Source organism: Emys orbicularis, chromosome 3 (assembly GCF_028017835.1).
Source record: "Emys orbicularis isolate rEmyOrb1 chromosome 3, rEmyOrb1.hap1, whole genome shotgun sequence".
NCBI lineage: Eukaryota > Metazoa > Chordata > Testudines > Emydidae > Emys > Emys orbicularis.
In genome coordinates this window covers 52,881,574-53,025,752 of record NC_088685.1, presented here as the reverse complement: position 1 = coordinate 53,025,752, position 144,179 = coordinate 52,881,574, and the positions used below count along the sequence as shown (strand labels likewise).

Genomic DNA, 144,179 nt, shown 5'->3' with positions numbered 1-144,179 from the left:
TGTGTGTCCCTGCCCAAAGTTACACCGATTAACTAGAGCAGTTTAAAATTGGACCTGTAGTTTAAACCAGTAAATGTTTGTGAGTAGCTCAGGGGTAAAATTTGCCCAGATTTCTAAACATACGTAAGAGTTTCTCTGATCATCACCACAAGGCCTAAATGGCTAATTCCCATTTTTGAAAATGACTTGGTCCCAGATCACAAATGTAGTTAGGTGCCCAAGTCCCACTGAAATCAATGGTAGTTAGGTGCCTAAATACCTTTGAGGATTTGGGCCTTAGATGCATGGAGCTAGAGCCACAAAGGTACTTAGGCACTTAACTGTCTCCTTAGGTGCCTGCATCCAACATCAAGTGAAAGGTCCTCTCATGGATCAGTAACTGGTTAAAAGACAGAAAACAAAGCGTAGGAATAAATGGTCAGTTTTCAGAATGGAGAGAAGTAAATAATCATGTCCCCCTGGGATCTATACTGGAACCTGTGCTGTTCAACAGATTCATAACTGATCTAAGGGTAAACAGTGAGGTGGCAAAATTTGCAGACAATACAAAATTACTCAAGATAGTTAAATTCAAAGAAGACAGAAGAGTTAGGAAGGGATCTGCCAAAACTGGATGACTGGGCAACAAAATGGCAGATATAATTCAGTGTTGATAAATGCAAAGTAATGCACATTGGAAAAAATATTCCCAACTATACATACAAAATTATGAGGTCTAAATTAGCTGTTACCACTCAAAAAAGAGAGCTTGGGGTCATTGTGCATAGTTCTCTAAAACAGTCACTCAATGTGCCGTGGCAGTCAAAAAAGCTAACAGAATGTTAGTAACCATTAGGAAAGGGATTGATAAAACAGAAAAGCTCATCATGTCACTATATAAGTCCACAATAGGCCCTCACTTTGAATACTGCATGCAGTTCTGGTCACCCCATCTCTAAAAAGATATATTAGAATGGAAAAGGTAAAGAGAAGGGCAACAAAAATTATTAGGGGTATGGAACAGCTTCGGTAGGAGGAGAGATTAAAAAGACTGGGATTTTTCCTATTGGAAAAGAGATGACTAAGGGGTGATATGATAGAGGCCTATAAAGTTGTGAATGGTGTGGAGAAACTGAATAGGGAAGTGTTCTTTATTCCCTCACATAACACAAGAACCAGTGGTCACCCAATGAAATTAATAGGCAGCAGGTTGAAAACAAATAAAAGGAAGTACTTCTTCCTATAATGCACAGTCAACCTTTGGAATTCACTGCCAGGGGATGTTGTGAAGGCCAAATTTATAAAGAACTAGATAAGTTCATGGAGGATAGGTCCATCAGTGGCTATTAGCCAAGTTGGTCAGGGATGCAACCCCATGCTTTGAATGCCCCTGGGTTCTGATTGCCAGAAGCTGGGAGTGGACGACTTGGGATGGATCAGTAAATGATTGCCTGTTCTGTTCATTCCCTCTGAAGCATCTGGCACTGGCCACTGTTGGAAGACAGGATACTGGGCTAGATAGACCTTTGGTCTAACCCAGTAGGGACATTCTTGTGTTCTTATTAAAGTACCATTGACTTTCTCAAGATCACTTCTCTGCTGCTGCCCAACCCTATAGATTCGTACATTTCTGCTGGTGGGCATGCACAAAGCTGCTCAAGTCCTGACACCACTCCATCATTAACAAGCTTCTCAGGGACCTTCCTCATACCTAAACCCCGGGAGGATTCTCAGATTAGGCATTCTCCCACCCGTGAGGCCCAAGCAGGTAGCCATGCTCAGAGCACACCTAACTCACACAAAAGCCAGCTGGCAAGGGCAGGAGTATGTCTCAAAATATCCAGTAGCCAGTACACTCACCTGGGACACACAAGACCCAAGTTCAAATCTCTTGATTTGGAGCAGGAACTTGAACATGACTTTCCCACATCTCAGGTGAGTGCACCAGCCACTGGGCTATAAAGTCAATCTCTCTGGCCTACTGACTATTAAATTGTTACACATAGTGGAACAGCTTCAACAGGGGAGATGGAGAGAAACCCAATCCAGAATACCCTATAGCTGGGGCCACCCAACCTCCTGCATAGCAAACACAACCATACTCCTACTTCTTTTGCTTTGACTTCCTGTTTGTATTTTGAGGCTTATTCCCTTCGCTTTTCTTTTCTTTTTTTCCAGGATGCATTTTTGACATAGAAGTTCGCACTGGAAAGGATCACCGATTTAAATCACCAGGGACTCCGGAAGGCCATCCTAACTCAGGTCGCAGTGTAGGACAATGTGAAGATTCCCCATGCGGTTCAATAAAATGCAGAAATGGTGGAATGTGCATGGAAAGTGGCTCTACTGTTTAGTGAGTATTATTTCAGTATACTAAAACATGAACGTGCTATATTTGAATGTTCATAGAGTGAACATCTTTATTTAGTGCCTTGAAAATAAAAATGGAAATCCTGTTAGTTATGAAGAAAAAAATATATGCTGGAGGACTGGTTGGCTTAGGACCTGGTTAAGGTACACAGAGCATGTCAACATTTTTAATACTAGAGTACTAAAATAATAATATTGTTTTTGTTGCATGGGACTCTCAAAAGTGCTCAGCATTGTCTAACTCTGCTCTGGTTAATGTTAATGGGAGTTTTATCATTCACTTTAAATGAAACCGAGTTAGGCTAACCCTCGGTGATTTTGAAAATTCCAGCTACAGTTAGTTAATAGTTGACATAGCCAAACATGTAAAAACAAGTAAAGATATATTGCTATCCCAAAGAGGAGGCACTCTAAATGTAATATGCATGGTACAGCCTTGGCTGAGTTCCCCTTCCAGAAGGTCACCAGGCTGTTATAACTAGACCCAACCATTGGACCCTCCACCATGCTTTGACACCACCTGGATCCAAGCAGTGTCCAAAAGTTCTTGGCCTCTAGGGCATACTCCCAGGATACAGACTCCCTGTCTGGCACCCCTGCTTGGGATATGAGACCCCCCACAGTCCACCTGCCCTTGACCCTGAGACCAGTGTATGTTCTCCCAGAGTCCACCTTTGTGGGCACTCTGGATTATAGTTTAACTCTTTGGGGACTCATGGCAGTTAAAGTAAGAAACGTTGGTTTCACAAAGGAACATCTTAAACACACACTTTACTCATAGATATTACAAGAGTTACAGATCCAGGCAAAACAGCAAACTCCTGAACACAATCCCCCTTAATATGGTCTCACCCCTTTTTGTGAGTCTCTATGTTTGGTCCAAGTTCTTAAGGGAGGCCACCTCCTTCAGCCTCACTCCTCCTGCTGAGTCTTCTGGTTCTGGTGACTAAATGGCTCCTCTTTCTCAGCAAGCATGTCACTTTTAAAATAGTCTGTGACTTTCCTTCTGCTGGAATTTTCAAGGCTGCAACCCCCATACAGGATTGCCGACAGAAAGTCATTAAAAGTCAATGGCTATGGCTGTACAGGGTAAAGTTATTCAGTGTTGATGATTCTTTGATGGCCCTGTTTCAGTTCCCCAAATATAGCCTGTTTCTATTACAAAATAGACATTCTAATCTACATGGAAGGTTACAATCATAATTGCTATATAATAAAGAGGAATTCATATCTGAACACAGATATAGTCCCCAAACTGTTACAAAGATACAAGAGGTGAAGGTAATAAACATTCCAAAAACATGGAATGGAGAATGTGGGCAACGGTCGTGCCATCAATAATACACATGCACGCCATGATGGTTTTGTCAACTAATTATGGGATTGGGGTTTACTTTTTCCTTTTCTTTCACCTCAGGTCTCATAGGTAAGATGGTAGAAATGAGATTTTAGGAAAATTTGAAAGAGGTAAGGGAGGATGGCATCTTAGATATGGAGGTTCTATTTCCTGATGCACCATAGACTTCCTACATGATCTTAGGCAAGACACTTGTTTCTCTGAGCCTGTAAAATGGGGATAATAGTGCTTCCCCACCTCACAGGGATATTATGAGGATAAAAATATTAACGATTGTGAGGAACTCAGATACTATATTGATGGGGGCCATATAAGTACCTACGATAGATTAACAGAGTCTATCTGTACAATGTTTTATGGTTTCCTATCCACTCTGGGAAGAAACTCCTGTAGAATGGAAGCTAGAGACCTCTTGTTCCAGATGTTGCAACCAACCAGTACAATTAAATGTTATAAAATGCCTGTGGTGAGCTGTTTTGTGTGGACACAGGCCACTTTTTAGAATTCAGTATTGCAGCTATGAGTCAGCACTTCCATTGAAATGAACCTTGGTTTTGCAATAGTTTATAACTCAACTGTAAAAATTTTGCTCTGTGAGGAAACTTGGCTTTAAAGGTATTTACTGGGAGAAGATTATTAAGTTTTACTTTGTTCATTTATTAGATACTTAATATAATTTTCTACAAAGATGTACTGATTTAAATCACTTAAGAAAACATGACACAGGAAAAGGGATACATACATTTTACATAATAAACTCTATGTATGCACAATGTGTATGTAAAATATAGCCATACAGCTCCAGAAAATCAAATAACAATGTGGTGTGAGGGAAAAGGATTGCACACCTGTGCTGATTTTGTGCTGCTGTTTTATCCCTTAAACTCCTGCCGAGCAGCAGTCTAGTTGTGATTTGGTTCTAATCACTCAGCCATAGTGCATTCCTATATCAAGGGTCACATCCCTACTGGCACAAGTGCAGGACCTTTCCTGATCCCTCCAGAGCCACAAAATCCTTATCACCAGCTACACTTTGCTCTTTCTGAAGAGCAAAGCCTCAGAAAGTCATATTAAATCTTCATTTTCATTTACAGAAGCATATGTGAAAAGAGGTCAGTTGCCAGCCAGAAAGACACGAGTGGCCAAAAAAGTAGGCTGAAACCTGGAACACTGGCAGCCTCCTCCAAGCTGCCCACCTGTAGCCTCTCTGCTCAGCAGCTCTTGTGGCTCTGTTCTGAGTCACATGCCCCTCCAACATTCCCGAGGAACACAGAGCCTCTGTCAAGTGTGTGCATGTGGGTGGAGGGAGGCAGCAGTTGGGGAACATTTGGAGAGAGGACAGAAAGCCAAGGTGCTGGTGGGAGGGTTTGATACTGTGGGGATTTTATCTACCTTTTAATATTTTTAAAACATGATTTTTTTAAACTCCAGTTTAGATTATGGCTTGTGCTAGTGTTACATTGATTTTCACTTATCATGGTCCCTACTAAACAGTACCAGTCTGCCGTACTAATTCAGATGGAATAAATGTGCCCAAAGATTCAAAGGTGTTAACATCACTCAGTCACTATCTGACATAAAACAGTTTTAAACAAGGTTGGGGGTTTGGTAGACAGAGACCTCCACCTGCTTAGTACCATGGCAAACACATTATTAAAAAATCCTATTAAAGATACAGAAAAAGCAGGAAAACCAGTTAAAGCATTTGAAATTTAAATACCATCCACCCGCATCAATGGGTGGGGAAACTTGATAGGGCTGGAGGTCCCAGCAGTAGGGGACGGAGACACTTGCCAAGCGATAATAAAGAGCTCCTACCTCTGGGAGGCTCTGGCACCCATTGGCTGGCTGAGGCAGAGGGGTGTTGATTGGTCAGCAGTCCCCAGCTCCCAGGATTTAACCCAGTGCAAGAATGATATGGAATCTCTTTGGGTTCCATTCCAGCAGCCCACCCGAACCAGGAATTGGAAAGCAGCCTGAGAGATGCTGCAGGTCTAGCCAATCACCTGTTATAGGAATTAGGAAGGATTTTGTTCTGGGCCAGTTGGCAAAGGACTATGGAGTTTTTTTGCCTTCCTCACAGCACCATCAAGCCACAAGTGGGTTGAGTAGGAACATGCTTAGTACCAACTGAGGTACTGGGGTGGAGTTGTTTATTCTAGTGTGGATAGGAGAATAAAATTCAGAGGTAGAAGACATGCAATTTTGGCATTGGGCTTTGGGCGCATGTGATAGGATGAGACCTTGTGGCCTTCATGGGCTGAGGTCAGACCTTGTGGCTCTTGCGGGCTGAGGTCCCCATTCTGCTGCACCCTCTGTCCTCTGGGGGGGAGGGTGCTATGGCTCAAAAAATGCTGAGTCCTGAGGCATAGGCTGAGGATATCCTACCCCACATTATGGGTTATATCTTAAGGAGCCCTGTAATCCTGCCGCTAGTTACGGGTTATACGATAAGAATCCCTGGCACCTGTTATGGGTTATATGTCAAGGAGCCCTGTAGCCCCTGCACTGGAACCAGTTAAATGCCTGGTATAGGCGAGTATGGTGATGGGTGGGTAGCACCCCTCTCCTGTGTTAAAATTTAATAAAAGTTGCGGCCTGCTGCTTAATTCCATGCATGTGTCTGTCCTCATGTTGCTCCTGTGTCCAAATCAAAGTATTAAGTAAGGTTTTAATCTTAACAACTTCCCTTTCTCTTTAACAGGAGAGAGTCTTTAAAGGGGGGAAAAACAAACATCCCTTGTTTGACATCGCTTACATGGTATTAAGGGTGGTAACTACTCTCCTTTTGGGGAAAAGAGAAGTTAGTTGAGATGGGTTTGAGATGTTGTTGCTGCTGGTTTTGTTACAGTCCAATCCCATTTCTTGGAAGGCAAAACAAGACCAAAAAGAAAAGAAAATAAAATAAAAGATGTAGCTTCTGATTCTGGTGTTGGCAGATTCTGGTGCAGATTCTGATTCATTTGCAGTCTCACTGCTGGAAAAACACAGGCACAGCCACTCAGAGACCTGGCAAACTCATACCAGCCTCAGGCTGTTTAGGGCATTGCTTTTAGCTGCCTCTTTCTGGTCACTGGCTTACATCAGTGTAGAAAAATATACAGTCTTGGCCAGCCACACCAGACGCTTATTAAATAGAAGGTGAGAGAGCAGGAGGTCAGACTAGATGATCATGATGGTCTCTTCTGGCTTTTGCGTCTATGAGAGGGATAGGAGAGAGGAAAAAAGAGAAGAAAAGGACATACTGTGTGGGTGGGGATGTGAGACAGGTGGTGTTCGGGATCCAACCAACACTGGTGGACGTGGTGATGGCATCTGGCGTCTTCTCTCTGGCCCAGTCTACTCAAGACATCTTTCAGGATTGGGATGAAGAAGGTCTAGGGGCCCAAAAGATGGTGTGGGGGGGATAGCAGCCATGATAGTGAAGCTCACTCCCGTAGCCAATTTTTCTCCCCAAAGTCATGTTCTTTAAAGATCAAAAAAAGGAGTAATGAGTGGAATAGTTCACCCCTCACCCCCATTATTTTTGCCACCAATTAGGCTCATTTCCAGCACACCAATTCTGGTTCAATGATTTCAGACTCCACCCTTTTCTTGTTTACCAAGTGTGATCTTAACACAAGCCTTGGGTTATATCAAGAGGCCTTTTTGTTTGTTTGGACGTACTGAGTCTTTCTTTTGCACCTTTGCCCATCAACAGTGGTTGTTATAGTTAATTGTGACAGTTAATGAACTTTCACTTCTCACAGTTGAGCTCACAATTAGGGCAAATTTGTAAGCCCAGTTATCACAACAGTCTCATCATATCTGTCTCTCATGTGTATTGTGTGTACACGTATGTATGTCTTTTTAATGTTACTTCAATCATTTCCTAAACAATTACACTCCCTGAATTCCCCTTGGCCACAGAAAGTGCAGCACCTTGACAACATGGCAGCTCTATAGCTCTTGTGTGATTTTTGTCAGTGTACAATATCCGACAGTACCAGCTTACACAGGCTCTGTGGGTGCTTCTTTCTCTTTTAAAATCATCTGTGGCCCTCTGAAGAGGGGGTCCTTTGGGAAATTTGGTTTGTGTTCAAATATTTTGAGTCTCCTGAAAATGATTTCCCTCTGGAGATTTTGTTGTTGCTGGTTTGAGCTATTTCTGCACTTTGCCCACACCTCCACATGGGAAGAATGTACAGTGTAGTTAAACTGGAGATTCAGTTGCTATGGGGATGGTGCTTCAGATTTAAGTAGCAGCAGAAATGTACAGCATTTTCTGTGATCTTTCAGTTAAACTTTACATTCCAGTCAGCAGTAGGGCAGCCATCAGTGTTTTAAGTAAATAAAGACCCACTATTTGAAAAATACAACATTTTTTAAAATTATTTTTAAGGGGCAGTAATACCTGTCAGTATTCTATTTGCGGGCCAAAGTTGTATATGCTAGAAAATCATATATTTGCATCATAGTCTATGATGCCTTGCATGATTCTTGCTGAAATAGGGAACAAAGTGTGTCTTTGCCCAGGACAAGGGACTTTATGCCCCATCAGGGATACTCTTAAAATGAGGGATTTTGATCATTAGAAAGAGCCCTTTTTGATCTGATTCCAGGAGTGGGGCCTATATGTTTATAGGTGGAAAAGTGAAATAGAATCCCTCAGTGTAATTATTATGATTAGATTAGTAGAAGGTCTCACTTTTATTCAGTATATTTAATAGGTCTCCAGATTAAGGACCATTGGTTGCCTTCACTCCCCTTATGCAATGCCTATTCATTTGAATAACCATTGTGCATGCAGCCAGAGCAATACAAGGTTGCTATACCCCTACACTGGTTTAGGTGAGTCTGTTTCACCACTTAGCATTTCTTCTAATCAGTGAAGATCAGTGACCTAGATGGCAATGGGGCATCTGTTTCAGGCATTACAACTACTTGACTTTTTTGTATCATATCTTACGCCAAGTGTGTCATTTGAGTAAAATCAGTCTGCTTTTTTACTTACACAATGCAAAGAAAAAGAAGTCACATGCTTTGCTGAGGTAGAGATTTCAGACACCTTTATTTTCTCTAGTGTCAGTTCTGCAGACCTTCAGAATGTTCTTTGTTTACAAATAGTGATGTTTTCCATCAGAATGCATTTCTCTCTCCATGCTCCATCTTTGGTTGACTATTTTCCCTCAATGTTCTAGTTCAGTATTCCCACAACAGGTTCCAGCTCCTCCTGGGGGATTCCTCAGCACTCCCAGGCCAGCCAGGAGATATAATCCCTCCAGCATGTCCTGGGTCAGCCTCCGGGCCTCCTCCCAGTGGGATATACCTGGTAGAGTTCCAAAGGAAACCTCCCAAGGGGCATCCATCCTTATCAGGTGTCTGAACCACCTCAGCTGACTCCTATCAATCCGGAGGAGTAGCAGCTCTACTTTGAGGCTCACCCTGTCTCGAAGATTAAGCCCAGCCATGCTGTGGAGAAACCTCATTTCCACTGCTGGTATTCGTCATCTCATCCTTTCGGTCATAACCCAAAGTTCATGACCATAGGTGAAGATGGGGACATAGATCAACCTGTAAATCAAGAGCTTCGTTCGAGAACTCAGCTCCCGCTTCACTTCCACGGATTGGTACAGTGCCTGCATCACTGCCGCCGCCACACCAATCCGCCGGTTGATCTCCCGCTTACCATCATTTGGGAACAAGACCCCTAGATACTTGAACTCTTCCACTAAGGGCAGCTGCTCCCATCTCACCTGGAGAGAACAGTCCACTTTCTTCCGGGAGAAGACCATGACCTCTGATTTGGAGGTGCAGATTCTCATCCCAGCTGCTTCACACTGAGCAGGAAAACATTCAAGTGTACAACAGAGATCACAGTCTGAAGAAATTAAACCTTACATTTGTAAATCCAGAGTTTGGATTTTTAAAATCTCTTAGGTTCCTGCACACTGTTATTGATATATTTACAAAATATATTTATATTATAGTAAATATATCAACAATAACTGTTGTTGATATATTTACAAAACATGTGTGTGTGTGTGTGTGTGTGTGTGTGTGTGTATTAATAAGGTGAACCTACATCATGAAGATGCACAGTGAATAGGAATAAATGTGGAAAGATCTGGTAGAGAAAAAGTTGAGAGATTTTCTCGGAAAATAGGGGAGGTGCTGACTATGTCAGTTCAGTTTTGGCTTTTTTCAGATTATAACTTTTTATTTCCCAGAATACCTTTCTCTGGATCAGATTGTAATATAAGAACATAAGAACATAAGAAAGGCCGTACTGGGTCAGACCAAAGGTCCATCTAGCCCAGTATCTGTCTACCGACAGTGGCCAATGCCAGGTGCCCCAGAGGGAGTGAACCTAACAGGCAATGATCAAGTGATCTCTCTCCTGCCATCCATCTCCATCCTCTGACGAACAGAGGCTAGGGACACCATTCTTACCCATCCTGGCTAATAGCCATTTATGGACTTAGCCACCATGAATTTATCCAGTCCCCTTTTAAACATTGTTATAGTCCTAGCCTTCACAACCTCCTCAGGTAAGGAGTTCCACAAGTTGACTGTGCGCTGCGTGAAGAAGAACTTCCTTTTATTTGTTTTAAACCTGCTGCCTATTAATTTCTTTTGGTGACCCCTAGTTCTTGTATTATGGGAATAAGTAAATAACTTTTCCTTATCCACTTTCTCAACATCACTCATGATTTTATATACCTCTATCATGTCCCCCCTTAGTCTTCTCTTTTCCAAACTGAAGAGTCCTAGCCTCTTTAATCTTTCCTCATATGGGACCCTCTCTAAACCCTTAATCATTTTAGTTGCTCTTTTCTGAACCTTTTCTAGTGCTAGAATATCTTTTTTGAGGTGAGGAGACCACATCTGTACACAGTATTCGAGATGTGGGCGAACCATGGATTTATATAAGGGCAATAATATATTCTCAGTCTTATTCTCTATCCCCTTTTTAATGATTCCTAACATCCTGTTTGCTTTTTTGACCGCCTCTGCACACTGCGTGGACATCTTTAGAGAACTATCCACGATGACGCCAAGATCTTTTTCCTGACTCGTTGTAGCTAAATTAGCCCCCATCATGTTGTATGTATAGTTGGAGTTATTTTTTTCCAATGTGCATTACTTTACATTTATCCACATTAAATTTCATTTGCCATTTTGTTGCCCAATCACTTAGTTTTGTGAGATCTTTTTGAAGTTCTTCACAATCTGCTTTGGTCTTAACTATCTTGAGTAGTTTAGTATCATCTGCAAACTTTGCCACCTCACTGTTTACCCCTTTCTCCAGATCATTTATGAATAAATTGAATAGGATAGGTCCTAGGACTGACCCTTGGGGAACACCACTAGTTACCCCTCTCCATTCTGAGAATTTACCATTAATTCCTACCCTTTGTTCCCTGTCCTTTAACCAGTTCTCAATCCATGAAAGGACCTTCCCTTTTATCCCATGACAGCTTAATTTACGTAAGAGCCTTTGGTGAGGGACCTTGTCAAAGGCTTTCTGGAAATCTAAGTACACTATGTCCACCGGATCCCCCTTGTCCACATGTTTGTTGACCCCTTCAAAGAACTCTAATAGATTAGTAAGACACGATTTCCCTTTACAGAAACCATGTTGACTATTGCTCAAGAGTTTATGTTTCTCTATGTGTCTGACAATTTTGTTCTTTACTATTGTTTCAACTAATTTGCCCGGTACCGACGTTAGACTTACCGGTCTGTAATTGCCGGGATCACCCCTAGAGCCCTTTTTAAATATTGGCGTTACATTAGCTAACTTCCAGTCATTGGGTACCGAAGCCGATTTAAAGGACAGGTTACAAACCTTAGTTAATAGTTCCGCAACTTCACATTTGAGTTCTTTCAGAACTCTTGGGTGAATGCCATCTGGTCCCGGTGACTTGTTAATGTTGAGTTTATCAATTAATTCCAAAACCTCCTCTAGTGATACTTCAATCTGTGACAGTTCCTCAGATTTGTCACCTACAAAAGCCAGCTCAGGTTTGGGAATCTCCCTAACATCCTCAGCCGTGAAGACTGAAGCAAAGAATCCATTTAGTTTCTCCGCAATGACTTTATCATCTTTAAGCGCTCCTTTTGTATTTTCATCGTCAAGGGGCCCCACTGGTTGTTTAGCAGGCTTCCTGCTTCTGATGTACTTAAAAAACATTTTGTTATTACCTCTGGAGTTTTTGGCTAGCCGTTCTTCAAACTCCTCTTTGGCTTTTCTTATTACACTCTTGCACTTAAGTTGGCAGTGTTTGTGCTCCTTTCTATTTGCCTCACTAGGATTTGACTTCCACTTTTTAAAGGAAGTCTTTTTATCTCTCACTGCTTCTTTTACATGGTTGTTAAGCCACGGTGGCTCTTTTTTAGTTCTTTTACTGTTTTTCTTAATTTGGGGTATACATTGAAGTTGAGCCTCTATTATGGTGTCTTTAAAAAGGGCCCACGCAACTTGCAGGGATTTCACTTTAGTCACTGAACCTTTTAACTTTTGTTTAACTAACCCCCTCATTTTTGTATAGTTCCCCCTTTTGAAATTAAAGGCCACAGTGTTGGGCAGTTGAGGTGTTCTTCCCACCACAGGGATGTTGAATGCTATTGTATTATGGTCACTATTTCCAAGCGGTCCCGCTATAGTTACCTCTTGGACCAGCTCCTGCGCTCCACTCAGGATTAAATCTAGAGTCGCCTCTCCCCTTGTGGGTTCCCGTACTAGCTGCTCCATGAAGCAGTCATTTAAAGTATCGAGAAATTTTATCTCTGCATTTCGTCCTGAAGTGAAATGTTCCCAGTCAATATGGGGATAATTGAAATCCCCCACTATTATTGGGTTCTTAATTTTGATAGCCTCTCTAATTTCCCTTAGCATTTCATCATCACTATTACTGTCCTGGTCAGGTGGTCGATAATAGATCCCTAATGTTATATTTTTACTAGAGCTTGAAATTTCTATCCATAGAGACTCTATGGAACCTGTGGATTCGCTTAAGATTTTTACTTCATTTGAATCTACACTTTCTTTAACATATAGTGCCACTCCTCCCCCTGCACGGCCTGTTCTGTCCTTCCGATATATTTTGTACCCCGGAATGATTGTGTCCCATTGATTGCTCTCAGTCCACCAGGTTTCTGTGATGCCTATTATATCTATATCCTCCTTTATCACAAGGCACTCTAGTTCACCTATCTTATTATTTAGACTTCTGGCATTTGTGTACAAGCACTTTAAAAACTTGTCCCTGTTTATTAGCCTGTCTTTTTCTGATGTGCCAGATTCTTTTTTATGTGGCTGTTTATCATCTGATCCGGCCCTTACATTATACTTTTCAGTCCTCTGCTCCTGACTATAACCTGGAGATTCTCTATCATCAGACTCTCCCCTAAGGGAAGTCTGTGTCCGATCCACACGCTCCTCTGCAGCAGTCGGCTTTCCCCCATCTCCTAGTTTAAAAACTGCTCTACAACCTTTTTAATGTTTAGTGCCAGCAGTCTGGTTCCACTTTGGTTTAGGTGGAGCCCATCTCTCCTGTATAGGCTCCTCCCATCCCAGAAGTTTCCCCAGTTCCTAATGAACGTGAACCCCTCCTCTCTACACCATCGTCTCATCCACGCATTGAGACTCTGAAGCTCTGCCTGCCTACCTGGCCCTGCGCGTGGAACTGGGAGCATTTCTGAAAATGCCACCATAGAGGTCCTGGATTTCAGTCTCTTCCCTAGCAGCCTAAATTTGGCTTCCAGGATATCTCTCCTACCCTTCCCTATGTCATTGGTACCTACATGTACCACGACCACCGGCTCCTCCCCAGCACTACACATAAGTCTATCTAGATGCCTCGAGAGATCCGCAACCTTCGCACCAGGCAGGCAAGTCACCATACGGTTCTCCCGGTCATCACAGACACAGCTATCTACATTTCTAATAATCGAATCTCCCATTACTAACACCTGCCTTTTCCTAGAAACTGGAGTTCCCTCCCCCGGAGAGGCAACCTCAGTGCGAGAGGCAACCCCAGAACCATCTGGAAGGAGGGTCCCAACTACGGGAAAGTTTCCCTCTGCTCCCATTGACTGCTCTACTTCCCTGGGCCCTTCTTCCTCCTTAACAGCACAGGTGCTGTCTAAGCGGAGGTGGGACAATTCTACAGTGTCCCGGAAAGCCTCATCAACATATCTCTCTGCCTCTCTCAGCTCCTCCAGTTCCGCCACCCTGGCCTCCAAAGTCCGTACATGGTCTCTGAGGGCCAGGAGCTCCTTGCACCGACTGCACACATACGCCACCCGCCCACAGGGCAGGTAATCATACATGCAACAGTCGGTGCAATAAACTGGATAGCCCCCACTCTGCTGCTGGGCTTCTGCCTGCATTGTATCCTAGTTAGTGAAAGGGTGGTTTACAGAAGGGAGTTTTGGAATGTGGTTTGGTTTATAGGTTTTAGGGGGGGGCCACGGGGATGGGGTTACGGCTGGCGAGGGACTCGCACTCCCTTCCCACTCCCCTTCTAAACTCCCTTGCGAAACTCCCTGTTCGCAAAGCTCCCTGGTCGCTTGTGCGCGGCTTTATAAAGCCCTGGCCTGAGTGAATGCCCCGCCCACTGATTAAGGCTCAGCCAATTACCAGAGGCTTCGAGCTTTCAAACCTGCCTCCAACTGCCAGCCAGAGCACACGGTCCCTCAAACAACCAAACAAACAAACACAAGCTCAGCACACAGCAAGTAACCCCCAAACACAAACAAACACACACTACAGACAGTCACTTACCCCACAGATGCTGTATTAGCTCCTCCTTCACCTGGAGAACTCCCTTGCGAAACTCCCTGTTAGCAGCCCCTGTTCGCCTGCTTACTCAGTTTAGGTTGTTCCTTACCTCAGAATTGCCCCATTGATTTCAGTGTGATTACTCATGATATAAAATACTATTCAACATAAAATTATCACAATATGGCCAAAAGTTTTGCTGCTGTGATGCTGTGTAGTCTGTCTGATCCGTAGACGGTTTCCAAGCTCCAAAAAGCATACAGGAGGTTCATAGAGGAGATTCTCGGGGTTTTATAAAATCCTCCCATTCCTAATTACTGCAAATTGCATAGTTGTGTCCTGGCCTAACACAGATGATGTATGCCTACTATTCAAGAAGTAATGTACAGCGCTGCTTTCTAATAAATTATTCATACTTCTTGACATCTTTCTAAATTCCTTTCACAAATGTATGATTAATATTTAAGAGCCTCTTATCCTAAAGAGAAGAAATTTGCAATCAAATTGAATTAATGTACAATAATATATGAATCATTCTTACTGAGTAAAGCCCTGATCTCATGACTTTTAGGGTTTAAACAGTGACTCATTTCACTTGTTAGAGTTTGAGTAAATATGAGAGGATCCCTGGGGTATTTGTTTTTCTGTGATTAACTATGACTTGTTTTCTTTGATTCACTTTCCTATCTAACAAGACACATTTTCAAGGATGCTTTGTGTTTAATGCAGGAAGATGTGTTTAATGGAAGCAGCTGTTCTAAGAACTTCAGAAAAAGCCATAAGGCACAGGGGACAATATTACACCTTATAGCTTACTGTCATGTAGGTGCCAGGAAATGCAACACAATTGCACAAGCTTCAATGATGTAAGATACAGACTTAGTATGAAATTAATAAAGAGACATTTCGGAAGATACTGAATAGAGTAGGTACATTATACTTTAGTTATGGGTCCCAATTTGGCAGTGACATACAGAGACCCAGCTCTCCTTAACTCAAACAGGACTTGTGCTGCTTACTTCAGGGCTGAATTTGGTCCCTGGTACGGTCCCTTAAGCCTATGAAATCACTGTATGAGGGTATTTATACTGTGTGTTAAGAGTGTTGTCAGGTATGTAAGTGGCAGGGCTGGGTGAACTGTTTCAGAAAAATATGACACCCTGAAATATGAACCAAAGTGCAAATGTTACAAAACTTTAACCTGTATCTGAGACTTACAGGATCCGTCAGTCCAAAGTGATCTTTTTGTTTCATTCCTTTGGGGGTTGTGTGTTTGAGAGCTCCTTTCTCCTTCTGATGGGCCTGCTCCCCCACATCTGCCTTGTGCAGCACCTCTCTTAGGGTACGTCCACAGTACGAAATTAATTCGAACTTATTCTATTCGAATTTTCGGAAGCGATTTTATACATTCGGTGTTGTGTGTCCCCACTAAAGCGCGTGAATTCGGCGGAGTGCGTCCACAGTACCGAGGCTAGCATTGAATGTCGGAGCGGTGCTGTCAAGGTTCCTTCCCCACTCTGAACTTTAGGATACAGATGTAGGGACCTGCATGAAAACCTCTAAGCTTCTCTACCAGCTTAGATCTGCTTTTGCTGCCACCACTCCCAATGTGCTAATTCCCTTCCCTGGGTAGCCTTGAGAGACTTCTTCACCAGTTTCCTGGTGAACACCGATCCAAACCCTTGGATCTTAACACAAGGAGAATTTAACCATCCCCCCTCCTTTCCCCCACCATTTTCTGGTGAGTCCAGATCCAACCCTTGGATCTTAAAACAAGGAAAAATCAATCAGGTTCTTAAAAAGAAGACTTTTAATTAAAGAAAAGGTAAAAATCATCTCTGTAAAATCAGGATGGAAAATAACTTTACAGGGTAATCAAACTCAAGAAGCCCAGAGGACCCCCCTCTAGCCTTAGGTTCAAAGTTACAGCAAACAGAGATAAACACTATAGCAAAAGGAACATTTACAAGTTGAGAAAACAAAGATAAAACTAACACGCCTTGCCTGGCTGTTACTTACAAGTTTGAAATATGAGAGACTTGTTCAGAAAGATTTGGAGAGCATGGATTGATGTCTGGTCCCTCTTAGTCCCAAGAGCGAACAACCCCCAAAACAAAGAGCACAAACAAAAGCCTTCCCTTCCCCCCCCCAAGATTTGAAAGTATCTTGTCCCCTTATTGGTCCTTTGGGTCAGGTGTCAGCCAGGTTACCTGAGCTTCTTAACCCTTTACAGGTAAAAGGATTTTGGTGTCTCTGGCCAGGAGGGATTATAGTATTGTACACAGGAGGGCTGTTACCCTTCCCTTTTAGTTATGACAGGTGCACTGTGGGAAGCTATCCCACAGTTCCCGCAGTCCCCGCCGCCCATTGGAATTGTGGGTTAAGCTCCTAGTGCATGATGGGGCAAAAACATTCTCGCGGGTGTTTCTGGGTGTGTGCCATCACTCGCTCCTCCTTCCATGAAAGCTATGGCAGACGCCATACTGCCAGCAGACGGTGCAGTACGGTGCACCGCCTGTCTCCTGGTACTATGAATCCAACTCGCATGTCCTCTCGTCCTTCGATCTACTCTTTTATCTAATCATTTCCTGCCTTTTTTCAGCTACCGTGAACCGAGCAGCACAGCTTCCGCCGCAAACTCTGCTCTCCCGCTCTTGCATTGCTAGCTAATTTTTCCATGTTGTCTGTCCTGGGCTCACATGCAAGCTACAGAAGGCAACAATTCCCCGCCGTTTTTCGGCCATCGTGAACTGAGCAACACAGCTTCTGCCGCTTTTTCCATGTTGGCTGTCCTGGGCTCCCATGGAAGCTACAGACGGCAACAATTCCCCGCCGTTTTTTGGCCATCGTGAACTAAGCCGCACAGCTTCCACCGCTTTTTCCATGTTGTCGGTCCTGGGCTCCTGTGCTGCAAGTAGCCAACGCAATCATTGACCAGCTGCTATCAAGGGTAGTGACTTTGGGAAATGTGCAAACCATTGTGGATGGCTTTAATGCGCTGGGGTTCCCTAACTGCGGCGGGGCGATAGATGGAACGCATATCGCTATCTTGGCCCCGGCACACCGGGGTGGCCAGTACATAAACCGCAAGGGGTACTTTTCCATGGTGCTGCAAGCACTGGTGGATCACAAGGGACGTTTCACCGACATCAACGTGGGATGGCCGGGAAAGGTGCATGATGCTCGCATTTTCAGGAACTCTGGTCTGTTTGAACAGTTGCAGGAAGGGACTTACTTCCCAGACCAGAAAATTACTGTTGGGGATGTTGAAATGCCTATAGTTATCCTTGGGGACCCAGCCTACCCCTTAATGCCATGGCTCATGAAGCCGTATACAGGCACCCTGGACAGTAGTAAGGAGCAGTTCAACTATAGGCTGAGCAAGTGCAGAATGATGGTAGAATGTGCTTTTGGACATTTGAAAGCGCACTGGCACAGTTTACTGACTCGGTTAAATCTCAGCACAACCAATATTCCAATTGTAATTGCTGCTTGTTGTGTGCTCCACAATATCTGTGAGAGTAAGGGGGAGATGTTTATGGTGGGGTGGGAGGTTGAGGCAACTCGCCCGGTGGGCAATTTCACACAGCCAGACAACAGGGCGGTTAGAAGAGCACAGCAGGGCGCACTGCGCATCAGAGAAGCTTTGAAAGCCAGTTTCATGACTGGCCAGGGTACGGTGTGACAGTTGTGCTTGTTTCTCTTGAAGTTACCCGCCCCGTATATATATGAAAGGAAATGAAGTCAAAATTGTTTAAAAACTGTTCTCAATTATTTGTTGCACAACACATTGAAAGAAATCAGAAGATAGACCGGGGGAGGAGAGGGGGCTATTGGGTTAGGGGGGTGGAGGAGGAGGGAAGGACAAGTCCAGAAACCAAATCAAAAGTTCGCATATGCCAGCTTTCTGTTGCTTGGGCGATCCTCTGGGATTGAGTGTGTGGGTCCCCGTAGCCAGGGCTGGCTCTAACTTTTTTGCCGCCCCAAGCAGAAAAAAAAAAAGCACCATCCCGCCGTAACACCCCCCCCCCCCCAGCGCCGCCCCGCCGAAACACCCCCCCGCCGAGTGCTGCGCCGCCGAAACCCCCCCCCGCCGAGCGCCACGCCGCCGAACAGCCCCCGCCCCCCGCTGCGCTGCCGAACAGCCCCCGCCCTGCACGGAGTGCCGCCGAACACCCCCCGCCGAGCACCGAACTGCCGAAACCCCCGCGGAGCGCCGCGCTGCCAAAACCCCCGCCCCCCGTGGAGCGCCGCGCTGCCGAACATCCCCGAGCGCCGCGCTGCTGAACACCCCCCCACTCCCCGTGGAGCGCCGCACTGCCGAAACCCCCACCCCTGCGCAGAGCACCGCCAAACACCCCCCGCCGAGTGCCGCGCTGCTGAACCCCTCCCCGCGGAGCGTCGCACCACCGAACACCCCCCGCCGAGCGCTGCGCCGCCGGAACCCCCCCCCCCGCCGAACGCCGCACCACGCTGCCCCCCGCCACCCCAAGATTGGCCGCCCCTTACCAGGTGCTATCCCAAGCATGTGCTTGGTTGGCTGGTGCCTGGAGCCGGCCCTGCCCATAGCCTCCCCCCGCGTGTTCTTGGGTGTCTGGTTGAGGAGGCTATGGAACTTGGGGAGGAGGGAGGGCAGTCATACAGGGGCTGCAGCAGCAGTCTGTGGTCTTGCTGCCTTTCCCGCATTAGATCCACCATACAGTGGAGTATGTCAGTTTGATCCCCCATGAGCTTGACCATAGCGTCCTGCCTGCTTTCATCGCACGCGTCCCTCCTCTCTTCGTGTTCCTGTAATGCTTTACTCCGCAATTGTTTGCCTCCACACATTCAGCTGGGCCCTATCAGTGTGGGAGGACTGCATGAGCTCGGCGAACATGTCGTCCTGAGTTCATTTTTTCTGTCTTCTAATCTAGACCTGCCTCTGGGACGGAGTAGATAGGGGCTGCGTTGAAACATTTGCACCCGCGGGAGGAGAAAAAGGGAGGGTAGTATTTTAAAAGATACATTTCAGAGACCAAAGGGGACACTTTGGTGTGAGTAAGCCATAACACACGTCCGGGCAACAGAATTCAGCTTGCAGGCAGCAAGGGGCACGCGGGGTTCTGCTTCTTCTACATTCATTTCAATGCTTTCAAACTGCTGAGCCCCCTTTCCCATAGCAAGCAATGCCTGGTGGGTTTGCCATATAAAAGGAGGGCCTCCGGGCTCTCTGGGATGATCGCTTCACACAACACCCACACACCCCACACACAGCTCCGATGAGGCTCTGAGCAGGGATGAGCCCTTTAAAGTAAACGCGAACAGCCCAGCGTGGCTGGGTTTCTTCCCCCCCACCACGTGGCTCCGATCAGGCTCTCACTCACCAGAAGTACCTTCTCCAGGGTCATGGGCCAGGAGCCCGTCTTGGGAGTGGGGGGAGGCTATTGGCTCCAGCGTTAAAAATAGTTCCTGGCTAGGGGGGAAAACAGATTCCCCACATGCTGCCTGTGCACTGTCCTCCTCCTCCTCTTCATCCTCCAACGACTCTTCCTCCTCGCTCCGTGCAACTCCCCCCTTGCAGGTGTCCATGGACAGTGGTGGGGTAGTGGTGGCATCACCCCCCATAATTGCATGCAGCTCATGGTAGAAGTGGAATGTATGGGACTGTGACCCAGAGCACCCGTTCGCCTCCCTGACTTTTTGGTATGCTTGCCTGAGCTCCTTGATTTTTGCACGACACTGCTCTGTGTCCCTGGAGTAGCCTCTTTCTGTCATGGCCCTGGAGATTTTAGCGCGTGTATTTGCGTTCCTTTTTTTGGAATGTAGTTCTGCCATAACAGACTCATCTCCCCAACATGCGATGAGATCCAGTACCTCCCGTGCGGACCATGCTGGAGCTCGTCTGTGAATCCGGGACTGCATGATCTCTTGTGATGGTGGATTCTGCATGGTCGCCTGTGATGGTGGACGGTGCTGATGGTCACCTGTGCTGATGATGACCAAACAGGAAATTCAATTCAAAAGTTCCCAGGGCTTTTCCTGCCCACCTGTCTAGTGCATCGGAGTTGAGAGTGTTGTCCAGAGCATTCTAGGATAGCTCCCGGAGGCCAATAACGTCAAATTGCATCCACAATACCTTTAACCCGGAATTGCGATCTCGATTTAAGCACTACCCCACTTGCCGAGGTGGAGTACAGAAATCGGAGTAAAGAGCCCTTTAAATAGAAAAAAAAGGTTTGGTCGTGTGGATGGAATATTTTTTTGTTAATTAACTCGGCTAATTCCGAAATAACAGACTAGTGTAGACCAGAGTTAGAATGAAGGCCCCCTGAAAAACAGGATATTTCAAAATTACCCAATGTGCCCTGAAGCATATTTGCAAAGTTTCAATTGTATGGAGAAGAATCTACAAATAGGGAGACATCTTGCACTCCAGAATATGCCACCACAAATTGATAGAATTGTGGGAAATGGGCACATGAGGTTGCCCTCCCCCCACAAAACCTAAAGAAGCAGGACTGTGGAGGAGTCCACTAGCCCGCAACCATCTGCCTAACTCTTAAAGAAACAGAAATGAGAAAGGAATGGCCTGAGAAATCCAGGCAGTGATGAAGTAGCAAGCCACTGCATTTCTCCCTCTCCACCCCAGAAAACAAAACAAACAAGAACAGGATGTAGATGAAACCCCAGGTCTGCTGGATGGAGAGGAGCTAGATGGTGAGAGAAGTTGGTGGTACCTGTTGTGTGGGGAGACAGGACGCCAGTAATGATTCAGATAATGTAGTTAATCATCAGAAATTGTATCTGTTTCTCTGCACTGAAGCTGAATTCTGACTCTTGGAAGGTCTGCTCATTACTAATCAGGAGAGACAGACTGATCCCAAACACCTCTCCACTTGTCTCCCTAAAGTGTGGCCAATTTTGAATCTGGTTCCAGATCCAAACTTTGTGAGTTGGTGGTCTCTCTAGTATGAGACTGAACCAGAACCCAAAATCCACACAACTCTGAACTTTGGGAAAGTCTGGGTGCAAATCTATAATCAAATTGCTAAGCTGAGGCATATCTGTCATACCATTGATACGGGGTGATGTGTGTTCATGGCACTTGACATGTATGGAAGAAGGAAGCTGATCAAATTCAACCCTCATGCAAGTAGGTTTAATCCCATTTAAATCAGTAGATCTAGTATTTCACTTTTAGGTTGCAAGAAAATGTTCTGATATACGAGTGTCAAAAAGAAATATGGTGTGAAGGGAGGGGGGACAGAAAAAAATCCCTCCTATGAGTCCCAGCAAGTGCAGCCACAGCTTCCAGCTCTTTAGTCCATCATAGCACAGGAAACCAACATTTCTATCTGCCACTTAGGAAGCTAAATTACTTTCCCGCCTCAATGGTTTCTATGCATCAAAGCATAATGGTTAAGGGTGAGAGAGAAAATACCCTAATGCTCAACTCTGATGGATTGAGGTGCTTTTGTTACTGTGAGGTCTTGTCCTCTTTTCCCCTTAATTTTAAGTAGCTGTTTATCATTGTGAAGAGGTTGCAGGCAGTGGTTTGCTTACCTGTTGTCCTTTGCCCTGAAGGTTTAAAGAAACAATAATAGCGGTACTGTGCCATGTTCGTAAAATGTCTAGGAAATGAAAAATAGTTACAGATCATACCTGAGATAAGGATATAGCTCTTGCCACCATTTCAAAGATTCATGGATGTCCTTTGCCTAGAAACTGTGAGTTGATTGATGGAGACAATGTAGCTCAGCAAGTTTGAACTAATGTCCAAGAGGGACAAAAACAAAAGCCTGAGAAAAGGACCAGTCAGAATCTATGTTCTATTCTTGGCCTTGAATTTTACAGGCAACCAATAAAAGACATCCATTTAGAGCAGGGGTGGGCAAACTACTGCCCGGGGGATGCATCCGGCCCTTCAGGTGTTGTAATCTGGCTCTCAAGTTCCTGCCAGGGAGCAGCTCCCGGAAGCAGTAGCATGTCCCCCCTCTGGCTCCTATGCGTAGGGGCAGACAGGGAGTTCCACACACTGCCTCTGCCCCAAGCGCCATCCCCGCAGCTCCCATTGGCCACCCTCTGAACCCCTCCCACCTTCCAAACCCCTCGATCCCACCCTCCTGCACCCCAGAGCCCACACCTCCAGCTGGAGCCCTCACCCCCCCCCCACCCACACCCCAACCCCCTGCCCCAGCCCGGAGCCCCCTCTCGCACCCTGAACTCCTCATTTCTGGCCCCTCCCAAGCCTGCACCCCAGCCAGAGCCCTCACCCCCTCCCACACCCCAACTCCCAATTTCATGAGCATTCATGGCCCGCCATAGAATTTCCATACCCAGATGTGGCCCTTGGACCAAAAAGTTTGCCCACCCCTGATTTAGAGAAACACTGACATGTCATAAATCTGAGACAAAGTGGGATGAAGAAGAAGAGCTCTGGGTACAATGTTTCATTTGAAATGAAAGAGGTGCCAGGGCTCAAGCTGGGCGGCTGCTGGCCGGAGACTCAGGCAGCACAGCTGCCGGCAGCAGTGCAGAAATAAGGGTGGCATGGTATGGTATTGCTACCCTTACTTCTGTGCTGCTGCTGGCAGAGGTGCTGCCTTCAGAGAGTGGAGGCTGCTGGCCGGGAGCCCAGAAGTGCTGGGGCTATGAACTGCCCAGGCTAGAGGTGCCAGGGCTCAGCTCTGGCAAGCCCCGGCACAAATTAAGCACTGTCTGCGTAGCTCACAAGTTTGTCTCTTTCACCAACAGAATTTTGGACCTGTAAAAGATACTACCTCATCCATCTTGTCTCTCTAATATCCTGGGAGCACTATGGCTATAATAACAGGTCATAAAACTGCCAGTGGATGATAAAATGCAAATTGATTTAATGCATTTAAACTGTTAAAAAGAATTCTGCTTTCAAGGAGAAGGTCCATTTTTAAATCTCTGTATCAAATATGTTTTCGGATTTTACAAGCTCTACAACACTCAGACTGACTTTAATATGGACAACCAGCAGGATGGTTTGTTTTTCTTGTTTGATCTGAGTGATTCTTCTGGCTCTAATTAAACACAGAGGTGGGAAAGGCCAGCAGACACTTCCCTTTTCTCGGGTTCCCTCAGTTTGATGATGGCATTAATGTCTGCAACTAGCAACTATATGCAACTTGTGACACAGGCCTCACTCCCCTGCAAACCTCCTACCCTCTTCTCCTTCAAACCGTTCCCCAGATCCCACTTCTACTCTGCCTCTGAGAAGAAATCAGCCAACTAACTGGCTAGCTGAGAGGCAGCCACAGAGCCTGATCTTACTACTTTTCCCTTGGGCCCACTTCATTATTTTCCCTTTCCCCCTTATTCTTTATTACACTTACTTATTGTGCCATTTCTTAATTTAGCTTGTAAGTTTTTTGGGGTAGGGACCTTGCCTTCTTCTGTGTTTTGTATAACACCTAGCAAAAAGGAGATGCAAGACTGGCTGGCGTTTCTGGATGCTAATATCACAGTACAAATAATAAAAAATCGAATATCCCATTAAATACAAACAGTGATCCCAGGCTGTTAGACTAAAACAAATGTGATGTAAATTTAGGCTAATGGTTTAAAACTAAGCTGCGTAAAAATACAATCCAATGAGAGACTTTGCTACTTAGCACCACTGAAAACCTCTGATTTAGCTGCCTAACTTTAGGCATCAGAGTCTGAAAATGTTGACTCCAAATGCTACTGAAACATTGAGTTGTTCGGGTAATAATGTTGCATTGTTTCCCCTCTTTTATGTACTGTAGCTGTGACTGCCCCACTGGATGGAAAGGAGCATTTTGCACAGAGACAGTTTCAGTTTGCGATCCTGAGCACAGCCCACCACATCTGTGTAGAAAAGGTGCTACCTGTGTGCCACTGCCTGATGGATACACATGCCACTGCCCTCTAGGAACCACTGGCATCTTCTGTGAACAAGGTATGACAAAGCTAGTAGGTCTTTTCCATGTTATCCATTTGTGTTGTTTTTCTCCAAAGATTGATTTTTATTTGCATGGATCATGTAGAGAGCAAATAAAATGATTGAAGGCGAGTAATACAAATAGAAATTGGATTTTTTGGTTTCACTACCCCTCTGGCTGATCTGCACCCATGCTAGTCAATAGCAGAGCTCCAATTGACTCCTGTGCATGCGGGGTTATTCCCTTCCTGGACTGTGAAGTACTCAGAAACGTGGCATTCCAGTGCTTCCCAAGCAGCTGAATGTATGAAACGGTAGGTGAAATGACATGATCACAAAGCACTCTCATGAGCCTAATAAACCTTTATAGAAAATTCATCTTGGGAAGAAACTGTCCTTTATTTGCTTTTGGTTCTTTGTAAAAAAAATAAAAATCAGTAAGTGTAAATGGCCAAACAAAGAAGCACAAATGCAGGGGCCACACTTCCTAAAGGCCTCAGACTCCAGCCTACTTTTAAACAACCTTTAAAAGGTCCAGTGGATAGGGCACTGGACATGGAGTCAGGAGTCTCTGGGACCTTGGACAAGTCACAGCATCTCTCTGTGACTCGGTTTCTCCACCTGTCAAGTGGAGATAACACTTAGCCACTTAGATGAAAAGTGTGATGTACAAAGTCAGTACAAAGTGTATTTATTTCATAAATGAAACCAAGTGGCATCCCAACTTTGTGTTAAAAAAAAAAACCAGTCTCTTAAAACCATTGGTCCTAACCCAGTGGTTGCTGACTCTGTGCTTACACTTATTTTCAACTCCCTCATTTTTCCAGGTCCTTAAAATTATTGGAGCTGCAAATTCACACACCCTTTGTAAGTTTGTCAGAAAATGAGTGCACATTAGGCACTGTGAAAGCAGCATTATGGTCTACCTGGCTTTATTCCCATTCAGAGTCCCAGGAGTGCTGTACACCTGAGGTCTGATTCTATGTTTCCCATTGACATTGATGGAAACATTCCTGTTGACTTTAATGGGCATTGGATTAGGCCTCAGGATTAGAGTAATGATAAAACAGGCAAACCTTTTTGAGCACATTCATATATCACAACACTAATAGTTATTAGTTGCCAACCTCAGAGGAGATGTCTATTCTCCCTTGCTTCCCTTTCACTGAAAGGCTTTGAATCTGTCTGCTGTCTCTCCCCCTTAAAAAAAAATGTCTTCAGCCTTGTCTGCCTTGTTTTTCTCAGGCCCCTCTTTAGGACTCCTTTGAAGGGTTTTTGTTAGTCCTTTACAGTACTTGCTGAGGCCTGGCCTCCCTCGCTGAATCCACAAAGCAAACTGTGGGCACAGAACTGACTACACCACTCGCTATGTGAGTTGCACTCCCCATCTGGAAGTCTGATTTGGGTCCAAAACTGAATTGCACAACTGAGGTGCAAATTTGCCGGCTCAAACTCTGCTCACAACCCACTTTCTGAAAAGTCACCACTAAATCCTTTATTCCCTGTAAGAACACTGCTTGCAGCACTGACTCTGCTGAAGCAGCCTTTCAGGGGTCTTAGCATTAACTCTTAAGCTTTGAATTTCCTTCTCATTGGGGGTTTATAAGTGTGATGCCATCTGGATTCAGGACAGCAGACAATATAGGAAATATGCTTCACACAAAGCAGATAATTTAGCTTGTATTAAGTCCTATGTACCAGGACTTCAAACAGGTTTTGCTCTTTTTGCAATGTACAGTACTGCAGGTATTCACGTTCGAGCCATAGAAAACACCCAAGAGAAACTGTGCTCCTCATAGTTTGTTATTCTTTTAATAAATCCTAATCCTGTAACTGGAAAGCACACAGGAAGGCATCCGTTGTACTTTGGCTTTGGTATGAACTGGAATTACTATACTTGGCCAAAACCCTTTGACCGGCATTTCATCTTACTCTGGCAGAGTAGTGAATTATCATATTTTTTAAAGTACGGTTTTCACTTTTAATGAATGGCAAACTGCTAAAAAACAGCTGTTTACCGAGACTGAATATCTCTTCCCTGGAATGATGGTGTGTGTTGGATGAGGGAAAAAGAGAGAACAAAGGGAGATAAAGTGATGAAGACTAATGAACACCAAGGAAAGAAAGAGGGAGTGAGGGAAAAGAGCAGTGGAAATATATGAGGCACCACACAAAAAAACAGCATAGAAGAACAACAATAAAAACAAGCAGGCCGTTGCCAATGGACAAGGACCAGTAAACACAGGGCAGTGATGTGGGTCATAGGAGACCAAGGCAGGCAAAGTCAGCAAGAATAGCGTACAGGACAAGCATGGGCTCATAAAGAATGATGCTTATGGTGACACAGTTTTGTTAATTTGGGCAATCTATCTGAGTACAATTTATGAATTTTGAGTTTATGAACTCTGTTTCTTCATCAAGCTGCAAGCGCCATTATGAATGTGGGGTTTGTTGGCCTTCTCTGTTAGCCTCCTATCTCCACGATGGACTGAAACTCCAGGGGGTAGTGGCCCAGAGCTAACAATAAAGGGTCATTAAATGTTGATGGTCCTCCATTCAAAAAGAAACACCGTGAGACAGAAGAAAGACCCTTACCCAGGAGAAGTGGTTTACCAAAGGAGAGGCCACCTGTCAATGAAGTCATCAGGCAGAGGTCTTTGGTCACCTGCTGAGGCAGATCAGTGTGTCTCAAGACAAAGGAGGCTGGTGGTTATAAGACAAAACAGAGGAAGAAAAGACCCGAGACTGGATGTTATGGAGAGAGGTCATGTGCCGGAGGATAGAGGGGAGAGGAAATATCCGGGACTCCTTAGAAGACTTTAGCCTGTGCCCAAAAAATTCTCCAAGGCGGTGAGGGGACTGAGCGAAATGTATACCATTGTGTTTATTATTTTGTATGGATCAGTGTATTTGTCATGATACCAAGTAAACAGTAATGGTGTTTTAGAATCCTGTGCAAAGTCATTCTGTACATCTGTTGACTCTCTTTATCATGTACCCCATGAGAGGTAAACAGTGAACCTTTGGTGGGATTCTGGGGAACATGGAAGAGTTGCTGGAGAGGCTAGGGGGAGACAGCACTGGTTTCAAGGCCTAAGCAATTGGACTTTGGGAGTCCCCATTGCCAAGAGGGGTATCAGACATGAGGTCTGTACCTAGAGTGCATGCCGATATGGCCAAAGCCAGTGCCTAAGCTCTATATAGCCCCGGTAAGATGGGGTGGGATTCAGGGTTTGGATCCCTCACAGCAGGCTGGCGCGTATCCAACAGGGGGCGCTTTACCCAATCTGTGGGAACAGTTTGCACTGCAAATGTGAAAGATAGTTTAACTGAGCCTGACTGAAGTCATTAGACACATTAAATACCATATCTAACAAGCACTAATACGTGTTTTGATCTGGAAAGTATGAATCGGATGTCTATAGTTACCCATTTCTTGTGTGCATAAGGAAGTTGAGCAAAATGTGTTAAAAATCAACACATAACTGTCCTCAAAATGCTTTGCAGAACATTCGCATGTACAACAGAGGAGTCAACAATACTACCAAGAGTGAAACAATTTCCCAAATGGAACTGGGACTTGACACAGCACAGTTGAATGATAAAAGTTGAGGTTGTAAGTACATAACTGTACAATAGTAAATCAGCTAAATCTGAAGTTGTATAAAACCAGGGAAAGCAGGATCACCTATGGAAAATGCTCTTATTATTCAGATAAGTCAAATCCTGTCAAATCTTACTCAGGCAAACTCTCACTGACTACTGTGTGTAAATACTGAGCAAAGCCCTTAGAAGAATGCGTAAAGAAGCAAATTAAAGCATATTTTTAAAAGAGGGAAAAATAAGTCAAGCCTCCTTTTCACAAGCTTGAAGAAACTAAGATTGTCCTCAGTGATGTTGAGCACCCTCCGTTTTTAATAATGCTAATAGGAGCTGAGGGTGCTCAGCACTTACCAGGCTCAGGCCCTACGTATCCAATGGTAAAGTGATTTAAAGGGGTATGATTTATTTGTTGCTTAGAAACAAGAGCTGCTGTAATGAAATAGGAAGGACCAAATCATGCAACATTAGAATCTTTTCTTAATGTTAACATCACCATTAGGACTTACTTAGAATTCCTCTAAGATATTGTGACTCAAGTATCAACAGATCATTCTGATCCAATGGCTTTAAAGATCACAACTATAATAGTAATACAAGAAATTGAGCCCAGCTGCTGGAGTGCAAAAGCATTCAACCTAATATTGTCAGGAGCTGACACTGTACCAGTTCTCAGTTACCAAAACCCTCAAGGACTAAGAACGTGAAAAAAGAAATTGAGCAAACTTCATAAAAGTAATGATGTTTTACAGAACACCAAAAAGGAATTTTATGTTAATAAAGTCTTGGTTTTATCATTTAACTACAACTTGGCAAATAAAGAAATGGCTGGCACTAAACTATATAGAATTTGAGAAAATTAACTTTAAACTGTAACCCAGAATAATAAGAAACTAAGGCTGGTCACTTCAATACCATTGCATTCAAAACAAACAAAATACTCCAATTCCCAGCACCACTGCTAAAAGGTAGAGGAGCCTGCTGCATAACTGTGTGAAGGATGTGCTCTACCTAAACCAAAATGGAACCAGATTGCTGGCACGTAAATTTTAAAAGGTCATAGAGGAGTTTTTTAAACTAAGGGTGGAGGGGCGCACAGTTTGGACAGACACATTGCTTAGGGGAGAATTGATTAAAGAGGATATTCTATATCCTAGTAAAGAGGAGAGGATAGAAGTTGATAAAATACAGTTAGGAACTGAAAAGAAACAGTAAAACGAAAGAGAGTCCCATTCAGTTACATCACATGAAGGCAGAAATCTAAATAGTGACAAATTTTATAGGTGCATATATACAAATGCAATAAGTCTAAATACTAGGATGGGTGGACTTAAGTGCCTGGTATTTAAATGAGGATATTGATATAGTAGGCTTCACAGAAATTTGGTGGAATGATGATAATCAATCGTATCAGGGTACAAAATATATAGGAATGACAGAGTAGGTCGTGAGTATGGGAGTGGCCGTATACAGACTCTCCCTAACTTACACAAGTGTTCCATTCCAGAACGCCTTGCGTAAGTCGAATTTTGCGTAAGTCGGGAATGCATACCCAATAATTACCGGGGGGGGGGGGAAGAGCTTACGGAAATTGCGGAGCTTTTTCCGTAAGTGCAGATTTGCATAAGTCGGGTCTTGCGTAACCCGGAGAGCGTCTGTATGTGGAAGCAAGCATAGAGTCAAACAGTAAAAATCTTTAAATGAACCAAACTATGCTATAGAATCTCTATGGCTAGAAATTCCATGTTTGAGTAATAAGAGTATAGCAGTTGGAATATACCACTGACCACCTGACCAGGATGGTGATTGGGAGATGCTCAAGGAGAGGCTACAAAAACTGAAATGGGGCATTTCAACTATTCTCATATTGACTGGGAACATGTCACCTCAGGACAGAATGCAGAGATAAAACTTCTAGACACCATTAATGACTGCTTCTTGGAGCAGCTAGTCCTGGAATCTGCAAAGGGAGAGGCAGTTCTTAATTTAGTCCTAAGTGGCACACAGGATGTGGTCGAAGAGGTGAATATAGCTGAACTTCTTGGTAATTATGACCATAATGTAATTACATTTAACATCCTTGTAGGGGGGGGGGGGAATACCAAAGAAACCCACCATATTAGCATTGACCTTCAAAAAGGGGAATTATACAAAAATGAGGAAGCTAGTTAAATGGAAATTAAAAGGAAAAGTCACAAAAGTGAAATGCCTACAAGCTGCCTGGAAACTTTTTAAAAACACCATAATAGAGGCTCAAGCTATATGTATACCCCAAATAATAATAATAAAAAACCTGTAAGAGGACCAATAAACCTCCATTGTAACTAAACAACAGAGTAAAAGAGGTGGTTAGGGACAAAAAGGCATCCTTTAAAAAATAAAAGTCAAATCCTATTGAGGAAAATTAGACTTGACTTGCCAGAGTTTAACTATAATTAGGCAGGGCAAAAAAGAATTTGAAGAGCAACTAGCAAAAGACAAAAAAAATGCTGTTAGAGTTTGTAAGTACATCAAAAGCAGGAAGCCTGCTGTTGGACAATTGAGGTGCTAAAGGAGCACTCAAAGACAAGGCCATTGTGGAGAAGCTAAATGAATTCTTTTGATCAGTTTTCACTGCAAAGGATGAGGGAGATTCCCACACCTAAGCAATTAGTTTTAGGGGTCACATATGAGGTTTCAGTAAAGGTGGTTTTGGAACATATTGATAAATGAAATAGTAATAAGACACCAGAATCAGATGGTATTCACCCAAGAGTTCTGCAGGAATGAAAATATGAAATTGCAGAACTATTAACTGTGGTATGTAACCTATCACTTAAATCAGCCTCTGTACCAGATTGCAAATGTGATGATAATTTTTTTTAAAAAAGTCTCCAGAATCAATCCTGTGAATTACAGGCCAGTATGCCTAACTTCTGTAGCAGGAAAACTGGTTGAAACTATAGTGAAGAACAGAATTATCAGACACACAGATGAACACAATGTGCTGGGGAAGAGTCAACACGGCTTTTGTAAAGGGAAATCATGACTCACCAATATATCAAGATTCATGGAGTGGGAGGGTCAACAAACACAGACTAGAGTGAATCAGTAGATATAATGTACCTGGACTTTTCTGAAAGTCCCTCACCAATGGCTCTTAAGCAGCCATGGGATAAGAGGAAAGGTCCTCTCATGGGTCAGTAACTGGTTAAAAGAAAGAAAACAAAGGGTAGGAATAAATGCTCAGTTTTCACAGTGGAGAGAGGTAAATAGTGGGGTCCCCCCATGATATCTATTGGTACCAGTGCTGTTCAATATATTCATAATGATCTGGTAAAAGGGGTAAACAGTGAGGTGGGAAAGTTTGCTGATGATGCACAATTACTTAAGATAGTTAAATTCAAAGCAGACTGCAAAAAGTTACAAAGGGATCTCACAAAACTTGAAGACTGGGCAAGAAAATGGCACATGAAATTCAATGCTGATAAATGTAAAGAAATACACATTGGAAAACAATCCTAACTATCCATACAAAATAATGGGGTCTAAATTGCTGTTACCACTCAAGAAAGAGCTCTTGGAATTATTGTGGGTAGTTCTATGAAAACATCTTCTCAATGTGCTGCACAGTCAAAAAAGCTAACAGAATGTTAGGAACCATTAGGCAAGGGATAGATGATAAGACAAAAAAGCTCAGAATGCCACTATATAAATCCATGGCATGCCCACAATTTGAATACTGTGTGCAGTTCAGGTCGTCCCTTCTCAAAAAAAATAAAATAAAATAAATATTAGAATTGGAAAAAGTACAGAGAAGGGCAACAACAATGATTAGGAGTATGGAACAGCTTCTGTGGGAGGAGAGATTAAAAAGAGTGGGATTGTTCATCTGAGCAAAGAGACAAGTTGGCGGGGGGTGGGAGGGATATGATAGAGGTCTAAACAATCATGACTGGTATGGAGAAAGTGAATAAGGTAGTGTTATTTACCCCTTCATATAACACAAGAACCAATGGTCATCCAATGAAATTAATAGTCAGCAGGCTTAAAAAAACATAAGGAAGTACTTCTTCACACAACACACTGCCAACCTTTGGAACTTGTTGCCAGGGGATGTTGTGAAGTCTAAAATTACAACTGGATTCATAAAAGAATTACGGTAGATAAATTAATGGAGGATAGATTCATCAATGGCTATTAGCCAAGATGGTCTGGAACACAACCCCTATGCCTGTGTGTCCCTAAACCTCTAACTGCTAGATGCTGGGACTGGACAACAGGGAAGGGATCACCTGATAAATTGCCCTGTTCTGTTCATTCCCTCTGAAGCATCTGGGTACCGGCCACGGTGAGAAGACAGGATACTGAGCTAGATGGACCATTGGTCTGACCCAGAATGGCCATTCTTAAGACTTTTGAAACACCCACTTCCAGTTTATTCTCTGCCAAATAATTCACTTTGCAATTAGACTGACAAACTCTAAGAATCCTGTCTTGTCAGCTCTTCCTTATGTGAGTAGCAGTCTCACATATGACTCCTCAGGTGAGGAACAGTGGGCAGAATCAGGCCCAAAGATGCCTCTTTCTCTGCAAAAACAAATAATCTAAAAATGTTTTCCTGTATCAAGAATGTGTGGCTCTGTTATGCATCATTATTTATAAATGGCATAACATTACCTTCTTCCATTGTCACTGAAAGACTCTGAAGTTCAACTATATAGACACAGAAAACTTCCATAACCAATGTGCACATTTTATAACACTGAGCCTAAACAATACTAAGCCATATAAACACAGCCTTTCCTTCTTTGCTTTTTATTCCTCTTCTCTTTCCTGTTCTCGGTTAGCATGGAGTACATTTGGTTCATCTTCCTCATATGAGTAGTGCTGAGGCTTAAGCTCAATTTAGGCTACTTGGCCCAAAGTAATTTGGAGTGGAAACAGCGGGAAGACACAATGATGCTTCCTTGACAAAGCTATAGGAGTGCTGAACTCTAGTATTTGTCTTGATCCGTTGGAATTCCTCTGGGTACCCAGCCAAACAGTCTATAATCTAGACACAGTTTAGGAGATTCTTAAAAGAGTGGGGGGAGCTGTACTCTCAGAACATATTAGCAGGTTACCTGGTTGTAGTGCCTGATACTTTGTTTTGGTGCCAATGGCGTAATATGTCAAAAGACGCTGTAGATGGCAGTATTGGAGAACCGTTGTATATGGCTTTTAAAAAAAAAATCACAAAACATATATAAAACTTTAATCCAGATTTGTTCAGCAATTTGCTACCCTTACAGGGAAATTACTGGACTGTATGTTGTAGTCAGTACGCTCAGATGCAATGGTGATCAGATCCACATATAGACATACACATACTAATTTTTTTCATGTACTGTACAATATAACTGGGCTCATGGGAAGATTATATTTACCATAATAGGTGTTTAAAGGGCTTGATCAGGTGCTTTTGCAAAAATCAATTAAAATAGTTTTCTTTGGTTTCAAGGAAGCATAATGGAAGGATAATGCTATTTTGGGAATCAAAGTAGTTCAGCTAACAAGTAGACTGTTTATCTATGCAACAGTCCCTTAACTCTCCACAGCTACAAACACTGATTGTCTGCATTACTCATGAGGAAAAGACAGCCAACCTGTATGTTGCATTGCTGCACATCTGACTTAACACGCTCAAATACTCCCCCAACCAGTAAAAGGATTCCCTGATAAACAAATGAAATAGACATCAATCACAAGGTGCACTGGCCATGTTTGTCAGCTCACATGCAGTTCTAAGCTAGCTCATCATTCTCCTAGTGTTTGCAACCAAAACATTACAAAATTGTGCTAATGCATGAGAACCTGAAGATAAAAATGGCTAGGAACCAAAGGTCAACTAGCTAGTCGGTTTTCATTATCCAAGTTGAATAACTCGAAAGAGAGAACAGACTAACTGGTGAAATTAATATTTGACTTTTAAAATCCTTAGATTTATTAAAATAAAGGCATTATTTTAAAAAACACACGTCAAATCTTCTTACTTCTATTATTATATTAGGCCAAATTAATCCCTAGTGTGATTGCTTTGAAGATGGCCCATGATTTTTAGTCTAACAAATGCTTTTTTTAAGACATATACTGTACCATATATATACTGTATACAAATGTGGGAGGGGGAGAGGGTGCTTATCTGATGGCACAGTTGTTCCTAAGTGCTGAATCTGCAGACTATTTTGGACTTGGAGGAATGCAGTACTGTATTGCTGTGCCAATGCATTTCAATCATTTAAAAAATGTAACTGCAGGCACTTATTTACTTGTTATTTTGAGACATAGTAAGTATTGTTTCTCTTAGTAATTCATGCAACACCGGTCCAATCAAGCTCTATGATTCACTGGAGATTTTTGAAACCTGGTGGTAACATGCCAAAAAATACCTCTGCATGGTTGCTATGGCAATCATGCTCTCTAAGGATAAAACACACTTTTAAGTTTTGTCTACAAAGAAAAAGCATCTAAACTTTCAGATTTATCATCACCAGCCCAGTACATTTAGTATTCACAGAGGGAACACGTGGAAAAAACATGCATTTACAAAAAAAAAAAAAAATCTCTGTATAATTTATAGTGCCAAGTAGAATAAAGTGCTGTCGTCAGGCTAAATTCATGTTGTGGTTTAATACCATACATAAACTCCTTGGTGGTGGAAAGGAGGCTGGTGAAAGGCAAAACAGTTGTAACCTCCTTCATACTGAGGTGACTATGGGTGCTACACTGGCAGAAATGTAGTTATGTTGATCTAGCACCTCTCTCAATCATCTCATCAAGAAGAATTAAAGCTGTGACCAGCTAACATGCACTCAGAAGGATGGTGGTAGTATTATCCCACCACCTGATCCCCATCAGGATCAATGACGCTGAGCCATAAGGGGCCTCACAGGACCAGGGAGCAGGGCCAGCTCCAGGCACCAGCTTGCCAAGCAGGTGCTTGAGGCGGCCACTCCAGAGAGGGATGGCACGTCCAGCTATTCAGTGGCAATTCGGCGGACGGTCCCTCACTCCGGCTCGGAGCGAAGGACCTCCCGCCGAATTGCCGCCGCAGATCGCGATCGCGGCTTTTTTTTTTTTTTTTTTTTTGCGCCGCTTGGGGCGGCAAAAACCCTGGAGCCGGCCCTGCCAGGGAGGTGTAATTTACATATCCCTGCACCATATTTATCCCAGCTGACCCATATACCTTAAGTTATGATTGAAATCTATTAAATGATTTATCTTGTGGAGGTGTTTAAATTTGAAAACTAGACAAGGTTTACCACTTTGCTGGTCTGGCTATGAAATAGCTCATGTCTTATTAGCATAGGGCCAAATCCTGAGTTCCTTACTTACTTCTTCCTCACAGCACAGTCACTGTGAAGTCAAGTTGGCCCAAGGAATGACTTAGGGCATATCTACAGACTTAAGTCAACCTATGTTAGGTCGCCTTACAGGCACTGCTGAATTACTGTGGTGGCTCATGTCCACGCTATCCTCTTTCTCTCGGTGGTGCACTTCCTGGGCTCTCAGCTCCCTGCTCTTCTCACCTCCCCGTTCCCCACCAGAAGCAGGGGGCAGCTGCCCAGGCTTCTCAGCTCTCTAAGCCAGTGATCTCCAAATTTTTTTGATCGTGCACCCCTATCAGTAAAAAAATTTTGAGCACGCACCCCCCGCCGCACTGGCTCTACCATTTTTGCCAAAGCAAACAAACAAACAAAAAAAAGCCACTCGGACGAAGAAACAAACAAACCAAAAAACAGCTTCTCCTGCTGCGCACCCCGAAGGATCCTCTTGCGCACCCCACTTTGGAGACCACTGCTCTAAGCGGGGAGCGGGGAGCAGTGCAGGCCTCAGCCCAGCTAAGAGTGGGGAGCCAGGGGCAGCCGGGCGCTAGCTGCCCAGTTTCCTTGTCGATTTCATGGCTCCAGCATGGAGCCAACAGCTGATGTAAGTAAGGCAGTGTCTACATAGACACTCTGTTGCCCTAACTACACCGACATAAGCCCTACACCTCTTGTGGAGGTGGAGTTATGATGTTGGTGTAGTAGGGCACTTACATCAGTGGGGCAAGGTAGGGTTGCCAACTTTCTTATCACACAAAACCAAACACCCTAGCCCCGCCCCTTCCCTGTAGCACCACCCCTTCTGGAAGGCCCGCCCTCCACTCACTCCATTCCCCCTCTCTCAGTGGCTTGCTGTCCCCCACCCTCACTCACTTTCACTGGGCTGGGGTAGGGGGTTAGGGTGCCGGAGGGGGTGAGGGCTTCAGGGTGGGGCCAGAAATGAGGGGTTCAGAGTGCACAAGGGGGCTCCGGGCTGGGGTGAGGGCTCCAGCTGGGGGTGCGGCTGGAGATGAGGAGCTTGGGGTGTAGAAGGGGGCTCCAGGCTGGGGGGTGGGGCTGAGGGATTTAGTATGCAGGAGGGGGCTGTGGGTTGGGGCCGGGGATAAGGGGTTAAAGATGTGGGAGGAGGCTCTGGGCTGGGGCAAGGGGTCCTGGTCGCCTGGGAGCGACCGCTCAGGATCCAGCCCTGGTTCAGGGTGAGATTCCCTGATGGTGAGACAAGTTCATAGAATAGTTCATAGAATATCAGGGTTGGAAGGGACCTCAGGAGGTCATCTAGTCCAACTCCCTGCTCAAAGCAGGACCAATCCCCAGACAGATTTTTGCCCCAGATCCCTAAATGGCCTCCTCAAGGATTGAGATCACAACCCTGGGTTTAGCAGGCCAATGCTCAAACCACTGAGCTATCCCTCGCCCCTAGTTCCAGTACCAGCTACATTGTCGACACCAAAACCGGCCCCATGGCCTTAGCACAGTGGCCAGCGCTGTGGTATGCATGGAACCTGTGGGGGTTCACCCAGGCCTCCCGCTCAATGTCTGGAGCCTCAGAGACCAGCTGCCTCTCTCTCCCACCCTCCTCTGGTGCACAAAGCCTTGGGCGCAAGGACCCTGCAAGTCCAAGAGGGAGTAGGGGAGCAAGCCACTGGGTCACCAATGGTGCTGTAGGGTCCTCCACAACTGGCATCCTCCTTGTCATCACCAGATGAGGCTATAACAGGGCCCCCTCCCCCAGTTCCTCTGTATGCCGCTAAGGCAAAGCAGCAACTACTGAGGAGGGTCGCCGCCAACCTGAGTCCTCAGGTGGAGGAGTTAGAAGAGCCCTCAGACTCTCTCCTCAATGTCCTCTGCTCCACTGCACTGGCCAGGGTGGCTTTGCCCCTTCATGAAGGGGTCTCAAAGATCACCAATGCCCTGTGCAAACTCCTTCCTTCCTTCCCCCCATCTCCAAGAGGGCTGAGCGCAAGTACTTTGTGCCATCCAAAGGCCACGAGTACCTGTACGCCCACCCTGCTCCCAACTCCCTAGTGGTAGAGGCGGTTAACCACAGGGAGCGACAGGGTCAGCCCTGGGCTACCCCTAGGAATAAAGGACTCCAAGAGACTAGACTTGTTTGGGCGTAAGGTTTATTCATCTTCCAGTCTCCAGTTGAGGGTGCCAACCATCAGGCCCTCCTGGGACGCTATGACTTTAACATGTGGCAACCTATGACCAATTTTGAGGCTTCTGGGAAGGAGTTCAGGGCTATCATAGAGGAGGGCACGAAAGTGGACTGGGTGACGCTCCAGGCAGCGTCAGATGTGGCGGACACCGCCACCTGAACCCGGGCCTCGGCCATCGTTATGCACTGGGCATCCTGGCTGCTCCTCTCCAGTGTGTCCATGGAGGCTCAGCAGTCGATGCAAGACCTTCCCTTCAATGGGCAAGCCCTGTTTGTGGAACAGATGGACAATAAGCTCCATGGCCTCAAGAATCCCGCACGACTCTTAAAACATTGGGACTGTATGTTCCCAGCCCTCCCCACAAGTGGTTCACGCCTCAGCAGCCTCAGGGCCAGGGGAGCCACCCTCGCCAGGAGCCTCCCCATAAGAAATCCAGAGGCTACAAGCGGTGTCCTAGCCACCAGCCTTCGCAGGCTTCTCAGTCGAGCTCGGCCCGCAATAAGCTGGCGGTCAAGTGCTCATTTTGAGGGTACGCCCAAGGTTGACCTACCAAACTGTTCCCAGGATCCTTCCTCCCCTATTTTTGCCAACCACCTTTCTCCTTTTCTCCCTGCGTGGGCATCTATAACATCAGGCTGATGGGTCCTCAGTACTGTGGCACGGGGTACACCCTTCAGTTACTTTCTACCCTCCTTCCCACCTCCTCTCCCTGTCCCTCTTCAGGGACCCTTCTCACAAGAGTCTCCTTGCGCAGGAGGTAGAGGGGTTACTGCAGCTAGGTGCGGTGGAGGTCGTTCCTCCAGAGTACAGGAACAAGGGGTTCTATTCCTGTTGCTTTTTAATCCCAAAGGGCAAGGGTGGTGTGCGACCTATCCTGGACCTGCGAGACTTGAACTGCTTCCTAGTGAAGCTGAAGTTCCCCAGGGTGTCCCTGGCCTCCAGGAGACTGGTACGCTGCCCTCAATATGAAGGATACGTGCTTTCACATCGCCATCTTCGAGAGACACAGACGCTTCCTTTGGTTTACGATAGGTCCCAACCACTGTCAGTTTGTGGTCCTCCCATTTGGCCTAGCGACAGCACCACGGGTATTTACGAAGTGCATGTCAGTGGTGGCTGCTTACCTCAGACATCAGGGTATCCAGATCTACCCGTACCTCAACAACTGGCTCACCAGAGGCAGCTCCAGGTCCAAAGGGATGTTGTGATGTTGTTAACCACTTGCCGTTGCCTCAGCCTGTTGGTAAACAACAAAAAATCCACGTTAGTTCTGGTACGGAGGATAGAGTTCACTGGAGCGATGCTCGACTGGACCTGCTCCAGGGCGTTCCTGTCGCTGGAGAGATTCATGGCATTGACAGACCTCATCGCGGAAGTCTCCACGTTTCCCCTGACCACGGCCAGGGTTTGCCTGTGCCTCCTAGGTCACATGGCAGTGTGCACATATGTGGTGCACCATGCCAGGCTCCAGATCCAACCCCTGAAGCAATGGCTGGCGACAGTCTACTCCCAGTCAAGGGACCACCTGGAAAAGGTTGTTACCATCCCTGTGATGGTACTTACCTCACTGCGATGGTGGACCAACCCTGGGAAAGTTCTGGAAGGAGTTCCTTTCATCAGCACTCCTCACTCAGTCAAGTTGGTTTCGGACACCTCGGTCCTTGGCTGGGGGGGCACACCTTGGCACCCTCCAGACCCAGGGTATGTGCTCCCCAGAGGAAATGACACTACACATAAATGTCAAAGAGCTCAGGGCAGTGCACAGGGCATGCGTGGTCTTCCTTCCTCACCTGTCAGGCAGAGTGGTCAGAGTCTTGACAGACAACATAGCTTCAATGTTCTACATCAACGGACAAGGGGGAGCGCGATCCTCGGCCCTCTGCCAAGAGGCACTCCATCTCTGCAATTTCTGGATCGACCACAGAATCCATCTAGAAGAGTGTCACCTTCCAAGAACACGCTAGCAGATCACCTAAGCAGGGACTTCTCCTCTCACCATGAGTGGGTGCTCCACCCGGAGGTAGCTGGCACGATCTTCCAGAAGTGGGGAACTCCCCAAGTGGATTTGTTCTCCACCAGGCAGAACAGGAAGTGCCACAGGTTTTGCTCCAGATGAGGTCCGGGCTAGGGCTCCCTTTCCGATGCCTTCCTCCTGCCATGCGCAGAAAGCCTGATGTACGTGTTCCCTCCGATTCCACTCATCAGCAAGGTCCTAGCAAAAATCGAGAGAGAGAAGGCACAGGTTATCATGATCGCCCCGGTGTGGCCTCGCCAGCACTGATTCGGGACACTGTCGAGCCTGGCAGCAATCCCTCCGTGGCCCCTGCCGAACTGACCGAACCTGCTGTCACAGGATCACGGTCGACTCTTGCACCCAAATCTCGCGTCCCTCCACCTCATGGTGTGGATGTTGCGTGGCTGAACCCTGAGGAACGGGCCTGTTTGGAAGGGGTCCAGAAGGTCCTCCTCGAGAGTAGAAAGCTCTAGACCAGATAGACTTACTTGGCAAAGTGGATGAGGTTCTCCCGCTGGACAACCGAACGGGGCATCTCCCCTTCGCATTCTTTGGTGCAGTCGATCTTAGACTACCTGATTCATCTGAGGAACCAGGGCCTGGCACACTCCTCTATCAGGGTACATCTAGGGGCCATTTCTGCCTTTCATCCGCCAGTCCAGGGGCAGACAGTGTTCTCCCATGACATGACGTTCAGGTTCCTCAGAGGTATTGGGAGACTTTTTCCACAAGTTCGGTCCCTCAGTGGGATCTCAACTTGGTTCTGTCCTGGCTCACGGGCCTGCCCTTTGAGTCTTTGGCCTCGTGCTCCATCTCACCTATCATGGAAGATAGCTTTCCTGGTGGTGGTGACGTCAGCGAGGCGAGTCTCTGAGCTGCGAGCCCTGACCTCAGAACCGCCATACACGGTCTTCTATAAGGACAAGGTCCAGCTCCGGCCCCACGCGGCCTTCCTTCCCAAGGTGGTGTCTACTTTCCACATGAGCCAGGACATCTTCCTTCTGGTCTTTTGCCCCAAGAACCCTGAGACTGGTGAAGAGAGGCACCTTCATGCTTTGGATATAAGAAGGGCCCTGGCTGTCTACCTAAATTGGACAAAGCCTTTCTGTAAGTTGACTCAGCTTTTCATCTCTACAGCTGATAGAATGAAGGGCCTCCTGGCGTCCACACAGAGGATTTCTAACTGGATCACCTCTTGCATTCGCACCTGCTATGAGTTGGCAGGAGTCCCTCCACCACTGATCGTCAGAGCCCACTTGACCAGAGCGCAGGCATCTTCGGTGGCCTTCCTGGCACACTTCCCGATCCAGTACAGCTGTCGAGTTGTGATGTGGTCCTCAGTGCACATGTTCATGGCCCGCTATGCCATCACTCAGCGGGCCAGAGGCGATGCTGGGTTCAGCAGAGCTGTGTTGCAATCTACGCATCCGTGAACTCCTACCCACCTCCAAGGGGTACTGCTTGGGAGTCACCTAAGTTGAATGAACATGAGCAAGCACTCTAAGAAGAAAAGACAGTTACCTTTTTCCATAACTGGTGTTCTTCGAGATGTGTTGCTCATGTCCATTCCACAACCCACCCTCCTTCCCCACTGTCAGAATTTCTGGCAACAAGGAACTGAGGGTGGGGGGAGCCGGCAGCACCCTATATACCGCAGCATACATGCACACTCCAGGGGGTGCTGGAGCCAGTCCCCTACGGATACTGATGAGGGGAAAAACTTCCGGCACCGGTGCATGTGGCAAGCACACACACCTAAGTTGCATGGACATAAGCAATGCATCTCGAAGGACACGTTACGGAAAAAAGGTAACTGTCTTTTTCCAGTTCACTTCTTTTGAGCATGGGGCCTAACTCATTACCAATTATTTGTCTTATTTCACACAACATTCCACAGTGTGACCATCTTTTATTATTATATCACTTCCAACCCTTCTCGCTTAAAAGGTTGCAAGAGTCAGGAGAAGATTCCAGTGAAAGAGGCCTTGCTAATAGATCTGAGGCAAAGAGCTGTCAGAGGAAGCTATTGCAATGAAACTGCACAGGCAGTGTGCTGGGAATGTGCTTAAGCACCCCCTGTTTACACCTGTTGGGAATTGGGCTGCAAGAATCGCCTAGAGAACTCAATGACGATAGCAATGGACAGGACAGGACATCTGAGCACGGCAGGATTGGCCAACAGGGCATAGTACAGGGAACCTAACAGATAATAATGAGTACTAAAGGGAAAGAAGAATGTGCTTCAGCAATAGTAGTTGCAGCAACAACATGCTCCTGGAACTCTAATTGGTCTAGAGGGATTTAGAGTTTAATTCTCTTTATAACATTTAGAGATGTGCTGGCTTCATTAGATACCTACTTTTTGAGCTATCGACTGGTAACTACAGACATAGTCTGGTATGGAACAGGAGTGTTTGTTTAAATATCGATTGTGCTTATTTTAAATGCAATTAAACTGCATAATGAGATATTTGGTGGCCTAATTAGAACAATATTGTGATACAGCACTATTCCTGCAAACTTGGCTTCTGAAAGGACTGACACAGAAGTCCATTTTTCTTAGCTGTTTTGGTTTAAAATATCTCTCAAATGTGTATGCTGAGTACGAAAATCTTCCTGCTGCCACTAAGTCCCACCAGTCAAACATCTTATTTTCAAAGCTCAGAAAAAAAATAGGTGAAGTGCATTGCTAAGCACACAGCAGTCAGTCAGTTCTGCATTTGACATGATGATACTTTTGCATATACCTGTCCTAAGATAAATTTAAGAACCTACATTGTCTTATTTTTTGACTTAAGAGTTTTATAATATACTGTTATTATAAAGCTGAAATGTTATTCTAAACTAGAGCTGTGCAAATAACTGATTTGTGTGTGTGTGTGTGTGTGTGTGTGTGTGTGTTGGCAGTTTGCAAATGAGTTGTCTGAAAAACTTCATCAAGCTCTAACCTGAGCATCTCTGTTCTCAAATATACTTAAAGCCATGTGATCTCAGCAATATGGGTTCATATTTCCATGTATATGTCAAAGCACATAATTTTCGTGCATGCAGTAGCTCATTTTACAAGATAATGTACAAGCATTTAGGTTGGTCTGAAGCACTCCAGTACTTCAGCTAGTCAGTCCTATTGCATTGTGATGACATGAATGGCTTATTTTCTGAGACTGGATATTAGCTGTATTAGAAAGAATTTATTTTACACTAATAGAAATAAATGCTTATCTCAGAAGTGTCAGCATAAGGTATGTAAAATGAGATATTCTACTCCTTTTTTGCAAAATAAAAAATCATGGATCTTCTGTGTTCTTTGTGTGGTCCTTTGAAATCACTACTTTTCCATCCTTATATACTCTCTCCTCAAAGGCCCTGTATCAGAGCCATTTTTGTTCAATATAGTCTGTCTGTGCCCAGCTTCCAGAGCCCCTCAATGCAGTTCCATTGTCCAAAAGAGGATACTAAATAGCAGTGAAACACTCCACCCTCTGGAGTTGAGCCGTTTCTATCCACAGTCTCCACAGTCCTTGCTGACGCCCTAGGGAGGAAAGACTGAACTAAACTCAAAGCGAAACTGGATCCCTCATGCTGACAGCCAGACACAGTTGATCTGTGTACTCTTTACCCAATATCTCCGTTTGAAAAGCAACATATTTAAACATAGGGTTGACTCTTACAACATAGACCTTCTCCATATAATTCAGGCTGTGAATATTTTTTCTAACAGAAGAATAGTTCTGAAACCCTGGGGAAAGCAAAGAACATATTTAAAAACAAGAGTGACTTTTAAACAAAAACCAGCATGATGATTGTTTACTAAACTGATAATGGAAACTACTATTTATTACATATTGTAAAACCAAGGACTGGAAACTCCAGAAGAGGGAGATTTTTTTAATAGCCTTTCATGCTACCTTTTGTACTCCGTTTTCATGTATCGGGGGTAGCCGTGTTAGTCTGTATCCACAAAAACAACAAGGAGTCCGGTGGCACCTTAAAGACTAATAGCTTTATTTGGGCATAAGCTTTCGTGGGTAAAAAACCTCACTTCTTCAGATGCATGGAGTGAAAGTTACAGATGCAGGCATTATATAATGACACATGAAGAGAAGTGGAGAACCAGTGTTGACAGGGCCAATTCAATCAGGGTGGATGTAGTCCACTCCCAATAATAGATGAGGAGGTGTCAATTCCAGGAGAGGCAAAGCTGCTTCTGTAATGAGCCAGCCACTCCCAGTCCCTATTCAAGCCCAAATTAATGGTGTTAAATTTGTAAATGAATTTTAGTTCCTCACCCACAACCATTTCAGATTTGGGGACAACTTATACCTTCAAGTCAGTGGCACTGCTATGGATACCTGCATGGCCCCACAGTATGCCAACATTTTTATGGCTGACTTAGAACAACGCTTCCTCAGCTCTCGCCTCCTAGTGCCCTTCCTCTACTTGCACTACATTGATGACATCTTCATCATATGGACCCACAGAAAGGAGGCCCTTGAAGAATTCCACCTGGATTTCAACAATTTCCACCCCACCATCAACCTCAGCCTGGACCAGTCCACACAAGAGATCCACTTCCTGGACACTACAGTGCAAATAATAAGTGATGGTCACATAACCACCACCCTATACCGGAAACCTGCTAACCGCTACACTTACCTACATGCCTCCAGCTTCCATCCAGGACACATCACACGATCCATTGTCTACAGCCAAGCCCTAAGATACAACCGAATTTGCTCCAATCCCTCAGACAGAGACAAACACCTACAAGATCTTTATCAAGCATTCTTAAAACTACAATATCCACCTGGGGAAGTGAGGAAACAGATTGACAGAGTGAGACGGGTACCCAGAAATCACCTACTACAGGACAGGCCCAGCAAAGAAAATAACAGAACACCACTGGCCATCACATACAGCCCCCAGCTAAAATCTCTCCAGTGCATTATCAAAGATCTACAACCTAACCTGGAAAATGATCTCTCACTCTCACAAACCTTGGGAGGCAAGCCAGTCCTCGCTTACAGACAACCCCCCAACCTGAAGCAAATACTCACCAGCAACTACACACCACACCACAGAAACACCAACCCCAGGAACCAATCCCTGTAGCAAACCTCGTTGCCTACTCTGTCCCCATATCTACTCTGGCGACACCATCAGAGGACCCAACCACATCAGCCACACCATCAAGGGCTCGTTCACCTGCATGTCTACTAATGTTATATATGCCATCATGTGCCAGCAATGCCCCTCTGCCATGTACATTGGCCAAACCGGACAGTCCCTACATAAAAGAATAAATGGACACAAATCGGACATCAGGAATGGTAACATACAAAAACCAGTAGGAGAACACTTCAATCTCCCTGGACATTCTATAACAGATTTAAAAGTCACTATTCTTGAACAAAAAAACTTCAGAAATAGACTTCAAAGAGAAACAGTAGAACTAAAATTCATTTGCAAATTTAACACCATTAATTTGGGCTTGAATAGGGACTGGGAGTGGCTGGCTCATTACAGAAGCAGCTTTGCCTCTCCTGGAATTGACACCTCCTCATCTATTACTGGGAGTGGACTACATCCACCCTGATCGTATTGGCCCTGTCAACACTGGTTCTCCACTTGTGAGGTACTCCCTTCTCTTCATGTGTCATTATATAATGCCTGCATCTGTAACTTTCACTCCATGCATCTGAAGAAGTGAGGTTTTTTACCCACGAAAGCTTATGCCCAAATAAATCTGTTAGTCTTTAAGGTGCCACCAGACTCCTTGTTGTTTCCGTTTTCATGGTGTGTTTTAATGGCATATATTACATTAAATGTGGTTGGCAGCTTTTATTACTGCTAATTATTAACTAATAATTGCTACTGTTGGGAGCACGTCTTCATCATTGCTGTGTCATCTTTCTAGTATAGTGGCCAGAAACTTTATATTTGTGACATAAAAATATTCCTAACTATATACTCTATCTAGATTTTTATACTAGGTCTACCACCATGGTATCTGTGCATTGGGGCGTGTTCATTTGTTTAATATGTTTGTATGTATTAAACCGAGATGGTCAGATTTTGATTGCAGTTATACCAATGTAAATCCAAAGTAACTCTGGTATAATTGGGATCAGAACCTGACATTTATTCTGTATCATTACAAAGATGTGAATTATTTGGTTGATAAATTGAGGGCATTTTCTCAAAGGTAATAACTAAAACCTATAAAAAAACTAAGGATGACGCTAAATGCCAAGGCAAGGTATCATTATTACTATCTGTACAGCAGGGATCCTCAAGTTATTATACTGATTTGTCCAATGATTAACCTAATTATGTCTCAAATTTTTAATAATAGCTATCTTTTCACTGGAAGAAAAGCTGAAACAGTTTAGAGCAGTATAAACAAAACAGGGTGAAAGCGGTTGATCCAGCCATGTTTATTGTGGGCATAGGGAAGATGACTACTAAGGACAATAACAAATTAGAGTAACAGACCTGTGCACAGTCCATAAGTCTACATCAAATCTTCTGTCGTATTGACTGAGACTCCTCCAGGCCAGTATAATGTAGAATAATTTGAGCTACAGAGTGGTTCAGTGTAATTATCCAAAAGTACTTTTTAATCATCAGAAAAATTCCTATATTAAAGTTTGCTTCTGCATATGGAAGAAGGCATTGCTTATTTGTACTCCTGGAAAAAATAGCTTAATACTTAACTTTTAAAAGATTTTTAAATTATACCTAAATTTCACTGAAGCTGAAGTCTACAGAGTTTCCATTATGTATTAATTTCACCATGAGGACCATGGACTTGGACATCTTATTGAAAATAATGTACCAAAAAATAAAATGGCATGGCATCCTCTCGCTATTGATTTCAAATCTGTGCTCAGGTTATGTTTAGTCTTGTGGAAGGAGACTAACTGAAAATATTGCACTTATGAACAATGTAAAAAGGCTACAGAGAATCAGTTCTACCATGACAGATTCCCCTCCACTAAAAAAACCCCAACCTTTTTATAAAATATATTTTTCCTTCCTGTATTTTCCAGCCTTATCCATAAGCGATGCATCTTTCAGAAGTAATGAATCATCGTGGATGTCATTTGCTTCCTTTCATATCCGACACAAGACTCACATCCAACTACAATTTCAGCCTCTTTCTGCAGATGGTATCCTTTTTTATACTGCCCAGCACCTTAGTCCTCGATCAGGTAAGGACATTCAGGGCTCTGTTCACAAGTACTGGGTCTGTATCATATAGGAGGGTCCTTTCTTTAAAAGAAAAAAAACAAATGTAAACAGTACAAATGTTCAGTCTTCATATTAGTGTTCAACGTCCATTTGAGTGCCAGTGGCTTTTGAACTTTTCAACCAAGCTCTTAAAAAGTGGCATAATGTACCAAGTTTTGGGTGGATCCAAAGCAAGCATGTACTTTTTTTTGTCTTAATGGAGATGGACCAACAAATATACATTGAAGGATTTAAATATAGACATTGGAGCCAGCCCCCCGGCTGCTGTACTCTTGCATAGCTCTATAGGCTACAATGAAGTTATGCCAATTTACATCAACTGAAGATTTAGCCCATATTTTTAAGACACCAAAAATAAGGAAATGCAGAAGTTAGCTGAACTGAAGCTCAGAGAAAGTAAATGGAATACAGAGAGCTCATGAAGTTCATGGAGAGTTTAAGTATTTATTATACGTAAAGATGGATCAATGCTGACAAGTTTGCTGTTGCTAGAAAAATATTTACCTCAGTAAAACATCTGAGTCCTGTACTTGCTAGACAGGCAGAATGATACAATTAGAAGTAGTCAAGTACAACTGTTTTACTATGTATAAAATATTTTAAAACCTTGGTAAGTTACAATCACATTTTTAAAACAGTATGGCATAAAATCTTATTTGCCAAGCCATGTATATAAATTTTCAAATCTAGTCTTTTAATTGTATATGGAAAATTACTTTATTTATATATCTTAACTTTATAGTACATTCCTCTAGTGTCTTTCATGATTTTAGACAGAAACATTTCATATCACTGCATAAGCTATTATTAACATTAAAGCACTGGTGAAACTTCCCAACTGGATGTCAAACGCTAAGTTATGCAGAAATAGGGATTTATGTACTGGAACATAAATAAATAGTTTGTCATATTTTTAGATTCCTTTGTTCAAAGTCTAAAGGATTTTAGAATTTTCAATAAACATGCTCAGCCATATGCACAAATATTACCACCTTCTCATTCCCTACACAGATGTCTTAATGGGCTACTGCCAGGTGAGACTGATATGGGCATCAGACAATAACAGTACCACCTGTTCAAATTATGACCCCAATATAGAAATGCAGTTTCAAAGAAAATAGATGGCACAATGTGTAACACAAATATATTTTTTGCTAAGAATCCTATTTTCTACTAGGCATCTTTTGTAGGTTTATAATTAAAAAAACAGTCTGGGATTCTACATGAATAATTTCCTCCCATTCAAACTAAACAATTTCATGTGTCAAAAGATATCTCAGAAAAATAGAGAAAAAGAAAAAAAACACAATTTATCTAGCTCAAAAGAAATAAAAAAAGTCAAAGGCCATGATAGCAGCTAATACATACAGAAAGTAACCACCCCTTTGGAGAGATAAAAGGGAGTGCACTAAGAGATTCTACAGCCTTTTAAAGTTAGGCTGCAATTGGTTAGCATGAATATGCTCTATTTCTATTGCTATTAGTGAGAATGTTTAGTCTGTTCAGGAGAGAACATTTCTTAAAACCATCATCCTGAGCCATACAAATTTCATTTCAAATGTTTTTCCCAAAAAATACTTCCCCTTCCCCTTAACAAAAGTTGCTGTCTATGGAGTAATTGAATTGCTTTACAACTTTCATACCCCTCATTCTCATTACACTGAAGTTTTGAAGGGTTTCGAAAAAGCTAATCTTGCAAGCTCTTTACATGTGCCTTCATATAATCCCGTCAAATCCAGACAGAATTAGACTAATGAAAGACTCAAAAGTATTCTTAGCAGCCAACAGATGTGAAAAGGCTTTCTTTTGCAGATTAGTTTACAAAGCACTTTATATAATGCCTTTTCTTTTTACCTAGTTATGTAAGATTTAATAAATGAATCGGTTGCACGAAGCACAAGGAATTTTCTAAAATTCCTTGTCTAATGGGGAATAATTGAAAAGCTTCTCTTTTCTATTCTCCTCTCTCACTACAATGGACTGTTCTTGAAAATCACCTCTGACTTCACAACTAATTTAGAGGTGCTAGTGACACATAGGCTATCTTCACTGGCACAGCTGTACAGGAGTTGTTACTAGTTTGCTTCTGAGCTTCAGACTGGGCTGGAGACACAGGCTTTTGTTGTCATACTGAGCTCCTAGAGGCATTGCTGCCACCTGTGATTTTGCTGCCTGAGCCAGTTTTAGGGTTTTCCTATGACATATATGCTGTCCTTCCTTTGGGACTTCTGCGACAAGGATGGATGAAAGAAATGTTGCTATCTGCTGTTGTCCCTGTAGTCCTTTCTTGAGGCACTGGGTGGAGATGGAAGGGAATACTTCAGTTTGGATGTGTTGTCTATATTTTTTTCCTCTAAAGAGAGAGCCCATGAATTTAGAAGTGCTCAGGATTTGTTTGGTGTGGGTATCTGCAGTCCAGGGGTATGTGGCCAAATTAGGGTGACAGACAGCAAGTGTGAAAAATCGGGACCAGGGGGTATTAGGAGCCCATATAAAAAAAAGCCCCAAATATCGGGACTGTCCCTATAAAATCGGGACATCTGGTCACCTTAGGCCAAATGTGGAACCTGGCTGTTCAGATGGATGCCATGGCCCTATCTGAGAAGCTCATCTTGTCCATTGAGGTCTCTGCAACAACCACCTTTGCCAGGGATATTTTCTTAAGGATGGACCTGTAATCAAGATGGTCTCTGTTGTCTAGGTCCTTTATGTTAGCCAGCCAGGACATCATGGTTCTGGCAAAGCAGGTACTGGCCCAGACAACTGAGAGTTGCTAAAGATGACTTAAAATCCCTCCTGAGTCTTCCACCTTCCTGTCTGTTGTGTTCTTGTGAAGGGGGAAAAAATCCCTTCCTGGAGCAATTATCATATCCTTCGCTAGTGATGCCACCACAGCATCTACCTTTGGTATCTCTGTAATTTTAGGGGGGGGGGGGGGGTTGGTGCTTGCATCTTTTAAAATTTGATTGCATGTCTACTTATAAGGCATTTCCTTTAATCTCTGATTACATCGTCAAAGGAAGAGTGAAGGAGTATTGCTATTTTGGGCGGAGATTTAGCTGACGAGACTTTGCCCTTTGCCTTTTCACCTAAAACCTCATTGTCAGGTTGGATCTAAACAGTGGATGCTAATTTCCTGCACCCAGAAACAAATTTTGAGGGGAGTTGGGTGGAAATGGGGTGGGGTAGGGAGAATTCTTTCCTGTTTTTTCCCCCCCCGTTTGCCATATTCTGAGCCCAAATCAGAAAGCTGTCCTCCCTCACTAAAGAAGGTGGAATCTGAGTACATAGACAAGTATTGCTCAGCCTTTTAATATTTTCTTTCCCTTTGTGTGTTTCCAAGATTTGTGGGCTCTTTTTCCCTTTTTCCCAAAGTTGCTATATGGCTGTGGCCGGAGCAGGGTCTCTTTTGGCCTTTATACCACGAGCCTTAATCTCTTGACTAGATCTCCCTCTGCATCCTCCTCCTCTGGATCTAAAGCCTACATTTTGTGTGGGTGTCTTTTCATAAGAATCCCTAACTCATCTTGGGAAGAAGGGGAGGTTAGCAGGAACCCTGTTTCTTTCCCGAGGGTGCTAAAAAACTATGTAAGTGTGGTGGGAAGCAAAGGGGACTTTACAAGGCTTTTTCTTGCAGATTTGGGTTGCTGCAGAACTTACCCCCAAGGGATTTGGTTGAATAGCATCCCCCAGACCCTCTCCATGAGGCTATCAGCTTACACCTTTCTGCAGTGGAGGTGTGGTGGCTACATGGGAGAAGGGATGCCCTCAGATGCTGGTCTGACCTTGAACCCCATGCCTCAAGCCAGCAGATAAATCACCCTTTTCTGAGCCTGCAAAAGCTGCCTCATAGGTAGAGCACTACTGTGATTTAGTCTAGCATTTGCAGGTCTGCTGTGCATACCTGAGAGGGAACAGAAGAGTTCCCCAGGGGAGGCATTGCAGCAGCAGATCCAGGTCACTGAAACCAACATGCTGCCAACTCAGGGGAAAAGGAGGGTAGAGCTTAAAGTACTTGCTGCTGCCTGAAAGGCTTTAAAAAAAATCAAAGTTGGCAAGAAAGCAGTTGGAAGCAAAGCAAACTGCCACTGACTGGTGCTGCAAAGCCAGATGTTCTGGCAGGCTCCATGAGAGGGCATGGTCAAGTACTCACTCCAGACTGCAATGGTGAACTGTTTCCAGAAATAGCAGAGAGAAGGGGACAGCTCACATGCAGAACTGCAGGAGATGGTGGGCTGCAGCCATAGATGGTGGAAGCTCAGTTTTAATGGGGAGGAACTAAGGAATAGCAGGATGGGTGCTCTGCAGAGGCTGTTACTGAGACCAAGTTGGAGGAGAGTAGGAAGTGCCAGCTCCAAACTGGAAGGTGGGGGCCTGGCAGTTTGTTTCTCTCTCACCAGCTGCAGGGGTAGCTGGTCCCAGTCCTACCCCAATCACCCTGGTTCCTACTTGCTCTGTAGACCAATGGCCAGCCCTGTGACAGCCACTTCAGCCCCTCTGGATAATGCTCTTGTTTCTGTCTCCCCATACGGCTTATAGGTAACATTGGGTCCCAGTATATATAGTGGAACAACTAAGGGGGCAAAAATATAGATCAGCCCACACAATACTTCCAATGCAGGGATGCTAGCCCCCACTGTCCCTCCCCATTCCACCACGCCTGGCAGTAGATATTTAATACAGCGTGAGGAGCTGAACTGTCATGGTAGGGGAAGATTGCAAAGCTGATAGGAAGATATCATCCTTCCTTACTGCACCATTGATCCAGCCTTCCTGCCCCCGTACAGATCCCTCTGGGGGAAGAGCTCCATGTGGCAGGGGGCTATTCACAATCAGGCCGTGGGATATTCTTACTTTAAGGATTTTTAGAAACTGAGCATTAACTCTGTGTGCTTTTGTATATACACACACACAACACACTATTATGCTTGTCTAGGGTGCATTGAAACCATAAATAAAGTCCTTCCATAAGTGCCCACTGCCCACCCTGATGGATTTATATTTTCACAACAGCCTGCTCTAAAACTTAACATTGCTGTAGGTCAGCTCTTCATTCAATAGTTAAAAATACCAGTTTACAGTTTGTCTCTTGTAGTCCACTGGTTTGAATCCAGTCTAAGGCAGGAGGGATAAATGTCATTGCCCCATGATAGCATGAAATAAAGTTTTGTTATCCTAATCTGATTTTCTTTGAATGTACATTACAATAACCAGATTAGTAGTCAGCAGAGGGCAAAGATTGAGTGGGCACGTGGAGACAGTCCTACCTTTGCTGCCTTAGGGTATGTATGCTTTGAGTTGGGCGATGGGATTCCCACCTTGCATAGTCATACTTGTGCTAGCTCTCAAGTTAACAAGCTAAAAACAGAATGCAGTTGTGGAAGTGTAAGATGAGGAACAAGCTAGTCACCTCAAGTACATGGCCATTGACACCCTAGTCACATACTGGGGACAGCTTGCGCTGGGAATCACACCCCAGCTTGCAATGCAGACACCCTGAGAAGTAGTCCTTGCAGGCTTAAGACCCATGAACTAGGTTAGTTCTCAGAATGCACTTTTTGCTTCACTTTTTTTCAGTCCCCACACCATCCCCCAAATACTTGAACCCCAGTAAAGGAACAAATGGCCAAATGAAAACTGGTGGCAGATCAAATATAAATTTTATAATATAAATTCACCTAAATATGCGACCTGCAAACTTTCTGAATATGCTTGCCTCTAGTTCAGTGTAGTTCAATTTGACAATCCCAGCTACCACCCACACCATTATTTATGCTATTGTTTAAAGTAAAAAAAAATTAATTTAAGTCAGTCACAGCTGAATTTTCGCTAGATCTTATGCAGTTTTAAAAGATTTAGGAAAGCTAATTTTAAAGATTGTGTTATTGTAGCAGCAGTTAGGTGTTCACATTGAATAACAAGTAGATCAACTTCTACCTGTACTTTTTATAATACAATTAAAAATTTTGAAGGCCAGTAAATACAGGCCAGAAAATCTCCACTACTTAAGCACTTTTCCCACATATCAATAGATATGGTAACATGTGTATTCTTTAGTTACTACAGGGTACCATATTACAAATAGTTATCTAACAGTACACACTAAATTATCTAAGTTTAAGTATCACTACTGTACTTGCCAGCCTGAAATATGATGTACCCAAGTCCTGCCCAAATTGTAATCAAAATAGATTTATGGTGTTCAAACCCTTATGGGTGTGGTGACATTGACAAATCCCACATAAAGCCAAAGCAATCAGGCTTTATACAGCTGTACTACAGGCAGCTGAAGGCACAACTTGCTCATCAATCTGGGATCCTAAGGCTTCAGGGCAAGCTCTTCATGACACTTTACAGCTGCTGCACTGGTCACAGCTCTGCTATTCTCCCCATTTTAATTTCAAGGATATTGGATCCATCCACACAAGTGCCGACCCAGTAGCCTTTCTCCATTTCCCCCTTAATATTTTCCTCTCTGCTATCATGTTCTGAGCTGGTGGAGAGCCCACCTGTCTCCCATGTGTGGGGTGCTGAGATCAGTCTTGTGGGCAATCACTATGATGGCCACAGCAAAGAGTGTATTAAAGAAACTGTTTTAATTTACAACCAGTATTTATTTTTAGAAATGTGATATTCACATTCCCACTCCCTTAAGTTGCTTCCTGAGACATCAACCCTCTCCTCCATACACTCACAAAGTTATTATTTTTTGTTAATTTGAGTTATACATATTCACCGGGAGAACATTATCTTAAGCCGTTCCATGCCCCGTCACTTATACTACAGCAATGATAACTGTGTTACATGCTAATCAATAATAACTTTGCAGTGCAACAAATTATTTTAAAGCCTAAATACCACTCCTCACCACCTTCACTCCTTGGGTATACAAGGCCCCAAAGGCAATGGAATCAGTGCAGTCAGACAGTGTGCGGAAAGAGATGGCTCCCCCATCTTCCTCACCCTTGAACTGTGCTCCATAAGGATCTATCCACAGTATTATGGATGGTGACTCTTGGGTGAGGTTGTGGCCAGTTGCTGCATAACACCATAGATCTAGCTGTTGCACACAGTGTGAAAGGGGGTGTAGTTACCATAGTTGCAGAGGTGCTGCAGTAGTCGCAGAGGAGAGGCTGCACTGCCATTTGGAGACGGGCTTCTGTCTCTTCTCCCTGACAAGCCTGCAAAGCCTGAAAACAGGTTCAGGTTAGGATTTGACCCTAAATGATAAGTCCCTTGAGCAGCCACTTGAATAAAGCAGAATCAAAAAGTCTGCTGCAAGATACAAGCATATGTATTTATTTTATAAAGTTATTACTGTTTTTTGTGACAAGCAACTAAAATTAAATATCTTCAAATTTTTTGTTTAACTCTTTAGAGAGGAAGGGACTCTTCTCAAATAGAAGTATTAAAAGGAATAAATTATTGGCAGAAATTTGACAGAGAACATGAAAAAATGGGTGTTGCCAAACCAACTCTAATGAGACTAATCAATTAATTAAGGTTCCTGAATAGATAAGGCTGTCACAGCTCTGACATTCACATGGCAGATGTGACAGTTAAACAAGTCAATGGATAAATAAAAGGCTGACACTGAAGTCAGAGGCTCAAAATGATGGCTTGTCAGAGCCCTAAAAACTAGCAGTAGGTTCCATTTTGGAAAGAGTTTCCTGACTGCCAGTCTGGCTAATCAGATGGCCCCAAGGAATGCTACCTGTGGATTGTCTTCCAAGGAGCCTTAGGATCCTACTAATAGCACACTACTAAGAGCAGACAACTGATGCGCAATGGTACTGGGATGAAGGCCTCTGTCTATGCCTTTTTGGAGAAAGTGCAGAATGGTTGGCATTCCTGAATTTGCATTGTGCTCTTGGTACCACTTGTTGAATCTGGATCACATGGAGGAGTACCCTTTTAGTGTTGATACTCTCCTAGATGAAAATAATGTCTTAATGACTATGAAGGACAGATTGAGACCTTTTAGTGCCTCCCTCTCAATAGTCAGGCTGTTAGTTAAAATTGTTTGGGGTCTGGATGAAGAAGAGGACTTTGTGAGAGGATGTCTGGTCTCCATGGATGGTGGAGTGGGGGCTCCAATGTCAGCTCTATCAGGTTTGAGAATCAAGGTCTCCTTGGCCAATGGGAAGTTATCAGTATTACCGTTGCCTGTTCTTTTATTTTCTGGACCACTTTCCCAAGTAACAGAGAGTGGAATCATGTAAAGTAGGCCCTGAGGCCAACTGGGTGATAAGGCATCTGTCCCCATGGATCTGTGGTCTGCCTCCCTTGTGAAGTATTTTGGCCTCTTCGCATTTGTATGATTTGCGAACAGATTGGTTGAAGGGAGAATGAAAGATGAAACTGAAAATCTCCAGAGTCGGGCACCACTTGAAGTTGTTGATCCTGCACCAGCTGAGCCTGTCTTTTCGTTCAGATTCCATATGATGTGGATCGCTCTGGGAAAAAGGAGGAACTGTTCTGCCCACTTCATTATCTCCATTGCTTCCACACACAGTGCTGGACTCCTTATTGTCCCTTGGTTGTTTAAATTTGTGACCACTGTCATATTGGCATATTGAACCAGGACATGGTTTCCCCTTAGATGGGCTGGCACTTTTGTAGAGCTGGCTTGACTGCTCTCAGCAGCTTAGGATGAGAGCCTTTTCATCCTCACTCCAGAGGTCCTGAGCTGTTTGGGTCTCCAAGCAAGCTCCCCAGCCCTCCAAGCTGGCGTCAGTTGCAAGGACTAAAGGATCTGGAAGGCAGATAAGCATGACTTTGTAGTTATATTCATGGGCTGACCGCGCTTGTAAGGAGTTGAGCATCTGTGTTGGAATCAGTACTTGATCTTTCATGTGTTCCAAGGAGTGGTCCCACACCTTTAGTGTGAATGCTTGAAGATTTCTGATGTGTGATTGTGTCCATGGAGTAATCTCTAGTCATGACACCAGGAGTACTAGAAGTTGGAGGCAGCTCTGGAGCAAGAAAATAAATTCCTGGATGGAACCAGAGAACTTTTCTTGTCGCTAATGATGAAGCCATGAATCTGAAGGAGATTCAATGTTCAAGACATGGCCCTATGCAATGCTGACTGTGATGCAGCTCTGATCGGGATGTTGTCCAGGAAGGACTACAGGTGAGCTCCCTGCTATTCGAGTCTGGCTATTATCACCACCAGCATTTTAGTAAATACCTGGGGTGCCAAAGGTAGGCCAAATGGGAATGTTAGGTACTAATAAGGTTTCCTGCTGTACGTGAACCTCAGAAGTCTGCGGTGGCACAGTCTAATAGGGATAAGGAGATATGCATCTGCTAAATCTACTGAAGTAATGAAGTACCCCCATGACAGAGAAGACATCTTAGATGCCAGGGTCTCCTTCCAAAACTTCATTTTCTTCATCCACTTGTTGAGCCTTCTGAGATTGCAAATGGCTCTAATATCCCCCCATGAACTTCTGTAAAATGAAAAAGATGGCATGGAACCTAGAGAATCTTTCATCTGAAGGAACACTATCATTCCCATATCCAGATTGCAGCCAGGAATGCTTGGAAGGTGGCTGAGGAGGCTTCGAAGCCCTTTTTTGAGAGCGGCCTCCATCTTTCTACCCACGGGGTATCCTTCTGAGGGAATAACCATAACCCTGGTGAGGTATGCCGCAGCAGCATCCATCTTCGGTAGCTCAGCAATAGAGCCCTTTGGTTCTTGAATGTCACAAAGCCTGAGGACACTCTTGTTAATGTGCTTGCCCTTGTCAGACTTGTTCCATTCATCCCTAATCACTTCATCAAATGAGGAATAAAGGGGTAACTGCATCCTCATGAGAGGATTTTGAGGGGAGAAATTTACACAGAGACTCACTCTCAGGAACCTGCTCAGGTTTCAGAGCCAGACAACTCACCCCCTCAGTGGATGAGAGGGAAGAGGACTTAGCTCCTGGAGTTTTTCTGCTTTTTCTTTCAATATTTAGGCTTTTTTTATTTAACCTTTTTTGCAGGCTTTGGGAGCATAGCTTTCATGAAGTCTTATGACACTTATCTTCTTTAGGGCCTGTAGCCTTCTTGAGAGGTCTGTCTCTGAATCCTCCCACACTGAGTCCCATTCCCCCTGGGAGGAGAGAATTCAACATCAGAGCCCTCCTGGTCAGCTTGGGAAGGAGGGAGGTTGATTAGAAGCCCTGTTTCTTTCCCCAGAGTGCTCAGGACCCACTTTAAAACTTGGGGGAGGGAGGGCTCAGTTTTGAAGGGGTCCCCTGGGACTTATCCATCAACTCAAATGGTCAGAGTCCTCCTTGCTTCTGGAGCCTTACCCAGCTCTGCATTGGCGTGCCTGGTCCATTTTTCCCCTGCTGGTATGGCAGCTGCTTCAGTAGTATCACACCCTCCTGTCCAACTTGAAGTTCTGGGATTTAACAGAGTTATGGACAGACGGCTGGGTACATCTGCTGAGCCTGGGAAAGCTGCCTTATAAATAGAAAACCACTTTGTGCTTTCTTGATCACTCTGGTAGGCCTTTAAGGGGCAGAGGAGTTGGCAGGGAGATGCTGCAGTGGAGGCTCAGGGACAGTTAAACCCCTGAGTTAATTGATCAGTAGAGGAGGAAGAATACTAGTCTCCACTGCCCAAAACACTAGACAGAAAAGTTAAAACAGAAAGGAGTAAAGATGGTAGCAAAATAAACCACCACTGTATGCTGCAGTGGAGGCAGATAATCTGGCAGCAAGCTGGAGCAGAAGGGGCACGGCTAAACTATACGGCACCAAAACATGGATCCACCTCCCTTAACTGCAGAGAGGAGAGCAGCCCAGACAGCCAGAATTGTCATGCATGCTGAGCTGCAGAAGCAGAGTTATGTTCATTGAAACCAACATGCAAAAGCATCAAAAACTGATGTTTTGTCATATCAATATATTATGCCAGGCTTACTGTGGAAACAGCAGATGTAAAATGGATGCACATCCGTTTTGTACTTTTGTTTCCTTTATTATTGTGCAATTTTCATGCAAGGCTTTGCAAAATGTGTATACCACTTACTTCAACCCAAAGATGAGAGGGTATTTGCATAGTACAAGTTGTGCAAGGTAACAGGTCCAGTAAATAAAAATATCAAACTATAAAGCAATATTCTCACATTTGATTTAAAATGACGTGTGTTCATGGAAAGATTTAGTGAGACCGTTATCAATCAACATACAATGAACCATTAGATTTAAACAGATCATTCTATTTTTTGCACATGGTAGGTAAAGTAATTCACCTTTCTCTCAAACTGAACTTGTATGACATGTCCTGCACATTCCCAGCTATATGAACTGTTCCATGACTGAGATGGTGAAACTCTGCCTCATTTGCTGCAGACTTATAAAACCAATGTTAAAAACATTCATCCCCACTGTAACTCCATTAAAGTCAATGCAGTTCTCCTGGGATGCATGTGATCTACTCAAAATAAAGTAACAAAGAATCAGACTGAGTTTCTCTAACAGAGAAATTAGTCATTCATGAATTTAATCCTAACGAACTAATCACTGGCAGGTGATTTCATTTTTAAGCATGATGAATCACAATAAAAAATACCATATTTAATTTTCTTACATTTTAATGTCAATTTTACTGATAAAAGGCTACAGAGGGGGAAAGCGCCTGTTTGATAGCACTGTCATTTATATCTATTACAGACAAGAAAAACTACATTAAAAGAAAATTAAGTTGCAAAGTCAAGCACTCAAATGTTAGGAAATGCAAGTGTTAAGGTTACCGTTCCAACCTCAATTTGGCCCCCATTGTGCGCATGCATAATGATAGTCCTTAATTTCATGACCACATACTATTTTCCTGCCTCATCCCACGAACAGAATAAGCAGTGCAGTTATTTCTTCTTGTCCCCCACCTCAATTCCTGCCCATGTTCTCCCCTCCCTACTTCTATTCCCCCTGCCCCCATCTCCAGCTCCTGCCCTCCCATAATTCCCAGCTCCTTTCCTTAGCAACTATGCCCCACTCCTGTCTTCTGCCCCGTCCTCCCAGTCTTGGCTCCTGCTGCTAACACAACTGCTGTTCTCCATCTCTTCACCCTCCTGCACACTGTTCTTCATCCCTCTGCTTTCAACTCAGGCTGTTCCTTTTCCTCCTCCTCCATGCTGCCTGGATGTAGCAGAAACATGGAGAGCACACCTCCCTCCTCAGGCCCTGTGCCTGGTGCCACAGCAGTCCCAGGGAGAAGCAACTGTAAGGGACTTGAACCCCTTGGATGAGGCATGCTCAGATGTGCTGGGGATAGCACATGCACAATCTGCTGGCAGACAGGAAGGGATAAGGCACGTTCAGTCAGTGAAGACAGAAACTTCAGGGAATTTAGCTTCTAAATTCTAGCAAGCCTCTGCTGAGCAGTTTTAAATTGAAATTTTTCTGGGATTTATAACTTGGCCACATTTGGACAGTTTTTCAGGGACTGCACAACACATATGGTGGATATGAGGGCAATCTTTCCAATCTCCCCTTCCACCTTGCCAAATTTCAAATCCCTGCTCCAAAGTGTGGCAACAGAGCTTCTCAAGCAGTTGTAAGACTTTAACACAGGCCAAAAAAAAAAAAAAAAAAATACATTTTCCCTAATCTCATTCTCAGAAATAGCTGAAATACATTTAAAAAAAAAATGCTGATGGAGGCACACACCCAACATGGAAAATTTCAGCTTGAATGGTTTCAGTCTGGTAAAGTTACAAGCAATTGAAAAGAGGGTATTAAAATGAAGTGTCAGGACACCTTAACTATATGAGTTCCTACCTAAACCATCTCAAAGTAAAATTTGACATCAAGTTAATTTATTTCCACAGGTGACTTTCTATGTATATCCTTAGTAAATGGATTTGTACAACTACGCTACAGCCTTGGCGACAAGATAGTCATCTTACAGTCTCTTCAAAACGTATGTACAAATGGAAGTACATGGCATTTCCTTAAAGCAGGAAGAGTAGGTAATGAAGGTTACCTGGATCTGGATGGCATCAACATTACCCAGAAAGCCAGTGCTGGAATGACTGCCCTCGACATAAACACAGATTTCTATGTCGGAGGAGTGTCATCCTTAAATCTTGTCAATTCAATGGCAATAGAGAATGAACCCATAGGTTTCAGTGGGTGTATACGAGAAATTATTATAAACCACAGAGAACTAAAACTCACTGAGGCAGACCCTAAAGATGGTTCCAATGTAGGTGACTGTGATGGAACTGTTTGCGGGTACACAGTGTGCAAAAATAATGGTAAATGTCAAGTTCAAAACCCAGGCTTTTCTTGCTTTTGTCCTCAACCCTGGACTGGGACCACATGTGAACAATCTGTTTACTGTTCACAAAATGTGTGTCTGCACCAGGCTCTTTGTATTCCTGATCCCATTTTATTTTCATACAGTTGTGCATGTACACTAGGATGGTCAGGTAGATACTGTGACAATGAAATCTCATTTTCTACTGCAAAATTTGCAGGTAATTCATACATCAAATACATGGATCCTCATTATGGAAAGAGAGACCTCAGATTTACCAGTGTCTCTCTAAATTTTACTACTAGTCAGAGTGAAGGCTTAATTTTATGGATGGGAAAAGCTGAAAATGAAGACAATGATTTCCTTGCAGTTGGTCTTACTAATGGGACCTTGAAAGTTGTGGTTAATCTTGGAGAAAAAATCTCTGTCCCTTTAATTCACAGTAAACATTCCCTTTGTTGCAAGAGATGGCATTTTGTCACTATAGCTCAAAACCAGACTTCTATTAAAGTGTACCTTGATGAATATCTGGTTCTCTTTGAAGATATTGATCCACAAAGAAAATACATTGCTCTAAACTATGGAGGCATTTGCTATTTTGGTGGGTTTGAACTTGGCAGAAAAGTAAACATAGTCACTTCAGGGCTTTTTAGTCAGGAGCTAGTTGGTAAAATTAAAGATGTTGTACTCTTTCAAGATTCTAAAACAATCCAATTAATTAAGGCAGAAGGCTACAATGTTTATGATGGAGATAGGGATTAACTGAAAAAAATTAGGGTTAAAAACCCCCCACATGAACAGGTTTCTGCTCCACTCTGTCTACTGGCTAGTAATATTAGAATGAGACTCCTTTTTAGTAACATACTTAGTAGTATTACGCAAACGCTGTAACTACTTGCTTGCTACTATAAACTACCTAACTTTTTATATGGTTGGGTGAATAGCACAGATGAAAAATGGTCAAGTTTACTTATGCTACTAATCTCATTTCTAGATACTGTTTTGAAAACAGGAAACTTTGATTTTATAGATTTATTTTGCCTGAGACAGTTTTGTACTCTGAAAGTGACAGTTTACAAGAATAACTGCCCTGAGAAATGTTTAAATTAATCCCTCCATTCCAGCTTCTGTAGCCCAGCATTCTCAAGTACACTGTAGTAGTAAAGAAACAGAAAGGCAGACATCAGAAACCAGTTCTCAGGGAGGGTGATGGAGTACAGGTTCCTGGAAACCAACTCGCAATAGTATACAAAAAATTAACTACATTTGCCTGAGTTTTATTTACACACACACAAATCTGTCTACTACTGTCATCCAGAATCCAGTACTTTTCCCATTTAATACCAAAAAGTTTATCCAAGTCTTAGTTTCTCTTACAAATTGCCAGTAAAGCATGAAAAAGTCAGCATTTGTGGAATAACTTCATGCACATACAGCGTTTCATAGGAAAACACTGGAGTTTTCCTTCAGTGTAGGTTGAGATTTTCCAAGATGTCTAGGGGATATAGCCACAGATCTCCCACTGAAGTTCAATCCTCGTGTCAACTTAAAACCTCAACCATAGATAAAACCCCAAAGTAAACAAGTTTAATTCATTTTGCAAATGCCTAGTTATCATTACTTTAATGATCAGTACTTTAATCAACAAGAAATAAAACAAAGATACTTGTGTTATATTTAATGTGCTCAGTTATGATACGGCCTCCAATGCCATTTAAATTTTTAATTTCAATCGACTGCTATTAATTTACTGTATAAATAAAATGTTTACATCAAAACAAAAGTGGTGGATTTCTACCTTCTTCCCTTTTATTACAGCTCAAGATCAAGCTCTCTTCTCATATTAGGAACTAACTATATACACACACACATACATATATACACAGTGTACTCAACTGCAGAGAAGAGAAATTACATGGATTTATTTCAAGATACAAATCCAGCTACTCAACAAGAATCATATAAGTAAAAGGCTGGATGCCTTCTAAGGAGACAATATAAATAATTTAAATCTGAAGTACCCAGTGACATGTCAAATTTCCAGGCCCATTTCAGGATACATATAAAGCAGCAATGTCTCCCCTATTCATCAAACTATTTCTTAAATATTAAGGGACAACAGTCAATACTGTGGGACAGACACTTGCTTGGTCCACTTCTTTATGCTGCTCAGGCAATGCAAAGGGAGCGGAAACTGCTCACAAGTCCTTTGCTGGGGATTTCTCCAGTGTAAGGTTGTCCTCAATGAGCACAGATGTTCCTATGCCTCGCACTTCCCAGTAGACACATCAGAAAGAGAGAGAAGAGTAGCTGAAGAATATTGCTTTCCAGCTACCCCCCAATGGACTGTTGCCATTTAGCAAGTTAAAGAAGCCTACTAGGATAACTGGGGCCAAGAAGCAGGGAGGAATAACAGCTATATTAGGGAGGTTATTGGTTCTCAGCTATTCCTCTTTCCCAGGCTCTCTCTTGGTGGGAGGGGAAGGGAGCCATCTATCCTGCTCTCTTCCCCAAGTCTCCCACAGCCTAGCAGCTAGCCAGACAATGGAGTAACCAGTTACTCTCTCCCCTTCTCCCACCATGTGATGCAGCAGGGGAACAGTTAACAGCTGCTCACAGCACTCCCAGCTCACACCCGAGGAACTCCCATGGCTACAGGGGAGAATACGGGAGGCAAACTGGGGAGGCAGCACCCTATACTACCACTCTATAATGATGAGACGTATTCAAACACTTCAGTTTAGAACTGAAGGGCAGGACTCTGGGAACAGATTTCCCAGTCGTCATCAACTAAAAATGTTCTTAACACAGGTGTCTTTGAAAGCCACAATTGAGAGCTACACGGTGGATACCACTGTTACCCTATATCCACTCACCAAGTTTTTGAAAATGTGATGCAGCATGGGCCAAGCTATCATGTTCACAAATTACCTTTTCAAGCAAACCATCCTAACATAATTAGGCATGCTAATTTTTTAAAGGGTAGCAGTTCAGTTTCACTGGTACTGAATTATTTTTATGATACAAACAGAATATGAGGTGGCTTGTTAGTACCAGCAGATTGGGAAGAAGACTACTAATAGGCAGATTAAAAGAAAGCCTATACAACAGACATCTAGTACAGATATTGAAATTATTTAAATCTTAATCCCATAAACAAAGTCACCACTTTAAATCAGAATATAAATCTAATAAACACAAAAAATTACCTACTTCAAAAATGAATATAAAGGAATGGTATTATGCATATAGACCCCCAAAGGAAAAGGATATTTAAACTTAGATTTCTTGGCCGAGAGAACCCAAGTTGTTGAAATGCTAAGCAACACCACAACGCTTGCAATTTATTACCACCCATGGAATTAATAGCCCAACCACCACTTCAATTATTGAACCAATTTTGAACAGAATGGTTTGAGTCCTGTAGTCCATAGGCCATGTAGGATTTTTAAATTGAGGTTTTAAATACAGCTTTCAGTTCCTAATTTAGTTGAGAAATTATTTTGTGAATCTTGAGCGCTATTGGCCTAGGAATAATTATACAATAAAAGCTACCACCACCTTTATTTGGTATAAAACATTTTTAATTTTAACCTTATTTAATTTGGCTGTAAAGCTATGTGCAATGTCTGCAAATAAGAAGCTACTTTTAAATATATGACCAATTAAAAAAGTTAACAATTATTGTCTTTTAATCACATATCTGTTATTGGAAAGAAGAGGTTTATTCTACACCAAAGTGCAAAAAGCTGTGTTCATAGGTAAGGCAATGTATTCAAACTTCTTTATACACAATATTCTTAAGTAAAAATAATTAGACCAAATACTGCAAAATAGTATGATGGACAGAATAATGTAATGGTAGAATATTTGTTTTTCAAAAGCAGATTCAACAAAATGAGCAATATATTGTATTTTTTTTTTTGAAAGTATAAGAGAGAGTAATATTTTGGTTTTAAAAAAAGTATCAGTGGATGCCAGTCACCATAAAATCTGAACTGCTCTGTTTATTAAAAGCCCTGACATGGTAAAAAAAAAAAAAAAAAAAAAAAAAAAAAATCACTAGTCATGAAGTGTAAAGCAAAGCTACAAGAGTCATTCTACATCTTTAGTCTACTGCTTCATACCTATGAAATCAAACACACAAAGTATGTGAGAAAGTTTTATCATTTTTAGAATCAAAATATCCCTTAAAATATTTACATTGTACAGTAAAAAGGATAGCAAAACACAAGATAATGTACAAGCTTAGGTATTCAAGTTTTTGAAGCATGAAAAATTATGGGAAAATTAACTGACTAGTAACAAATCAAAGTTTAAAGAATATAGTTTAAAAATGTTCTTATTAAAACAAGTGCAGTTTAAAGCAATAACATTTGGACAGCTCAGCCTTCTAATTTCTGGTCACAAACTGCTTCAGATGCTTGGGAAATACTTGATTACTACTGGAAATAATGCTGAATTCTTTTATTGTATTACTGAATCATTAAAAAAACTTCACACTACTCAATGTATGTTGTATTTTGTGTTGTAATGTATGAGGGATACTAAGACTCTGCTACAGTCCTCAAAAACAGTGCAATTTAAAAACAAGGCTATTATGTGAAATTCATTTTTAAATTTACTGGAGCATCTTAAAACAGGAGAGAGCACAAATTACCAAAGGCAGCAACTATAATGCATACTTGACTAAAGCCAACTTCATCAACTAAGAAATTTCTAAGCCTTTATTGCATATTAATAAAAGAAATCTTTAAAATTTTGAATATACAGCAATGTAAAATTCTGAAAAATATTAAACTATTTCTAGGGATAGTCGGTATAATGTAAAAGAAGATGAGTATTGGTACACAGCTTTGTACCAAAACACAGACTTGTTTTTGCAAAACACCAACAATGAATAAAAAAAGATGGCACAATCCTAGCAGGCATTTTTACAAAACTTTAGGACACAACTAACAATTATTTAAATAGGATTTTGAAAGACTGCCTGCTCTTTTTACCTTTTGCTTTTAGCTCTGTCATTGTGGTCCCTGTCTTTGTGATGTCTGTCTCTGTTCTTTTCACTTTCTCGTTCTCTCTGTCTCTCCCTACTTTTCTCCCTCTCTTTATCCTTTTCATGAGAATGTTCTTCACTTTTAGGTTTATCTATCTTTTTTTCTGGATTTCTACTCTCCCTAGAGGATTTTCCATCAGATCCCCTATCACTGTGTGAAAGTCGTAACCTCTCTTTGTCTCTATGTCCTTCCTCTCTGCTTTTTTTTTCTCTCTCTTTTTCCTGGTTTCTGTCTTTCCGTCTATTCCTTTCAGAATCCTGTTCCCAGTATTTTTCACTGTTGCACTCTTTTTCATGTCTGTCTTTCTTTTGATGGTGGGATTCACTATAAAACCTTTGTCTATGCTGATCACTTTTTCCCCTACTGAACCCTCGCTCTAAATGTTGTTCTTGTCTGCCCCAAGGGTCACTATGGCGTCTTTCTGGTCTCTTATTGTCTTTACTCTGATAAAAGTTTTCTGGCCCTGGAAATCTTGATTGTTTATGAGCCAGCGATGGCCCTTGCACAATGGGTCCAACATAATGTGGTGGCTGACCTGATAAATGAACAACAGGTGGCCATGGCATCATAGGATTTTGAGCGAAACCAAAACCTGGAGGAGGAAGAAGTGGAGGTGGTAGATGAGGAGGAAATCCAAACATGGGGCTGTTCTGGGGGGGGAAGTTAGGAGGTGAAAGTGTTTGAAACTGAAAACCAGGTAGATTAGATTTAAGATGCTGAAAATTGTGCTGCTGAGGTCTAACTGGTGAGAAGTTTCCACTCATAACTGGGCTGGGGACTTTGGAAGTGAATTCAGAATGAGAAGAATTTTCTTTTTCAAAATGAGATGAGGTTGTTGCTGGTCCTCTTCTAAATGAGTGCACTGTTTCAATATTTTTCATCGGTGTATCTTCCTGTAAGTGTTTTGTCTCTTCCATTTGTGAAGCACATACATTATCTGTTTTAGTTGGAGCAGAGGTACACTGCATCTCAGATGTCTGACTACCACTTTGATACACGTTTAAGCCCTTTTCTCCCGACTGTTTATTTTCCATCTCCATTTGCTCACTTCCAGAGATGTCTGATTGTATATTTTGTCTTTCTTCATTTCTGTTAGTATCCCCCTCCTTATTTTCTGAAGCATTAATCTGTTGGCTTCGTCCAGCTGCTTGTCTTGGGTCCCTTTTAAGATTAATAAACTGTGGAGATTTGGAAGTATTAGCAATCATACTTTCAGCAGAACCTATGTTAACATTGTTATCACCACTTGCTTTACCTGCATTTGATGAGGAAGAAGAGAAGCTAGAATTTGTGGTCCTTTTGCTTTCTTGCAAAACATTCTCTGTGTCATACAGCTGCCACTTTGGATCATTTTCTTTACACTCCTCAGTTTCCTTGCTCTGTGATTGAACAGATAAGTTTGCTAAAAATGCTTCTGTAGAAACATCTGGTGGTTTTCCCTTAAGACTTAAACTTATCAGAGTTCCTACAGTTCCTGCAGAACATGAGGTCCCTGCAACTGGCGTGTCCATTGTTACTGTAACATCCGTGGATTCTTGTGAATCATCTAGTCTAGTCTTAGTTTCTATAGCTTCATCAGCAGTTTCTTCAGCAACATTCATTTTTTCTTCTTTTAAGCTTGTTTGTTCAGCAAATAAAGGTATTTCTTGACTAGCACACTGGTCCACCACTGACTGATGGTGTTCATATATCTGTCCTGTAGTACCCAAAAGACTTTGAAGAATATCATCTACAGGCAGTGGTTTACTTGCTAATTCAAGAGTAGAAGACTGATTTTCCCATCCAACGAGAACTCCAGGAAGAAATCTCAGTGGCTTTGGTGGCTCATGTTTGATGCTTTCTACTACAGGTTCAATAACTGCTGGCATTTCTTCTGTATTAGATTGTTGAGGCTTATTTCTCTGCTTATGTAACACAGTTGTGAAGGAATTAAAAAAATCATTTTCTTCCTCCTCTTCTTCTACTACTACTTCAGTACTAGAGACATCAGGTTTGCTCGGTTTGCTTTTTTTTTCTGGCGGCAAGTTACTCGGGGCATTTTCAGGGATTTCATCCACAACGCTAGTGCTAGCACTAATCTGTCTCTTCATTTTTTGGCGAATTATCAAACCCAATAACAGATTCGGTCGATGTATTTCAATCCCTGTATAAAATCATAAAAGCAATTAATAAATGAAATACATTTATCTGGAGACAATCATTTTAATAAAAGAATAACCTATCGTGTCTATAGTATTCTTTGGGTCCCATTAGCCCCCCTCGCCCAAAAGAGCTGTTCTATGTGAAAAATTAGTTAAACTTCTTCACGCTTCTTAAACGATGTAGCAAGGACTGCTTCCCAGTATGCTCTCTCCTGTATCTAAAGGTACTGTTTCAGGTACTGTATCTAAAGGTGTTTCAAAGGCATAAGGCAACCAGACAGCTGGCTCAAGCAGTGCACCTCATTTTCATGCCATTGCCTCATAGGAGGCAAATTCTGCCCATCAGGTAGTTTGTTTGGGATAACTTAGGTTCCCTTAAAAATGGGGGTCTCCTTTTAGCAATCTGAGTCAAACATATGGGCAATGATAATGCAAGCTTACCATCAACTCTGCAGAACAATGCACCATATTAAAACATAGCAAAAGGTTTAATTTGGGATATTTTTAAATATACCTAAAATGAGCATAAGTAATCTTGATATCCAGAAGGACTGGCTTAAATATAGGTAATGGCTATACTACAATCAAAACACAAACACTGTCAATCTCTTGCCCTCATATTTAAATGAATTTAGCCCAGGGAAATCCTTTAACAATAAAAATGAACACTCCTCAAATATCTTGGCCTAGATCCCCAGCCCCACTACAGCAGAAAGGGGATATAAAATCCACCTTAACTAGTTACTTGGGTTTTCCCCCAATTCAAAGTAGAGGTAATCCTTTGGTTGCACAAACTCCCCTTTCCAGGGCTCCAGCATAATCAGAATGGCCAAGCAAAAGCAGGTATGGTTGGAGCATCAGTGTTTTCATTAAGAAGAAAACGGAATATAAAAATAGCATAACAAATACATAATTTTTCAAAGGGTCAATGTCAAGGTTGTTCAGCCTAAAAAAAACAGCTCTACACAAGAATGTCTTACCATAAAGAATATATGTATATATATTTTAGGTTGGCTAAGCCTTGCTACTATGTAAATAAGTAAAAATTTCAAATGCCTGACTTGGAATGCAAAATCTAAGTATACAGCTTGTCATTCTGTAACTAATATTTATGTATACAAGTGCTAACTGTGATTTTTTAGCATAGAATTTCTCCCAAGTTTCACTTAAATAATAATGATTCAATTGAGGTTTATTCAGATTTTTGTATGTGTAGGGATTCACAATATTAACTTCCAGAATAAAGAAGTGAAACAAATAGACCTTAAAGGGAAGAATGCCAGCTGTTCTACTGAACATTCTACGCCCAACAATCATTTCCCCAAATGGGAACAGAAAATCATAGAATCGTAGGACTAGAATGGACCTCGAGAGGTCTTTTAGTTCAGTGCCCTGAACTCACGGCAGGACTAAGTATTATCTAGACCATCCCTGACAGGTGTTTGTCTAACCTGCTCTTAAAAAGCTCCAATGACAGTGATTCCATAACTTCCCTAGGCAATTTATTCCAGTGCTTAACTACCTTGATAGGAAGTTTTTCCTAATGTCCAACCTAAACCTCCCTTGCTGCAATTTAAGCCCATTGCTTCTTGTCCTATCCTCAGAGGTTAAAGAGAAAAAAAATTCTCCCTCCTCCTTGTAAAAACTTTTATGTACTTGAAAACTTATGTCCCCACTCAGTCTTCTCTTCTCCAGACTAAACAAACCCATTTTTTTAATCTTTCCTCACAGGTCATGTTTTCTAGACCTTTAATCATTTTTGCTGCTTTCCTCTGGACTTTTCCAATGTGTCCACATCTTTCCTAAAATGTGGTGCCCAGAACTGGACATAATACTCCCGGTGAGGCTTTATCAGCACAGAGTAGAGCAGAAGAATTACTTATCACGTCATGCTTACACCAACACTCCTGCTAATACTTCCCAGAATTATGTTTGCTTTTTTTTTGCTACAGTATTACACTGTTGACTCTCAATTAGCTTGTGATCCACTATGACCCCTAGATCACTTTCTGCAGTACTCCTTCCTAGGCAGTCATTTCCCATTTTGTGTGTGCACAAGTGATTGTTCCCTAAGTGGAGTACTTTGCATTTGTCCTTACTAAATTTCATCCTATTTACTTCAGACCATTTCTCCAGTTTGTCCAGATCAGTTTGAATTTGAATCCTATCCTCCAAAGCACTTGCAACCTCTCCTAGCTCGGTATCATCCACAAACTTTATAAGCGTACTCTCTCTGCCGTTATCTAAGTAATTGATGAAGATATTAAACAGAACCAAACCCAGGACTGATCCCTGCAGGACCCCATTCAATATGCCCTTCCAGCTGGACTGTGAATCACTGATGATTATTCTCTAGAAACAGTTTTCCAACCAGTTATGCACCCACCTTGTAGTAGTTCCATCTAGGTTGTATTTCCCTAGTTTGTTTATGAGAAGGGCATGTGAGACAGTATCAAAAGCCTTACTAAAGTCAAGATAGACCACATCTATCGCTTTCCCCCTATCCACAAGGTTTGTTACCCTGTCAAAGAAAGCTACTAGGTTGGTATGACACGATTTGTTCTTGACAAATCCATGCTGATTGTTACCTATCACCTTATTATGTTCTAGATGCTTGCAAGATGCTTAATTATTTGCTCCATTACCTTTCCAGGTATTGAAGTTAAACTGACTAGTCTGTAATTTCCCGGGTTGTTCTCATTTCTCTTTTTATAGATTGGCACTACAGTTGCCCTTTTACAGTCCTCTGGAATCTATCCCGTCTTCCATTAGTTTTCGAAAATAATCACTAATGGCTCAGATATCGCCTCAGTCAGCTCCTTGAGCATTCTAAGATGTATTTCATCAGGCCCTGCCAACTTGAAGACACTTATCTAAATAATTTTTAACTTGTTCTTTCCCTATTTTAGCCTCAGATCCTACCTTATTTTCACTGGCGTTCACTATATTAGATGTCCAATCGCTACTAACCTTTTTGGTGAAAACAAACAAAAAAGTCATTTAGCACTTCTGCCATTTCCACATTTTGTGTTATTGTTTTCCCCCCCACATTGAGTAATGGGCCTACCCTGTCCTTGGTCTTCCTCTTGCTTCTAATGTTTTCTTGTTACCTTTTATGTCTCTAGCTAGTTTAATGTTATTCTGTGCCTTGGCCTCTCTAATTCTGTCCCTACATGCTTGTGTTGTTTGTTTATATTCATCCATTATAATTTAGCCTAGTTTCCACTTTTTGTAGGTCTCTTATTGAGCTTCAGATCACTGAAGATATCCTGGTTAAGCCACGATGGTCTCTCGCCATACATCCTATCTTTCGTACACAATGGGATAGTTTGCTCTTGTGCCCTTAATAATGTCTCTTTGAACAACTGTCAATTCTCTTGAACTGTTTTTCCCCTTAGACCTCCTTCCCATGGGATCCTACCTACCAACTCCCTGAGTTTGCTGAAGGCTGCCTTCTTGAAATCCATTGTCTTTATTGCACTGTTTTCCCTGCTACCATTCCTTAGCATCATGAATTCTATCATTTCATGATCACTTTCACCCAAGATGACTTCCACTTTCAAATTGTCAACCAGTTCCTCCCTATTTGTCAAAATCAAATCTAGAACAGCCTCTCCCCTAGGAGCTTTCTCCACCTTCTGAAATAAAAAATGGTCTCCAATATATTCCAAGAACTTATTGGATAATCTGTGCCCTGCTGTGTTATTTTCCCAACATATGTCTGGGTAGCTGAAGTCCCGCATTACCACCAAGTCCTGTGCTTTGGATGATTTTGTTACGATTTTTTTTTTTTTTTAAAAGCCTCATCCACCTCTTGTTCTACCATGACATCACCCTTGTTTTTTACCCATTTTATCCTTATCCAGAGACTTTCAACAAGACTTTCAACAGACCACCACTGCAGTGGACCTGGGCACCAAAGGTGCACATATAGGTGAGTTTTCTTCCCCACAATCCAGAACCCTCAGTATCTATAAAAGCTGCCCCAGACTCTCACTACTGCTAGCCCCAAGCAGGACCAAGGAACCAGAGACATGACTTCACAATGCCTACACATTATGGGTTCACTTCTTCAAGCTGCACTTCCCTCACCTAAAGCCTTTGTCTAAGCAAGAAACTAGCCCTGGTTTAACTAAAAAGGGTTTTTGACTCAATTTAAGGTTTATCTACATGAGAACATCCATGAAAATAAATCAGAGTGAATTTGAATAAACCTCTTCCAGAAGTCACTTGCACCACTCTATTCACTGAGCTGTACTAAATATCAGACTTTCTCTCACCTTTCCCTCTATCCCCTGCCACCTGGCAGTGTGGGTTAAACATTAATCACAAAACTTTTTTTGGATTAAATATTTAAACACATTAATCCAAATAATTTTATGGGTTGGAAACTGGTTTCCAATCTGTTACAAAAGATTCTCATAATACCAGGACGATCAGTAATGTTTTATTCAAATAAGATGTGCAATACTCAGTTTGCTCAAAAACACTGTTGTAACTTAAAACGTTAAGCTTTAATTTTCAGGTACATTTCGTATTCCATTCCCGGGGGAGGTGCTACTATATGTAAATTTCCAAGATCTCTATTGTACTTACCAGGTCCATCAAAAGGTACAAGATGATGTGGAATTTTGTCTGAGGCACCTAAAGGGATAAGATACAAATCCTTCACTTGCTTCATGTTATTGGCCGCTACACCATAACGCTTCCTGCTGCTGAAGTATGCAAACAGCAAAGCATAGGAAATCTGATCCTCTTCAGTTACCGGGGTGAAGCGAACTACACAAATTTCCTGTTTAAAAAAGGAAAAAAGGTAGTGCGAAGTGTTTACAAATTGTTTTTTTTTTTAAAGTAAATTTTAATAGTGCTTGGTCTTCAAGTAAATATACAATCCACAGAAAAGGGGAAACAACTGACTAGAAAAAGGAGGAGATGACAAAATACAGTAGAGAGACAGAAGAGTAGGAGACAGCAGAAGAAAGTCTCTCTGAAGCATTAAGAGAAAACAGAATGAGAAGCTTCCAGAAAAAAAAAATTACTGATTGTACATGACAAAAAATTAAAATATTTTCTGTGTCTGCTGATTCTTGTATACCAGCTTTTTCAGAAGGCATCCCAAATTTTGAATATTTCAAATTTTATTCTACCAACATTCCTTAGGAATATGTATTCTGCACCATTTTTAGTGTTTAAGATATATCATTAATTGCTACAGTGGAAAGGCAAGAACCTTAACACCAGGTATGGGAAAGGGGAAGGAGAGGGAGGAACTCCTTGTCTTTTCTCGCACACAAGGGCAAATCAGAACCACCTGACTAATGTCTGTATTGACTTCAGCTGGGTGAAAACTGGAGAGAGCGGAATGGAGGAGTGACAAGCCAGAAATGAACAGTAGGAAGGAGGGATAAGATACACTATCAACTCCAAACTCCAGGTCCCAACAAAAATATCAACTACCCTCAAATTGGATTATTTATATTTAAGCATCACAGTAGAAATGGCTCTTCAAGAGGGATTTGAGCAGTGAGAGGATAGCAGCCTCATGTATCAGTTTTTGCTGTGTACATAAAGTCATACTATTTTCAACAGAGAACTGTTTGAAAACATTATATATACACAATATTGGCACTGCAGCAGACGGTTAAAGTCTTCTAATTTAAAGTATAAGTTTCTTCCTTACCTTGGTCCCTGAAGCTTTTATTTTTTCTACATACTCCCAAACAGTGTGAGGTGATATCCTGCCACCTACTTGGATACTATCTGGCAAGTCCTGTCAGAAAATCAGATATACAATTTGAACCCACTGTATCTACTGAAATAGATTTCAAAATAATAGAGGAACTTGACTCCTAAACGCTTATATTACATAGGATTTAGTTTATCAGCAGAAGTTATGCCACTTCAGGGAAACAAACTAGTTTGCATTAAACCATGGAGTTGGGTTTTTCAATATAAAATCAATAATGTGTAATGGAATCCACAGTACCTCTTGCACACTTCTACACCTGTAATTATACATCACTAACAAAAGGTATAAATAAAAGATTTTCAGTAGGGCTGTCGATTAATCGCAGTTAACTCACGCGATTAACTCAAAAAAATTAATTGCAGTTTTAATCGCACTGTTAAACAGAATACCAATTGAAATTTATTAAATATTTTGGATGTTTTTCTACATTTTCATATATATTGTATTCTGTGTTATAATTCCAATCAAAGTGTATATTATTTTTTATTATATTTGTACTGTAAAAATTATAAACAAAAGAAATAGTATTTTTCAATTCACCTCATACAAGTACTATAGTGCAACCTCTTTGTCGTGAAAGTACAACTAACAATTGTAGAATTTTTTTGTTACGTAACTGCACTCAAAAACAAAACAATGTAAAACTTCAGAGCCTACAAGTCCACTCAGTACTACTTCTTGTTCAGCCAATCGCTAAGACAAACAAGCTTGTTTACATTTACAGGAGATAATGCTGCCCTCTTCTTATTTACGTCACCAGAAAAGTGAGAACAGGCATTTGCATGGCACTTTTGTAGCCAGCACTGCAAAGTATTTACGTGCCAGATATGCTAAATATCCGGATGCCCCTTCATGCTTCAGCCACCATTCCAAAGGACATGCTTCCATGCTGATGACGCTCGTTAAAAAAATAATGCATTAATTAAATTTGTGACTGAACTCCTTGGGGGAGAATTCTATGTCCTCTGCTGTTTTACCCACATTCTGCCATATATTGCATATTATAAGCCGTCTCAGATGATGACCCAGAATGTGGTATTCATTCTAAGAACAATTTCACTGCAGATTTGACAAAATGCAAAGAAGGTACCAATGGGAGATTTCTAAAGATAGCTACAGCACTCGACTCAAGGCTTAAGAATCTGAAGTGCCTTTCAAAATATGAGAGGGACGAAATGTGGAGTATGCTTTCAGAAGTCTCAAAAGAGCAACACTCCGATGAGGAAACTACAGAACCCGAACCACCAAAAAACAAAATCAACCTTTTGCTGGTGGCATCTGACTTAGATAATGAAAACGAACATGAAAAAATAATTGTTTGAAATTGAGGCACAGGAGTTAATATACCATAAACCGTGTAGGGGTTTTATAACATATCTTCCTATAATGCTACAGTGTATTGCATGCTTTGCACTGCACTAAGTAAATGTAATCATGCTAACAGAGAATCTAACTCTGATTATAAAGCTGAAAAGGGTACTGTGTCTGATTCATCTTGCACAAATACAGAGCATTGTGATACCTTTGATCATATTTTTATTCCAAAAGATTACTGTTATAAACATTTTATAACCCCATCATCATCTTCCCTGTCTCAGACTGTGAAGAGAATATAACAAACAATGAAAAATGACAAAATTTAATCTATAAAAAGGTACAAAAAAATCAATTTATATTATTATGGTATAAGAATTCGGACCATAACTGCAGAAGGACTTATAACAAAGGATGCAGTTTATGTTATACAAATTGTGATTGCCCGCATGCTCAGCAGGAACCACAGTGGGCACTCTTCCTCCATATAACAAGGTTTTTGCTTGCTTAAAGAAAAATTTGTTTAATGTAAAACTGACCTAGCACTTCCTCACCGCTAACCAGAACATGAACACCACTGAGGCTATTCTTTCAAAGGCCAGTTTTGTCTTGCCTCTCTCCTGCACTCTGCAGAGAGAGTGATGTACGTTATGGAGAAGAAGAAAGGGCACCAAAGCAAGGTAAGGATAGTTTAATCTTCACAAGAGCAGCCCTGGAAGTGTTATTGCTCAGATTGGTATGGCAATCATTTTAATCGACAGTTCACATAAGTTTAAAATTTAAGGAAAAACAAATGTTTGCTAAGCATACGTGTCTTAACATGTCTAGTTGATTCTTCAATCCTCTGATTATTTGGGTTCACTTGCTTTGGTTGGCTTTACAACTACCCCTGTATTTGGAAAGGTATTTCAAGAAACACAAAATAGGAGAGGAATGTCCTTAAACACTCCAAAAAAGCTTACATCTTGCTTGGTAAACCATGGGATCCTTTGAGGCAAGCTTAAGTATACTTACTGTTAAATAAATAAATACTTATCTAAGTCAATCTGCCAGTACAGTATTTAACATAATGATCAGACTTCACTTTTCAGCTCAGTACAACTACGATCCCTTTATTTGATCCCAAATAAGTGACAAAGCAAATGAATAAATAATTTAAATTAAATTTTCATTCTTCGTAGTAAATATAAATGTTTGAACAAACATACAGTACCTCAGTTAAATACTCAAAAGAGCCAGAGACTGGGTAGGCCTTGATGACAAACTTTGCTACAGAAGGCATATTGATAAAACCTTTCCAGATGAAGTTCAGTCGAGCCAGGAACAGAGTTTCACTTTCAACAGTACCAGGCGTCTCTGATCTAAAGAAAATGGGTTAAAAAAAATAATGACTAGACTGTGCCCCTTATAAATATATGTGATCAGGAAAATTAGTACAATACTTGAAATCCATCTCACTAAAAGTAGCTATATGAAAGTAAGATCTGTAGCATCCTTAGAATCATAGGGCTAGAAGGGACCAAAAGGGTCATTAAGTCTGTCGTGGGGTATTGACTTTTCAGTTATTTTGTTGAGGAACTTGTGTAGTTGATCATAAGGGAAAGGGGTAGACAGCCAGATTTTTGAGCTTCCAGTGCAGTTTCTAAAAATTACACGAAGGGTTGTCAGGTAACATACAGTACCTTATTTTGCCAGTCTCTCTTCTAAGGCTACTCAATTCTCCAGATTGAGAAGATATTTAGCAGACAGCTACAAGTGTACCTTCACAGGTTTTTTCAAACTTATTTTTTTAAACCTTGTCCATCTGCCACTCCCCATCGTTATCATCACACCCCTTTTCTGCATCACACCGTCTGTCCTTCCCCGTCCCTTCTCTCCACTGACATCATGTCCCCATCCTGGTATCCTCTCCCCTCTACAGTTTTCATCAGCTCTACCTGATCCTCTCCTTCTCCATCCCAATCTCCACCCCAGCACACACAAAGATCCCAAATCCACACCCTCCTCATCATCTCTGGTGACATTTGCTCAACCCCCACCCTCTCTTTATTCCCACCACCTCTACCTCCCACAACCAGCCCCACCCCTCTCAATTCACCATTCCTAACCTCACACACATCCCCTTCGTTCCCCACTCTCCTTCTCTCACTTTCTCTGGGGCACCCGCTCCATCTTTAAAAAGATCAGAGCCATCCACAATCAGAACCATCTATTAATATATTGCTCCCGCCCACTTCTGGCTCAAAGAGACCTGGATCCCTTCATCTGACTCTACTTTGCAGCTGCCCTCTCTCACAGAAGCCTCTCCTCTCACATTCTCCTCCCTGAATCTGACAGTGGTGGGGGCGTTCAGCTTCTCCTCTCCAAGTCCCGCCAATTCCAACCCCTCCCCCTCCTGTCACTTCTCATGGCCTAATCTTTTGAAGAGCACTGACGCCTCTCCTCCTCCATGTTGCTGTCACCTACTATCAGCCCAAATCCTCCCCATCAGCCTTCCACTCTGATTTCAACTCCTGGCTCGCTCTCTACTATCTTAAAAAAAAAAAAGCCCACCCTTGACCTCATTTGCCTCTCTAACTACTGCACCCTCTCCCTTCTATCTCTAAGCTCACTGAATGATCTGTTACAATCACTGTCTCGAGTTCGCCTCCTCCAATTTAATTCCCAGATCCTCTATAATTTGGCTTCCACTCTCACCAAAGTCTATTAATGACCTCTTCGTATCCAAATCTCAGAACCAGTACTCCGTCCTCATTCTCCTTGACCTGGTCAGCTGCTTTTGATGCAGCTGATCACATTCTTTTCCTTGAAATCTTGTCCTTTCTTGGCTTCCATGACTTTGTCCTCTCATAATTCTCCTACCTACACATCACATTCACCACTTTTGCTGACCAACTCCACCTCCATTAAATTATATAAATGCCCAACATGTACAGTAACACAATTCACACCACATTCCTCACCACTGCACTAGAACACAAAATCTTAATTCCAACCTTAGCAACATCAACATACATATCTTCTAAGCATCCCTGCACTCGTGAACTGTACAATGCATTATTTTCCAATGAGAAAATGTAAGGATGGAGTTAAGGTTTGTAATCACTGCAACCTATGCAATGTTATTATTTATACAAGAGTATATCATGTTTTACAGAGACAGCGCATGCCTAACAAAAAAATTACAACCTCATCTATGCACAAATGCATGAATTATAAATAGCCACATAAAGTTAAAGTAAACTAATCAGAGACAATGCTAGCGATGAAGAAATCTGTAAACAATAGAATCTCAAACAAACAAAATCCTGAGGGCCTGATTTTCAAAGGTGCTGAGCATCCTCAAAACCCCTTCATCAACTAAAGCTTCAGGTAATCGGCATTTCTGAAAATTATGCCCTGAATGAATGCACTCAAAAATATTAACACACTTAGGCTTTATTTGATTAGGAGAGGTTAGGGTCAATGGGCACCCCCAGATCCTCTAAATTAGGGACTTTCAACAAGAGAGTCCCCAGCTGATCATTACTGTCAGGAGAGAGAGACAGACATGGGGGGCGGGGAGAGGAGGAGGAACTATCTCCAGGACAGCTAGAATCCCCATATTTAGCTTTATACATCAAAAGTAGAAACCAAGCCATATTTAGTTTTATATATCAAAACCAATGCAATCTTTAACAAAGAGCTTTACCTTTACACTTTGCCATGTCATTTATAGGCATGTTCTGTATCCATCATCAGAAAATGTATGGTGGATCAATTTAATGAATAAAGATAAAGAATATGGGAAATTGAAGTTTAGATTCTTTGAAGGCTGGAAAGGGAGATTTCATTGAAAATTCTCAAAGAAACAAACACTACTTTTGGAAAATTGCATTTTTCCTATTATTTTGAAATATTTTAGAACTGCAATTGGTCTGTCAAAGTAATGCCACTTTACACTAGAAGAGGTACAAAAAGCCAGTTACTTAAAGAAGCATTTAGACAGTTTGATCACTGTGATGGGGTGTACCAGACCCTCTTAGGCCACCTGCTGGAGGCCTCCTGGCCCTGTCACACCCCACCCCAGAAAAGGGCAGTGGACAGGGTCCTCCAAGCTGCCTAGAGTGGCTATGTGGGACACAGATAATCAGAAAGGGGCTGCAGGGAAGCAGCCAATCAGGATCCAACCGGCTAGTATAAGAAGAGCTGCAGGGCCAAAGTGAGTTCAGTTACCTGCTGGAGCTGGATGGGCATGAATGGTGTGTGGCTGGCTGAGGGAGCTGCAAGACCTCGGACAGGACAGTGCTGGCAGAAGCCAGGGAGAGTGAGAAAGAGCTCTGGGCTGGTTGCGGGGACTCCATCGGGTAATGGTGAAGAAGGTGCAGGGCCGTAGGGAAGTGGCCCGGTGAATTAGAGCAGTGGCGCAGCTTAAAGGGACATGGCAGACAGCTGCTATATACAGGGTCCCTGGGCTGGGACCCAAAAGTAGTGTGCAGGACTGGGTCCCTCCCACCCCCATTAGCCACTGGGGGAAGTGGCCTGGATTTTGAGGCACCTCAGAAGGGGAACTGAACTCTTTAGTGGCCCAGCAAAAGACCCTGGGGCCTGAACCGCCCAGATAGGGTGAGGACATTGCTTCCCAGGAGAAGTCCTGCAGTATGGCTCAATACCAAGGCTGAGATCACTGACTACAGGACTAATTAAAGACCTAAGCCCAAGGAGAGCCACAAGGAGAGAAAATTAAGGCCCACACACACTTGACTAGGGGGTGCTCACGAGAGGTGAGTGTGCCCCACTAGTCGCACAGCATTCTCTATTTATAACTCATCAAATTTCATGTTTTTACTTACATTACTTACATTAATCTTAGCTTGACCGAACAATCATAAGGTTTTTTTTATACAGATATCACAAGAAGTTTATTGTTACCTTGGGATAGATGAGAATGCTGGCTTTGACAATTCTTGTTTATCGTCTTCTAATAATTCTGAGGCTAAAATATTTGACGTTGCAGAAAGTGCATCTGCTATGTTTTCTGCTTCATTGTCTGACTGTTTACGTGCAACTCCTACAGACACTTTCACATTTTTTGCAGAAAGGTCATCAGTAGGTGGTGCCATTCGACCTTGAGAAAGGGAATTAAAAAAATTATTTTCTACTAATAAAGAATTGGTCTTTATCTGAAAATAGGGAAAAGATACCAAACACTATCAAAGCTGGAAGAACTAAAGAAAAGCTAGAGCAGCAACGAGACAGGCACAGTTCCTATGGGAGCTCCTTCATTGACCATGCCGCCCTATCAACTTTCATACTGTCTGTAGGCCTTGCTGGACCATGACTAACCAAAGTCTGGAGGTGAACCAGTGCAGGACTTGACAGAATACCAGCTAACCGAGTAAGCACATTCCTGACCTGCAAGGATGGTACAGGAGCACACAGACTCCTCATAAAATAAGGAGGGAATGACAGGGATAATAGATGAGGATATTTTGTTCAAACTATAGGGTACAAATACAAGGATGGTCACTAGTAACATATGGAATGTAAAACATAACTTGTTTGTATCAATGTATAAAAGGAGAAGTCATAGGAGGAGGAGCAGCTTTGCATCAGTGTAGCCAGGGCCGGCTCTGGCTTTTTTGCCGCCCCAGCGGGGGGTCCGCTCTCCCCCCCGGCAGCCAGAGCGCCGGGGGGAGGGTGGCCGGAGCCCTGGGAGGAGGACGGCGAGCCCCAGCCGGGGCTCCGCTCTCCCCCCGGCGGCCAGAGCGCAGGGGGCAGGGCGGTGACCCCGGCCGGGGCTCGGCTCTCCCCCCGGCCGGGGCTCGGCTCTCCCCCCGGCGGCCAGAGCGCCGGGGGCAGGGCGGCGACCCCGGCCGGGGCTCCGCTCTCCCCCCGGCGGCCAGAGCGCAGGGGGCAGGGCGGCGAGCCCCGGCTGGGGCTCGCCGCTCTCCCCCCGGCCGCCGGGGGGAGGGCGCCAGGGGGGAGGGCGGCCAGAGCGCCGGGGGGAGGGTGGCGAGCCCGGCCGTGGCCCCGCTCTCCCCGGCGGCCGGAGCGCCGCGCCGCCCCCCCTCCAGGTGCCGCCCCAAGCACAAGCTTGGTGGGCTGGTGCCTGGAGCCGGCCCTGAGTGTAGCAGACAACACTATATTGACTGTGACGTTACCTTGTCATGGGCACATATGTGTTAAGTGTCCCTGTGACCCTTTGGACAGGGTGCTAATATTGTGCTTTGCTGACAATAAACCTAGCCAAGCCTGTGGTCTTTATTTATGAGTAACATCGAGGTATGCTGAATAAGTAAGCTACGCTGGTGCAGCTAACGCCAGTGCTCCATGAACAGCATAAGAGCAGCACAGACACAAAGCAGAATTAACAGCTCTGTCTCTTTAAAGTTTACTAGAAAAGTAAGATGATGCTCCTTCCTTATCTGCAAATTGGGGGGATAATGAGGTTTATCCATTTTTTATTTTTTTATTTTTTACTTTTAAGATACATGTTTGGAAAGCTTTATCTATATGGTAAGTGTTATTAATTATAATACACTTTTACTATAATTACCTATGCAGATTTTACAGTTAAGATCAAAGAGATGATTTTTGTGTTGACTTGTTGTATCTGGAAATGAAGATTCATCTACTTCTTTATCTTTTTCAATCTCTTCTGTCTTCTCTACCAGCTTTATCATAGTAGGTTCCTGTGAAAGGTCAAGCAATCAATTTCAGTTAATAGAAGACAATAACATTTATGTTCTATCAGAAATTCTTAATTATAATGTTATTTCAATTACCTCAGAGTCAACCACTTGGAAACTTTCAACACTTTCTTCTTCTCAAGTGAGAGACTTTTGCTTTGGTTACAGTTTATTATTATTTTAAAAAACACCACACACGTGCACACACAGCACAAGCATTTCAAAAGATTTAAGAAAAGTTAGGCTATCAAATGTCATGATTTGATTTCTCCACAGTAATAAATTAAGGTACGATTTAAAACCTGACTGTTGCCAGAGAATCACAAGAACACAACAAAAAGCCCTTAAAATTTAGGAGTTAAAAAACCACTACTAAAACCCTCTGTATAAAGAACAAAATAAAATTTAGTTATTTTAATATACTTTTAAAACAAAATTATATATAAGCCATCTGTATTATTTATGCACGATAATTATATTGCCTTTTTTATTATTTTTTTTTTTTAAAAACAAAATCAACCTTCTCTTAGAATTAAAATAAAGTACCTGAATTTCCATAGCTACTTCTTGTTCTTTTATTGGAGCATCACTCTCAATTTCTATTTCTCCTTTGTGAGTAATTTTTGTTATTGGTCGCCTTTCGACTTCCCTCTGCTCTTTCTCAATCATTTCAATTGTCTATAAAACAGTAATATTACATATATTTACACTACATTAGATGTGATATGGCATTAGAAGTGAATGCTTGGAATCTGAAATACTGAAATAGGACAAAAAAATTCCAGTTCACAGGTAATTTTAAGGAAGGCAAGTAGTTTTATGAAATACATACCCACTATAGTGTGTCAAATCTTCACCTGCCATGCCAATGACTGCTTATCATATATCATATCATAAAATAAATTACAAGCAAGTCCCTCTCCACGCATTTTAGGACATGCTACTTTAAGTAGTGTGTGTGTGTGTGTGTGTGTGTGTGTGTGTGTGTGTGTGTGTGTGTGTGTGTGTGTGTGTGTGTGTGTGTGTGTGTGTGTGTGTGTCTATATAAATACAACTTCGAGGACAAACTAAGAGATGTAGCATCTTTCTGTTGTTTCATTTTTAATCACATAGTCCCAATCTGGTTAACAGATTTCAGGTGTTATCTACAAAACAAATATCTATCTGCCAAACAATTCTGTTAAGGATCACTTCATGAATTTTGCAACAGGTTCCATCACAGAGTCAAAAAGCAGACAATTATGTTCTGAAACACATTCCATATGATAGACAACAACTGTTTCTCTACCAGGAACATATTTCAAGAATAGGATAACTTGCCTTGCCCCTCCTACTGAGTCAAAGAACTCAAAAAGCTCTATTTTTAAAGACAATGAATCATTATATTTGCTCTAAAATAATTCTGTTGCCCAGTGCATGAGACAGAATATTCTAACAATTATAATGGCAAGACTGAAAAGCTTTACACATGAGGGCTTTACAACTAAGGTGTTTCCAGTTACATCTGTACAGTACCTAGCACAATGGGGCTGGGGCCTCTAGAAGCTGCCACAATAAATAAGTAATCAAAGTTTCCATTTTCTCACTATATCTACTTATTTCCTCACCAACTCTTATCGAGGCAGCATCACTCCTAATTAAAAAAAACACCTGTCAGCTTGTTTGCACAGGTAATTTGCTACTATAACAAAAAAGCCCCAAGTTTCTCTAGTGTATGGCAGAACACACTAGGTCTAAATTCTCCAGCAAGGTCTCTGGCGTAGCAGATGAGAAATTCTGTGGCAGCCTCATAAAATTAAATCAGTACAGTATCCACGGTTATTGGAAAGGCACAGGAAGAAGTTTTAGATAAGTACATTAATTCTTTGGGGCGGGGAACTTTTTTGTTTGTTTGTATAGTGCCTTGCACAACTGGCAACATGACTGGGATTCCAAGGCACTACTGCAATACAAACAACAAAAAGTTAAATATTTAATCTTGAAATTTAAATCATCATCGAGTTTCAGAGTAAGCATCCCATTGTGCAGAACAAGGGCTGCTCACACTTCTCCAAGGTTTCATTGTGACTGCAAACTCAGCCAAACAGCACTTAATTGGCTTACACCAATTCTGAGCTGGAACATTTTCTTCACAAGCTTAGATTCTGATGAACAACTCTGCAGCAAAGGATGGGCTTACAGTCGCAATCAAACACAGGAACCAGAGTATGATTTCAGTTTACTGTGAAGAAGATATATTTTAAAAATTGAGATGTCAAGTGATCAAGGTCTGATTATATCTGAAACAGCTACTAGTCTAAGGGCACAGAATACAAGTCAATTTACACTGTTTAACTTATGTACCTGTCAACCTTACTAAAAGGTACACTCAGGTGGCATACATCAGTTACAAAAATCCTGTGCTCATAAAACTGCCTCTTCAACACATTTGCCCTCTGTATTGAAATTAAATTCTCAGCATTCTCCACAGACTATTCATGGTAAATACACTGCCAGCTGTGGACCCTGTCCTTAAAAAGTCTGACTACAGGCATCAAAGTTTCATGACCAACCAGCCAGAGAATCAGGAGGAGTTACCGCAATTACAAGAAGATGCATTCAATATCACAAGTGCCTAGAATGCAAGCAACATTACAAATTATCCATCTAGTGATTCAATTCATGAGGGCTAAGTTTATCTGAATTCACACACATGCAAAACTGTCTTACAACTTTACAACAAACACTATGGGGAGCTACATCTTCAGCTGGTGTAGAATAATGTAGCCGTACTGAAGTCAGCAGTCTAAGCCCTGGTCCACACGACGAGGTTAGGTCGAATTTAGCCATGTTAGGTCAATTTTAAAATGAATGCGTCCACACAACCAACCCCGTTGCGTCAAGGCTCTTAAAATCGACTTCTGTACTCCTCCCCGGCGAGGGGAGTAGCACTAAAATCGACCTTGCTGGGTTGAATTTGGGGTAGTGCAGATGCAAAATCGACGGTATTGGCCTCCGGGAGCTATCCCAGAGTGCTCCATTGTGACCGCTCTGGACAGCACTTTGAACTCCGATGCACTAGCCAGGTACACAGGAAAAGCCCCGGGAACTTTTGAATTTCATTTCCTGTTTGGCCAGAGTGGCAAACTCAGCAGCACAGGTGACCATGCAGTCCCCCCAGAATCATAGAGCTTAGAATGTTTCTACGCTCCCCCTATCATCTCCGTCCCTCAGGTTATCGCAGATTAGAAGGTGAAAAACACGCACTTGCAATGACATGTTTTCCGAGCTCATGCAGTCCTCCCGCACTGATAGGGCACAGCTTAATGCATGGAGGCATTCAGTGGCAGAGGCCCGGAAAGAATTAAATGAGCACGAAGAGCGGAGGCAGGATGCGATGCTGAGGCTAATGGGGGAGCAAACGGACATGATGAAGCGTCTGTCGGAGCTGCAGGAAAGCCAACAAGAGCACAGACCCCCGCTGCATCCACTGTATAACCGCCTGTCCTCCTCCCCATGTTCCATAGCCTCCTCACCCAGACGCCCAAGAATGCGGGGGTTGGGGGGTTGGGGGGGGGAAGGCTCTGGGCACCCAGCCACTCCACTCCAGAGGATGGCCCAAGCAACAGAAGGCTGTCATTCAAACAGTTTGATTTTTAGTGTGGATACAATAAGCAATGTGGCCTTTTCCTTCCCTCCTCCCCCACCCCACCCGGGCTACCTTGTCCGTTATCTATTTTTTTTTTTTAATTAATAAAGAAAGAATGCATGGTTTCAAAACAATAGTTACTTTATTTTGAAGGGGGAAGGGTGGTTGGCTTACAGGGAATTAAAATCAACAAAGGGGGCAGGTTTGCATCAAGGAGAAACACACACAACTGTCACACTGAAGCCTGGCCAGTCATGAAACTGGTTTTCAAAGCCTCTCTGAATGCGCAGCCCACCTTGCTGTGCTCTTCTAATCGCCCTGGTGTCTGGCTGCTCAAAATTGGACGCCAGGCGATTTGCCTCAACCTTCCATCCCGCCATAAACGTCTCCCCCTTACTCTCACAGATATTATGGAGCACATAGCAAGCAGCAATAACAATGGGAATGTTGGTTGCGCTGAGGTCTGACCTAGTCAGCAAACAGTGCCAGTGAGCTTTTAAATTCCAAAGGCACATTCTACCACCATTTTGCACTTGTTCCACCTATAGTTGAACTGCTCCTTACTACTGTCCAGGCTTCATGAGCCATGGGAGCAAGGGGTAGGCGTGATTGCGTGCTGCTGCGGCTGGGAGAGCAGCCTGAGGCAGAAGCCTCCAGCTCGTATGATATTCCAGGCAGGACTGAATCTCCATGAGACGAAACTTAAAGAAAAGAATGACCTGTAGTCTCTGGCTCCCATTCGGTGCTCTAAGAAGAGGATAGCCATGTCTTACCATCGACCTCACCGAGGTCTGCCAGGAGCACCCAGGAGATGTACGACGGCTATCAGTCCTACTTCACCATCTGCCGCGAAGGCAAGGAGCTGCTGCTGTGTAGCAATGCAGTACCGTGTCGCCAGCAGCACCCAGGAGACATACGGTGACAGTTAGCTGAGCGGGCTCCATGCTTGCCGTGGTATGGCGTCTACACGGGTAACCCAAGAAAAAAAGGCGCAAAACGATTGTCTGCTGTTACTTTCACGGAGGGAGGGAGAGAGGGGGGCCTGACAACATGTACCCAAAACCACCCGCGAAATTGTTTTTGCCCCATCAGGCATTGGGAGCTTAATGTAGAATTCCAATGGGCAGCAGAGACTGCGGGAACTGTGGGATAGCTTCCCACAGTGCACCGCTCTTTAAGTTGACACTAGCCACGGTAGTGAAGACGCATTCCGTCGACTTAATGCACTTAGTGTGGACATACGCAATCGACTGTATAAAATCGGTTTCTAAAAATCGACTTCTATAAAATTAACTTAATTTCGTAGTGTAGACATACCCTAAGTTACTCCAACTACTTCAGATTTGTCAGGAACTGTAGGTACGGCTAAGATTTTGTCATGCATATTTTTAGTAAAAGTCAGGGACAGGTCACGGGCAAAAAAGAAATATTAACGGAAGTCGTGACCTGTCCTTGACTTTTACTAAAAATATCCTGGACAAAATGGGGATCTACAGATCCCTATACCGTCTGAAGGGGCGAAACCGTGCAGGGGCGAGGAGCCCCCTGCAGCAGCTTGGGGCTGCAAGGTAAACCTGCCGCCTGCAGCTCCAGGGGTCCCTGTCCCTGCTGCCCGTGGGCGCTGGGTGTTGCAGGGTATCCCCATCACCTGCAGCTCCCGGGGCCTGCTGTGGCGGAGAGCTCGGGGATGCCACTGCCGTCCACGAGCTTGGGGGTGCCACCACTGCTGCCCGGGAGTTCCCTTGCTGCCCGGGATCCCTGCAACCTCTATGACTAAATCATAGCCTTAGCTGTATGATATAAAGGGTTAAATTAAATTAAAAAGAAAAAAATACATAGTTCTGTAGGTTATAAGAACTAAAGAATATAAGAACAGCCATTTTGGGTCAGACCAATCGTCCATCTAGCCCAGTATCCTGTCTTCCGACAGCGGCCAATGCCAGATGCTTGAGAGAGAATGAACAGAACAGGTAATCATCAAGTGATCTGTGTCCTGCTGCCAATTCCCAGCTTCTGGCAAACAGAGGCTAGGGACACCATCCCCATCCATCCTGGCTAATAGCGATTGATGGACCTATCCTCCGTGAACTTAGCTAGTTCTTTTTTGAACGCTGTTATAGTCTTGGCCTTCACAACATCCTCTGGCAAAGAGTTCCACAGGTTGACTGTGCGTTGTATGAAGAAATACTTCATTTTGTTTTAAACCTTCTGCCTATTAATTTCATTTTGTGACCCCTATTTCTTGTGTTATGAGGAATAAATAACACTTCCTTATTTACTTTCTCAACACCAGTCATGATTTTATAGGCCTTTATCAGATCCCCCCTTAGTCATCTCTTTTCCAAGCTGAAAAGTGACAGTCTTATTAATCTCTCCTCATATGGAAGCTGTTTCATAACCCTTATCATTTTTGTTGCCCTTTTCTGAACCTTTTCCAATTCCAATACATCTTTTTTGAGATGGGGTGAACACATCTGCATGCAGTATTCAAGATATGGGCACACCATGGATATAAGGACATATAAGGACAATATGATATTTTCTGTCTTCTTATCTATCCCTTTCTTAATGATTCCCAAAATTCTGTTAGCATTTTTTTTTGGACAGCCACTGCACATTGAGTGGATATTTTCAGAGAACTATCCACAATGAGTTCAAGATCTCTTTGAGTGATAACAGTTAATTTAGACCCAATCATTTATAGTTCAAGTTTGTTAGAACTCGTAAGAAGGCCTTGGGAAAAAAGTGACTTATTTGGAAAAACTGGACCTGAAAGATAACTGATAAGATAGAAGTAGAGGCCCCAATTATTAAAGATAGTTAATAAGAAAAGATTGTGCATGTTGAACCAATACTGACCACAAATCGGCCAAAATCTGATTTTACCTAAGTTTGCAATAGAATATGACATCATTTGTTTGTTAAAGGACATAAAAGGATGAACTCTTAGAAGGCTCATTGCTAATACCTGCCTAATTAAGTTGGAGCTGACCAATATGGGTCTAAACACTCCTGGGTTTAGTCTGTTGGTTAGTAGGGAGGGGCATCTCTCCCCTCCACAGCCCTGAGCGCCTGCGTGGCATTTAATAGGTGTCTTCCCAATAAAATAGGACCATCTGTAATCTCTCCCCCTTTCAACCTATGGCCAGAGTAACGTAGCTGCAGGAGACTTAAATGTGGATGTCTATTTTGAGATCACCAATGCTTTTCAAACTAAACTATTAAATTCCCTATAGTTTGAAGAAATTATTTCACTGTAATCATTCTCTTAAAACTGACCAGTCAGATTTTTAGCCTCTACTTACTTTTTTTGTTGGTGCAGGGGACTGCTCTGATGATGTGTCAGATATCAATAACAGATGCCTAAGCTAGGATTGTCAGATATGAAAAGTGTCTCCCCTCTTGAGGAAATCTGTATAAGTGTTAGGGTGACCCCAGAATCTTGCTACTAAATGAGGGTGAGGAGGAAGACATCAATCTTAAGACAGAACAGAAGGAGAGCAGTAGAAGCATCTGTACCGGGAAGGGGAAAATATCCGACTCCTGGTTTGGATGCAGAAGCTACCCCCTTATTTCACTGACACTACAGTTCAGTGAACCCTGCTCACCAACTCCTGTCCCCTTTCAAAGCAGCAACTGTCTGCATCTCTCACTAGGTGGGACTGTGGGCTTCTTGGACCACCAATCAGTAACATCAAATAGTTGGTTCACCTACTTTAAACTCTTTTCACCACAAAATGACTGAAATGATCCCATAATCCAGCTCTTCGCTCTTCTTTTCAAATCATAGAATCATAGAATATCAGGGTTGGAAGGGACCTCAGGAGGTCATCTAGGCCAACCCCCTGCTCAAAGCAGGACCAATCCCCAACTAAATCATACCAGCCAGGGCTTTGTCAGGCCTGACCTTAAAAACCTCTAAGGAAGGAGATTCCACCACCTCCTTAGGTAACCCATTCCAGTACTTCACTACCCTTCTAGTGAAAAAGTTTTTCCTAATATCCAACTTAAACTTCCCCCACTACAACTTGAGACCATTACTCCTTGTTCTGTCATCTGGTACCATTGAGAACAGTCTAGATCCATCCTCTTTGGAACCCCCTTTCAGGTAGTTGAAAGCCGCTATCAAATCCCCCCTCATTCTTCTCTTCTGCAGACTAAACAATCCCAGTTCCCTCAGCCTCTCCGCATAAGTCATGTGTTACAGCCCCCTAATCATTTTTGTTGCCCTCCGCTGGACTCTTTCCAATATTTCCACATCCTTCTTGTAGTGTGGGGCCCCAAACTGGACACAGTACTCCAGATGAGGCCTCACCAATGTCGAATAGAGGGGAATGATCACGTCCCTCGATCTGCTGGCAATGCCCCATCTTATACAGGCCAAAATGCCGTTAGCCTTCTTGGCAACAATGGCACACTGTCGACTCATATCCAGCTTCTCGTCCACTGTAACCCCTAGGTCCTTTTCTGCAGAACTGCAGCCTAGCCATTCGGTCCCTAGTCTGCAGCAGTGCATGGGATTCTTTCGTCCTAAGTGCAGGACTCTGCACTTGTCCTTGTTGAACCTCATCAGGTTTCTTTTGGCCCAATCCTCTAATTTGTCTAGGTCCCTCTGTATCCTATCCCTACCCTCCAGCGTATCTACCACTCCTCCCAGTTTAGTGTCATCTGCAAACCTGCTGAGAGTGCAGTCCACGCCATCCTCCAGATCATTAATGAAGATATTGAACAAAACCAGCCCCAAGACCGACCCTTGGGGCACTCCGCTTGATACCGGCTGCCAACTAGACGTGGAGCCATTGATCACTATCCGTTGAGCCCGACGATCTAGCCAGCTTTCTATCCACCTTATAGTCCATTCAACCAGCCCATACTTCTTTAACTTGCCGGCAAGAATACTGTGGGAGACCGTATCAAAAGCTTTATACACCTTTGAATGTAATAGTTACAGGGGAGTCGTTTCTTACGCAGGGGTTAGGTTCTGAAGTCAGCGCATAAGGCGAAAATCGCGTATAGTCAAAAGCTCATTGAGTGGAATGGCAGGCGGAATTGCCCGCACTACAGGTACAGTATTTAAATTGCTATTTTTCTCTTTTTTGTTTTGCCGGGCGCGTAGAGTTAAAATAGCGTAAGTTAAACGCGCCTATGATGCGATTCCACTGTACTACATTCACCTCTCTGGGCTTAGCAGATGGGAGTACGGTCTCTGCTCTTCCTTCCTCTCCTTAGCCAAGTCAAGTCCTATCCAATCGGATTTTTTTCAATAAGTATTTTGAATTTCCGAAAGTGTACAGGTAACTTGAAAACCAAATAAAACTGAAAGATCATTACACATCTCACTCTACAGCTGTAGTTGACAAATCTTACGTGTCTGTTTTCTCTTTGTCTCCAAGCAGCTAGCTCTTTAGAAGCCAGCTCTTCTGGGCTCATTCTTATGAGATGATCAGGGGTAACCTCTCCTTTCAGTACTCTCTTAAATAATATCTGGAAGAAGGACAAACATTAACTAGTGGTGTAAAAAAAAAAAAAGTTGATTTCTAACAACAAATCAATAAGCAGCAAATTATAACAGAGTAGCAGAATAACCTTTGGGAATATATTCTATACTTGATGCCAGCACTATACATTCTTATCTATAACCCATTATTCCTGGGAATACAAATTACTTTACAGCAATTTCAGACCTTAAGAGGTATTATTGTGGAAAGCATTAATGGGTTTTGTGGAGGGAAACAAATCTGTAGGCCATTAATTTTTTTCTTCACAGCGAAGCCAGAAATTGGTTAAACTTTTTTTCTTTAAACATTTCATATTTACAATTACGGAAACACATAATAGGATGATGTTCAAAGGAAAAATTAGCTTAGACCCACTGCAGCAGTGATTTCATGAAAGATATTTTTCAGATCTTTAAAAAGAATGTAGCAAATTCCATACAGTACTCAGCAGAAAAAGTGTTGGAGGAAGAACTATAGAGGCTAATCTGTACACAGTTTTTATACCAATTTAAATCACTTTAATTAAATGGGTGCAATCCACTTGGGCAGCTGTGTAAAGCAGATAAGAAAAACTAGTTCTTTGTACTACAGAAGGAGAATCTGTAGAACTTTGTGTATTACCCACTGAACATTGAGCTCAAGGTTGCATCTTTCAAGTCACCAGCATTGGACTTATATAGTGATCTATGTACCAAGACAGGGACACATAGTTATGGAGAATGGTGAAACAGAAAATGGTCAAGAACAGAGCAACGGATAGAGTTCCATGAACCAGGACAATTTTCTTGTTAAAAATCCTGATCTTGAAGACAAGAAGAATGATGGCTGGTAGTGGGTGGGTGGGAGGGAAGGGAGGGGATGCAGCCTAATGGAATGTCTTCACAGGAAAATGTTATTATAGTAGTGGTGTGGATTAGGGGATTGATAATTCTGAAATGAATGGAATAAAGGTGAAATGGAAGGATAGGCTGCTGGACAGAACTGGATATGTGTAAAATGGGATTATGTGGAAGGCATTGGCTGAAAGACAGACAGTGAAAGGAGAGAAACAGGCTACAAGGGTTGGACAATGAAAGGAGTATGGCAGCATGGGCAAGGAGTCATGGGGAAATGTGGACATTGGAGACTCAAAGGTCTTAACTGAACAGGGAAAGGAGAAAAGAATATGGAGAAAGATGAAAGGAGATGACTTCTGTAGAATAAGAGAAAGGAAAAGAAGGTGGAGACCAGGATGTGAAACAGTTAATCAGCTAAAGGATTTCTTTCTGTGAAAGAATTATAGATGAAGAACACATACATTATTTTTGGGATCCTTTAGATTGAACATCAAACTTCTGTATTTGTTCTTATATTTAGAATCTGTGTCCCGAAAAAAAGAAAACAGTTCTTTTTCAATCCTTGTGGCAACTTTTGCTGCTCTTTCCTCAGGAATCTTCAAACTGGAGTCTGTAAGTCTGAAAAAAAGAGTATAGAATTTTTTAAAATAAATAACTATATATGAAAACAGACAATTCATCTGGCAATGTACCTATACCTTTTCATCAGAATTTCTTTAAGAGACTGTCTGACACTTTGTCTTATCTGATCAGCAGAAGGTTTGGAAGCTGGCACAGCTGGTGGAGGTATATTACCAGTTGATCCCCCTTTCTCAGTTTTCTTTTTCTTGAATTCTTGTTTCTCGTGAACACCTAAATCAAAATATGCTAAAAATTAAAATCTTAAAGATAATTTTACAGTAGCTTGAATGTGGGGTTTTTTTAAACACGGGCCTGAACAGATTAAAACAACAACAACAAAAACCTACATAAAGGTGACCTAAAAAGAGTGGACAATAGATTTGTGGTCCGTATTTTAAATTGTATGGATAAAGCTTGAAAGGTTTCTTTACAAAAACAAACAAACAAAAAACACACACCACACAAATATTGGGGGATAAGGGGTGTTTCTGCTTGTTTTTTAAATACAGGAAATTCAGATCATATCTATCTTAGAACATTAGGGATAACCAGCAAATTAATGGAAAGATCTTTATTCAGTCAGTCTTAAAACTCTGGGGGAAGCTGTTGGTTTCTATTTAACACCAACACCCAACAAACGTTTGGAGAAAGAATGTCTTTGTTAAGAGTTTTAAACAATCTCACCCCTTCAAAGACTTACGCCGTGGCTACACTCGAAACTTCAAAGCGCTGCTGCAGGAGCGCTCCCGCGGCAGCGCTTTGAAGTGAGAGTGTGGTCGCACGCCAGCGCTGGGAGAGAGCTCTCCCAGCGCTGCAGGTACTCCACCTCCATGAGGGGATTGGCTTACAGTGCTGGGAGCGTGACGCTGTACAGTGCTGTAACTTGCTGCGCTCACACCCCTGAGCGAGAAAGTTGCAGCGCTGTAAAGCGCCAGTGTAGCCATAGCCTTACTGACATCAGTAAACAAGAGCAGAAAATATAGTTAGTTCCCTGTTGTGTTTTGTGTATTTGTTATATCAACTACTGCAGCTCAGTTCTAATAATGCAATTTCTGTATTGTTACCGTTGAAATGCCTATCACTATTTCTGAAAGATGATCCAAAAAGAACTGATGTTATTAAATATATTAATTTACAGCAGTGAATCCACATCAGACATGCCTTTGCCTTATGTCCAAAGGAGAATAGTCTACAATAATGAGAAACAAGTATCAACTTTACTATCTAGAAAAATAAACTGTATTAATTTTTATACAGAATAAACATGTTCATCCCTTTCATATATAAAGAGTACTGAAGAAAAATGTCCTTAAAATGTAATTATTTTAAGAAACCATGTAAAAATTATCAGAATCCCAAGAAAATTTTCTAAGACGTCTAGAACAGCTCTCAGTTACTGCCACTTTTGAGAACCAAAAATATTCCCAGGCTTCTGTAGCCCGTTGGTTTATGGATATTTTCTTCCACATATAGCCAACCAAAAAGAAAATAGGCCAGCTTTTATTAGTTTGACTTTATTTAGTTTATTTTATTAGTTTGACTTTTTAATTCAGATGTTCATGAATCTCTCTAATAATGCACATTGAATTGTTCAGTGAAGTAAACTGAAAATTAACATAGTGGAAAGCACTTATCTGTGCATAAAATTTCGTTTTAATCTAAAGTAAACTTTCCCACTGAAATTGGCATTTCTAAGCCCATTAGCCCTAAATTCCTTCCAGCTGTTAAACCTGTATGACAGAAGCATGGAAGATTATAAACACTCTCTTATACTAAGCGTTTTTAAACCTACTGTCACCAATTACGTCATTTTTCAATTAAACTGCCACCTCCAGCATGGTGGAAAAAATAATTTCAGTTGTAATCCTTTTAATTATACAACTTGTAGGTTATTTATGTTTCTAAGCATATGAAATTACAAATAACAGCAGTAAATTAAATTGGCACTCTTTTCCCTGTAAGAATTTATGAGGAGAAAAAGAAAACCATTTATTTTCGGTTTCATTTTTCAGATAAGGGATCAACAATTCAGAATTGAAGAAATAGTTGGATGTATTTTTGTAACCGTTACAATACTTTTCTTTTTAGCAGCACTTTCATATGATTTCAAAACATTTTACATACATTAATTAATGAGTCACATTCGTAAGAGATTTAGTATGTCTTTTTTAGGTCATTATGGAGACAACCCCTGATCTAACCATTAGGAGTACTCTGTGGTTGTGTCCTCAGCTCCCCCGACTTGCTACCTGACCCCTGGGCAAATCAAAGACACACCCCCTCCCCTCAAAACTGACACATCCATGACACAGTAGCAACTTGCCTGCCAAATTTCAAGTCCCTGCTCCAAAGCATGAAGGCACTAGAGCTTCTCAGCAAAACAGTCAAAAGATTTAGCGCACACACTTTTTTTTAACCTCTACTCTCCTTTATCGAAATATGACTGAACTATTTTTGCTGAAACTTAATAATGGAAAGTGTCAAGCAAGCTTAAGAACAAACAATGCTACGAGCTCCTATAGTCTAGGAGAAAAAATAAAGCCTTAATTAATACCCAGATAAAGATTAAGGATCCATTTTATAAAGGTATTTAGGCGTTGTTGTGCTCAGCATTGCAAAACCAACTGATTTTTCAAAAGGGCTCTTAAGTGCCTAAATCACTGCCAATGGGATTTAAGCTTCTAAGTGCCTAAATCCCTCCTGAAAATGAGATTTAGGCATTGCAATGCTGAGCACAGCAACACCAAAATACCTTTTAAAAATCTGGGCCTAACTGCCAAACTAATAAGGTCTATGTTTAACCATTTATGTGCTAAAGGACCTCACCAATAATTCCTATGTTAGAGGAATACAACATAGAAATGTAATTTAACAACTTTTTAATATTTTTTTCCTTTCTTTACTTTAAAATCCTCTTGCTACTTCCTGATTCACTGGAAGTATTCCAGAATGTATCAGTGATATCACATCTACCAGAAGTCTCATTCTTATCCCTGCAATTCATGGTATCAAGGATGTCCAAGAATCCTGCAAACTGACATTTTAGCAAACCAAGAATTATAAGGATTTCTCAGGATTAGGAAGGAAGAATTTTTTAACTTTACTGGTGCTATTTAGCACATACGTTTTCATTTAAAATATGCATTTATTTGTAAGGTTTCAAATATATTCTTCCAACCAAAAACATAATTACTAGAATGCCAGTGTTAGAGATGGTCCAAGAAACAATTCTTGCAATTAGCTCAACATTATATGTAGGCTAGGTTCAGAGTTTGTGTTCAAGGATTAACCAGTCAGTTGTAGTTATATGGCACCAAAATTTCATGAGTTGCTCTCAGAAGATTTCTGCCCCAGATTTTGTAAATGTCACAAAATAATAATCTTGTAAGATTATTCTTTGTGTAAGATTTCTGACACATTAGTTTGTACCTTAATTGGAGTTGGAAAATATGCCCCTTACAACTTTTGATGCAATTTAGAAACAAAATTTTATGGGGAGTTTGGATAAGAACACTCTTCTCCACCCCCCTTTTCCAATGAAATTTGGGGCAAGGGACCCAGGTGATATTTTCGATGCAGAAGAATAAAGAAATTCAAATATCCTATTATATCCTACAACAACCATAACATGTAAGCTCATACACATAGTATTTCGTATTTTTCTAGAACAGCGATTCTTGATGTTTTTCAATGTAGAAAATGTAGACCAAACTTCGTAGACTGTGAGCATTTCCTCTCCCATTCTTGATAGCATAGACCACCTCTCCTTCCATTCACAATCATATAATACTTGTGCAGCAATTATAGAAGCTGCTTAAATGGGAAAGTAACATTAGGAAAGTTTTTCATGCATTTTCAACTGGTAAAGAACATTAAAAGAAGCAAAAAAACAAAAGATTCAGCACCACGTGAGCAGCCTGCTCTCTGCAGACCACAAGCAAGTGTTCCATACCCCAAAATGTAAACAGAGCTGCTATACATAGAACTTTTATAGTTCTATGTAGTTGCAGTTAGGAGTCTTATTACCTGATTTTACGGTCTTTTCACTTGAGCAAGAAACACTAAGAGAATCTTTATTTATTTTTTCACTTTTCTCTTCAGAGCATCGACGAGGAAGTGTAACTGTTTGTCCCATCTTCCGAATAGGAACTTGCCCTTTTTTATTATCAGAATCTCTGCATTCTGACAAATTCCTCACATCACCTGATTCCTGAAACAAATACTTTAACATATTAGTATGGTAACAAATGTGAAGATGAACTAAACTGCTACAAATCTTCCCCAAAGTATATTTTAAAAATAAAAATGTTGTATAATAAAAATCTCAAACTGAGATGATATAAAGACATGCTCCTTAAAAAGCTATTGAAAAAGATGTCACAATTTACCACGAAGCAGTGTTTAACCGTTACTTCAAAAATTGGGTTCTTTGGTCTTGTGTTGTATTACCAAGGTAGCATTCCAGAGAACATGCAGTAAGTTCCTTGTTGAAAGCAGCTGTATTTTCTCAGTTAACAGTTTAAAATTTTTAAAAGTATATCATATGTGGAGATAGATTACACCTGTCAGCGAAGTAACTCATATGCAATAAACCTGGCAAATGTGCACAGCAAACAAGATCTAGTTAGAAAGGAAATAACTATTACTCAAAAGGAAAATCAAAAGTATTCTCTAAATCTCAATTTAAAGACTCCCACTGACTTCAATTCAGTTAGTATGAGTGCAGGGGGATGTTAAAAGGCCTAATTCCCATTTAAGATCCCAGAGAAGGGCTCAAAGAGGTTTATTAATTATTATTATTATTATTATTATTTTGTTGAATAAAGTTTATTGTTGTTTTTTAAATCCACCAAGTGAACTGTAAATGATCAGATGAAGATAGACATATAAAGAACATACAAAACTTTCTCAATAGTTACATTATAAAAAGAAAAGGTGAATAAAAATCAAATATACTTGGAAAAAGTATTTTAAAAACATTTTAATTCAGACTAGTTAAAAACTTGAATTTGTAATCTTCTGTTTAAAGAACTAAGGATTCTAATCTTTAAAACTGACCAAACCAAATCAGTTGCTATTTGTAGTGTTGCAGCCATTTTGGTCCCAGAATATGAGACACAAGATGGGTGAGGAAATATAAAAGATATCACCTCACTCCCCTTGTCAAACCAAATCAGTGTAATTTGTGGAATATACAATGTATATTTTCAGAATGGGCATCACAGAAGGATTCATGAAACATGCATTAAAAGTTGAGGCAGTTTTATTTCCCCTTAGTTAATCTTACATGCTGGTTTTGGTGATCTTCTTCAGCTGAATTCTAAATAATATAATTTATATACAGATAACAATTAATATAAATTAGGGTTGGGTTTTTTAACTAAATGTTAACTATCGCATTCATAATTTTAATCATATACTAAAAAATAAAGAATCTGAATAACTGTAATTAAACTAAGCCATTTCATTGCTTTAAACATTAGGTATTGATTGGTCAAAATGAGATCCAGAAAATAAATAATTTGAAACGGGGAGGGGGCAAGGATTACAATTAGTCGTTTAAATCTTTTTTCCCCTTCTGCTATTAAATTCATGATTTAAACCACAATGCTGAAAAAAGCTTAAATTGGTCAAACAAACGAAAACTAAAAAGTGTTGCTTTCATTTGATGTCTCAGTCACACTGACATGATCCTCCTAAGTAGTATGGGACTAGCTCTGGGGTGATCAGTTAAACAATGTCACCTGGTATTAGACAAATTCCTAATAAGGAATCTGACCTAATAACGAACAGGACAGGGAATGAGAAGGTAATAGTATCTTTGGGTAAAAAAAAAAAAAAAATACATCCGTTTTAATTGAGTATTATATCGAACGGCAGTAAAATCCATGAGCTCTAGAGATAGCTATATAAGAATGGCTGCATTGAGAGAGGTGACTAAACCTAATTACCTCCAGAAAAAAGTTAATTGGCAAGTTGGTTTACAAGACATTTCCATGAACATCAGACACACACACAAAAAAGTAATAAGGAAAGATCATGAAGTATTCTGATCAAGTGTTTAAAGCCCTGGTGCACAAGTACTTAAATGTACTGAGATAGATGGAGTTGGCAATTGAACAGAAGGGAAATTTAAATAAGATCTTTATTATTATGAACTGAAAAAGTTTTTAGAAATACCATCCTTCACCACCAAACCTTGGACATGTATTCACTGGGAGAGCTCTGAACCTCTTTGGGAGCGAGAACATCTCCAGGAATTTTCCCTCCTGCAGAACTATACTGCCGAAGCTGCCATGCAAGATAATGGTTATTACAGGATAATGGTTAAGATGGGGGAGGGTTTGCAAAATCATATTTTTCAATGCGTGTACGCGCGCACACAGAAAAAACAAGGTAACGGCAGTTTAGCAATAGTACTCACTTCAAAACAGCCAAACCAATTTAAAGGAACTAATTGGAACAGTCTGCCTATAGCAAAACATTAGATGACAAGTTTTAGCCTAGACTGAAGTTTTATGAAGAGTTATAAACCTGGGGGGAATTATTTTAATTGAAAGGAATAAGTACTATAATATTTCAAATAGTAAAGAATATTTTTAAAGGAACTTTAACCATCTTAAATTATCCTTACCCGTCTAAAAATTTTGACTTTGTGCTTCATTATATCATCTGTCTGCTTAGCTTTCTCATTTGTTACACTGGGATTACCAGTATGAGTTTGCTTTGACATCCCAGGTTTTTCACATTCCATTGTTCTATCTTCTCTATATGCTTCAAGTTTCAGTTGAGTGTCCAGTATATTTTGATCACAAGATTCTGTTTTTTTGTCTTCTTCAGCACAACATTTCACACACACATATTCTTTATCTTCTTCTCCCATTCGTTGTGCTTGAGAAAGACTCAACCCAACACAGTCACCATGAAACCAATCATCACACCTACCACAGCCTACCATAAACCTGAAAATAAAACAAAACAGTATCAATCAATGCACAGAGGGAGGTAGAATTTCATATCAACTATAGCCTACTTGTTAAATAATTTATCAAAACAGAGCAATTTGTTCTTACCTGATAAATTATTTTCTTTAAGCTTTACATCCATTACTCCAGCCTTATGACATGGTTAGATCTTCCCATGTAAAACTGAGAAAATGTGGCATAATAGTCCAGGAGATCACAACTTCAACATGAATTCCCACCCATAACCCCACACAGACAAAGAAATCCTCTTTAGGAATACAGTTTAGAGAAAAAGTCATAGGAAAATAAAAGAAGGCTCAAGACTGATGAACATAAGACTTAAAAAGATAATATGCTCAGACAAGAAAAAGTTAACTCTCTGCACTGGCATCAAGGAATCCAACCTGGCAATAGGCAACATCCCAAATATTGAACTAGCATAAGCTGCCAAAGCATAAGGAAAATGTTCAAAAATTTTGACAATGAACAAAACTCAGCTAAATCCACTGCTTAAACCTCAAGCCATTAAAAATCTGATAGAATAAACCAACAGACAGTATATGACAGATTTCAGCAAATTGTTACATTTTGCTTTATTCCTCTGTAGTTTTGTGGGGCACAGGCTCATCTTCAAACCATGGCTGGTTTGGCCATCATTTTCATGGACATGCCATGTTTTTCTACTACATTGCAAAACTTTGTACATTTATTCACCCAAGTCAGTGGACATTTGAGAAAACTTTTCAACCCCTGAAATGTAGACCTCTAAAAATGTACGTCATCTCATTTGGTCTTCTCATAGATCTGCTTTTGTATTTTGTATGCAGAGATAACTTTAGTTAAAGTTAATAACATCCATTCTCTAATGTCTACAAAGACCCTGGGTATCTAACAAGGTTATGATTTTGCAAGTATTTTGGTATATTGTGAAGTCCTCCATTCTCTGCCCATCTGGTGCAATGCTCTAGTCAAATTACTTTTGAAGAATGCAGAAAACAATCTCTCCCTAAGCTACAGAGACTTAATACATGAATGTATCTGTCTTGAAATACTATTCCTGTTAGCACTTTCTTTCTTTTAAAAAAAAAAAAAAAATAACCCCTCGCCTTAAAATTGAGACAGGCTAACTCTAAGGACCATTATCCAACTGATGTGAAATTTCAGAGTTCTCATGTCTGAACCCATCTTTCCCTTCTGAGTTTTTTTCTATTTTGTTTTTTAAGAGTCTAGAAAACAAAAATGGAGTTAAATTTTGAATGAATTAAATCTATACTGGTCACAAGAATATCCTTATAAGTGTAGATAGGTTCTTTAATGCTGAGCACCTTGAACAGGGAATTTGTACTAATTAAATAGAAGACAACATTAATTTTAAAGTAATACAGTGCAAAGCTGACCATCAGCTCAAATAGTTTTATGGCAAGTGCTTTAGAAGATAAATATAATGATTTGCAAACCCTAATCTGCTCTAACCAGAAAGTCCCAAGAGTTCTAACAACTCCCTTTTGTCAAAAGATCCCAAGGAACCAGAAAGAAAGAAAGAAAGATGGAGATATACCTATCTCATAGAACTGGCAGGGCCCCTGAAAGGTCATTGAGTCCAGCCACCTGCCTTCACTAGCAGGACCAAGTACTGATTTTGCCCCAGATCCCCAAGTGGCCCCCTCAACCAGATTCCTATTCACCTACCTGCCTTCCTCTCACAGTTGCGATGCTGAAGCTATTTGATGACTCACCTACTTTGCAAGAATAAATTTCTATCATAAATTATGTTGAGAGGTTTGGAAATTCTTTGGTTCTCATTCACTAGGAAACTGAAGGTAAACATTCCAGATGGCTCTGAGACACTGGCAGTTGGTCTAAGAAACTACAGGAACCTCAAAAGACCAAAAAACCTCTAAGCCTATTTGTCTAATACTAGAAACTTGAGACCCTAGAGTAGGAAGTTAGTCAATATGGTTGTCTTGGTTCTGATCACTCTTATACCAGTATAAATCAGCAGTAAAGTCAATGGAGGTATGAAATTGGTTTAAGAGGAGAATTAGGTCCAGAAGTTTTAGGGGAAAAAATCACTTCCAACTAGCTAATTTCTCTGAGATTCCAACTTTACTTGACATAATGACTTTTCCTGTTGCAAACAATCCAGTTATCTGGTTTGTGAATCAGAAAAGCAATCTTTTCACTATTGTTTGTGTATACTTAGTTCATGAGCACTTATTTTGCCTAAAACATGCTGGCAAGTAGCACTCATAGATGTGTTCAGTTCCAATCATAAAGCTACAAGTTCCTGAAAGCTTTCTAGGAGTATGATATGAGTATTTTCAGATCTACTTTCTGGCAAAATGAAGAATTCAGGAGAAAGTTGGTTAGGTTTGGAGGTAATCACTTTTCACAGCCTCATCACAACCACAACCAAAATATTCATGAACATACTCCGAGTCAGAGAGAGATTGAAGGGAAGTTAAACTCCTGAAAATTATTGTTCTTTAATGTCAATCCTAGAGCACACACCTGATGGGAGTATACATAATATGAATTTCTGTTTTACAATTCAATGATCCACAGGAATATGTTCCACTTAGACAACAGACATCTGCCTCACTGTAAGAAAATATTGGTCAAGATCTGGGACACCAAAAATGGATACAAAAACAACCCCCGAAACATATAAGAAAACAATGTAATGTTTCAACTGTAGTTGAAAAAAAGACTTTTAAAAGCAAACAGCCAATTTTTTAAATTTTCCTCATGTTTAAATAAAGATGTTTATATCCATTTTTGGTGTACCAAGGCACTATTCATTCATTTTGGTTAAAATTTGAAGGAAACAAGGAATGTAATGTCCAGCAGCAGTGACTGGCCCTTGAAGTAGAATTAAATTTAGATACTGTTTAACTCTCATCTTCTAATTTGATATGGAAATGCAGGCATGTTAAATGCAAGACCAGACAACTCCAGATTTTTTTAAAGGAACAAGGAAACTATAGGCTTTATCTTTGAGAATTTTTCTGCAACTAATGGCCATTAAGTTTTTTGAGATACTAAGAAAACATTTTAATTACTTTCTAGATGAAGAAAATAGATTAAGATGATCAAGCATGGAGAAAGGATCTCCATAGACTGATATTTGAATAGTATTTGGACTGATATGTGGTCAGCACTGTTCCTTTCCCAGGAGGAATACCAACGTCCCAAACAAAAGAAGGTACTGAGCACCCTCAACTCTGGAGTTAAGGCACTCAGGACCTGGTCCTCTGAGGTTCTAACAGGCTACCTATTTTCAAAAGTGGAGTGGTGGACAGGTCTAAGAGCTAGGTGATTAAGTATGATGTCTTTTATTTTTCAGAGCCTTGAATACTGGCAGCTTTGTTAACCTGAAAGAGCTTATTCTGTAAAATGAGGGCTGTAACTTTGATTTGGTCTGTCTGAAACCTACACTAGAAAAATCTAGACCATTCTTTAACAATAATGAAAATAAGGCAAGTTTGACGTTTCAAGTGAATCTTTAATTTCTCTAACTATATCTAAACTGCTATCAGAGGGGTAGCCGTGTTAGTCTGTATCCACAAAAACGAGGAGTCCGGTGGCACCTTAAAGACGAACATTTATTTGGGCATAAGCTTTCGTGAGCAAAAAACCCACTTCTTCAGATGCATGGTGCACCTGAAGAAGTGGTTTTTTTAACCACGAAAGCTTATGCCCAAATAAATGTTCGTCTTTAAGGTGCCACCGGACTCCTCGTTGTTCTTATATCTAATTAGGATAATTTCAAGCCATGAAGTACATCTAAGGGCCTAGGTAGTTTTCAAAGGAGAAACTGACTGTTGCTCAAAGCCCCAGATATTTGTGGTTTATTGGAGAAACATATGCTGTCAATGGTATATTTTCTATTGGTTAAAGATCAATGCAGACAAAATAAGACTCTCTCTCTCTTCAGACAGGGCCTATAGCATTCTCAAATCAGGATGAATGTTGTATACTTCTGTTATGACCTCACTCTGAACTGTCTGGAGTGAAGTGAACTATCAAAAGAAATGACTGCCTGGTGACAGAGGTATCCTTAATTAGCTTTTTTTAGGAACTTGATGAAAAGACCCAACTTTTATTGCATTTAAGATTGCACAAAAAAGCATCCTATATACTAATTAAGGCTATAAGGTTGTGCCCAAAATAGGAAATCTGGTACCTCATAACTCTCCACTCTTAGTAGCAATTATGGAGGCTGTAACTCAGGAATTTACATTTACACTGTTTTGTCTAATCCTACTCAGAGAAGATGGAATTGTAATAAATATATTTGTGTTCTACCTACACTATAACTTCCACTCTTTCTACCAGTGAATCTGCACCACTGGTAAACTGCAGGTCCTTATTTTCCTAGTGTAGACAAGTCTTAAATTTTCTACTCATTTTAAATTATTTTTTTCAATGTATTTATTTGCAAATCAAGAAAAAAATTCACTAGAAATTTCAACTCTGGCACATAGAGGATCTAGCTATTTCCCACACAGTCACAAGGGTTGAGAGAAAGGGAATAAAGGTTCCTATTTGAGCACTAGAATGGGAATAATTTGATTTTCCCTGGGACCTTTTCTAATCTTTATCCACATTATGGGTGTTTTTCTGCACCAACAAAATTAGTTTAGGTAATAGGAGTTATGGTTGGATAATGGAGAAGCTAGATAATGCGCAAAGATTAATAAAGGAGTCAAGGAGGGTTGAGGCCTGACTTGAAGGATCAAGGATTTCTTCTTGCACAGCTGTCACACACTTGTGATTGAAGATGTTCTGATATCCTGGACTATTAACACCAAAAATTCTGACTGTAGACTGCTTCATAGTTTGAAGTGTGAGGAGCTTTACCCATGTTGTAAGGCTGGATTGGAAGATGTAAAGCTGAAAGAGAAAGAAATATGTTTTGAAATATTAATTCACACCAACATATTGAGTAAATCATAGAAGAATCAGAAGATTAGGGTTGGAAGAGACCTCAGGTCATCTATCCCAACCCCCTGCTCAAAGCAGGACCAACACCAACTAAATCATCCCACCCCAAATGGTCAGGACTGCTTTCTTGTATTTTAATTTAAAAGTAGTTCAGTAATATATAAGAATCACCACAAAATAGTTGATGGTACACCTCTATCCCGATATAACGCGACCCGATATAACACGAATTCGGATATAACGCGGTAAAGCAGTGCTCCGGGGGGGGAAGGGCTGCGCACTCCGGCGGATCAAAGCAAGTTCGATATAACGCGGTTTCACCTATAATGCAGTAAGATCTTTTGGCTCCCGAGGACAGCGTTATATCGGGGTAAAGGTGTATATAGAAATAGTAATGTCCCCGGAAGGCACCTCCTTTAATTCAATAGAACTTTTGAGTGGAAAAGAAAGTTATGTCTTATTCCCCTTAGAGAGGGATGCCTGCCTGTCTCCATATACCAAGATGAAGAGATAGTCACTTGAAGTATCTAATATTAGAAAGGAATTGGATTATACAAAGAAAAGATCGAGAGTAATGAAAACCTTCTATTATCTCCTTTAGGATTAGCACATCTTTTCAAATCTCTTGGCATACACATTCATTTAGAGGACGATTCATTTCAAAGATAAAAATGTCCAGGCTGTATTTTTTCCAACACTAGTTATAACAAATGGAATGTGTTCAAGCCAAAGCAGATTGCTGAATGGCTGACAATTATTGAGGAATAAGAGCTTAAAAATACATCAGCCAGAAGTCAGTTTATTCATAAATCATTTGCTTTAGAAACGGTACTCATTAATAAAACCACACACACACACAAAACAGAAAGGGTTCTTTAAATCAGTCAAAATGAAGATCAATAATGGTCAGTGTTCAGCATCATTTGATACAGTTATTAAATGTAAATAAGTACATCATCACTGGAAGTCATCTGCTTAGCATTTTGTATTTGCAGTATATAGCAACAGGAGATCACGGACAACATATCACTACTGCCATCTTGTAACAGTGTTTCATTCCAGCATTCTCTCTATTAATGGGAACAAGGCCCCAATCTCAAAAATTTACACAAGTCAAGGTACTACTCAGGTGTGTAAAATTAAGCACATGCATGTTTGCAGAATTTGGGGCTTACTTGGAAAGAAAAAAAGGAAAATAAAAACAGCAGTAAAGTGTAATTAATCTAAAAATATTTAAAAAGCATTCCAAACTTTAATAACCATCATTATTTTCCATGTGTACATAATGCAAAAAATATTTTAACAGTCCTATTTTAAAAATAGTCTCAGTATAAAGATTCATTCACCTTCTGGAAATTTATTTTATGAAACAATTTGTCTACCACTGGCTCAGTTGTGTTATATCTGTATCACATTGCACAGCTCAGCAGGAGACACAGGATGGAAAGCAATTTTTATATTATCTTTTCCTGAATTAATAGAGATCTAGCTAGGTGAAGAATTAACTAATGGTGAATGACTGCACTTAGTCAACCATCACCTTGATACACACACACATTCAGAGATCTTCACAGGAGCTTTAGAGGAGTCTGCATGTTCCACCCTAACAAGCAACTATAGCCAATGGAAAGACTACTGACTTCAGCGGGCTCTGATTCAGACTAACTGTGAAAGATAGTTCACTTTCGAGGAGACCCCCAGTAAATAAATTAGTACGTGTTCTCTTGTCATCAAAGGATCTATGTGCCTGCATTGGTTTGTTTATTGCAAGTCTAGCTATGGAGTTTTTGATTTTGTAGCAGCAGGAACAACCTGGCTTTTAAAAATGTATCATCCGATCTTCTGGATGGCACCCATAGCAAGTCAAAAGAGCAATGTCAATTTATTATTTTTTTACACCAAGTTTCAATAGAACAACCTTTAAGTAGTTTGACTTTTTTTTTTTTTTTTTTTTTTTTTAAGGAAGAAAAATCAGAAGAAAATCTTCCTTCTGAATGTCTAATGTTACAAGGAGCTTTTCAGCAAGGAAGAAAGGGCAGGGTCAAGAGCAAAAAACAAAAAAGCATAGTGAGAGAGACAGGACCATCAACAAAATGATGAACTTAACTAAACAAAGTGAAATCAAATGCAAAAAGTAATGAAACTGAAAACAAAAATATATTCTCTAATTTTTCAGTAATTTTAGACACCAATTCTGCAAGAGAACTACGATGGCAAGATCAGGGGCTTAGGTGTTACATGTAACTAAAAAAGCAAAAAAAAATATTTCAGACAAATTTGATTTTCAAATTGATGTTCCTTTATTTTGTAGGCCTACCAATACCAACTTTAATAATGTCCCTTTAATTTTATTTCCTACTGATGTAAACTAGCACAAATAATGTATGTGCCCATACAAAAAACTATAGTGTCAATCTTCAGTGTGTACAGTATAGAACTCTGCCACCTGGTGATTATGCATTACAATGCTGTTTTTAAATTATACTATCATATTAAACAAATTTTCCAGTCATAGCTATACGAGAGTAATATTTGTATACTTGTGGTCAATTAACAAATATAAATCATATCTTGTGTGTCATGCTTGTTTTAAGTTCTGGTCATCACACTCATTCATTTAACTATTTAGGCACCAATTCTGAAAACTTATACCTATGCTTAACTTTAAAAAGCGTTTGCAGGGTCTTCATCTCTTTCCTTGCCTACAGGGACATAGAACTTAATTTCTGATCCACTGCCATAATGATCTCTCAGAGAAAAGCCCTTATGGTGCTGCATTATGTGTATAAATATTCTATTTCAGGGGTGGCCAAACTTACCGACCCTCCAATCTTCAGAAGTTCGAGAGAAGGAGTGCACCTAATGGGGCTCGGGACTTCAGCCCTGAGCCCTGGCAGGTATGCCCCGTGGGGCTCAAGCCCTGAGAGAGAGAGACACACACACACACACACACGCTGCCAGAGGCAACACGTGGGGGGAGGCACATGGGGTCCCATGCTCCCCCCCCAATTTTTGCAAGGGTTTGCTGGCCCCACTTGGTCACATGATGCTGCCGGGCTCAGCAAGCTTGGAGCTGTGGCCATGGGGAGAGGCAACAGCAAACAGCTGGGAGCTGCAGGGAGAGCTGCTGCTTTTGCTGCTGCCTCTCCCCATGGAGCTAAAGCAGTGGCCCTCCCTGGAATTCCCAGCTGTTTGCTGCTGCCTCACAGGGAGCTAACACCTGGGAGCTGCAGGGAGAGAACACAGAGTAAGGCATGACTCAAGATGCTGGGGGTGAGAAAGGGGGCTGATCCTTTAAATTGTGCCCCCTCCCCACTCTCAGCAGGCACCAGCTCTCTCTCACAGAAACCCCTATCCCCAACACCCTGACATAGGGCAGAAGCCCTGAGCTCCCCCACCCCCGAGTCTGGTAGGCAGAGAATGGGGGGGGGGGATGAGAGGGGCTCTGCAAGCCACACTAACTGTAAAAGAGCAGCATGAAGCTCACAAGCCGCAGTTTGGCCACCCCTGTTCTCTTTCTTTACTATGTATGTATGCATTATATGTCTCATATCCCCTAACCTCGAAGTATCAATATAGTTGAAATATTATTTCCACAGTAATGGATGCAATTGTTTTAAGTGAAAACTGTGTAATTTCACAAGGAAAAATTTAAGCCTAAATATTTTTCCAACTTCGCAAGTAAACTAGACAGAAAACTAGTTTTCCATACTGTTTTAAAAAAAAAAAAAAAATCTATTAGCGGAATATTATGAGACCACTTATATAGACTATTTACACATAAGAAGTCAGAGATAAGGTTACAGGTTTCAGAGTGGTACTCTGTATCAGCAAAAAGAACGAGGAGTACTTGTGGCACCTTAGAGACTAACAAATTTATTTGAGCATAAGCTTTCGTGGGCTAAAACCCACTTCATCGGATGTTTGCTAAACCTTAATGTCTGCATTTTCAAATTGCCTTCCTGTGCAACCTTAAGATTTGTACTTATTTTAAAATCCAACTAAAGCCTTGATCCTGCAATTTGTTACACACAGGTAGACTGTTGCACATAACCCCAATTACTTCCATTGGGCTCTGCATGGGTACAGCAATCTGCCCAAACACAAACTACAAGATCAGATACCAAGTGCATTAATAGAGATTTAAAAAAGTAAATAAATATAATATATAACATTCAAACCAAAGGAATTGAAAGTCATTTGAAAAAAGTTAAAGAACTGAAAGATACATTATTTTTAAAATCTAGCACTGATGTTGCAATTTCATTACAACGATAACAGTTCCTCCAATCGAGGTTTTCCTTATGTAAAAACAACATACAGTAGGTAATTTAATTTATTAACTAGGCATTTGGTGAGCCCTGATCCATTAAGGAAAAATTCCAGGGGGCCAGAAGAAAGTTTGCAATGTTTCCCTTGTGAAGCTTCCCACAGATTTGTAATATATGGTTAGGATTTGCCGGCCTGTAAAAAAGGCAGGGAGTTCAAGCCCCAAAGCCTGTAGATCTTAGGCACTGATGTAAAAGCCAGGGACACGGGAAACAATATAATAGAAGAGAATGCTGTGTAGGGTCTTATGTTTTCTACAAGCACAGGGATGAATATAGGATTCCTTCTGTGTGCAGATTCCAGGATTTATCTGGCTCTACATAAAGAAGAAAAACAAAACTTTTTGTTCTTATATAAGTTGCAAGACATACGAGCTACCTTCAGAAAAAAAGTAAACTTGGAACTACGGTCCCTTTATTATTCTTCCTATTCTGCTAGTGCCATGAAAGTATATTCACTTGATCAAAATCCAGAAACCTAGTCCATTTCAACAACAGCATTTACAGAAAGTGGAAGGAAGAATTCCTCACATATAAATGCTGCAATCATACATAAAGATATGTTATTGGCTGAGGTGGGGGAGGGAGAGGGAACACCTCAGCATTAATATAGGATTAAAGTTGCAAAATCAAACAAGTTAGGAAATCCAAAAAGTTATGGTTTCTCATTAAAACTAACTCAGACACATGGTATACCCCATATACATATTATGATATGTATTATTAAAAAAATCAAACCTCACAGTTTACATTGAGCAAGGAAAACAAATAGGAAATATGTGGTGGAAATGGGCAACTACATGGCAGTACACCATAACCAGCACTTCTGTTCCTGAAGAACTTCATCTTTTATTTATAAAAAAAATTCTAGCTGTTACACTGCAAAGATATCACTTTGAATAGAATCAATAAAATACAGTCAGCAGACAAAATGAAACAATAGTACTAATGCCAAAAGCTGCCCCCCTCCACACTTCATAGATAAAGTAGATCCAAAGCATGCTGCTACTACCTTGGTTCCAATGAAGGTGGTGAGGTAAGAGGAAGACACACCATGTATAGAAACTATGCAGAGAGGTTATAAAAAAAATAAAATCAACAGGCACAACCCCCAGCAGAAGATACATTTGGGCTCCAATCGCTATCACTGATCGTGCTACAGTTTTCATGTCAATAAAGCCTATCCACACTGAGGGAAAGGACTCCTGCTCTACATTCCAATCAACCTCTTTTAGGTCCCCTGTGCAAAGTACATATATTTTACCTTTGAACTTGGTAGCAGAATGACAGCATCTGTTCCTAAAAGGTGAACTGTCCAATAATCTCAATATGGTACTGACCCTGAAGATGAACAATGTTAAGTAGTTTATTACTGTTACAGTAGAACCTCAGAGTTACAAACTGACCAGTCAACCACACGTCATTTGAAATCGGGAGTATGCAATCAGGCAGCAGCAGAGACAAAAAAAGCAAATACAGTACAGTACTGTGTTAAATGAAAACTACTAAAAAATAAAGGGAAAGTTTAAAAAAAGATTTGACAAGGTAAGGAAACTGTTTCTGTGCTTGTTTCTTTTAAATTGGTTAAAAGCAGCATTTTTCTTCTGCATAGTAAAGTTTCAAAGCTGTATTAAGCCAATGTTCAGTTATAAACTTTTGAAAGAACCATAACATTTTGTTCAAAGTTACGAACATTTCAGAGTTCCAAACAGCCTCCATTCCTGAGATAGCCGTAACTGAGGATCTACTGTATTTTAGCAGACATATCCAGCTTAGCATATGATTGTGAGAGCCCTTATTACAATACCTCAAAATGTGATCCTTGTACATGCAAGAGAATCCCAAATTAACACTGAAGGAGAAACCTCAACATCTGGTATTTTTTGACTTAACTGATTAATTTTTGCAACCTTGGTTTTGCATTTTGGTAAGGAGGGGCAATTTGAGTTTGCAAAGTATGTTAAAATGAGAATTTTTTCCAACCTTAATTCAAGTTGTATTTCATTAACATAAAACCAAACTTGCTAGTCATAAATTAGAAAGCTCTTGGCACACATTTTCCTAATTTGGGACTCCACTTCAGTTCCATTTTTTGTTTTTCATACCATCTACAACATAGCATTGACAAGCAACATCTAACAATGTTTAGAGAATTGTAAAAAGCAACACCATGAACTTAAAATCTAGGTAGTTTTTAAAAAATGAGTTAAGTTCCCAACTTGAAGTGTTTTTTCATTTCTCCCTTTTCCTATGCGATGAGTCACACAAAAAAAGAGGGAAAACTGGCTAACCTAGCTGCTTATACAGGGGAAATGGAGAAATTGAATAAACAAATGTCGTTAAATGCAAAGTAAACAATTTTTTGGAGCTCTCTCAGTTTTAGTACTTGTGTGTTGTACTTTTAACAATATTCAGTAAAAACATTTCAGAGAGGTACAGTTTTAAGCTGCTGTCCCTTTTAAAAGCAGGTTTAATTACTGCTGCAGTAACAAGCACAAATAATGTAACAACACACTGTCCCTGCTTAGGAAGATATTATAGAGGAGTTTTGCTTCCTCTTCTATTCTAAGCTCAACCTAGTTTTTGAGATGAAAACTTTAAGGATGTATGTTCAAATTAAACATATAAGTCCAAAATGAAGTAAAAAGTAATTCAAAAAACAAAAACAGAAATGCTCCAACGGTTTTGTTTTGTTTTTCAGTTTGTAAAAACAACTGAAAAAGTGTGTGTGTGTAAGTGTGTGTATATAAATAAAAACCACCAAGCATGGGCAACAATGGAAGCTTCCTCAATCACCAATATGCATCAATCTGTTCTGTATATATCATCTTTGGGAATGAGAGTGTGGTTCAATTCAAAGCCCATTTGATCCTGGACCTTTCTGATAATACTGTTGAATGTTTCAATTTGTGCCAACTGTAGTAACAGTTCAGTGATACAGGAACCTGTCCAAAAGAAATGGACTGACACCAGAAAACTCATGACACTTAACAGCTATCGGATGGTGGCAACTCCTGTGTCCTGCCAACTGGATGGTGATTGAACTAGAGAATATATTATTTGTACAATGTAACACCTAGAGGCCTCCAAATAAAAATGGCTCCCCATTGCACTACACAATGTACCAACACACGGTATATAAACATACTGTCTAAATTAAATGTTTCCTATCCCATTACAATTCCCCACGACATCCTGTTCCTAGTTAAGTTTTAAACATTTGTAACTTTGATTTTAAACTGAAAGCTCTGAGTCAAAGTAGAAATGCACCAAATTCATTCCACCTTAACTGCCAGCCCCCACACTGCCTATTAGTGATCAGATTCTCTAGCCACAACTGAACTTCACAGCTTAATTTTAAAACAAAGTGTTTTGAAGGTCTCTTACTAACTAGACATTCAGAATAGGAAGAAAAAAATTAAACATCCACAAAAAAGACAAGAAACACAGACACATTTCAATTCAGTATCAACTGAAGGGACGCTGTCAAAATAATTTAGGCCAAAAATTTACATTTTGCATTAAAAATGTTTTACAGAACATTTCAATTTATGTATTTAAAGCAATTTGATTAAGTTTAAACATTCCACTGAATTTTTTGCAATCCAAACACTTGCACCATGCGCTAGTGAATAAGAACCCGATAATAAAGTAAAAGTGAAACTGAATAAAATCTATATTCATTGTCCAATCTGAGTGAAATAACAGTAAACACAAAAAGCATAAATGGCAAAAAGGAGTCCAGTTTATCCCAACAAAAATGTTAAGTCTACAATATAAATAGTAAAAAGATGTTTAAAAATATACGTTAAAGCGTGACAGTGTCCCTTCAATCAAGTATTCCACAATAATCTTAAAATCCTTACAGTATTATTTAGTTTTCTATTATTTTATTCTTATATATGCTGCATCTTCTTCACATGAATTACTAATTTGCAGATTACTCTAGCTGCACTGTAAATATTAAAATACACATTTACTTCATGAATGTTCTGACAAGTAATCATGAAATTCTGGAACATGAAGGACATTTCTTGGATGCAAATGCTGAATTTATATATAGTATGGTCCTTCAAATGCCTAAATACGATATAAACTTTAATCAATGAAATTATATATTCCTTGTTTCAGTCAGAAAAATGGAGTTCTACAGTATTCGTAGAATAATAGGAATTTCTATAAAGTGAACAGGTAAGGACTGATTCGACACTCATCTGATTGGTAGTGAAAGCACTTCATGCTCCATCTAGTTCAAAAGGTAGATAGGCAAAACTACTTTTAAAGTCAGAAATAAGAACAATTCTTCATAAATATAATTGTGGCAATAATGTAAAAAGTGAGACAAAAGGCCTCATGTTATTGAACTAATACTTCTGTCTCATTAGAACATAATGCCTTGTTTCACTCCATCCACAACATGCTGAAAATGAATATTTTATTCAGTGAAAGGAGGACACCGTTAGCATCAGATGTGATCCATTTTTTTAAGTGAGCTAAATACAATTTCCAATACCACACCTGCATGCAAGTCCCATAAAAAAAAACTGTGGCTTTGTCATTTTTTAAAATGTTTTCTTCTCTCACTGTTGTATGAAAGACTCACAGAAACAATGATATTGACTAATACACAAAGTAAACTAAAAGGAGAAAAAATATTATCCCTAATCTTTTTGGCATAGTAAACAGAGTTAGTTATAACAATAAAACACTTTCAAACTATTGTTTGACTTTTAAGTTGATCGTGACCCTTTTAGCTTGGAGCGTAACATTCACTTTTACCAGTTTTCAGGCAAAATAACTATTACAATTCATTCTGAAACACTTAAGCCTTAGTTTGATGTTTTCCAAGATGTGAGTTTTAAGATGTCTCCATCCTACCTAACATAGTTTAGCAGAATTACATATCCCGCTAAAGCAGAGCATTCATATAATAAAAAAAGATAGACTTCGAGTAATATTGCCTTTTGACCAAGCCTTTACTGTGCTATTTAGCTTGTTTTAAAAGTTGGAGTGAAAGGGTGCGGCGGTACACAGGTAGGCAATTCATAGTATGACTGATACAGATTTCCATTAGAAAGGTTGTGCCTGCTTTTTTGTTTGATGTGACAAAGATGAACTAAGACACGAACAGCAGCAGAAACCTGAATGTAAAAAAACCACTTTTATCTTTTGAAACCAACAAAAACACTGTATATCCCAAACCACACACCTGTTGCCATGCGGCTTTCTGCAAAAACCGCACTGCTTGGTGGGAACCCATACATATTTGCTTTCGCTTGGAGAGGTATGTTCTGAGCCTTCACGTTTTACAGTAGAAATGTTATCTGGAATGAACAAGGGAGGTTCATCAAGTGAAAGGCTTTTACTGCTTCTTCTCTGGCGAGGTTGAAGATTCTTCTCAATCTTTTTCAATTTCAGTTTTTCTTTTTCATCCTCCTTCAAATGTTCTAAACCTGTGGGATCTTTTGTCTCTCTTTCTTCTTTTACATAACTATTTGTTTTAAGTGCAATTGCAAGTTGATGTTTCTGTGTTTGTTTCTGATTTTGATGTAGCAAATGACCTGACAGTGGATGTACAGACGCTGAGACAGGATGGTGGATTTCTTTTGAACAACCCTGGTGACTAAGAGACTTGTCACTCACATTCTGAACTGATGTCTTTTGCACAGGTGTTTGGACGCGTGATACTTTTTTCACCAATGTATGGGTCTGCTTCTTCACTGTGACCCCCATATCAAAGCTCTGTGCTTTCACATCTTTATCAGTTTGTTTTTTCCTAACTTTAACTGTTTTGTGAAAATGCTGCCACCTCTCTTGCTCATCTGCACTCCTTTTCAGACTTATTGAAGATACACTGTGAAAACTTGAAACACTAACACCAACTCTTGTTTTTGAATGGCTTATTTGTTGTTTAGTTGCGAGTAATTTTCGTCCTGCACCTGCAGTCAAATTTTGTTTCATCTGTACCATAGATTTAATGTGTTTGGACTTCATAGTTTTGGGACTTTTTGTTGAAATTCGATTATCATCCTGAAGCTTTGTTGCCTCATATCCTTCCATTTTAATATAGCTGTCCTGCTGCTGTACATTTTGGCTTGGACAATCATGAACAATACTGCTTTCTAAAATATTACTTCCTGCTTTAGCAGAAATAGTACTTTTCAAGGCTGTTTTATCAAATTCTGTACTGTCCAAGTGTTTGCTAGATGGATTAATATTTTTATCGGCCTCTTTAGGGTCATCTAAAGGCTCAGTTTTACAGTCTTGTAATGACATAACATTTTTACCAGAAGCTTCCACAGTAGTCGGTGGATCTAACCTACATTTTGTCTTCTCCTCTACAGATCTGGATAGAACTGAAGGGGTCTCATGGATGTCACTTGAATTCATGCAAACTGTTGTAACAGATGAAATGGTAGTCATTCCACTTATCTTGCTTTGGTCATTTTCTTTAGGTTTCTCCTCTGTTTCCTTGATTTTGTATTCAGTCTTTTCTTCTGAAGAGGTATCAGAACCTATTTCACCAACCATAGTTTCATCCACTTTATTTTTAAATATATCGATATTTTTTACTTTATTAGCTTCATTATTTGCAGAGGTTACAAAATCCAGCCCAGTTTTTGTAACAGTCTCTGTTTTGCTTTCTGCTTCTTCAGTAGAAGAACAAGTGTCTGTTGAAAGAGAACCACCTCTTAATTCATGGAACGTTTCATCCAATTTTCCTTGCTTGAAAGTTTCAGATTTTACTTCATCCATCTTTTCATGACAAGCAGACTGTTTTGAACTACTTGGAGAAGGTGATGACGCTTCTTCTGTTTCCTCTGTCTGACCAGATAGTCTACTACTACGCCTAACCTCTTTAAGATGTTCTAGTTTCATTGGTATACTAACTTCTTCCTGTTTAGTTTGACCCTTGTCTTGCTGTTTCGGTCCTCCCTTTTGGGCACATCCAGATTTTACAGCTGCTTTCTTGGTATTAGCAAGAGGTGCAATGTTTGAACGCTTTGCTATAGTACTTTGCCGCAAACTTCGTACTGGTTCTATTAAAGAAAAAAAAGAGAATCTCTTAGGTATATTTCACTCTTTTCCTGGCAAACACAAGATTAGACTACAGTGAAAATAATTTATGACTCAACAAAATTTAACTTACAAAATGTTTAATTTACAAGATTAACTGACAAAATGTTAGATCATTAATTGTTTATTGATTTCAAGAAACATTATTAAAATTTAAAACTAATACAAAAGATTTGTATTTCAATTTGACATTGTCACTGTTTAGACAAATGTAAATGGCCATGCACGTTCTGGATAGCAAGCGAGAAACCAGAATTTCTTACATCTAAAAGGTCATACTATCACTGAAATAGGAAGAGTATTTAATTGTCCTTTTAAACTTCTATATGAAGAAAGTATCATACAAATAAAGTTTCTTGTCACTAAAACAAAAACACAGTAGTTAAGCTTACATATAATTTTGGGATTCTTAAAGTAATAATCTGACATCCATTAAAGTTCCTATTTGATGTGAACTCTTATACTTTAGAAGTTAATCATTTGTAAAGCATGTTGAGATCTTTGGATGAATGACTTTTCTACAAGATCAAACTATTATTAAGATGATAACCTTACTTAAAATCCACAAAAGGAAACAGCAAAAACATTGAAAATAAGGACCTACAGAACGTATTGAATTTCAAATCAAATTTTTACATTTAAAGAAAACTGTGAAAATTACTTTGTGTGTATTATAAATCAGGCATTTCCAAATCTCATAAGTAGTTTTAAAATGCAGTTCAATCTATACTGCTTCAACTCTGATGTATTTTCTTATCTCCATCACCCTCCCACACGTAATACTTACATGAAATAATGTACTTCCAAAAATTCTAAGTTTTAATAGAATACTGCACTATACAGAGACACAGCCCGATATTGGTCAGATTGCCTAAAAACTCCAATTTTGAAGTCAGTGGTTTACTTCAATGCTGTTTGAATATATAAAATGGCTCCACTAATTAGTATCTTATCTCTTTACCTGGGTCATAGAGTTCACATCTTTCTGACCTCTTTACATGAGTCAGGTTAATGGCACCATCACCTCCTTCACTAAAATTATTCCCCAAAACTGAGTTATTTAGAACCTTTAGCAATAGGTCCATTTTTCCAAAATCATTAAATGTTTACAACATTAATGCTGTTAAATAGTTCTGATGAAAAATAATTTCAAAATATTTATATTATCCTTCACATAACCAAGTGGTTAACAACATTGACTTAAAGTTTAAAATAGAGAAAAAAAGTTGTAAAACCCCCAAATGTCCCCAGATATGCAAATCTTTGCATTATTTGAATGATCACCTTGTGCCATTAAACGTGGTGATTTTCTTGGTGACTTGACTGAAGTGTCATCCAATTGGTCCCTTAAATTCCTGTTAGGTAAAATTACGTCATCTTCATCAATGGTATCGTTACCACTTTCTTTGACTCCTTCTTCATCCATAATATCATCAAGACCAATAACTGAAAAAAATAAAAACAAAAAGAGCCTAAAACTTAAAAGTATCTAGTTATAAGAGGTTGGGAAGGGTGGGGGCCAGAAAAGGGGGAAGGCCAGATTAAAAAAAAAAAAAAAAAATAAGAGGGGGCATTTGAGAACAAACAAAATGAAAAATGAGGACGTGAGATAGAAAATTCTCATATGAGGCAGTTTCAGTGTAGAAAAAGCTATCACCCAAAGCTTATCATTTCTGAGGAGGTCCTTGTCAAAGAGTCATGCCACTTGCAGTGGACTCACTTTTATTTTATTTTATTAAAAAACAACAACATGGGAAGGTACCCAAGCCTTATAGGATCAGCTGTCCCTTGCCGTCCATTCCCACCTAAGTGAAGAAAAGGAGAACAGTAGAAAGAGCTGATCCAAAAATGCAGAAAGTTTAAGCCACATTGTTGTTCTAGGACACAGTTTTTAAATTTTAAATTCCAATCACATATATCTGCATCTGTGAATCGCTAATGCCACTAGGAAGAGCACTGAGCACAGCATGCACTAGTCTTCCAGCCAGAGACTGGGAACATAGTCTGTCACATTCCTAGCCTCCACTAACCTGAGAAGGATCCCAGAGGTTGCTCCTGAACATAGGTTTCCTAAGAGGCAGTCAAGCCACTGTACCAGCCACTCTCCTCACTTTCTCTAAGTATGGTTCTGCAATGGTAGCCTCTCCTATCCCAAGATCCTATGTGTGATTAATGAATCCTGGTCCCTGTGGGATGCGAAATCTGTGAGATCAATCCAAGTACCCAAGTGATTTTGCAGAACAAGTAGCAGGGTTTAACAAATACAGCACAGACTCCAGACAACTGATACAACTGCCTGAACAGTAGAAAGCTATCTAGAAGCATTTCAAGGCAAACTAATTTATATGACAAATAGGATCTTTAAAAATTTCTGATAAATGGTTAAAAATGGTTATTTGAAACTGTGACATAACACAATATATTTGTCTTGAAAATCAGAGAAAGCAGCTGTTAAAGGGACTTAAATAACCATTAAAATTTGTAGACTGTCCCATCAGAAAGTATCAACTGTCTTTTTTCAACTCTATGTGTTTGCAATATTTGCAAGAAAAAAAAAAGACAATGAAATCTGTGAAAGTTGTTCAGTGTTGACTATTCTCTTAAGATACTCCAAATGTAAAAGGGATAAACTGCAAGACACTGATACAGCTAACCGAACAATGGTCAATAAACAAGCTTTAACAGCAGGAGGTCCCCCACCCTCGATTTTTCTACCATGAAGGGAGAAAAATTAATATTTTAGCGAAATATTTGACAGTTTTTATACAGCCGGATTACACAGATTAACCCTGGTACAGTGCAAACAATAAATGTGACTCTTGAGATGATTTACACTTGAATTTGCTATTTGAACTTAATTCTGGACAATGGACAATCAATCAGGAAGCTAGAGTTAAGAGTTTCCAGAACCAACAGTAATTTACTTCTATTGGCTTTTATTCAATTTGTATTTTGACAATCTTTTGGCATTGCACTGTATGCCTAAGATTGCTGGAAGACATGTCTTTGTGCAAATCAGTGTCAGCTTTCAAATATAAATTCACATACCCAACAATATTTTGACTCTGTTCAGTCAAGCTTTTTTATATACTTATGTATGCGACAAGACTGATGATAATAGTTACATCCTGCTCACTTGAATGAATGTTATTCAAATAATTCTGCACTCGGTTTATAATAATGTACCCAATCACTTTCAGATTAGTCTTACATGTAAAGTATTCTCTCTCTTCCATGTGGAATTACATTTCCTTCCCCAAGATGAGATGATGCATGAAAACTGCTTAGTCAAATAACTTCTGAAACATACTTTTGGAGTGCTTCTCAGAGCTTCCATTAATGTCCCAGGTTTTCTGATATTTGTGCTCAGAATGTATCATGTTCACAGAGTTAATGCCCTTCTTATTATTACAGGCAAGGGGAAATATGCAGCTGCTGCTGCGAGATACTAGAGACCCTCAATTGGAGCATAAGAACTAAAACATGCTAACAGACTATGTGCTGCAATTTTCATCTTATAGGGAAATCAGCACCACAGAACCTTGTTAATTTCAAGCCACTTGAGCTGCAATGCAACTACACCTCTACCCCGATATAATGCTGTCCTTGGGAGCCAAAAAAATCTTGCCGCGTTATAGGTGAAACCATGTTATATCGAACTTGCTTTGATCCACCGGAGTGCGCAGCCCCGCCCCCCCGGAGCACTGCTTTACCGCGTTATATCCGAATTCGTGTTATATCGGGTCGCGTTATATCGGGGTAGAGGTGTATTTCAACTGTCTGAGACTGAATGAGGAGCATTCAACACAGAATCTTGCTGGGAAAATGATGAGAAAAAGTGACAGAGTAGAAATGCATATTGAGAAAGACAGACAGAAAGACAGAGACCTGAGAAAAGGGCAAAGATAGCAACAAGTAACAGAAATAAATGAAGAAACAAAGGGCTACAGTACAGACACAAACTGATACTAAGCAAGGCAAGAGAAGAACTAAAGATGGAGAGATCAACAACAGAAAATAAGCAAGAGTAATAAAGTGAAAAATCACTGAAGAGAATATAACAAACAAAAAAACAAGGGTTTTTTCCATGTCTGAAAGACAAGTGGGTTATACAGGGATGGGCAATTTGAACAAAATGGAAAGACAAGGGGGAAAAAATCTGAGTAAGATGTAAAATAGAACATACAGAAAGATGTAATACCGGCAATCAATTTAATGTTTTAAAATACTTTGGATTACCGAGATTTAAGAATTTTTAAAACTACAACAGTAGTGTATTAATGTCTCATATTAGTGGTTATTTGCACCATACAGATGTAACTATTTATTTTTACTTACAACTTTTAAAAATCAATTTCTACAAAAGTAAAAAATTACAGCTATTTGCTATTACTTCGTTAATGGAATATTTAAAAAACCAAGACTTCCACAGTATCCTGAGAGGGAAAAAAACAAATTACATTCAAAACTCTGAACTGAACTATAAAATGTACAATATCTTCACTGGTTTATATGTTCAGTAAAATAATTCTTTCCTCCATTATCCATTATATTAAAAAAATTACTTAGACTAAATGGAGATGGTTATACCTTTTGACACATGAGACAAGGTAATTCCAAACTGTGGTTCCAAGCCAGTTTTCCTAGGGCTGCAGATCTCCATAGCAGGTTTGATTTTTTTCTTATCTATGTTTAATTTTTTTTTTGGGGGGGGGGGGGGGCTGATTATTAGGAACAAAACACCATTATTGCTGCTTTATACTGTTGTCTGCTGCCTCCATCTCTGTTAACTAATGGTAACAGTAGGAGCAAATATACCTAAGTTGCTCCAAGTTTGACTTCAACATATGCTATAAATGCTGCACAATTTAATATTTCTACCATGTTGTATATTGTGATTTGATGCAATAGGCCATCAACATAGAAGGTGGGGGGATCTAATAGGGAAAGCAGCAACTATTGTACCATACGCCTGTGCAAGCCTTAGAGTTGGATGAAAGATTTGTAAAACAGGGAATAATTAATATTCAAGTGAATAAAGCTTTCATTAACTTGAAGTTATGCAAATGAAAGTGGATCTTCCTATACTAGTGTGCCATTTCTTAGAATGATCTGCGATACCAAGATGAAAGAATCTGAAGATTATTCTTTAATTGATAGAGAAAAAAATCAGTTTTCCACAGATCTTCAAATTAAGTCACTACTTATATAATTTACACCAACAATCCAAATTCCATATATTTTATTAATTTATCCTCCACTCTGTTTGAAAGTATATTCGTTTAGATCAAAGAGGGTCTGCCTGTCAATACCCTGTAGACACTCAGTGAACAGTGCTAACAATGTCCCCCAGTCAATATTGCCAAAACTAAGGGGGGAAAAAACTACAAAAGAAAAACCATTTAGATCTCAGAACATCGGGTTGGACACTTGTTCCTCTCCTTCACCCCAAAAAAGTATTAAATGAAAGATTTGCCATCTCCTTGCTCTCTCAGAGCAGAAAATCTGAAGAGAAGGGTCAAATTACCATCCCTGTACAGCCAGCCATTCAGAAGTAGCCAAAGTAATAATCCAGTATGGGGCTTGATGGAGCACTGAATTCCCATTTAGAAAAGGCAGTTCTACAATATGGAAACTGACTTCACAATTGTCAGTCTTGGTAATCTGCTGTTCTGTCAAGTTTGGAAGTAGCAAACAATAAAGAACATCCTCCAACAATTTCAAGTAAAAAAGTTAAAAATGTCTGAAGTAGAAATATTAAGCCAAATGGTACAAAGAAACTGAATTTATTACTGTATATTTTATTCTTAAAACAGAAGGCCTTCAAATGAGAGCAACACAGGAAGAACAAAAGACTATATGCCAAGGCAAAATCAAATGAGGAATGTCAATTTTGTAGTGCTTCATGAATGTATGATACACACATCAATGGAACTGCCTTGAAATCTCGATGTTTCATGATTCTCCACCCACCAAGTTGTACTCCAAAAGAGTAAGCATTTAAACCTTCAAAAGGAGGTTCAATTAAAGTTGAAAAATAGGTCAATGGTCAACTAGAAATAGAAATGGGTACAGCAAAGCATCAAAATCCTCCATGTCCCAGATGTAATACCAATCAAAATCAATACAGCAGACATTTCCTCCATCATTTACTTTTGACAAACCCAAATTTTATTACCTTGAAAACATGTAAAGCATTTTTGTTTTGCCAAGACATGAGAAAATTTAGGGAAAGAAAACTGATTGGTTAACTGACGGACCCAATTTCTCTAAAGAACCAAACTAGCCTCAGAAACAGCCTATCGGGGAGGAAACGAAGGTAAGGTTGCTTTTAATGGAAACATCCAAATAGTGCTAAAATATCTAGCCAATGTGTTGCTCAAAAGGCGGCAAACTTTAGTCAGAAACCATAAATACATTTCATCCAGTGGTTCAAAATAAGATTTAGTAAGTGCCCACAATACTAGACTATGCTTCCATTATACTCAATAGTCCTTGAAGTGATCCTCCTTTTAGAATGGAGGATGAATCAGCTGGATAGAATGGGAAGGGGTCGGATGTACCGCACGCAATACAGACACTTTCACTTTCCAAGTAGTGACCCTTATGAAAAAATCATCTAAGAAGAAGTCTGGAATATCTTTTGTAGACTCTCTCTCGTCTTCCACCTCATGTACCATAAATACCAGGTCCTCCATATGCTCCTAAAAACTTGCTTGGGAGGAGGTTTTTCTGAATTTAAGGAGGGAATCAACCAGCTCAAGAGTAACTATGTTTTAGGAAGTATGACCATTCAGGTTCCACAAAGTAAGCATTAGACACTTAAGGTGTGGGTGAGTCTAGGAGCTCTGGTGAATGAGGTCCTGAGAGACTGGAAGTAGCCATGGTAGACATACTGATATGTGCATGGGCACTGGCTTAGGAAAGTTGGATCAGGACTACTGAAGTTTGCACTGATGTTTCTGGCTACACTGGATGTGAAGAGAAAAGTTGGTAATATTAATGGAGACACAAAAGAATAATAGGGTGTCCTCTTCACGCCTATGGTTGTCAATGCGAGGAGAATGTAATTATCTTTCTGTTGGACTGAGTTGTGAAGTGGCACACACGGAAGGAACCATCTCAATGAAATCTGCTCAAAAACTTGCTTGGTTAGCTCTCATTTTCCCTCATCCAGATTATAGTATCTGAGCCAATCAGCAAGACTGTTGGTCTTACAGCAGGTGTATGTGGCAATATGGCGCAGACCCAAAAGTAGAAATCTTTCTAGCCTCTGTTTTGGCTTTCACTTTTTTCGTGTCTTGATGGTTGAGATAAGCCATTGTGGCGCTAGTCACTCTCCACGTGAATGACTACAAAGGAGACTGAGTTATGGGGTGGGAGTTCAGATTGGAATCGCTCAATAAATTTATAGATTGCTGGAATATCTATTATAAGTTTTCCCTTGAAGAGATGATGAGGTGATCATTTCTAATGAACCTCTGAAAGTTCAGAGTAATTCTCAACAGATGATCCAATATCCTGTATCTGGGAGTTTCAATGCCTGATCAGGAAGTTCTGAAGGAGGCAGAGGTGGAGTATAGAGATTGTGCTACACAAACCACCACCACAATGAGCAGCAGACGACACTGGTGTGCCGATACCTAAAGGGGTGTGAGGAATTGTTCAATAAAAGGCCTAAATTTTGTTTTATTTCTCCTCAGGCAATACTACGAGACCATGTTAATTTTGAATAGAACTCCCAGATGCAAGCATTTCTGAGATGTGATAAGGGAACTCTTCTGATGGTTCACTATGCACTCAAAGTGTTCCCCAGGAGCTTGATGGTGCAGAGCACATTGAAACCTGTCAACTTGCATTACTTTACTTTCTCCAATAGCTAGTCCAGGTTACAGTGAGCTGCATAGTCTCTCACACAGACTACCAAATCTGCCATCAGCTACATGAACACTCAGTGAGTGGGGACTGGCAGAAAAACATTGCTTGGAAATGATAATGGTTGTTCCAACTGCAAAGCATAGCAACTGCTGGTGCAAGATCACCTTTAGAATACAATACGCCTTCCTTGAGATCGATAAAGAAAAAGTAAGACCAGGTGCATACCATTATCCCATTGAATCCTCACTGCATGACAGAAGTGCACCCCAAAATATAAGTTTTCATTTATTTATTTATTTAAAAGTATGTTTCTAGCCTTTAGGGTTTGAAAGAAAACCATGACAATGTGAACGGAGTATAAACCAATGCAATTCAAGTCTGCAGACAGCCTGAAACAATAGCTGTCAAAAGGATGAATTGAGTCATTTTTTTCAATGGCATGGTAAGCTTGAAATTTAAATATCCGTATTGTTAATTACCACTTCTGATCATTTTAGCAAAAACATCCAGCTACTGTGCCAAAAGCCCCAACTCCTCTCCATGCAGCTGCCAAATCCTCCAGCTTTGTCCTGACAATTTCTACAATGCAAGTTGCTAAAACAAAAATATTTGGAATACTGAGAGGTACAAGTATAGGAACAGCACAAAATAAATGGACTTTAATATAAAAAGATCTTCTGTCCTTATTGTATTATTCATTTTCATATTTCATTCGTTAAAAACTCCACTTATAAATTTAAAAAACAGCTGTCGCAGAATTTCCACTACAGTGCCACAGAATCCAAGAATGTTACTGCAGAATTTAGGTTCAGCTTGCTATGGAGTACATGGAAACGTGAGCATAAGAAATCTTTGTGCGGGGGGGGGGGGGGGGGGGAGGAGAGGAGGGGACTACTACTTGGATTAGAAGAATTGAAGCCTCCGTCCTGAAATTAATTTTGTATACTGACGTTTTGATGAAGTCTGGCCATATTTCTAATCTTTCTACGACTAGGTTTCATTTCTGTTTCCTCACGTCTTTACAAGATAGGTATACACCGTGTATAGACTTATATACACATGGCTATGCAGAACATGTGTACCCAAGAGGATGTGCAATATTGACATATCTTAGGATAAGATTCAGCATCCCCAGCAATATCTGGAGGAAATGGAGCAGTAACTCCATAACAGATAACAGACTTGTGCATCATCACTATTCATATAATCCAAATTTTGTCAAAATCCATGAGATAAAGGGAGGATAGTGAGGATTTCGTATGTCTAATGTGAAAAACAGTGAGGATTTTGCGGGGGAGGGGGGGAAGCATTGTAGGTTGAGAGACTACGGGGGAGTGGAGAAGGAAGAAGGGTGTGGGGGAAGATATTATCTGAGGCTGTCTTTAGTCATCATGAAGACGCAGTAAAGGTCAAAATATTTAGTTTTTGCTTTACAGTTCATTTCTAGAAATGCCCTTGTTGTTACTTTCCTTGATCTGTTAGCTGGAGCTATAAAACAGAAAATTGAGTTAAGATGAGAGTCTATTCTAGGTTCTGCAGTAACATAATTCGCTTCCTCACTGTGATGAGGAAATGGTTTTATGTTTTTTTGAGGAGGGAGGGGGGTTGGAAAAAACTGATTAAAGTACTTGAAGATCTGAAAATGCTGATATAATGAAATCATATCTATAGCTCAAACACTGCAAAGCACTACTGAAATTTCAGCAATGTTATCCATATCAAGATTCTATTTGTACTACCAATCAACCAAGAAATCTTTGAACTTTTAACCATAAGGATGCATGAATAGTGGGCCAGATTTACAATGAATTCAATGTAAATATTCTGTCAATGTAAATGAAATTAAAAACTGGCCCAGTGGCTTTTAATAACTTTCAAAAATGTTGCAATACACTTTTCAATAACCATTAAACAATGGTATTCCTCTTTTAAACATTGCTATGAACTGGTTCTAATTCAAATATATCCCAACTATTACAAAGAACACTGTTAGCGATGGCAATGGTTTGGTTTGAAACCAACCAAAGCAGAAAACCTTGGGATCCGGTATCACCTGAGTACTAGAAAGCCTAGAATTATCAGAGTATCTCAGAGCTCTCAGGAATTGTTTGCATCATTCAAGTACTCCTACTGCTAACTCTGCATTGTTGCAATTCTGAAGGCAGCTGGCTACTTTTGCTGGTTAGGTGTAGTACTTATGCAAAGCTTATCACTGCTTCGGGTGGGGGGGGGGGGGACATTCTGAAGACAAGCCTAAGAAAACTGTGATCCAGACTGGACATCCCCCCCAATCACCAAAACAAGGTCTTCCTAGATAAATATTACAGATGCCTTCATATGAAATAAAGAACAGCCTGTGTTTTAATGCCTGGGGCCTAAGTCATAAAATAGAAGGGGAAAAACCCCAACTCATCATTTTCTACATTAGCAAAAAGGGATGGCACTAAGTATTTTAAATTGTAATCTTAAAAAATTGTAAGATTTACCTGTTGAACAAGGCATCTGGAAATTGGGATCATTGCTATCCAAAACAGGCAAACAGAACTGGGCACTTGCAGATCCTAGCATAGGATCCTTATCGCTGAGCATGTTCTTCAGCGAATCCTCTAAGAGATTCTGACTTGCACTAAAATCCTCACAGACTTCATTCTCCAGGTTGGATCCTAGAAATAGGGCATCATCTAAGTGTTCAGTAGGAATTAAATGGTTAAATGTATCAACTATATCCATGAAGACTCCTGTGTGTCTTTCAGCCCTATAGAAAGATAAGAAAAATACCATAAGAAAATAAGCTACAAATTGTAAATAACCTAAGAAACCAACAAGCTGTTTTGGTGGTTGTGTTTTCTAAAGAATGCTTAAGATACTTTAGAATTGTAACAAATTTCTGTTTATTGCTTAGAATGGACTCCTTGGAAACCTAAAAATGTATTTATCTTTTTTCTTTCCCTCCATCAGCACATACAGACTTGGTTGTTATTGCAGGCTCATCTATCAACACTGGCATTTATATACACATACAGTGAACTGAAAGATTCTCTTTAAGAAAGTCTAGCTGGACCTCAATTAAATAAGGGGGGGAAATCAAGACCAACCAAATCTGTGCCAACTGTCTTGCAGTAACATCTCTTCACCCTGAAAACTAAATATCTGATTATCCTCAATTCCCACGGAAAACAACAGACTAGAGGGAGCTCAGCAGCTAACAAGATTGGGCCCAAAACTGGAGGGAGAAGAACTTCATTCTAGTCCATGCAAAAAGCTACCATGGAAGAGTACACATGGCTATATTTTTAAGATATTAAAAAAAAAAAAGCTTACCTCAGATATTTCACCTATTATGTTCAACAGTACACTGCAAACAAAAGCTCTTCCGATGAAATTCTGGCCCCACTTAAGTCAATGAGAATTTTGTCACTGATTTCACTATTTGTTATTAACTTTAAGTTGCTATGTTGTATAAGCAAGCCCCAGTGTACTCTACTAGCAAGCTGCACCTATATTATGTGACAAGACCTGTCCTGGTTTCTGTAATACTTCTGTATGACAAATTGGAAATTCTGCTGCAGATTCAGTAATTAATAAAAAAGTGAAGTAAATATTTAACTAAATATTAAAAATGAACAGTTAATATAATTTTAATTTTATATTGTCCTCATATTGTCAGTATGCTCCATGTTTTTGGAGCAAAGACAGATAACTGCATTGTACAAGTAGACAGGGATACAGAGAAGGCTGCTATGTACAATAGCTGGGTAGCGGAAAGTTGGCATGTTGGCACACAATAAGGTTTTGATAGACTATAGGTTTTGGCAGCCAGAAAGTAGTTGAGGCTTTTGGAAAAGGGAAGAAGATGCATATCCTCTCTTGTTCTCTCCTCACCTCATAACCTCATAAGATACAAAGCAACAGATACAGGACACAATGGTTGTGAAATTTGCCCTGAATATGTAACTGCAACGGAAATGCTCATGCATTATTACAAACAGTTGTGTGTGTGCGGACACAAGATGCTCAAAAGTGTTAAGGGTTTAGAATTCACTTACAACACTGAAATCCTCTATGCCTTTTCCATACTAGGGAAGTTTTCTAAGTTTCCCCGTGGCTGTTGGCACCAGTCGAGTGACATGGTTGTTCACAACACATAACTGCTAACACAGTTGAACCATTGTTAACATACTGTACATGGAGTAGTTTTAAATGGCACATTGTTAAAAAAAGATGGCAAGCTGGACACCCTACCCTAGACAATGTTGTCAACACTAATGTAGTTGAACAGACTACAAATTCAACCATGGGATTAAAAAAAAAACTTGGTGTAGATAATGCTGAAGAACCATGCACCAGTCTAGGCCTCTTTAAAGGATTTAAACATGATTAGCTGCCACAATAGCTAATTGTGTTTGTGGACACAAGCCATGTTTACAGCCAACGACACTAACTGGTCACAAACACCAGGCTATTCTTAATTTTAATAAACAAAAGCTTCTATTTTGGAGCACAATTCTACATCAAGTTCTTCAGCCACAGACCCTGTTTATAACAAAAACATACAGACAGAATACTCTTAATATTCAAAAACCTATGTCCTCAAAAGCAAGATCAACAATTAAGATTATAGGTCATAGAACCGTGGGGGGGGGGGGGGGGGAGAACAGGCATGAAAGTATGATTCAAGTCTGACCCACTGTCATTTGTTCCAGTAATAGAAGTTTTGAACTTTTCTGCAATAATTTATACAGCATTGTATGAAATTCAGAAAAATGTTTCTGCTGCTATGGCACATGGGTCCAAATGTCACACCTGTATATCTCATTGTCAGTGTCCTTCAGAATCTATATTCCATATTGTACAAATATTATATAGAAACATCTACTGCAGATAAGTTACCTTTCACACAGCACCTAATGAATTTTGAGGAAGTTTTTTGTTTTACTTTTAACATCCTTCCAATGAGAGTATATTCCATGCATTAGCAAAATTAGGAGTTAAACTTCTGTTCTAAACAAGGCACTTTTCTGCCCCTAGGGGTTAATGGCTGTTTTTAACATCACTGTTTTTTTTAAATTTTCAACCTTAATTTCTAGGTTATCTTTAGGAACAATATATAGGTCCACATCACAAATATTTATTGTAGGAACTTGTCAGTCTTCCACAGTTTCAGCTAACTTAAAATCTGTCTAGGTTCTTCTCTGTCTCATTGCTTTAACCTGTCCTTTCCCATTTTCCCTATTTCCAGCTCGTAAAATTCATTTTTTTCTGCCACAAAATAAGCATAATGGAGGTCTCTGTATCCCAAAGAGTGCTTGACTAAAATATTGTTATGGTATTATTCAGTGTGGCAGAGATTCATATTGCACAGTATCCAGACAGAATTACATTAAAAGTAGTCCACAATGATTATGATTTCCAAGAGAAAGGAATTCACATATCAAATTTCTCTTCCTTCAAACCAGCTTTGCAGGAGGGGAAAAAAAGCATATCGGAGGAAGGTGGTGTCCACACAAACTCTTTTTAAGTGTACTTGTCTGCAAGGAACGTTACAGATTAGAACAGTCCACCTCAAATTACACTATTGGTCTTTAATTATACTTTCCGTTTACATATTCTGGATTTTCTTTGGATACATTTAACTTTAATGTATTCTTTAGCTGCCTTTTTCTTTAAGTGTAAGCTTTTATTTTTTTCAAGAGTCTACCTCCACTTACTGTTAGCTTATTATGTAAATCAGGTTTCATATTTTTCTTAGTTGATGTTAACTATAATTTACCTTTCTCAAACCTTTTTTTTTTAAACCTGCTACTGCTCTGCATATATTTGTTCACAACACTCACTTTATATTCCTAAATTTATATTAGCCAAGTTTCATACAGTCAAACTTAAGTCAAGTGGTCTCAGATGAAGACAGAGAATCAAGTTCACTTTTTTAAATGTAAAGTAGAACATAAATTTAACTCAGGCTATGAATAATGGAATCTGGCAGAACCTAAACTGAAGGAAAAAGCAAAATTTACAGAGGTTTAAAATGTTCCTTATGTAACTGCTAATTAGAATGCTAAATGTTGACAATGGTATTAGCTGAGCTAATCAAGTAAGTCTTCTGCTGCTGTGGACTCCTAATGTATTAAGGATAAGATATAATTAGTTCCATTATTTTTATATATATTTCTGAATAGTGTTAATGAGGTCCCCTGGAACAAGTGTGCATATTTTGTGTAGAGTATATGATTGTAATAAGGCACTTGACGGGGTAGACCCATGTGCTCATATGTAGTCATTTGTGGGACCAGGGCCTAAGTCTCATACACTAAACAATGCAGACTTTTCAACAAGGACTTTGTTGGCTTTGAGACTGGTCAATGACCAAAGTTTTAAAAAAAACATCTAGACACAATCATGGGAAACGAGTTGGACCCTATATGCAGACTCCACAATAAAGGCCAGAAAATGTTATCAAATGGCATATAGCCCTACTATGATAAAATGTCAGACTGGGAGGCAAAAGAAGAAAGCTCCATCGTAGCTGGTATGAAATTAACTACATTCAAACAACAGAAAACCCCTTTTTAACCTTATGCTGCATACTGTACCTTAAATAACCCAAGTGAAAGGAGCATTCATCATATTAAATGTAGTTTACCTCCCCCCCGCCCCCCCCCCAGGATTATAAATATCCAGAGCCACCACAGATTGATGACAACCTGGGAGACCTTGGTTACATCACATCCACCAATGAATTTCATTTCAGAGAGGAGACACTCAGTAGAAATAAGTACGTTTTAAAACCACCTGTCCTTTTATAATCAAAGCAAACAAAAAGATAATATGGGTTTGACACTCCTCTGATTCAAGTTATTGTGGGTTTGTATTTTAATACCAGAAGCTATTATTTGTATTACAGTAGTGCTTAGAGGCCCAAACTGAGAGAAAGCCTAATTGTACCAGGCACTGTACTGACACACAGCAAGTGTCTATGCCCCACAGTGTTTACAATCTAAACAGATGAGAAACAAAATGTTCGAAGGGGAACAGAGGTATAAGATGTGAAGTGACTTGCTCGAGGTCACACAGCATGTTAGTGGCAGAATGGATAATAGCACTCAGGTCTCATGACTCCAAGGCCAATGTGCCTTATCCACTGGACCACTCTGCCTCAAGTACAATAATCAAGAGCAACTAATACACATCACAGAGAAAAAAATATTTGGTATGACCACCAATTTATGTTAAGCATCTGAATTCCTACATAACTACAGGAAAACAGTTTTAAAGATATAAAATTTATCTTGGCAGTGTCCTTTTAAGAAAAAGAAAAAGAAAAAAAAAAAGATACAAAGCTAGGTGGAAACATGGCTGAATGTGGTCTCTTTCCAGCTGTTCTTCAATTTTATTCCAATCACAAAGCCATCAAAAAAAATATGCCTAATAGTCTCTACTCAAAAGATTACCATCAATACTAGTATAGTTGTACGTCAGATCTAAGGCACATTAGCCGCACTGTATGGGAGAAGTTTGCCCAGCTCTCAGTCCCTTACTTTCATTCATAGATCCCAAGACCAGAATGGACAACTGTGATCATCTAGTCTGAAGTCCTGTATAATAAAGACCATAGACCTTTCCCAAAATAATTCCTAGAGCATATCATGACCCTTGGTAAATTGTTCCAACAGTTAACTGTTCTCACCAATAAGAACGTATGCCAGTCTGAATTTGTCTAGCTTCTACTTCCAGCCACTGGATTGCGTTAATTCCTCTCTCTGGTAGACTGAAGAGCCCATTATTAAATATTTGTTCCCTGTGTACGTACTTATGGACTATAATCATGTCACCCCTTAACCTTCTCTTTGGTAAGCTAAATATATTGAGCTCCTTGCATCAATCTGTGTAAGGCATGTTTTTTAACCCTTTAATCGGTCTTATGGCTCTTCACTGAACCCTCTCCAATTTATCAACATCCTTCTTGAATTATGGGCACCAGAACTGGACACAGTATTCCAGCAGCAGTTACACCAGTGCCAAATACTGAGGTAAAATGACCTCTCTTCTCTTACTCAAGATTCCCGTTTATTCATCCCAGGATCACATTAGCTCTTCTGGCCATAGCGTCACACTAGGAGCTCATCTTCAGCTGACTGTCCAACACACCACCAAAATCCTTTCCACAGTCACTGCTTCCCAGGATAGATGCTTCCCCGTCCTTTAAGTATTGCCTATATATGTATACATTTACATTTAGCCATATTAAAACACATATTGTTTGCTTGTGCCCATATTACCAAGCAATCCAGATCACTCTGAATTAGTGACCCGCCCTCTTCATTATTTACCACACCCCCATTTTGAGTGTCATCTGCAAACTTTATCAGTAACTATTTTATGTTTTCTTCCAGGTTATTGATAAAGATATTAAACAGTACAGGGCCAAAAACCACTCCCTGCAGGACCCCACTGGAAACACACCCGCTCCATGACAATTCCCCATTTACAGTTAGATACCTATCAGTTAGTCAGCCAGTTTTAACCCCTTTAGTGCATGCCACGTTAATTTCATATTGTTCCATGTTTTTTAATCAAAATATCATGCAGTACCAAGTAAAACACCTTACTGAAGTCTAAGTAAATTACATCAAGATTATTACTTTTATCCAGGGCTTTGGAGCTGTGCTCTGGCTCCGCTCCAGCTCCAGGCAAAAACCTGCAACTCCGCTGCTCCAGAGCTGCTCCGCGCTCCAGCCCTGCTTTTATCAACCAAACTTGCAATCTCAACATAAAAAGATATCAAGTAGTTTGACAGGATCTATTTCAAATAAACCCATGTTGATTTCCATTAATTACATTATCTTCCTTTAATTCTTTCTTACATGAGTCCTGTATCAGCCACTCCATTATCTTGCCTGAGATTGGTGTCAGGCTGACAGGCCTATAAGTACCTGGGTCATCCCATTAAAAATTGGCACATTAGCTTTCTTCCAGTCTCCCGAACTTCCTCAATGCTCCAAGACTTATTGAAAATCAACATTAATGGTCCAACATGCGCCTCAGCAAGCTCTTTTAAAACTACTGGATGTAAATTATCTTGACCTGCTGATTTTAAATGGCTAACTTCAGTAACTTCCGTTTAGCATCCTCCAGAGATACCAGTGATAAGACTATAGCTTCTGTTCCCCCCATCCCCCAATACAGAACTGAAATATTTATTGAACACTTCTGCCTTTTCTGAATCATTATAATTTTACCATTTCCATCTAGTACTGGACCAATATCATTGTTAGAATTCTTTGTGTTCCTAATATATTTTGGAAACTCCTTATTGTCCTTAATTCTGCTGACCATAGATTTCTCCATGTCCCTTTGCTTCACTTATCAGGTTCTACAACTCCTAACACCTGATTTATATTCATTACCATCAACTTCTCCTTTCTTCCATTTGTTTTATTATTATTATTATTTTATAACTGCCTTGACTTTCCCTCTAAACCAGATCAGTTTTGTAACCCGTGCACCTTCTTCCTCAATTGTGGCTTTTGGGGCATCTAGTGAGGTGTTCTTAAAAGATTCCCAATGACCATTTTTTCTAATTAAATTCTTCGACGCTGATTTGACTCAATTGTTTTTAGCTTTGGGAAATTAGCCTTATTTTAGCTACAAGTATTACTGGACTTTACTCTTCATCACATTCTTTTCTGACTCTCCTAACCTGCTCTTCTCTTTCTTCCCCCTACCTTAAAGTTCTTTATAAATGAGTCTACCAGAAGCATCTGCTAATGATAGAGCTGTTGAAATGTCAACAGCCTGACAAGTCAGAGGTTCTGGAACAGCTTCCCAACAGACATTTTGGGGACAAACAATTTAACTAGTTTTAAGAAAGAACTGGACAAATTTATGAGTGCTATTGTATGACACAGTTGCTTGTAATGGGAGGGAGCAGTGCTCAGCAGCTCCAGGGGCGAACTTCCAGTCTATGTCCCAGTTTTATGTTCCTAAAATGCTCATGCTTCAGCCATCCAACTGCAGGGGTCATGAAGGGATTCCTTCCCCCACCCTATCTCTCCCCGTTTTATTCTGATTTTGTTTGTTTTGTCTCCTTCCTCTGAAGCATCAGGGGTGGAGCTAGGGCACTGGATGGGGTGGACCAGTGCTCTAAGTTGAGCACCAAGCATTCTTTATCAAGTACTTGCTGGGTGGTTCTTGCTCACCTGCTCAGGGTCTAACTGTTCACCACATGTTCGGTCAGGAAGGAATTTTCCCCCAGGAAAAACCCCCAGTTACATTGGATGTGATCTTGGAGGGGTTTTGCCTTCTTGTGCAGGTCACTTGCTGGGATTACCTGGTATCTCTCACTTACTCATTGCCATGCCATTGCAGGGGCGTTGGGCATTGGTGCACCTTAATCTTGCCTGTTCTCCCTGTGGCACGGGCATTGGTGCACCTTAATCTTGCCTGTTCTCCCTGTGGCACGTAATAGTCTAGTTTTCTGTGGGCTGCTATACTTTGGTTTAATTTTGGTTGTTGGGTGCTGGATTTAGTATGTGGGGCTGGATGGTGTTGGTGGCCTGTGATATACAGGAGATCAGACTAGGTGATGTATGTCCCTTCTGACCTTAAATTCTATGACTCTATAATTAAGTCAATTAAAACTAATTAAAGTAGGTAGAATTCTTTATATGACTATCTTGAACATTCAGCCTTTCATCACTGATGGACAGCAGACCCCTTAGCACTAGCTTCCTCAGTATTTCAAAGGAAGCACCTAAGCAGTCAAAAAGGTATTTTAGGGTATTTCTCTAACAAAGAGATCCAGTAAGCATGATCCAAGATAATTATGTTAATAAACCAGAACTAGGTAAAGGTCTCAGTCAGAAGGGAGATATGTTTTTTAAAATGGCAAGGAGCTGGAGAGGAAGACAGAAAGGAGAAAGACTGTACTCACAAAAGTGAAACCTTTCACAACCACTTACAAGATCCCACCAGCAATGTTCTACCTTGAACAGATTAGCCCCTGCTACCACCCATTCCCTACTCAACAAAATATGGCTCTTTCCCTTTTTATTGCAGCAAGAAGAGGTACAACTACATCCATTTTAAAGTTTTCTATATTAATTTTTATCATATTACTCATTATATGCCTTGACCACACTAAATAGCTATTCTCCTTGGTTTTTACACCCAAATTGTCAAAAACTTGTTATAAAGCATTTAAAAACTGTACATGCTGTAAATGCTAAGTATTAGTCATAACATGTCAAACTGTACATATTTCTTTTAGTGCTAATAGGTCAATCCATCCAGCCCCATAATAATTTTGTTCAGAAATTCCTTTAAACTTATCAACACCATTCTGATAAAGAGTTGCTCTGAACTACACTTAGAGCCAATTTTTAAAAATATTTAGGCATCTGAAGATGCAGCCTACTGGAATTTTCAAAAGCTAAGTAAGTCCCCCTGTATGATGATGTTTCTCTAGTGCAATACAAACAGGGGTATTTATCCCATGCCTCTTTTACATGCCATCCAATTTTTTTTTATTAGTTTTGTGATCAGATCACAATGTAAGCTCATATTCAAACTGCTTTGCACTGCAACACAATGTTTTATGACCTTATTGCTTTCCAAAACTTTCCCATATGCATAAGATCAATTTTCCCAAATGCACAAATGCAAGTTAATACATGTTTTGTATCTCCTGCACATATTCCTTTCCTTACTGGTGTGTGCCACACCTTGATTAAGTATAGTTTGTAAATTGAATATTTTTATTAGTTTCCATTTCATCACATATTTAAACTAAAAACAGGGCTAAAATAATTCCATATGGCACCAAACTGGACTGTTCCACAGTTTACCCTTTATTTACAGTCTAAGTCAGTTTTAGTCTATGTGCTGAAGCCAATGCCAATTTAAATTAATTATTAGGAAATGAAGGGAATGTAATGGATATAATAGATCTAGGCTATAACTAAAGATCTCGAAACAGAAGTTTTCAATTAAGATTATTTTGAGAGAGTAATTCAACAAGTTACAGTCCAGCAAGTGACTGTGCTGTGTTAAATCTATCCAATATCCTACATGTACTGATATGTTACACCTGTTAACTTCTAGAGGTAACGAGCAGATACAAGGTTAATTGACTGGGCAACATACTGCAGCTCATATAGGCGAAGTCATCCAGGTTTTTTCCCCAGTCTAAATGGTAATGATTGCTAAGAAATAGAGCGAGTTTTGAATCCAGATTTAGAATGTATCTAAAGTAATTTGTACAGAAAATAGAGTTACAGCTTTTCAAGAAAAGGATGGCTGAGAGATGACATACATGGCTGTGGGAATACTATTATGGGTAAATGTAAAACATAACATCCTCACCCATTTATTGGACAGTTTAATAATTATTCCAAGTAATATAAAACCCAACATTTTAAAATGATCCTATATATAAAATGCTTAGCTACATAATATAATTGTATTAGTATGTTTAATACATTTATTAAACCAATTCAAGTGCAAATCTACTATTTTAATTGGGAGGAGTTACACATTTATTTACCCTCCTTAAAGTCTATTATAATACTTACACTTGCACCAAAAATATTTTTATTAGTTTCAGTGAATTTGTATTAATTTTTAAAAGCCACCAAAAGACGGCGCAAATCTGTAGTGTCCAGAAATCAAATCTATTTATGAAATATATGAAAGTAGGTACAAAAATTAAACTTTGAATACTCTATTCTGTATAAATATTGCATTATGTGCTGACCCTCTTACAGCTTTCATTCTGCAGAACACTTCATGAGAGTTACCCATAAACAGAGCACCTCCATTTCCAAATACCCCACTCCATGGTCTGCAGCATCTTTCAGACTACAGACAGTGAGGAAGGGACACACGGTATATACACTAATTTGGGAATAACTACCATAATGCATAATGTGTATGACACTTTGACAAACTCTGTTCATCTGGGCAGGAAAGGTGGGTTATTTTCACTCATCTCTTTTACTTGTAACCCCCATGCAAGAAGTACTGTAGAAAGATGCAGAGATTTTTTATCTGTTCTGATGCCAGGTTTAGGAGTATGGTGGGGAGAAATAAATCAATGGAGGTCAGGGGGCCAAATAGACACTGGAGATTGTCTGTTGTTTTTTTGGGGGGGGGGGAAGGGGGGAGATGGAATAGCAAGGGATGGTTGATCAGGCACTGAGGGGAGTGAGAGGAGCTGCAGAAGGTCCAATCATCACTCATCTGGGATTGATGGGAGTAAGAATGTGTGTGGCAAGAGATAACTGCAGCAGGATTTGGGTCAGCAGTGGTGTAGAGGCAGGTGCTAGAGAAGGGACTCAGATCAGTATGGGTGGTCTGTGTATGGAGGAGTCAGAGGTACAGCAATTGGTCCTGCGGAAGGGTATAGCAGGGTCCAGATTGGCAGGATGGTGTGTCCTGGGGAAGTACAGTAACGGCTGCTGGTGCAGTGTGTGTGTATTGGGAGAGGAAGATACAGCAATGGATGTAGGACTGGGTCTAGCAGACGCAAGTCAGTAGCACGCCCTCAGGGAGGGGGGATGGAAGAGTGTATAGTAGGCCCAGGTCAGTAGTAGGGGGAGGGGGATAGGGAGAATAGTGTAGGACATGGGGGCAAGGAGTGAGGGAAGGATAGGAGACCCAGGTCAGTAACAGGCCCCAGGGGAAGTGTGTGTAGTAGGCCCCAGGGGACAGATGTGAGGGCAGAGTAGCAGACACAGGTCAGTGATGGGGGAGGGGGAAAGGCAGCAGGCCCGGGACAGGGGGGAGGACCACAGGGCAGGAGAAGGCCCGAGGGAGGTGGGGGGAAGGGCAGCAGGCCCTAGGCAGGAGAAGGCCCGGGGGAGGGAAGGGAAGGGGGAAGGTAGGAGAACCACGGGGCAAGAGAAGGCCGAGGGGAGGGGAGGGGAAAGGTAGGAGAACCACGGGGCAGGAGAAGGCCGAGGCCTGAGGGTAGCCAGGGCCGGGCGGCGCCGGCTCCAGCTTGCTTCAGGGCGGGCAGCATATCCCGGTGCCGCCCCCGAGAAAGGGGCGGAGGCAACTCTAGCTCGGTGCCCAGCGGCCCCGGGCTCCCCCCGGCCAGTGCCAGCGTGGTGGCGGGGCGGAGGCCTCACTCCGGAGCGGATGGAGGCCCATGGCAGCCAACGCAGTGGCCCCTGCGCCAGGCCGCGCCGCCTTCCCGCCGCGGCTTCGGGCCCAGGAGGCCCGGAAAGTTAACGCGGAGGTGCCCGACGCGGCCGCACAGCCGCCCTTCGCCCCTGTGCCCGGCGGCGGTAACTCACCCTTGCTCCGCCGCCCAGCGCTGCCCCGCGGCCAAGGTCCGGGAGGAGGACGGCGGCGGCCGCGCAGGAGGAGGCGGTGGGGGCGCGCGCACACGCGCGCGGCTTGCTCCTTGTTGGGGGGGTGCGCTCAGGTGCCCCCCCCCCGTCGACCCTTGCCTCAGGTGGTCCCGCCCGCTCGGCCTGGCGCTCGCTGCCGACAGCCGCGTGCCCGTGTACGCGCCCCCCGTCCCGCCGCGTGCGTGAGGCGAGCGGAGCCGCGCAGGCCAGCTCACGTGACCGCTGTGTTTACTAGAGGCAGGTTACGGGGCGCATGCGTAACAGCCTCAAGGGCAGAGCGCCGAAGGCAACGTCTCGGGCACCTCGGGTGTGCTTTCAACGGCGCGCGAGCGTAGAGGTGCTGACCTGACCTGTCTCGGCGCCTGCTTCGCTGCAGCCCTGGCTGTAGCTTCACACGTTACCCTCCGGCTCCCCGTGGGCGGGTCAGCGGCGCCCAGCTCCCGCCGCACAATCCAGCGGGATCCTGGTGCGAGCCCCGCCTCATCTCCCGGCGCCGCCTGAGCAGTGGGGCTGGGCAGCCCTGCCGGACAGCTGTCCTGGCCGGGCAAGGGGCTCGGCCGCTTCCGACTGTCACCGAGGGCACTGGCGGGCCGTTGGCGCTGAAGGACTGAGCTCCGGGCCCTCCCCGTGGAGCCGCGGGCTTTCCGCGCAGAGGCCCACAAGGCAGAGAGGCAGATACTACCGGGGAGGCCCTGAGCCCACAACACTGAGACCCTTAAGAATTGGGGGAGAGGGTAGCTCTGCCCAGGTCGGTGATCGCGCATGCAAGGGGCACTGTGGCGACCCTTCCCATCTTGGCTACACTGATCAGTCACAACAGGTGCAAACTCCGTCTCGGGGCGGGTCTAGCTTCAGCCTTTTGGTTGCAAAGAACTTTGAACGTTTGAGTGTTTTAACAGTAAAGTAACTGTGGTTAAGAAACTCCTTCGCTAAGCCTGTGTCTTCTGCTTTCCTGCCATGTTAGCCCCAAAGGGGTTAAACTAGCCACCCAGAACAGCCTAGGTGGAGCTCTGCACCATGCATGCAAGCAGCTGGAAGGCACAGGAGGTCTCAGTGACACAGATTTCTTCCTACTGCAATAGCATCCCACAGAAGGGCTAAAACAAGAGGGCTGAGCCAGTCGGTGTGCCCTATAGACCTAGAGCAAGAAACTGACTGGCCTCTACGTGAGCCAGATGGCTTGGAAGGGAAGCATGTAGGACTTAGTGATTGAATCTCCTCACAGCAGACTGGTGTATGTATGGAGTGGTACTGGGCCAGGTTATACAGTGCCACATGACTAGCAGGGACTGACACAGATAATTACACTTGTGCAATTTTCTCTTATGTAGACAGGGCTGCATGTTTTACTAGAGCCCAGACAGCATTATGCAGTCAAACTGTGGGCCTCTTTAAAGCATGAATTTAGGTATTATTCAGCTGCCAGACTGTCAAAAAGAGAAGCACTACACAGTGACTTGGTAAACAGATTCATATTTAATACAAGAGATTTAAAACTGTTTAAGATTCATCCGAAAAGCTCTTTTATAAATAACTAATTGGCATTCAGATTACCTGCCAAAGAATAATCCTGCTAATACAGATTTTTACACTCTGTGTATTCACTGAACAATGCTATCAAACCCAGCTGATCAAAATTATGACATTTTTTGAAGTAATTTTGGGGTTCTTGCTCTTCTGGTGATGGAGTCCTGAAGATTCATGTTCCCCAAGCTTTTCTCTGCCACCATATGAGCTAGACATGTGCTTTACTTTTATAAGTAAATTAAAGCTAAAGTTCTCACATGATCTCATTGTACGAGGACCTGGATATTTAAACAGAAAAAACACCAAGTATCATAAGACTTGTGATATAAATCATAAGAGTTGGCAATACAACATCTGCATTGCAGGTGTAGTTTCAGCAGGATATTTACACTTTTGTTGTAGCACACATTCTTCTTCCCATGTTAATCTTCTCCAGAGACAAGTTATTCACCAGGTTATAGCATGTGATAAGTAAAACTGCAGTCTTAGCTAGTAGCCCATAAAATTCTGCCTTTTAAACTACAGAAGAGCTGGTTTGTGAATCATTTAAGCCACCAGCAAACTCATCTGCAAAGGTGTCAAGTATCAGAGGAGTAGCCATGTTAGTCTGTATCCACAAAAACGAGGAGTCCGGTGGCACCTTAAAGACTAACAGATTTATTTGACCATAAGCTTTCGTGGGTAAAAAAACCCATTTCTTCAGATGCATGGAGTGAAAATTATAGATGCAGGCATAAATATACTGACACATGAAGAGAAGGGAGTTACCTTACAAGTGGAGAACCAGTGTTGACAGGGCCAGTTCAATCAGGGTGGACGTGGGCCACTCCCAATAATTGATGAGGAGGTGTCACTACCAAGAGAGGGAAAATTGCTTTTGTAGTGAGCCAGAGGAGGATTTGCTCTTACTTTGTCTGGTCTGATACGAGTCTTGTCTGTTGCTGCATTGTTACAAGTTTTGAGATGCGAATTCTAGAGAATAATCCATTCTCCGAATTTCTACAGGGCTTCCACTCTATGGAAGTATCTTCCCCCCATAAACCTAGCTGAATCAGAGAAATGACTCGGGGAGGGCGGGGGAAGTCTCCTTGGCTCGCTGCCTTCTCTGTTTCTTGGCTGCTTCTGCTCATACACACAAACCCCTTCATCAAAACTGCTACACCTACATAGCTCTGTTTTTGACCAGCCTTGCATGTGGCCTGTGGTTTGGGTGGTGGCTTCTATTGTTTAAGCTATCTTACTCCAAGAAGGAGCTCAACTGCTTCTGACATTTATCCTGAATGAAGGGCAGGTGTCATGCCCACCAACTTCAGTGAAGTTTCATCCAAATTCCATCATAACAGTATTCTTTCCAATTATTGATAAAGATGTATAATAGCATTGGGTCAAAAAAACCACACCCTGGCAGAACCTCACTAGAAACATCACATTTGGTGGATCATTCCATTTAGAATGACTAAGATCTGCCAGTTTTGATCCACTTAATATGTGCAGTATTGATTTTCTGTTAAGCTAAATTTTTTAGTAATAATGTCATGCAGTACTAACTCCAACACCTTAGCAAAGGTTGTCAGTTACCATCATCAGATAGACTTAAAATCTCATACAAAAAAAATCAAATTCAGAGATTCCAAGGCCAGAAGGGATGATTGTGATCGTTTAGTCTGACCTCCTGCATAGCACAAACCATAGAACTTCCCCAAAATAATGCCTTATCTTTTAGAACAACATCCAATCTTGATTTAAAAATTGTCACTGATGGAGAATCCACCATGACCTTTGGTAAATTGTTCTAACAGTTAATTACTCTCACCATTAAACATTTCTTATTTCCAGTCTGAATTTGTCTAGCTCCAACCTTCCAATCATTGTATCATGTTATACCTTTTTCTAATAGATTGAGGAGTCCATTATTAAATATTTGTTCCCTGTGTACGTGCTTATAGACTGTAATCAAGTGACCCATTAACCTTCTCTTTTGTAAGCTAAATAGATAGACTCTAAGAAGGCAATCATTTACTATAAAGCATTTTAACCCTTTAATCATTTTCGTGTCCCTTCTCTGAGACCTCTCCAATTTATCAACATCCTTGAATTATGGGCACCAGAACTGAACACAGTATTGCAGCAGCGGTCACACTAGTGCCAAATACAGAGGTAAAATAACCTTTCTACTCCTTCTTGAGACTCCCCTGTTTATACCTCCCAGGATCTTTTGGCCATGGTGTCACATTGGGAATTCATATTCAGCTGATTATCTACTGTGACCCCCAAATCCTTTTCAGAGTCACTGTTTCCAAGGATAGAGTTCACCATTCTGTAAGTATGGTGTGATGTTATCTGATTAAAATATGACCCTATAGAGCATTGTTGCAACCACTGTTATATATTTGCAACAAATCTTGTACAAAGGTTGTCAAATAAGGTGTCTATGGAAAGGTTATGGTTTGCTGAATATGATTATGCTATTTGTATGCATGTTTCATTTTTGTATTTGAAGTTATGAGTATTGGCTCTATACCTGGATTTTAAATGTTTGCTACTGGGGTAAAACCCACAATGTATTTAGCCTACACATCTTGGAGAGACTATTAAAATTAAATGGCTCATCAAGGAACACTCAACTGACAATGGACCATGGGAAACACCCATCTACACTGAATGGACTGTCCTGTTAAGTTCTGTCAGGGGTATAGGTAATGATTTCCTGCAGTGACAGCAAAATTATGCAAAAACATGTGACGCCCATGTGATTCCAAACCCCATCTTGTCACCTGTGATTTTCCACTAGCTATGCTGAGGGCTTTGTTTGAAACGAGTTTCCCTCCACATGGCAGAACCTATAAAAAGCCCTGGAAACATCTACATTTTGCCTCTATCCTGCTCCAGGCTCTTTCTTGCTCAAACCTCTTGACTATGAACTTATACTAATGGGAGCATTCTAACTAATGGACTGAGGACCTTCCAATGATTTGGAAGCAGCCAGAGACTTGACTTAAGCCAGCAGTTTATTACAAAAGTTTATTACAAAAGCTTACAGCTACAAGCCTGAACCAAGAACTTTGCATTTATTGTATGTATTTCTTTAACCAATTTTAGCTCTCACCTTTCTTTCTTTTTATAAATAAACCTTTAGATTTTAGATACTAAAGGATTGGCATCAGCGTGATTTTTGGGTAAGATCTGAATTGTATATTGACATGGATGTGTGGCTGGTCCTTTGAGATCAGAAGAACCCTTTATTTGATGAGACTGGTTTTAAAGAACCACTTATCTTTAAATCCAGTGTCCTTGATGGTGATGCAAGGACTGGAATGCCTCAGAAAACTGCTTTTCTGACTTCTTGTTAGCCAGTGTGGTGAAACAGAAGTTTACTTTTGTTGCTGGTTTGGTATATCTTATGGGGGAAATAACCACCAGTTTTGCGGTGTAACTTCCCTATTTCTCAACAGTTTGTCCTGAATTTGATATTCACAGTTGTGACCCACGAAGGCATGGTTACATATGGCCTACATTATTTGTTCCTAGATGTATATATTTACATTTAGCCATATTGTAATGCATATTGTTTGGTTGTGCCCAATTTACCAAGCAATCTAGATTGCTCTGAATCTGTGACCCATCCTCTTTGTTATTTACCACTCCCCAAATTCGTATCATCTGCAAACTTTATCAGTGATGATTTTATGTTTTCTTCCAGCTCATTGATACAAATGTTAAATAGCATAGGGCGAAGAACTGAACCTTGTGGGACCCCACTGGAAACAGACCTGCTCAATGACATTTCCCTGGTTACAGTTAATTGTCAAATTTGTTGACAAGACCTATTTTCCCCCGAAACATGCCAATTAGAATTAAATTATGCTACCGTCTTTTAATAGTTTACTGATTGTATCCCATTTTAGCCTTTCTGTGAGTTTGCCCAGGATCATTGTCAAGTTAATTCACCTATATTACCCATTTACCCTTTCTAACATTAATTCCCCCTTCCCCCATCCTCTAGGACTTCTCCTGTATACCAAGGTTTGTTAAATATCAACATCAGTGGTTCATAGAATTCGCTTAAGACTCTAAGATACAATTTTTCAGGTCCTGCAGATTTAAAAATGTCTAACATTAAACTTTTACTGTGTAGCATTGCCTCTCCCAATTACTTTTGAAATGGGAAGTATTTCATTTTCTCTATAATGTCAATGTATCATCCAACTTAATCCAAAATACAAAACCAAAATATTTGTTGAACACTTAAGTAAACAAGAAGTAATAAGAAAAAACATTGAAGTGCAATAAATCTTACTGCACCCCACTGTTATACCTTTTGGACAAAGCTCAAGCCTTTATATATTCCTCTGGAACTCAGTCCCACATTCAAATCTCAACATCATCTTCCCCATAAGCCAAAATTCAACTCTACTTTCCACTCTAGTGTAAATGACTCCTGCTTTATACAGTGCAAAGACTGCTACTGCACATTCCTCTTTCTCAACCAATCACCTCTTCCTACCAAATTCTGGTCACGAAAGTTTCCCCATCCCCAGGGAATGGGCTTCCAAATGAGTGTGCTTCCAATCAGTGTAATAGAAAAGTTCTAAGATAGCTCTAAAGTTACCAAAATGAAATGTGAAAGAGTGAAGAATATGTGGGTGAACTGGTCCTATTGAAGTCAATATTGGCTAGATTCACAAAGAGAATTTAGGTGTTGCAATGCCTAATTTACTAGGTGTTCTGCCACGCAGTGGAATTCACAGCCTCAGCTAATGTACAGGGATTTAGATGCATAAGAAAAAGATTTTCAGAAGCCAGCAATGAGCCACTAAAAAAGCTAGGAGTGAAATGTAGAGGAATTAGGGACAGGAATTAGGGTCCACTTCTGCAAAGGTACTTTTGTGCCAAGAACTTCCTTTCAGTCCATGGCAAGGATATAGAGTGAGCAGGACTAAAAAGGCAATAGAGGGCTAAGGATCCATAGGGATCCAGCTTATAGATCTTGGCCAGCTGCAGATGGGGATTTCCGTCTCTTCTCCCCAATGTCTCTTTCCACCCTCATGATTGCTGGACCAGTAGCTATGCTGATAGGGTATGACTACACAGCAAAAAAAGACCCATGGTAGCTAATCTCAGAGCTTGGGTCAACTGACTCAGGCTTACAAGGCTTAAAATACCACTGTAGACATTCCTGCTCAGCCTTTAAAACCCACCCCCCTCGCTGGGTTTCAGAGCCCCAGCTCCAGCCTGAGCAGGAATATCTACACTGCTATTTTTAGCCCCATTGCATGAGCCCTGAGAGCCCGAGTCAGTAGACCTGGGCTCTGAGACTCACAGACATGGGGTTTTATTGCTGTGTAGACATACCCAGTGGTTACTATCCCCCATCTCCCTCTCTAGATGGGAATCACAGAGAATGTAGTAGGAATTAATGCTACCTCAGCATTAATTTTCTGCAGACTTTCCCTGTAGATAAGCTGCATTTTTTTCCTCAGTGGGCTAGAAGTCAGTTGTTTAGTACAGTTCCTTAACCATCCTGGCCTTATCTGTTTTTTCTATACTTTTTTTCCACTGCAGGTTTTTCCA

At 41.1% G+C, this 144,179-nt stretch overlaps 1 protein-coding gene across 5 annotated transcripts; it reads right to left on the bottom strand.

Moving 5' to 3' along the window:
• Positions 1-64,183: 64,183 nt before the first annotated feature.
• On the bottom strand, positions 64,184-137,101 carry PHF3 (PHD finger protein 3). 5 transcript variants are annotated; one of them, XM_065402254.1, is made up of 15 exons: positions 137,025-137,093; positions 116,137-116,298; positions 112,985-114,815; positions 98,170-98,497; positions 95,562-95,745; positions 91,613-91,766; positions 91,376-91,532; positions 89,948-90,064; positions 81,499-81,630; positions 80,820-80,955; positions 79,193-79,388; positions 75,495-75,642; positions 72,899-72,988; positions 71,815-72,010; positions 64,184-67,220 (listed from the first exon to the last, which is right to left on the bottom strand). In XM_065402254.1, exons 2-15 carry the CDS (start codon positions 116,276-116,278, stop codon positions 65,020-65,022), a joined length of 6,012 nt encoding a protein of 2,003 aa, XP_065258326.1. In that variant the 5' UTR covers positions 116,279-116,298; positions 137,025-137,093; the 3' UTR covers positions 64,184-65,019. The 5 variants fall into 5 exon arrangements, with proteins under 5 accessions (XP_065258326.1, XP_065258324.1, XP_065258327.1 ...); XM_065402252.1 differs by lacking the exon at positions 137,025-137,093 and adding an exon at positions 125,217-125,460; XM_065402255.1 differs by lacking the exon at positions 116,137-116,298 and having other exon boundaries at positions 137,025-137,101.
• Positions 137,102-144,179: the final 7,078 nt, after the last annotated feature.

Coding starts and splice junctions, on each gene's coding strand:
- PHF3 (XM_065402252.1), bottom strand. CDS start 125,460: ATGGATATAGTTGATACATTTAACCATTTAATTCCTACTGAACACTTA. Junction 81,631..89,947: donor GACAAAGAGAAAACAGACAC/GTAAGATTTGTC, acceptor ACTGTTTTATAG/ACAATTGAAATGATTGAGAA. Junction 79,389..80,819: donor TAACTGTAAAATCTGCATAG/GTAATTATAGTA, acceptor CCCTTTCTCAAG/GTCGAATGGCACCACCTACT.